The 142,929-nt window shown below is 44.3% G+C and overlaps 28 non-coding genes across 28 annotated transcripts; 12 read left to right on the top strand and 16 right to left on the bottom strand.

Moving 5' to 3' along the window:
- Positions 1-14,892: 14,892 nt before the first annotated feature.
- On the bottom strand, positions 14,893-14,964 carry trnae-cuc (transfer RNA glutamic acid (anticodon CUC)). Its single transcript has one exon. It is a non-coding gene; the product is annotated as a tRNA-Glu (tRNA).
- Positions 14,965-15,099: 135 nt separating this feature from the next.
- trnaq-cug (transfer RNA glutamine (anticodon CUG)) lies at positions 15,100-15,171 on the top strand. Its single transcript has one exon. It is a non-coding gene; the product is annotated as a tRNA-Gln (tRNA).
- A 3,042-nt stretch (positions 15,172-18,213) lies between these two features.
- Positions 18,214-18,285, bottom strand: trnae-cuc (transfer RNA glutamic acid (anticodon CUC)). Its single transcript has one exon. It is a non-coding gene; the product is annotated as a tRNA-Glu (tRNA).
- A 135-nt stretch (positions 18,286-18,420) lies between these two features.
- On the top strand, positions 18,421-18,492 carry trnaq-cug (transfer RNA glutamine (anticodon CUG)). The gene has a single exon. It is a non-coding gene; the product is annotated as a tRNA-Gln (tRNA).
- Positions 18,493-21,731: 3,239 nt separating this feature from the next.
- On the bottom strand, positions 21,732-21,803 carry trnae-cuc (transfer RNA glutamic acid (anticodon CUC)). The gene has a single exon. It is a non-coding gene; the product is annotated as a tRNA-Glu (tRNA).
- A 3,439-nt stretch (positions 21,804-25,242) lies between these two features.
- Positions 25,243-25,314, bottom strand: trnae-cuc (transfer RNA glutamic acid (anticodon CUC)). The gene has a single exon. It is a non-coding gene; the product is annotated as a tRNA-Glu (tRNA).
- Positions 25,315-28,745: 3,431 nt separating this feature from the next.
- On the bottom strand, positions 28,746-28,817 carry trnae-cuc (transfer RNA glutamic acid (anticodon CUC)). The gene has a single exon. It is a non-coding gene; the product is annotated as a tRNA-Glu (tRNA).
- Positions 28,818-48,180: 19,363 nt separating this feature from the next.
- trnae-cuc (transfer RNA glutamic acid (anticodon CUC)) lies at positions 48,181-48,252 on the bottom strand. Its single transcript has one exon. It is a non-coding gene; the product is annotated as a tRNA-Glu (tRNA).
- A 135-nt stretch (positions 48,253-48,387) lies between these two features.
- trnaq-cug (transfer RNA glutamine (anticodon CUG)) lies at positions 48,388-48,459 on the top strand. Its single transcript has one exon. It is a non-coding gene; the product is annotated as a tRNA-Gln (tRNA).
- A 3,248-nt stretch (positions 48,460-51,707) lies between these two features.
- trnae-cuc (transfer RNA glutamic acid (anticodon CUC)) lies at positions 51,708-51,779 on the bottom strand. The gene has a single exon. It is a non-coding gene; the product is annotated as a tRNA-Glu (tRNA).
- A 3,449-nt stretch (positions 51,780-55,228) lies between these two features.
- On the bottom strand, positions 55,229-55,300 carry trnae-cuc (transfer RNA glutamic acid (anticodon CUC)). The gene has a single exon. It is a non-coding gene; the product is annotated as a tRNA-Glu (tRNA).
- Positions 55,301-55,434: 134 nt separating this feature from the next.
- On the top strand, positions 55,435-55,506 carry trnaq-cug (transfer RNA glutamine (anticodon CUG)). Its single transcript has one exon. It is a non-coding gene; the product is annotated as a tRNA-Gln (tRNA).
- Positions 55,507-58,738: 3,232 nt separating this feature from the next.
- On the bottom strand, positions 58,739-58,810 carry trnae-cuc (transfer RNA glutamic acid (anticodon CUC)). The gene has a single exon. It is a non-coding gene; the product is annotated as a tRNA-Glu (tRNA).
- A 135-nt stretch (positions 58,811-58,945) lies between these two features.
- Positions 58,946-59,017, top strand: trnaq-cug (transfer RNA glutamine (anticodon CUG)). Its single transcript has one exon. It is a non-coding gene; the product is annotated as a tRNA-Gln (tRNA).
- A 3,238-nt stretch (positions 59,018-62,255) lies between these two features.
- Positions 62,256-62,327, bottom strand: trnae-cuc (transfer RNA glutamic acid (anticodon CUC)). The gene has a single exon. It is a non-coding gene; the product is annotated as a tRNA-Glu (tRNA).
- Positions 62,328-62,462: 135 nt separating this feature from the next.
- trnaq-cug (transfer RNA glutamine (anticodon CUG)) lies at positions 62,463-62,534 on the top strand. The gene has a single exon. It is a non-coding gene; the product is annotated as a tRNA-Gln (tRNA).
- Positions 62,535-65,779: 3,245 nt separating this feature from the next.
- On the bottom strand, positions 65,780-65,851 carry trnae-cuc (transfer RNA glutamic acid (anticodon CUC)). The gene has a single exon. It is a non-coding gene; the product is annotated as a tRNA-Glu (tRNA).
- A 135-nt stretch (positions 65,852-65,986) lies between these two features.
- Positions 65,987-66,058, top strand: trnaq-cug (transfer RNA glutamine (anticodon CUG)). Its single transcript has one exon. It is a non-coding gene; the product is annotated as a tRNA-Gln (tRNA).
- Positions 66,059-85,862: 19,804 nt separating this feature from the next.
- Positions 85,863-85,934, bottom strand: trnae-cuc (transfer RNA glutamic acid (anticodon CUC)). Its single transcript has one exon. It is a non-coding gene; the product is annotated as a tRNA-Glu (tRNA).
- Positions 85,935-86,069: 135 nt separating this feature from the next.
- Positions 86,070-86,141, top strand: trnaq-cug (transfer RNA glutamine (anticodon CUG)). The gene has a single exon. It is a non-coding gene; the product is annotated as a tRNA-Gln (tRNA).
- Positions 86,142-89,377: 3,236 nt separating this feature from the next.
- trnae-cuc (transfer RNA glutamic acid (anticodon CUC)) lies at positions 89,378-89,449 on the bottom strand. Its single transcript has one exon. It is a non-coding gene; the product is annotated as a tRNA-Glu (tRNA).
- A 135-nt stretch (positions 89,450-89,584) lies between these two features.
- On the top strand, positions 89,585-89,656 carry trnaq-cug (transfer RNA glutamine (anticodon CUG)). The gene has a single exon. It is a non-coding gene; the product is annotated as a tRNA-Gln (tRNA).
- Positions 89,657-108,607: 18,951 nt separating this feature from the next.
- On the bottom strand, positions 108,608-108,679 carry trnae-cuc (transfer RNA glutamic acid (anticodon CUC)). Its single transcript has one exon. It is a non-coding gene; the product is annotated as a tRNA-Glu (tRNA).
- A 135-nt stretch (positions 108,680-108,814) lies between these two features.
- Positions 108,815-108,886, top strand: trnaq-cug (transfer RNA glutamine (anticodon CUG)). Its single transcript has one exon. It is a non-coding gene; the product is annotated as a tRNA-Gln (tRNA).
- Positions 108,887-111,929: 3,043 nt separating this feature from the next.
- trnae-cuc (transfer RNA glutamic acid (anticodon CUC)) lies at positions 111,930-112,001 on the bottom strand. The gene has a single exon. It is a non-coding gene; the product is annotated as a tRNA-Glu (tRNA).
- Positions 112,002-112,136: 135 nt separating this feature from the next.
- On the top strand, positions 112,137-112,208 carry trnaq-cug (transfer RNA glutamine (anticodon CUG)). Its single transcript has one exon. It is a non-coding gene; the product is annotated as a tRNA-Gln (tRNA).
- An 18,955-nt stretch (positions 112,209-131,163) lies between these two features.
- trnae-cuc (transfer RNA glutamic acid (anticodon CUC)) lies at positions 131,164-131,235 on the bottom strand. Its single transcript has one exon. It is a non-coding gene; the product is annotated as a tRNA-Glu (tRNA).
- Positions 131,236-131,370: 135 nt separating this feature from the next.
- On the top strand, positions 131,371-131,442 carry trnaq-cug (transfer RNA glutamine (anticodon CUG)). The gene has a single exon. It is a non-coding gene; the product is annotated as a tRNA-Gln (tRNA).
- The last annotated feature ends 11,487 nt before the right edge of the window (positions 131,443-142,929 follow it).

Genomic DNA, 142,929 nt, shown 5'->3' on the forward strand with positions numbered 1-142,929 from the left:
CGCTGAGGAGATCATCTGGAACAACGACGGTAAGATTTTTGTGTTTGCGCTCAAGGGTTCTTATGTATGGGTGTGTGGTTGTGTTTTGAAGCGGCTCATTAGAGTTATGAAAACGTTTTAATATATATTAATGGCGGTCTCTTTAATTACACAGAAACTATCGAAAGGCCTGTGATTAATGTCTCCGAGGATCAACCAAGAGAAGTGGTTGTCCCTAGACAGGCTGTCTGCCGACCGGGTAAGAACTAAACCCCTGTTTGTTTGTATAACGTTTCTGTAAGATGTTTGAGGCCCGTCTTGTTAATTTAAAAAAATATCCTTTCTAACAGTATTAAGAAACGTGGTTCGAGACAACGAAAGGCCTTCCACAGCGAGGGCTTGTTTAGTTTTACCTTCGAGAACCGTAACCTTTCAAGAATCTGAAAGGCCGTCAGCCCCTGTATCTGATAGCGGTGAGTATATATCTGCCGCTTGTAAGAGGTTAAAGCTTTTTATAAAGCGGGGTGGTTAAAGGTTAAACATGTCTCTTACCTTCACAGAAGTGCAAAAAGCTAAACCAGCTGAAAAACATAAGAAACGAATATTCTTTGGAGGTAAGTAAGATCTTTCAAACTTTAATGTTTTTAAAAGGGTTTTGTTTGCCCGTTGAGGGCTAATATTTAAGCGAGGGGTGCCCATTTCCTGTAGGTCTTGGGGGTTCTGGGAAAGATCTTTAGAAGTCCGGACAGGTCTAGGCTTGTTTCTGGGGCATGTGTTTAGAAATGACCGATTGCCCGACCGTCTGGTTAGGAAGTAAAGCTGTCCGAAAGGTTTTAGTAAGTTGTTTGGCTTATCTCCCGCAATTATACTTCTGTTTTAAAGTGGCTGTAGGAAAAGGCTTGAAGGTGTTCATTGTATTTAATATTTAAACAGATCGTGAAAACGTTTGTGAAACAGGAAGTCCCGGGATCAGGAAGCGTTTACACTTGGAAGGTTCGTTTAAAAATGAAATGTGGTGTGTGTGTGTATAAAAAGTGTTTTATTAACAATATTACATTTAAGAAACAGTTTATTTACAGAGGCTTCTCTGTTTTACATTTATTATCAAGTCCTAATAAATATATTGTCTGTAAATAATAAGGCGTTGTAGTGAATGTCTAAGCCTATTTTCAAAGGTCTAAAAAAGCTAAAGGTTTTGAAGGTCCTGGACATGTTGTTTTAAGTTTGATTTCTGTCGCCGTTTAAAGATGTAAATGTAATGTATATTTTTATTCTTCCCAAGACTCTTGGGATAGTCATTCTGTGGATGAGCTATTGAGGACAATTACCCCGTCTAAGTGGGATCAAACATCTTCCCCGGAGAGATCACCGAGAGGATCCTCCACGGTGGTCTTGGAGATCCCCCAACATCTACTCAGGCCACAGCCTTCTGGGGGTAATTCAACAATCCAGATTCAGCCCGCCGCATTGTCGGGCGGAACAAATACAGGCAACCAACAACCTCAGGGGTCGCCGTCAGTCAGGGTTGACACACCACCCAACGACGGACTGGTTTCAACATCGTCCCCCCAGCCCCGTTTCTTGGCTACAGAAACGCTGAACAGTACACCGCGATTGGCCAGGGTGTCACCGCAAAGGCCTTCTTGGTCTCCGTCCGTGAGTATACGCTCGCTCCCTGCCTCCTTCGACCGAGATTTACCGGAGCGACCATCCTTTGCAGCTGAGCCAGGACACCATCCCCCGGAGCTACTTCCTGAAGGTCGGCATGAGTTGCTACATACCTTGTTACTAAATCAAAGACTTGTGTTAGTGGGGCAAAACCTTGTGATAGAGAGCCAAAACACCCTTATTAATACCCTTACTAACGAATTGTACCGTATTTAATGTTTTAATAGATACAAAACGCCTTACTATTGTGGGTTGTTGGAAAAATAAAAAATAAAAAAAATGTCCGGACTTGGTAAAAGAACTCACAAACTAAAGGATTATGAACAAGTTAGGGCCCCAAAAAGACCTTCCCGAGAGAACACCCTCGGCCCTGTTGTGAACTCCTCTGATGTCCCAATGAACCAGGAACTATTACAAATGATAAATGATTTAAATAACCCCCAATCACCACCGATAGAATGTGAATTACCAGACTTACCGTGAACCCCGACCTGTTACAGATGGTCAATGATCTAAATAACCACCTCCCAACGGTAGCGCTTATAGAGGTTCAACCCCTAGTTCACCCCGATTTGTTTGAAATGGTGGAGGCTTTGGAGACGCTACCCCGACCAAATTCTGCCCCTATTATAAATGATTTGAGACAATTAGAACACAGTACGGCGGCAGAAGCAGCCGTCACTATAGAGGAGGGTCTTGACATTAACCGGGTGGATATCTTTGAAGGACTTTTACAGGCTTTAAATGAGCCTCCTCAAAAAGGGGGTTTTGTAGATGTCAGCGGTGGGGGTGTTCGGAATGTGGAGGGTTCTGAGACTGATAAGGCTGTGGATGACATGCTCTGTGAGAATGTAGGGGTTGAAGGCTTTGTTCAAAATGATGATGTGTCCAAAAGTACCAGTGATCCCGTGATTATAGATAGACCGGCCTATAACAATTTTGAAATGATTCAGCGTTTTAATTTTGCAGAACTTTTAAATTGTGACAATTATGCAGAAATATTTGTCAACATACACGAGGCCTTGCAAAACATGCTTGAACAGGTTGCTGAAAGGGTCAGACCTCGAGATGTTGTACAGTTAGAACTCAGAGGGGATGATTTGTTTAGCAACCTATCTGTAATGCTGAGTGGAGATAATTTAGATGTTGATGAATTTCTGGCTAAAATCGAAGCGTTATTGCAAAGTAACGCATCCATCTTAGCTGATGAAAGTCTGTCTCTGGTAATGAATGTGGTTCCTAACCCTGAGGGTGGGGCGCTTAGAAGACTGTCGAAATGCTTGAAGAACGACATAATTAGGAACAAGCTCAGGCAATTAGTGGTGAGTTCCAATGGGGACAATAAGCTCTGTTTTGCTTACAGTTTAATAAAACTACTCACCCCCGACATGCCTGAACCCCAAGCTATGCAAGAGGCTTTAATGCTTCATCAGAGGGCCGGCTTAAACTCTCAACAGATGGTTGCCTTTTCAGACATTGCCATGTTTGAGGAGTTGTTGTCTTTAAAAATTGTTGTGTGGTACCGTTGTGAGGTAAAGGAAGTATTTGTGAAATTTCAGACACATCCTGAAACCCATACACAGACACTGTTTCTCTTCCTAAGTGATAGTCATTACTTTGGAATAAAGAGTTTGACGGCTTTTTTGGGTTGTTCGTATGTTTGTCATTGGTGTTATAAGGCCTTCAATGATAAGCTTAAGCACCGCTGTGACGGTTACTGTAACGTCTGTTTCAATCCGCAATGTCGTAAGGGTTTGGCCCCTACCATCCGATGTAAAGATTGCTTAAGGATTTGTCTCTCCGCGTTCTGTTTTTCCGAACATAAGGTGCAGAGGGCCGCTGCTGAGGGGGTTAAAAAACGGAGTTATTGTGATCAAACTAAATATTGCCCGCAGTGTTGCCTCCAGTACCGTTTTCATGAGGTAAAACCACACAAATGTCTGGAACCGAGATGTAGGATCTGTAATGCGGATTTAACCCCGGGGTCTGAACACCAGTGCTTTATTCAGCCGGTTAAAAAGGAGCCGCCGCACAACCGGTATGTCTTTTTTGATTTTGAATGCCGGCAAGAAAACGGGGTCCATGTTGCTAATTATATACACTGTATTGACATGTTGGATTGTGAGTGGTCAGCTAGCGGTGAGAGTTGTGTCAGGGATTTCTTTACGCGGTATCGCGGTCCAAAATACCTCAATTACACATTTATTGCCCACAATGCTAAGGGTTATGATTCTTACATATTGATGAAGTATCTGGTGGAAAATGGGGTGACCCCAAAAATAATAGCTCAGGGTAGCAAGATCATGTGTTTCACCGACGAGGCTTTCAACCAACGTTACATAGACTCGTTAAATTTCCTCCCCATGAAATTGAGCGCTTTGCCTAAAGCTCTGGGTTTTGAGGCTCAGAAGAAAGGTTGGTTCTGCCATTTTTTTAATACTAAGGACACTCAAAATTATCGAGGGTCCTACCCGCCCGCCTCTTATTATGGGGTTGATACTATGATGTCTCATGAGAGGGAGGAATTCTTTAAATGGTACAATACGGTTAAGGGGGGTGTTTTTGATTTCCGAGAAGAGATGGCCGCTTATTGTAAAAATGATGTGGAGATCCTTAAAGAAGCCTGTTTGCGTTTCCGCACCGAGGTTATCAACACGTCGGGTCTCGACCCTTTGCAAAGTGTGACCATAGCGTCTCTCTGCATGAAAATGTATCGATCCAATTTCTTGCAGAAAAACACTATAGCGGACACCACTTCTGACAACTATCGTGCTAGACAAAAGAACTTTTCGACTGTCTCCATACAGTGGCTGGAATATCTGAGTGCCCGGGATAACATCTTCATCAGACATGCTTTAAATCAAGGGGAAGTCAAAATGGGTCCTTACTACTTAGACGGTTTTAGCGACGTGTCCGGGCGGCGTACCGCTTATGAGTTTGCTGGTTGTATTTACCATGGCTGTCCTCAGTGCTTCGACCCAAACACCTTTAACCCCGTAACACAAAAACTCTGCGGTGATATGTACTATGATTTCCAGGAACGAATTGAAACTTTAAAAAACACCTATGGTTTGAATGTACTGGTGATTTGGGAACACGCGTGGACGACCCTGAAGCAACAGGATGTGGAGGTACAACGGTTTATGGAAACCTTGGACTTTCCTGAACGTCTAGAGCCCAGGGATGCGTTATTTGGGGGTCGTACCAACGCCCTCTGTTTACATTATGAGGTAAAGGAGGGTGAGAGAGTAGATTACTATGATTTCACCAGTCTGTACCCTTATGTCAACAAGACCAAAATGTACCCGGTGGGGCATCCAACCATTGTTTATCGTGACTTTCTCGAAATCGGACAGTACTTTGGTTTGATCAAAGTCACCATGTACCCTCCTCGTGAGCTGTTCCTACCCGTGTTGCCTTACAGGTGTTCGGGAAAATTGATGTTCCCTCTGTGTAGAACGTGTGTGGAAACTGAAAATCAAAATACCTCTTGTCTGCACAGTGATGACGAGAGAGCGCTGACGGGTGTCTGGTGTAGCATTGAGCTTGACAAGGCGGTGGAGAAAGGTTAAAGAGTCGGTAAGGTGTATGAGGTTTGGCATTTTTCTGAAAAATCTGATACTCTTTTTGCTGAGTACATTATGACCCATCTGAAAGGGAAACAGGAGGCATCGGGCTATCCCTCATGGTGTGTTGACTCCGCTGCCAAAGAGCGGTACGTTCAGCAATATTTTGAAAAGGAAGGGATCCGTCTAGAGCCGGGGAACATAACTGTAAACCCCGCCAAGAGACAAATGTCCAAACTGATTTTAAACAGTCTGTGGGGTAAGTTTGGGGAAAGAAATAACCGTCTAAACACAACCTTGATTAAAACCCCTGAACAGTTTATAGAATTTATCTTTTCCAAACAACATGCAGTATCACACTTTCAATTCTTAAATGACCACGTGGCACAGGTCCAGTGGAGGGCCCCTAAAGATTTCCCCACCAAACAGGGAAACGTTAATGTTTTCATAGCGGTTTTTACCACGGCTTACGCCCGGCTTGAACTGTACAACTTAATGGATCAGCTGCAGGAACGCACGCTCTATCATGATACTGACTCTGTAATCTTTGTCACCAGGCCAGGGGATTGGGTCCCTCCCCTCGGGGACTACCTTGGGGAGTTAACGAGCGAGCTAGATCCTCAGGACCACATAGTGGAGTTTGTTTCAGGGGGTCCTAAGACTTACGCATACAGAACGGCTGCGGGTAAGACCTGTATGAAAGTTAAGGGTTTCACTCTGAACCATTGTAACAACAAGCTCATTAACATCAAGTCTCTGACGACCCTGGTACAAAGTTTTGTAACCGAGAAAGACGCGCCTCCTCGCGAGATTATTACAGCCGGAAATCAGATCTATCACAATAAAAAGGGGTACACATTGGAAAATAGATCACTAAACAAACGGTTCAGGGTGGTGTACAATAAAAGAGTGTTGAAGACTGATTATACCACTCTGCCTTATGGATATTAGCAGTGGTTTTGATAACAGACTTCAACACCCTTTCTCCTGTATTATAGCCGGTCCCTCCAATTCGGGTAAGAGCTATCTTATAAAGAACATCATAGAAGATGTGGACGCAACCGTGTCCCAAGCTCTTGACAACATAGTGTGGTGTTACTCTTGCTGGCAACCTCTCTACGATGATTTGGCATCAAAAAAAAATAATCTGAAATTTGTGCAAGGTCTCCCCGCCTCGTTGTGTGACGATGACCTGTTCCCGCCCGGACAAACTAATCTAGTGATCCTTGATGACCTGATGGAGCAGGCCGGTGACATCAGTGAAGTGGAAAAAGCTTTCACAAAGTACACTCATCATAGGAATTTAAGTATTATTTATTTAGTTCAAAATCTATTTTTTCAAGGTAAAAAAAGCCGCACTATTAATTTAAATGCCAATTATATAATTATTTTTAAAAACCCCAGAGATAAACTACAGGTCACCGTCTTGGCTCGTCAAATGTACCCTAACCAGACCAAATTCTTTTTGGAGGCATTTGAGGATGCCACCAAAAAACCCTACGGGTACTTGATTGTGGACTTAAAAGCACAAACCCCAGAAGACTTTCGCCTCAGAACAGGTTTGTGCCCGCCCGATTGGCCGGCAGTGTATGTGCTAAAGAAAAGGAAATAAATAAGAATGTCTGTTCGGATTAAAAGAAATCTGCCGCTTTTGCAAATGTTATTTGAGGGGAGCCCGCGCCATAGGAAAGCTGTGCTGGCAGGGGCCCCCTCGGATTTGATCGAGACCCTGTGTGAAATAGCTTTTAACATCTTACGCGGTAATATACCCCTAACCCCTTCTCAACATTCTAAACTCAAAAAACAAAAAGCGGTTATCAAGATCATCGCTAATAAGAAGTATTCTATTAAAAGAAAAAGAAAGAAGATTAATCAAACCGGAGGTTTTATAGGACCGCTGTTGAGCATAGCCGTGCCTTTCCTAACCAGTCTTCTAGCTTCCAGAGTGGGTTAATAATGGAATATGCTCAGAAAATGTTTTTGATCCCTCAGGAGCAGCTTGAGAAACTGAGAAAAAATGTTGTCGGGCCAGAGCCCATTAGACAAACGGCCGAAAACAACCTGGACTCTGAAATGAAAGCTATACTGGCCAGGGCCGATTTAAATCAGTATTCCAAAGCCCAGATGTATAGCAACACGTTACAGCGCTACCTCCGTCTGGTTAGACAGGGTGAAAAAGATCAAAACATTTTAACTTTAACCATGGCCTCTCAAGAAAATGGTTCTGGGACTGATGCGGGGGGTACGGTTGATAAAGATGTTGCGGTGCCCGAACCTGTTGAGAGTTCAGAGGGAGATGTTGTAACGGATGTTTTGAGAAACATGCCGGCCAGAAGCAAAAGACATGCAGAATATATTCTGCACAAAATGGTTCAGAAACCGCGGGTAACGACTTGGAATGAACAGGGTGAATTTGTTTTTAAAGGACAACTGATCAAAGGTTCACACATGTTTGATTTGTTGAAGAGTGTCACTAGCACTAATAAGGTACCCGATAGTCGCCGACCTGTAGGCTGGAATGCTTTCCTACAGGCGATGGCCTGTCTGAACATGCCCCAATCAACAGTCCCTAACCAGGAAACGCGACAAAAAATCCGTCTGTGTAAAGAGGTGGTGACTGATCTGACGCCGATATCTCATTACTCTGACCGTGTTGAGCAACCCTCCTCAGGATCTATCCATCGTTGGGAAGCTTATTAATCTCATGTTTTTATTTGTCTCCCCTGTAAATAAGGAACCGACAAACAATTTTTTTATTTTTTATTTTTATTTTCAAATGTTGTACATTTATTTATAACATAACCCTGCTTTGTATAAGATTTGTGTTGAATAAAAACAAAACTAATGATTCAAAGGCTGTTTTCATTATTTTTTCACTTTAACACGCATGACATCTTTTAAAATCCTCACAAGAACACCCCATCTGTATACATGGCTGGCTAGGGTCGTAAGTAATTGTGTTATAAGGGGGGGTCCACAGTGTCCTGACAAACTCTGCCACTTTTTTATCATTTTGGCCTAAATCCTCACTGTACAAGGACATAATATCGGGGTATGACCTTCCTTTAGATCTATGATATAAGAAAAACACACAGTGTTGACCACAAGTGAAGGTCTGAAGACTTTGTACTTGATGACCGCTGTAAATGGTTTCTTGACAGTTGTTGAGCAGAAAGTTATTGATCTTCCGAGGGAAAGGTCTGAAATCCGGGGGGTTTCCATAGGAATCAAAAAATTCCCCACGGCGGTCCTCCCTTAGATAAATAGCCAGCCAATGTTCTCCGGGCATATTTTTAGGGTGTGTGTTGATTATGTACATTGCAGGTAAATTCTTGATCTTAAATTTAGGCAGCTGGTCGCAGGCGTAGACTCCTTGAAACACTTTCCGTGAGCCGTCCAGGGCATTCATGATGTGGTTGAGCTCTCTGGTGTTCATTTTAATAATAATCATACAGAACGTTTCTCCTCTGATTCACCTCAATAATGTTGTCAAACACAGCATACACGACCATATTTACAGTGCGTGGTAGAGGCTGCTTGAAACGCATCTCCAAACGCATATTGCCCGTCTTCATCAGTGAAAAATGTTGTCCACACTCTTCGTCAGGGGTCAGGTTGAAACCGTACAGGGTGTAACCGCTGCAGTATTCCCGGCGATCGATCAGCAGAGGTTGATCCTTGAGATGGCGACCCGTAGCCAGTACTAGACTGTAATATTCACGAACCGCGTTGCCGTTTTCAAAGTCAGGTTGAAAAGGTCTGGATGGAACCTGCACACCATCGACGTACAGTGCTATAAATTCCGCGTTATAATGTTTAAAGTTAAAGGGGTTCTTGTTGTAAACCCCGGTAAATGCATCATTATCCACGAGACCTATAATAACCTGTTTTGGGAGCTGGCCTAGAAACAGATTTTCCTGGTTCATCACCCGTGTCCCTGCGGGGATACTGTGGACTTTCATATAGACTCTTTCGATCGGGTACTTGGCGTTTGCCGTCATTAAAGCCTGCGCATGTCCTAGTTTAACCGCCGGGGAGACGGATACTTTTTTCACAAACAGCGAGGCCGATAATATGGTCAGTTTATATTTTTCAGTATCAGGGGTCATCAGACAAAAAGCACTTTTACTACGGATCATTTTAATTTTAATGTCTACCCCGTTGAGCATGAGTTTTTCTTGGAAAAATATGTCTGCATGAATATGTCCCATTAGCTCAAAGGTCCTCCCTTCTGTTGAAAAGGCCGTTCTTTTTTGCAAACCCTTATTGAGTCCCTCTGGATCCTGGTCGTCCATAGCTTCTGGGGTGTCTTTGAAGAAAAGGCCGGGGCTGAACTGTTTGCTTAGGGTCTCCTCACTATAATTAAGGATACACTCCATCATGGCCCTATAGGGGTAAGTATTGCTGCTTTGACTAATGAGCCGATCTCCCAGGGTCACATCCACCTGTGAAAACATGGTGGCCACCGGGTAATTGATGACCCCAGCGTTGGCCGTCTTCTCGATTGCATCGCCATCCTCATCAGTCACTTTACAGTTCATTAAAATAAATGTGTTATTCAAATCAATATAATCCTCGCCATTGCCAGCAATAAAAAACTCCAGAGGGGCCGTATCTGAAATTGCGGAAAGATGGGGTATCTCTACATATATGCTCTTATCTATACTCGTTTGAGTGTATGGAACTGTAAACAGATCCAGTTCTGATTTGACGCATTCTTCCGATAGACTGTGGACAAAAGACATTTTTAAAAGATGTATCCTGAGGCTCTATTTGTCTTTCTTTGAGACTTTCTTTTTGCAGGTTTTTTCTTGTGCTGCTTCCTTCTCCGAGTGTTTCCACGATATGTTGGAGAATGAGAGCTTCTTCGTTTTTTGTTAGCCACGGATCTTCGTCGCCCTGGTGGACACATACTGTTTCTTCTTTTACCCCCCCTCCTCGCCATTACCATGAGACCCGAACCCTCCTGCTGCTCATGGCTAGCTGCCCGGTTCATAACATTGGTGAACACGTCACTAACAATATTTTTAGCCGCTGATTTCAAGTGGGGTCTGGCTATAGCAGAGCCTCTCTTAAGCAGGGGTACGGCCATTCTAAAGAGACCACGAAAGAGTCCTCCTAGACCGGCTCCATACATTGTGGGGGCTCCTACAAAACCGGGCAAGCCGTTCACGGCTTGCATCTTGTAATAATCCACATAGGCGCTAGGATCTACATAACCCCTCGAGGTAGCCATTTTAATAATGTACACACTGTTTCAGGGGTCGAAAATGTAGTTTGACAATAACTTTACCGAAGCGGAAGGGTACGTTGATATTCTGATCCGATTTTACTTCGATCGTGATGTTGTCAAAGTGGGTCTTTGAGACTGGTACGTAGTGTGGCTTGTCATAAGTAATTGTGACCATGTCATTGCTTTTACCTTTAATAAGTACATTTCTCAAAAGGGGGACATAGCTATCCCCGACCCTCTGGTGTGTTATGATATCCGTATACACATAAAGAGTGTAAAAGCCGCCACTGATGTCAGCCGGGAAGGGTGCCACCACTTCTGAGAACCTGCTCTCTGTGTCAGAATAGAACCCTAATATACGCCCCAGTTGTCCTTTGGTTTGAATGCTAATACCAGGTTTTGACACCTTGTACACTCTGTTTTTAATAGGGTTGTAATATAGCTTGATGTTGGGGGTGCCTTCTGAGAACTGTTTATGCATCTCATCTAATATTGTATCCACATTGTCATAATAACCTCCTTGCATCGTGAATGTCCATTGACTCTTTTTAACATCGTCAAAAATGGCGAAGGTGGCATCCTTATCTTGTAAAACAGCCCAAGTGTAAGGATACTGTATTTCCGCCAACCCCACTTCCCACGACCCCCTTAGATCTATAGATTTTCCAAATTGTACCGTGTAACTGGATATTTCATTTTTAGGGTATATATCGAGAGAGGCGTTACTGGGTAGAGTCACGTAGAAGCCTCCTGATTCCATCTTGAGTATCGAAAGTAATGACCCCATCACACCAGCGGGCATGTTGTTATAAGGCTTGAATATCACAAACCTGTTGTTCCGGGACCCAACTATTGAACTTTTCAGGCCATCCAAGCCATTTCACCAACACATATTTTTTCCGGTTCTGGGTTTTCTCAGCTAATATCTTTTCAACTCTGTATACAATGTCTTTACCCACAATAATTTTTTGTAACTCGGCTTCGTAAAACGTTCCTTCTATATCCTCCCCGTCATAGTCTTTTAACCGGTACACGGGGGGGTCTCTAGCCACCTGTTCGGTAACTGTAAAATATTCGTCAGAAAATGTTTGTTCATAACCTTTGGCAAAAGTACTCCTTAGCTTTGAAACGCGAACCACATCACCGATGTTGAACTTATAAGTAGTTTTCCCCTTCTTAATAAATGGGCCGTATAATTTTTTATAGACCTTAAAAGAATTACTTTGATCAACATCTATAGGCTTCATTTTAATACTGGCGTGATACCCTTGGTTGTAAGCATCGATAAAATCCTGAACTTTATCAAAATACTTGAACGTGTTGACCGCTGTAAAATATCTCCACATTTTGGTCTTTATGGTGCGGTTAAACCTCTCCACCACCGATGCCTTAAGCTCATTACCGGTGGTGAAATGATGTATTTTGTGTCTCTTCAGTAGATTCTGAAATTCTCTGTTGAGAAACTCTTTTCCTTTATCAGTCTGCAGTTTTTTAGGACATCGTCCCTGGGACAATATATCCTCAAAGGCCCTTGTCACCGCCCGACCTGTTTTATTATGTAGAATGCGAGCCCAGGCATATTTTGATAACACATCGATACACATCAACATAAATTTGTGACCATTGTTATGTTTTGATAAATTTGACATATCGACTAGATCCATTTGCCATTGTGAGTCTATGTCAGTTGCATATACACGGTTTCTTTTAAAGTTAATCCTGAGAGGTTTATGTAAGGTATAGGCGTCTTGTTCCCGTAACCATTCTGAAACAACCACATCATTAACCTTCATGCCGGCCTCAGCGAGTCCTCTTTGAAAACCCTTCTTACCCGCCAAACCCCCAATCTTGGCTGGGTTGTAGTATAGTTCATGCATTTGGGGAGCTTGCCGAGTCATTCTGCCAAATAAACACACAGACCCACACTATGCGCAAAGTTTTTATACAAGGTTTTTTATTCAACTTCAGGAGAGCAGATACCCCTTTTTAGACATTTGAGAAAAGTATAACATACACAACAATTTTTTCTACGGTCCAGACAAAAAGAAATCAGATGATTGGTTACTTGATCTATATCAACAAATACCTGTTTCTTTATCTTGTAGGCACACACCTCAGTTACATATGTAAATAAAACAACAATATGACCTATTTTAAAAGTAAACAGAGGGGTATTAAACATGCTCAGTAAAAGGTCATACAGATGTTGATGAAATGGCCTAATATCATTCTTGGCCCCCTTGAGCGCTTCATCCCAGTGTTCGTACCCCCCGGTCTTTGTTACAGCAACCATTAACTTTTCCAGGTTTGAAAGTTGATCCTCATCGATGGTTAAATCTGTAGAGAAAAGGCTCGCGTTGGCTACTTTTCTGTCAAGCACATGGTGTAATAGCGCTCTCAGGTTAGCTGCAGAGTGTTGATGACAGAACCAGTTGCAGCAGCAGTCCAGAACATTCCCCATGTTCAAAGTCCCTTAGTTCAGGTCAGAGTCTGAATCAGTGGCGTAGATGTCGAATTCTTCGTCGCTGCCCCCAGCTTTAACTTCTTTACGGAAGAAATAAGCTTTTAGCTTGCCAGCGGTTTTTCTACTTGGCTCATCCAGGTCATTGAGCAGCTGCCCAAGTTTCTCTATTATAAACGGCTCCTTTTTCAGCTCCAGCAAAATCTCATCTATGATTTTCTGGACTTGTCCAGCAGTGACATGTATGTGGGAGTAAGACAGAGCCTTGATTAGTGCCGGTTTCAGCCACGGTTTGTTCAGTCTTCTGTAAAACACGTTGAAATAGAACAGGAAATAGTAACGGTCTGGTTCAAACAAACAACTGTGTCTCAACTGACTGGGGTGATTCACTTCACACCCCCGACAGACTTCTTTCAGAGCTCGGTCGATGAGAGCACTCAGAATATACACCAGGGTGCTTTTAACCACTCTGCTTACTTGGACACCTACCCCGGGCATAAATCCTGCGTCTTCATCACGCCCCCGAGACCGTCCGATGCTCATTGGGTCGCCTGGTGGTTTGTGGGGTGTTTCTACATCCATTGGACTGACCCCCTCCTGAGACGCACAGACGGTAGACAGTTCGGCAAAATCGAGGCCCTCCATGAGCTCCAGAGGCTGGGGATCCCCGAGACTCATTTGGACATCCATCGCTCCGCATGTTGTTTCGTCCTGAGGGACCGGGGTCTGAGGTCTTGGAGGGTAACCGCAGTCAGAGGGTTCCGGAGTGTATACAAAATCTGGGGAATAGAACCAGGGGTGATCCCGGGTTTGAAGAGGCCTGTAGAGCCTGTCGACGTCCGCAGCTTTCGGGTAAGACATTCTCTTTAATTTTAAACCATGAATGAATTGTTGCGCCTTTTATCCTATCTCTTCACTACGTCACGACACACCGCCCTCTTAGAAGAGAGTAGACCCTGAGCCGTCAGACCCCCCTCCAACCCCCCACAGGTCGTCTGTTTTATCATCGTCGTCGTCATTCAAGGGGGATATATAATCCATAATCCAGCATATTCTCCTTCTAACAGAATCCAGTTGTGAACATTTGGTCAAGATGTCAAAACCATCATTTATACAGTTTATGACCTCTTTCAAGAACGGCCAGTCCACGGCGTCAAACATAATTTCAGTAACCTGTTTTTCTGGATCCTCCACAACCCCTTCAATAGGGTTTGTAATCAGGGTACTGCTAAACAAAACCTTACGATCAGTAGTTAGAGATAGACTCTTCACCACTGTACCGTAGTTCTGCAAGCTTTCCCATTCACACCTTTCAAAACTCTGAGTCGGAGACTCCGTTTCGCCTTCTCTTGGACCCTCTTGCAAGCCTTCTAGAGTCTTATCCACAAGCCCCAGGTCTCTCCATGCCATCACCTTCAACCAGTCCTCAAAAGAGTATTCAATCACCGTCTCAAAAGGTTCCAACGTATCCTCCTTCTCTCCCAAAGCAAAAAGCTCCACTCCAACATAGCTGGGATCCCTTTTAAAGCGGTAACCCCGTCGACCCCCCCAGAACAACACCCAGGAGCGTTCAATCTTCAAATTGGTGAGTACAGGAACCCTTGCCCGGGATTGTTTCTTGCGGGGTTTCATGTTGATGTCGCTGGACATGTTGAAGAAGCGGGATGTTTCAGATGCTGAGAATTAAAGAGGTATTGCCTAAAAGCAGCGCGGGGTCTTAAATAGAGAGGAGAGTTTCGGGGCGTTGCCTTCAGGGGGGGGGGGGGGGTCTTTACGGGTGGCCTTGTTGTTCAGGGTTTTAGCGGTGTACACTTTCTGACGGATATGACGTAGGAATAATTAAGGAAATAACTCTAAAATCACGCCCCCCAATTATGACGTAGGAATATTAATAAGCTTAGGGCATACGTCATAACAAAATAGGCCGCGCCCAAAAAACCCTACTATCTACTCACAGGTCCTAGGGGAAGAGCAACAGATCCACCTTCCCTGACCGGGAATCGAACCCGGGCCGCGGCGGTGAGAGCGCCGAATCCTGACCACTAGACCACCAGGGACGGCTCCGGAAGTGACCCGCCACACGCAGCACTCTGGGCGCAACTTGGCTCACTCTGGACTTGGCCGTGCGACAGAGCGAGACGTGTGCGTAGAGCAGAAACCTTCGTCACGGGCAAGAGGTGGGCAGCCGGCTTGGTTCCATGGTGTAATGGTTAGCACTCTGGACTCTGAATCCAGCGATCCGAGTTCAAGTCTCGGTGGGACCTGGGGCCCTTGGCAGGGGCAGCGGCGGTGAAGCGGTGGTCTCCCTGCGTGAGGGCCTGTGTCTGCGAATAAGGCCTGTTTATGTTCCCTCTTGGGAGGCTTGGAGACGAATTGGCAAAAACTCCGGGTCGGCCTGGTGCGTTCATCTTCCTGGTGGTGACCGCGTGGCTTAACGGAGAAGAAGGTGCCTGTGTTGACAGATTACAGATAGATTATTTCCCTTCTTGGAAATCATCGTTAAAGCGAAAAGGAACTTTGTAAACCAGCTAGCTTGGAAGCAACCACGTCAGGGCATTCTTTCAGTGAGACCTCGGTTTTTTACAAGCACGAGTGAAGCTTTAAAAGAAAATGACATAGAATGTTTGCGGCCGTTCATCCAATCAAAAGTTGCAAGCCCGAGTCCGATTGCGGTCTGTCTTCCCTGGGGGCGGGGGGGATTGTGTTTTGTGAGATTCGGGGGAGAGGTGAGGTGGCTTTCTTTGGTGTATGCCAGAGGTCCGGTGAGAGGTTGTCTTTTACAACTGTCCCTCAGTCAATACCAAAAACAGTCCCTGCCAATCTGGGAAAGCCATTCAGTCCACAAACAGAGTTTTGACAAACATCCTGCGGGCTTTTTCTCCACCGTTTGATCCTTTTATCGTTGACAGGAATTTCTACAGGGTACGTCCCGAACAGGTGCCTCAATGGCTGTTTGCTAGCTCGATAAATCTAACTTGCTCGGTCTGCATACTATCTTTAATCTAAAACATCATACAGTCTCTTCGGTCTGACTTCGGATCGGAAGATTGAGGGTTGGAGTGCCTTTGCGGTGATGGCCTGCGTGAGGGCCAGCGATCCCGCTGCCTCTCGCATGCTGTAGCGTAAGGTACACTTATACATTTCAATTAAAGAAGTGAATTTATAGTATCACCTTATCACGAATTCTGGAATCTTGTAGAACGCAATTTCTGTAATAATTGGACGCAGACACCAATTCCAAAGATATAAATTATCAAATGTATTCAAAACAAGACTAAATGTAGCACTACACTAATTATACAAAAGGGAAAAACTAATTACAATTCAACTCTAGATCAACAAATCGAAGACAAATCACTTCTGTGACCAAATCAAAGACCATGGGATCACATATGATAACACAAATCGTTAAACAAAAAAGGTTATAAACACATTGACTACAATGCCGGTTAGTAAGACGAAGGTGAGTCTCTCGTTAGTATTATTAGTCAGACATTAAATAACTACGCAGGTTAGTATTTATGTCAGGTAACTTCTCGTTATATATATATCAGTCTCATTCACGTTTAGGTGCCGAGAAAGATCCTATCATTACTTGTTACCACAATTTCTCTTAACTGATTATTATTCAATGATTAAGGATAGGCAGAGCCACCAATAATCTAATGTCTATTAACTTGTGTCAATTTCAGACTAAACAGTTAAACAGGAATGAGAAGATATTTCTCGGCGTTGACAGATTTTATTTCTAAAATGATCAACAAAACAGTTTAATGCAACACACATTTATATTTAAGAAAACTAAATGAAATTACACATTCTAGAGTTATGAATCACAGATTAACATTTCTAATTGATTTCTCAAATGTCATGAATCATGAACTCCAAACTGTTAAACTTATCTGAACTTCGTCGCAGAGAGGCCTCTCTGGCTTCGGGCTCAGATAACAGCACACGGCACGAGGTCAGTGTGGTTTGGAACAAAGGCAGTCCGGTTCGGCTTTGTCCAAGAACTTCCACTCAGTCGATACACCTGGAAGTTGGGGTTTCGCGAAAGTAGAGTCGTTTCCAAACAGATTTTCCACTGGTTTGAAGGCTCCAAGGTTGTGCACAAAATCTTCTTGGCAAGCAGGGTCTCTCACCGTACTTATTTGAAGACAAAGTCTTTGAGGAAAGCAGGGCTGTGTTTATTCCAAGGGTCAAGTTTCTTAAGACTCAAATAGCTATTTAAATGACTGACACTTTCGTATACAGTCGACTTAGTCAATTGTCCAGCTGTAAAACTCCACTGATCAGGTGGGCACAGGCGGGCAGCGCAGTCTGTAAAGTTCTTTATTTAATAAAGTCCTTTAAAAGAATTCTTCGTACGGCTCAATCTCCTTCTCCCAGTTTAACTCTTCTGTTGCCGGCAAAGACTTAGTTGGTTTCTGGTTCCGGTTCTGGCAACAGAGCTACAGGTTGAGCTGTGGCAGCGAGTTACTGGTTCAGGTGAGAGAGAGCGAGAAAGACTGTCCGCTGTTCCTTATACTCTGTCAGATCAAGAGGTGATTGGTTCTTGAGTTTTTGAGATTGGATTTCGGTTTCAGCCCCCAGTGTCCTATTGGAGGGGGGCTTGATTTATGACTGATGTCAATCCATGCCATCTTTTGGAAATGCCGGTTGGCCTGGGTTCGTAGCTCTATGTCGGGATTTCGGCTCTCGTCCACTTCAAAGAGTTTTTATCACCTACAGGCCCCTTTCTCCAGACATCTCATAGCAGAATTCCAAACCATTTGGCCTCTTCTTGGTGCCATCCTCCCCAAAACTGTCACTTTGATGCAAACCTGTTCCAAGCTGATGAGCTAAGGGAATCTGATAACTTTGGGGGGTTGAGGTTTTCTTCAGATCAGTGCCTCAGCTCAGAGCCCAAATGCTCTTATCCAAATACACCCAACATAACGCTACAATGCTAAGCGAGCGCTCTACCACGTGAGCTAATCCTCAGGGCTCTCGGTGAGGCCGACCCCCACTTCTTCAGTCTTTAAGTGGCACGTCGCGAGTAAGTCCTTTCCTGCGCTTCAGGCAAGCTTGCAGCCAACTGCGGACGACTTTCCTTCCTCGGTGGCAGCCATCATGCCGCAATAGAAAAGGATTGTCATGAGCAAAACTTTCAAAGTTACCGAAAAGATCACGGCCCGTCGTGTGATGTGATTTACATGAGCTTCAGAAACGTTCATGGACATATGTATTTAAGTAAGGATTTAATCACAGATAGAGAGAGAGAAAATGCACCACACAGATCCTATGGGAAGAGCAACAGATCCACTTTCCCTGACCGGGAATCGAACCCGGGCTGCGGCGGTGAGAGCGCCGAATCCTGACCACTAGACCACCAGGGACGGCTCCGGAAGTGACCCGCCACACGCAGCACTCTGGGCGCAACTTGGCTCACTCTGGACTTGGCCGTGCGACAGAGCGAGACGTGTGCGTAGAGCAGAAACCTTCGTCACGGGCAAGAGGAGAGTAGGGGGCTTGGTTCCATGGTGTAATGGTTAGCACTCTGGACTCTGAATCCAGCGATCTGAGTTCAAGTCTCGGTGGGACCTGGGGTCTTTGGCAGGGGCAGCGGCGGTGAAGCGGTGGTCTCCCTGCGTGAGGGCCTGTGTCTGCGAATAAGGCCTGTTTATGTTCCCTCTTGGGAGGCTTGGAGACGAATTGGCGAAAACTCCGGGTCGGCCTGGTGCGTTCACCTTCCTGGTGGTGACCGCGTGGCTTAACGGAGAAGAAGGTGCCTGTGTTGACAGATTACAGATAGATTATTTCCCTTCTTGGAAATCATCGTTAAAGCGAAAAGGAACTTTGTAAACCAGCTAGCTTGGAAGCAACCACGTCAGGGCATTCTTTCAGTGAGACCTCGGTTTTTTACAAGCACGAGTGAAGCTTTAAAAAAAAATGACAGAATGTTTGTGGCCGTTCATCCAATCAAGCCCGAGTCCGATTGCGGTCTGTCTTCCCTGGGGGCGGGGGGGATTGTGTTTTGTGAGATCCGGGGGAGAGGTGAGGTGGCTTTCTTTGGTGTATGCCAGAGGTCCGGTGAGAGGTTGTCTTTTACAACTGTCCCTCAGTCAATACCAAAAACAGTCCCTGCCAATCTGGGAAAGCCATTCAGTCCACAAACAGAGTTTTGACAAACATCCTGCGGGCTTTTTCACCACCGTTTGATCCTTTTATCGTTGACAGGAATTTCTACAGGGTACGTCCCGAACAGGTGCCTCAATGGCTGTTTGCTAGCTCGATAAATCTAACTTGCTCGGTCTGCATACTATCTTTAATCTAAAACATCATACAGTCTCTTCGGTCTGACTTCGGATCGGAAGATTGAGGGTTGGAGTGCCTTTGCGGTCGTTCCTGGGGTTACGACGTCGAAGCGGCATCTCGGTCGTTTTTGGGGAACTTCGGAAGGGCCAGCCGGCGTGCTAATGCTGCAGCCGTCGCCGGCGCGTTGTGTCTGATAACCTTACGGCAAACAGGCAATGCCTTGCGCCTGTGTCTGCGGCAAGAAAAGTGAGCGACTCTCCCCCGAAACCGGGGCACGAGCGCCTGAGACCTTGGAGAATGCGGGCATCGATCCCGCTGCCTCTCGCATGCTGTAGCGTAAGGTACACTTATACATTTCAATTAAAGAAGTGAATTTATAGTATCACCTTATCACGAATCCTGGAATCTTGTAGAACTCAATTTCTGTAATAATTGGACGAAGACACCAATTCCAAAGATATAAATTGTCAAATGTATTCAAAACAAAGACTAAATGTAGCACTACACTAATTATACAAAAGGGAAAAACTAATTACAATTCAACTCTAGATCAACAAATCGAAGACAAATCACTTCCGTGACCAAATCAAAGACCATGGGATCACATATGATAACACAAATCGTTAAACTAAAAAGGTTATAAACACATTGACTACAATACCGGTTAGTAAGACGAAGGTGAGTCTCTCGTTAGTATTATTAGTCAGACATTAAATAACTACGCAGGTTAGTATTTATGTCAGGTAACTTCTCGTTATATATATATATATATCAGTCTCATTCACGTTTAGGTGCCGAGAAAGATCCTATCATTACTTGTTACCACAATTTCCCTTAACTGATTATTATTCAATGATTAAGGATAGGCAGGGCCACCAATAATCTAATGTCTATTAACTTGTGTCAATTTCAGACTAAACAGTTAAACAGGAATGAGAAGATATTTCTCGGCGTTGACAGATTTTATTTCTAAAATTATCAACAAAACAGTTTAATGCAACACACATTTATATTTAAGAAAACTAAATGATATTACACATTCTAGAGTTATGAATCACAGATTAACATTTCTAATTGATTTCTCAAATGTCATGAATCATGAACTCCAAACTGTTAAACTTATCTGAACTTCGTCGCAGAGAGGCCTCTCTGGCTTCGGGCTCAGATAACAGCACACGGCACGAGGTCCGTGTGGTTTGGAACAAAGGCAGTCCGGTTCGGCTTTGTCCAAGAACTTCCACTCAGTCGATACACCTGGAAGTTGGGGTTTCGCGAAAGTAGAGTCGTTTCCAAACAGATTTTCCACTGGTTTGAAGGCTCCAAGGTTGTGCACAAAATCTTCTTGGCAAGCAGGGTCTCTCACCGTACTTATTTGAAGACAAAGTCTTTGGGGAAAGCAGGGCCGTGTTTGTTCCAAGGGTCAAGTTTCTTAAGACTCAAATAGCTATTTAAATGACTGACACTTTCGTATACAGTCGACTTAGTCAATTGTCCAGCTGTAAAACTCCACTGATCAGGTGGGCACAGGCGGGCAGCGCAGTCTGTAAAGTTCTTTATTTAATAAAGTCCTTTAAAAGAATTCTTCGTACGGCTCAATCTCCTTCTCCCAGTTTAACTCTTCTGTTGCCGGCAAAGACTTAGTTGGTTTCTGGTTCCGGTTCTGGCAACAGAGCTACAGGTTGAGCTGTGGCAGCGAGTTACTGGTTCAGGTGAGAGAGAGCGAGAAAGACTGTCCGCTGTTCCTTATAGTCTGTCAGATCAAGAGGTGATTGGTTCTTGAGTTTTTGAGATTGGATTTCGGTTTCAGCCCCCAGTGTCCTATTGGAGGGGGGCTTGATTTATGACTGATGTCAATCCATGCCATCTTTTGGAAATGCCGGTTGGCCTGGGTTCGTAGCTCTATGTCGGGATTTCGGCTCTCGTCCACTTCAAAGAGTTTTTATCACCTACAGGCCCCTTTCTCCAGACATCTCATAGCAGAATTCCAAACTATTTGGCCTCTTCTTGGTGCCATCCTCCCCAAAACTGTCACTTTGATGCAAACCACTTCCAAGCTGATGAGCTAAGGGAATCTGATAACTTTGGGGGGGAGAGGTTTTCTTTAGATCAGTGCTTCAGCTCAGAGCCCAAATGCTCTTATCCAAATACACCCAACATAACGCTACAATGCTAAGCGAGCACTCTACCACGTGAGCTGATCCTCAGGGCTCTCGGTGAGGCCGACCCCCACTTCTTCAGTCTTTAAGTGGCACGTCGCGAGTAAGTCCTTTCCTGCGCTTCAGGCAAGCTTGCAGCCAACTGCGGACGACTTTCCTTCCTCGGTGGCAGCCATCGTGCCGCAATAGAAAAGGATTGTCATGAGCAAAACTTTCAAAGTGACCGAAAAGATCACGGCCCGTCGTGTGATGTGATTTACATGAGCTCCAGAAACGTTCATGGACATATGTATATAAGTAAGGATTTAATCACAGATAGAGAGAGAGAAAATGCACCACACAGGTCCTATGGGAAGAGCAACAGATCCACCTTCCCTGGCCGGGAATCGAACCCGGGCCACGGCGGTGAGAGCGCCGAATCCTGACCACTAGACCACCAGGGACGGCTCCGGAAGTGACCCGCCACACGCAGCACTCTGGGCGCAACTTGGCTCACTCTGGACTTGGCCGTGCGACAGATGAGACGTGTGCGTAGAGCAGAAACCTTCGTCACGGGCAAGAGGAGGGCAGCGGGCTTGGTCCCATGGAGTAATGGTTAGCACTCTGGACTCTGAATCCAGCGATCCGAGTTCAAGTCTCGATGGGACCTGGGGCCCTTGGCAGGGGCAGCGGCGGTGAAGCGGTGGTCTCCCTGCGTGAGGGCCTGTGTCTGCGAATAAGGCCTGTTTATGTTCCCTCTTGGGAGGCTTGGAGACGAATTGGCGAAAACTCCGGGTCGGCCTGGTGCGTTCATCTTCCTGGTGGTGACCGCGTGGCTTAACGGAAAAGAAGGTGCCTGTGTTGACAGATTACAGATAGATTATTTCCCTTCTTGGAAATCATCGTTAAAGCGAAAAGGAACTTTGTAAACCAGCTAGCTTGGAAGCAACCACGTCAGGGCATTCTTTCAGTGAGACCTCGGTTTTTTACAAGCACGAGTGAAGCTTTAAAAGAAAATGACATAGAATGTTTGCGGCCGTTCATCCAATCAAAAGGTGCAAGCCCGAGTCCGATTGCGGTCTGTCTTCCCTGGGGGCGGGGTGGATTGTGTTTTGTGAGATCCGGGGGAGAGGTGAGGTGGCTTTCTTTGGTGTATGCCAGAGGTCCGGTGAGAGGTTGTCTTTTACAACTGTCCCTCAGTCAATACCAAAAACAGTCCCTGCCAATCTGGGAAAGCCATTCAGTCCACAAACAGAGTTTTGACAAACATCCTGCGGGCTTTTTCTCCACCGTTTGATCCTTTTATCGTTGACAGGAATTTCTACAGGGTACGTCCCGAACAGGTGCCTCAATGGCTGTTTGCTAGCTCGATAAATCTAACTTGCTCGGTCTGCATACTATCTTTAATCTAAAACATCATACAGTCTCTTCGGTCTGACTTCGGATCGGAAGATTGAGGGTTGGAGTGCCTTTGCGGTCGTTCCTGGGGTTACGACGTCGAAGCGGCATCTCGGTCGTTTTTGGGGAACTTCGGAAGGGCCAGCCGGCGTGCTAATGCTGCAGCCGTCGCCGGCGCGTTGTGTCTGATAACCTTACGGCAAACAGGCAATGCCTTGCGCCTGTGTCTGCGGCAAGAAAAGTGAGCGACTCTCCCCCGAAAGCGCCTGAGGCCTTGGAGAATGCGGGCATCGATCCCGCTGCCTCTCGCATGCTGTAGCGTAAGGTACACTTATACATTTCAATTAAAGAAGTGAATTTAAAGTATCACCTTATCACGAATCCTGGAATCTTGTAGAACTCAATTTCTGTAATAATTGGACGCAGACACCAATTCCAAAGATATAAATTGTCAAATGTATTCAAAACAAAGACTAAATGTAGCACTACACTAATTATACAAAAGGGAAAAACTAATTACAATTCAACTCTAGATCAACAAATCGAAGACAAATCACTTCCGTGACCAAATCAAAGACCATGGGATCACATATGATAACACAAATCGTTAAACAAAAAAGGTTATAAACACATTGACTACAATACCGGTTAGTAAGACGAAGGTGAGTCTCTCGTTAGTATTATTAGTCAGACATTAAATAACTACGCAGGTTAGTATTTATGTCAGGTAACTTCTCGTTATATATATATCAGTCTCATTCACGTTTAGGTGCCGAGAAAGATCCTATCATTACTTGTTACCACAATTTCCCTTAACTGATTATTATTCAATGATTAAGGATAGGCAGGGCCACCAATAATCTAATGTCAATTAACTTGTGTCAATTTCAGACTAAACAGTTAAACAGGAATGAGACGATATTTCTCGGCGTTGACAGATTTTATTTCTAAAATGATCAACAAAACAGTTTAATGCAACACACATTTATATTTAAGAAAACTAAATGATATTACACATTCTAAAATTATGAATCACAGATTAACATTTCTAATTGATTTCTCAAATGTCATGAATCATGAACTCCAAACTGTTAAACTTATCTGAACTTCGTCGCAGAGAGGCCTCTCTGGCTTCGGGCTCAGATAACAGCACACGGCACGAGGTCCGTGTGGTTTGGAACAAAGGCAGTCTGGTTCGGCTTTGTCCAAGAACTTCCACTCAGTCGATACACCTGGAAGTTGGGGTTTCGCGAAAGTAGAGTCGTTTCCAAACAGATTTTCCACTGGTTTGAAGGCTCCAAGGTTGTGCACAAAATCTTCTTGGCAAGCAGGGTCTCTCACCGTACTTATTTGAAGACAAAGTCTTTGAGGAAAGCAGGGCCGTGTTTGTTCCAAGGGTCAAGTTTCTTAAGACTCAAATAGCTATTTAAATGACTGACACTTTCGTATACAGTCGACTTAGTCAATTGTCCAGCTGTAAAACTCCACTGATCAGGTGGGCACAGGCGGGCAGCGCAGTTTGTAAAGTTCTTTATTTAATAAAGTCCTTTAAAAGAATTCTTCGTACGGCTCAATCTCCTTCTCCCAGTTTAACTCTTCTGTTGCCGGCAAAGACTTAGTTGGTTTCTGGTTCCGGTTCTGGCAACAGAGCTACAGGTTGAGCTGTGGCAGCGAGTTACTGGTTCAGGTGAGAGAGAGCGAGAAAGACTGTCCGCTCTTCCTTATAGTCTGTCAGATCAAGAGGTGATTGGTTCTTGAGTTTTTGAGATTGGATTTCGGTTTCAGCACCCAGTGTCCTATTGGATGGGGGCTTGATTTATGACTGATGTCAATCCATGCCATCTTTTGGAAATGCCGGTTGGCCTTGGTTCGTAGCTCTATGTCGGGATTTCGGCTCTCGTCCACTTCAAAGAGTTTTTATCACCTACAGGCCCCTTTCTCCAGACATCTCATAGCAGAATTCCAAACTATTTGGCCTCTTCTTGGTGCCATCCTCCCCAAAACTGTCACTTTGATGCAAACCAGTTCCAAGCTGATGAGCTAAGGGAATCTGATAACTTTGGGGGGGAGAGGTTTTCTTTAGATCAGTGCTTCAGCTCAGAGTCCAAATGCTCTTATCCAAATACACCCAACATAACGCTACAATGCTAAGCAAGCGCTCTACCACGTGAGCTAATCCTCAGGGCTCTCGGTGAGGCCGACCCCCACTTCTTCAGTCTTTAAGTGGCACGTCGCGAGTAAGTCCTTTCCTGCGCTTCAGGCAAGCTTGCAGCCAACTGCGGACGACTTTACATCCTCGGTGGCAGCCATCGCCCCGCAATAGAAAAGGATTGTCATGAGCAAAACTTTCAAAGTGACCGAAAAGATCACGGCCCGTCGTGTGATGTGATTTACATGAGCTGCAGAAACGTTCATGGAAATATGTATATAAGTAAGGATTTAATCACAGATAGAGAGAGAGAAAACGCACCATACAGGTCCTAGGGGAAGAGCAACAGATCCACCTTCCCTGACCGGGAATCGAACCCGGGCCGCGGCGGTGAGAGCGCCGAATCCTGAACACTAGACCACCAGGGACGGCTCCGAAAGTGACCCGCCACATGCAGCACTCTGGGCGCAACTTGGCTCACTCTGGACTTGGCCGTGCGACAGAGCGAGACGTGTGCGTAGAGCAGAAACCTTCATCATGGGCAAGAGGTGTGCAGCGGGCTTGGTTCCATGGAGTAAAGGTTAGCACTCTGGACTCTGAATCCAGCGATCTGAGTTCAAGTCTCGGTGGGACCTGGGGCCCTTGGCAGGGGCAGCTGCGGTGAAGCGGTCGTCTCCCTGCGTGAGGGCCTGTGTCTGCGAATAAGGCCTATTTATGTTCCCTCTTGGGAGGCTTGGAGACGAATTGGCGAAAACTCCGGGTCGGCCTGGTGCGTTCACCTTCCTGGTGGTGACCGCGTGGCTTAACGGAGAAGAAGGTGCCTGTGTTGACAGATTACAGATAGATTATTTCCCTTCTTGGAAATCATCGTTAAAGCGAAAAGGAACTTTGTAAACCAGCTAGCTTGGAAGCAACCACGTCAGGGCATTCTTTCAGTGAGACCTGGGTTTTTTACAAGCACGAGTGAAGCTTTAAAAGAAAATGACATGGAATGTTTGCGGCCGTTCATCCAATCAAGCCCGAGTCCGATTGCGGTCTGTCTTCCCTGGGGGCGGGGGGGATTGTGTTTTGTGAGATCCGGGGGAGAGGTGAGGTGGCTTTCTTTGGTGTATGCCAGAGGTCCGGTGAGAGGTTGTCTTTTACAACTGTCCCTCAGTCAATACCAAAAACAGTCCCTGCCAATCTGGGAAAGCCATTCAGTCCACAAACAGAGTTTTGACAAACATCCTGCGGGCTTTTTCTCCACCGTTTGATCCTTTTATCGTTGACAGGAATTTCTACAGGGTACGTCCCGAACAGGTGCCTCAATGGCTGTTTGCTAGCTCGATAAATCTAACTTGCTCGGTCTGCATACTATCTTTAATCTAAAACATCATACAGTCTCTTCGGTCTGACTTCGGATCGGAAGATTGAGGGTTGGAGTGCCTTTGCGGTCGTTCCTGGGGTTACGACGTCGAAGCGGCATCTCGGTCGTTTTTGGGGAACTTCGGAAGGGCCAGCCGGCGTGCTAATGCTGCAGCCGTCGCCGGCGCGTTGTGTCTGATAACCTTACGGCAAACAGGCAATGCCTTGCGCCTGTGTCTGCGGCAAGAAAAGTGAGCGACTCTCCCCCGAAAGCGCCTGAGGCCTTGGAGAATGCGGGCATCGATCCCGCTGCCTCTCGCATGCTGTAGCGTAAGGTACACTTATACATTTCAATTAAAGAAGTGAATTTAAAGTATCACCTTATCACGAATCCTGGAATCTTGTAGAACTCAATTTCTGTAATAATTGGACGCAGACACCAATTCCAAAGATATAAATTGTCAAATGTATTCAAAACAAAGACTAAATGTAGCACTACACTAATTATACAAAAGGGAAAAACTAATTACAATTCAACTCTAGATCAACAAATCGAAGACAAATCACTTCCGTGACCAAATCAAAGACCATGGGATCACATATGATAACACAAATCGTTAAACAAAAAAGGTTATAAACACATTGACTACAATACCGGTTAGTAAGACGAAGGTGAGTCTCTCGTTAGTATTATTAGTCAGACATTAAATAACTACGCAGGTTAGTATTTATGTCAGGTAACTTCTCGTTATATATATATCAGTCTCATTCACGTTTAGGTGCCGAGAAAGATCCTATCATTACTTGTTACCACAATTTCCCTTAACTGATTATTATTCAATGATTAAGGATAGGCAGGGCCACCAATAATCTAATGTCAATTAACTTGTGTCAATTTCAGACTAAACAGTTAAACAGGAATGAGACGATATTTCTCGGCGTTGACAGATTTTATTTCTAAAATGATCAACAAAACAGTTTAATGCAACACACATTTATATTTAAGAAAACTAAATGATATTACACATTCTAAAATTATGAATCACAGATTAACATTTCTAATTGATTTCTCAAATGTCATGAATCATGAACTCCAAACTGTTAAACTTATCTGAACTTCGTCGCAGAGAGGCCTCTCTGGCTTCGGGCTCAGATAACAGCACACGGCACGAGGTCCGTGTGGTTTGGAACAAAGGCAGTCTGGTTCGGCTTTGTCCAAGAACTTCCACTCAGTCGATACACCTGGAAGTTGGGGTTTCGCGAAAGTAGAGTCGTTTCCAAACAGATTTTCCACTGGTTTGAAGGCTCCAAGGTTGTGCACAAAATCTTCTTGGCAAGCAGGGTCTCTCACCGTACTTATTTGAAGACAAAGTCTTTGAGGAAAGCAGGGCCGTGTTTGTTCCAAGGGTCAAGTTTCTTAAGACTCAAATAGCTATTTAAATGACTGACACTTTCGTATACAGTCGACTTAGTCAATTGTCCAGCTGTAAAACTCCACTGATCAGGTGGGCACAGGCGGGCAGCGCAGTTTGTAAAGTTCTTTATTTAATAAAGTCCTTTAAAAGAATTCTTCGTACGGCTCAATCTCCTTCTCCCAGTTTAACTCTTCTGTTGCCGGCAAAGACTTAGTTGGTTTCTGGTTCCGGTTCTGGCAACAGAGCTACAGGTTGAGCTGTGGCAGCGAGTTACTGGTTCAGGTGAGAGAGAGCGAGAAAGACTGTCCGCTCTTCCTTATAGTCTGTCAGATCAAGAGGTGATTGGTTCTTGAGTTTTTGAGATTGGATTTCGGTTTCAGCCCCCAGTGTCCTATTGGATGGGGGCTTGATTTATGACTGATGTCAATCCATGCCATCTTTTGGAAATGCCGGTTGGCCTTGGTTCGTAGCTCTATGTCGGGATTTCGGCTCTCGTCCACTTCAAAGAGTTTTTATCACCTACAGGCCCCTTTCTCCAGACATCTCATAGCAGAATTCCAAACTATTTGGCCTCTTCTTGGTGCCATCCTCCCCAAAACTGTCACTTTGATGCAAACCAGTTCCAAGCTGATGAGCTAAGGGAATCTGATAACTTTGGGGGGGAGAGGTTTTCTTTAGATCAGTGCTTCAGCTCAGAGTCCAAATGCTCTTATCCAAATACACCCAACATAACGCTACAATGCTAAGCAAGCGCTCTACCACGTGAGCTAATCCTCAGGGCTCTCGGTGAGGCCGACCCCCACTTCTTCAGTCTTTAAGTGGCACGTCGCGAGTAAGTCCTTTCCTGCGCTTCAGGCAAGCTTGCAGCCAACTGCGGACGACTTTACATCCTCGGTGGCAGCCATCGTGCCGCAATAGAAAAGGATTGTCATGAGCAAAACTTTCAAAGTGACCGAAAAGATCACGGCCCGTCGTGTGATGTGATTTACATGAGCTGCAGAAACGTTCATGGAAATATGTATATAAGTAAGGATTTAATCACAGATAGAGAGAGAGAAAACGCACCATACAGGTCCTAGGGGAAGAGCAACAGATCCACCTTCCCTGACCGGGAATCGAACCCGGGCCGCGGCGGTGAGAGCGCCGAATCCTGACCACTAGACCACCAGGGACGGCTCCGGAAGTGACCCGCCACATGCAGCACTCTGGGCGCAACTTGGCTCACTCTGGACTTGGCCGTGCGACAGAGCGAGACGTGTGCGTAGAGCAGAAACCTTCATCATGGGCAAGAGGTGTGCAGCGGGCTTGGTTCCATGGAGTAATGGTTAGCACTCTGGACTCTGAATCCAGCGATCTGAGTTCAAGTCTCGGTGGGACCCGGGGCCCTTGGCAGGGGCAGCTGCGGTGAAGCGGTCGTCTCCCTGCGTGAGGGCCTGTGTCTGCGAATAAGGCCTATTTATGTTCCCTCTTGGGAGGCTTGGAGACGAATTGGCGAAAACTCCGGGTCGGCCTGGTGCGTTCATCTTCCTGGTGGTGACCGCGTGGCTTAACGGAGAAGAAGGTGCCTGTGTTGACAGATTACAGATAGATTATTTCCCTTCTTGGAAATCATCGTTAAAGCGAAAAGGAACTTTGTAAACCAGCTAGCTTGGAAGCAACCACGTCAGGGCATTCTTTCAGTGAGACCTGGGTTTTTTACAAGCACGAGTGAAGCTTTAAAAGAAAATGACATGGAATGTTTGCGGCCGTTCATCCAATCAAGCCCGAGTCCGATTGCGGTCTGTCTTCCCTGGGGGCGGGGGGGATTGTGTTTTGTGAGATCCGGGGGAGAGGTGAGGTGGCTTTCTTTGGTGTATGCCAGAGGTCCGGTGAGAGGTTGTCTTTTACAACTGTCCCTCAGTCAATACCAAAAACAGTCCCTGCCAATCTGGGAAAGCCATTCAGTCCACAAACAGAGTTTTGACAAACATCCTGCGGGCTTTTTCTCCACCGTTTGATCCTTTTATCGTTGACAGGAATTTCTACAGGGTACGTCCCGAACAGGTGCCTCAATGGCTGTTTGCTAGCTCGATAAATCTAACTTGCTCGGTCTGCATACTATCTTTAATCTAAAACATCATACAGTCTCTTCGGTCTGATTTCGGATCGGAAGAATGAGGGTTGGAGTGCCTTTGCGGTCGTTCCTGGGGTTACGACGTCGAAGCGGCATCTCGGTCGTTTTTCCGGAACTTCGGAAGGGCCAGCCGGCGTGCTAATGCTGCAGCCGTCGCCGGCGCGTTGTGTCTGATAACCTTACGGCAAACAGGCAATGCCTTGCGCCTGTGTCTGCGGCAAGAAAAGTGAGCGACTCTCCCCCGAAACCGGGGCACGAGCGCCTGAGGCCTTGGAGAATGCGGGCATCGATCCCGCTGCCTCTCGCATGCTGTAGCGTAAGGTACACTTATACATTTCAATTAAAGAAGTGAATTTAAAGTATCACCTTATCACGAATCCTGGAATCTTGTAGAACTCAATTTCTGTAATAATTGGACGCAGACACCAATTCCAAAGATATAAATTGTCAAATGTATTCAAAACAAAGACTAAATGTAGCACTACACTAATTATACAAAAGGGAAAAACTAATTACAATTAAACTCTAGATCAACAAATCGAAGACAAATCACTTCCGTGACCAAATCGAAGACAAATCACTTCCGTGACCAAATCAAAGACCGTGGGATCACATATGATAACACAAATCGTTAAACAAAAAAGGTTATAAACACATTGACTACAATACCGGTTAGTAAGACGAAGGTGAGTCTCTCGTTAGTATTATTAGTCAGACATTAAATAACTACGCAGGTTAGTATTTATGTCAGGTAACTTCTCGTTATATATATATCAGTCTCATTCACGTTTAGGTGCCGAGAAAGATCCTATCATTACTTGTTACCACAATTTCCCTTAACTGATTATTATTCAATGGTTAAGGATAGGCAGGGCCACCAATAATCTAATGTCTATTAACTTGTGTCAATTTCAGACTAAACAGTTAAACAGGAATGAGAAGATATTTCTCGGCGTTGACAGATTTTATTTCTAAAATTATCAACAAAACAGTTTAATGCAACACACATTTATATTTCAGAAAACTAAATGATATTACACATTCTAGAGTTATGAATCACAGATTAACATTTCTAATTGATTTCTCAAATGTCATGAATCATGAACTCCAAACTGTTAAACTTATCTGAACTTCGTCGCAGAGAGGCCTCTCTGGCTTCGGGCTCAGATAACAGCACACGGCATGAGGTCCGTGTGGTTTGGAACAAAGGCAGTCCGGTTCGGCTTTGTCCAAGAACTTCCACTCAGTCGATACACCTGGAAGTTGGGGTTTCGCGAAAGTAGAGTCGTTTCCAAACAGATTTTCCACTGGTTTGAAGGCTCCAAGGTTGTGCACAAAATCTTCTTGGCAAGCAGGGTCTCTCACCGTACTTATTTGAAGACAAAGTCTTTGAGGAAAGCAGGGCCGTGTTTGTTCCAAGGGTCAAGTTTCTTAAGACTCAAATAGCTATTTAAATGACTGACACTTTCGTATACAGTCAAGGTTTTCTTTAGATCAGTGCTTCAGCTCAGAGCCCAAATACTCTTATCCAAATACACCCAACATAACGCTACAATGCTAAGCGAGCGCTCTACCACGTGAGCTAATCCTCAGGGCTCTCGGTGAGGCCGACCCCCACTTCTTCAGTCTTTAAGTGGCACGTCGCGAGTAAGTCCTTTCCTGCGCTTCAGGCAAGCTTGCAGCCAACTGCGGACGACTTTCCTTCATCGGTGGCAGCCATCGTGCCGCAATAGAAAAGGATTGTCATGAGCAAAACTTTCAAAGTGACCGAAAAGATCACTGCCCGTCGTGTGATGTGATTTACATGAGTTACCAGAAACGTTCATGGACATATGTATATAAGTAAGGATTTAATCACAGATAGAGAGAGAGAAAATGCACCATACAGGAGTAGATAGTAGGGTTTTTTGGGCGCGGCCTATTTTGTTATGACGTATGCCCTAAGCTTATTAATATTCCTACGTCATAATTGGGGGGCGTGATTTTAGAGTTATTTCCTTAATTATTCCTACGTCATATCCGTCAGAAAGTGTACACCCCTAAAACCCTGAACAACAAGGCCACCCATAACCGGTTGTTCTTGTTGTTCTTGTTGGTCAACTGTAGAGTGTGAATGGGTCGGCTCTTCCTGTAGTGGTTGGGGGTCTTTTTTAAATATACATGTAAGGGGCCCAGGTCTTAACAATGCCATTTTGAATAGTGCGTTTATCATATTCACACTGTCTCTGTCTCTGTCTCTGTCTGTCTCTCTCTCTCTGTCTCTCTCGCCCAAGCATTTTATAAGATCAACAAGTTCTGTTGTCTGTAATGGTCCCAGGTCTTAACAATGCCATTTTGAATAGTGCGTTTATCATATTCACACTGGCTCTGTCTCTGTCTGTCTCTATATCTCTCTCTCTCGCCCAATCATTTTATAAGATCAACAAGTTCTGTTGTCTGTAATGGTCACAGGTCCTAACAATTCCTGTTTTGCATAGGGTACTTATGTTAACCCCAATGTATATGGCTCTGTCTCTCCCCTCAAATTTAATTAAAAATAAAATTTAAAAAAAGAGAGTGTGTGTGTGTGTGGGTGTTTGTCGGTATAGGTTAATTGTTTTTGTAAAAAAAAAAAAAAAAAAAAAAAAGCTGTGGTTATATTTTATCTCACACATAATGTGTTCATTCGTTTTACTTAAATACATTCTAGGGTCTTAAAGCTCATAAGAGTTAGACTTAAGATAAGGATATGTTTTTAAGGTATTTTAGCAGGCTCAATCCCTGATGATAAGGAATCATTTAAAAAATAAAAACAACTGATCACTCAATGCTAAATAGATCACAACACTCAAGGCTAAATCACTCACACCACGGGGGACGGGGGTGGGCTCAGACAAACGTAGGCATGGCGTGTGGTCTCAAAACATTCAGAATACTTTTAAACTATATAATTTATAAGCTTTGTAAAATAAACCCAAATATCTCTTTTGTGGGGATAAATGCTGTTCTGAGTAGTTTGTGACTTGTTTAATACCAAACAAAGCATCGCTATTAAAAAAAAAAAAAAATCACTGGAAAAGCGCTACTTATTTTAGATCTTTATAGTTATTTTCTTGGCTCAGGTTGTTTTTTAGCGCGTATAAAGGCCTGAAATATTCTTAGTGTTTATTGACTATAGGTCTTGATGCTTAAAAATGTTTTTTTGAGAGACCAAAAGGTTCTAATAAAAGTTTAGAGTAGAGAGGAGAGAGATCGTCGCCATCTTGGTTTCTATTTGAAATTGATGCAGGGTCATTTTATTGGTTGGTTTTGATATGTTAATTGGTAACAGGACGGCACAAAGGCCAGCCCAGAACAATGCCTTACAAGCAGATCCGGCATCCGGCCATCAGTATAAGTATGAAGGTCTGGTCTTCAGCTCGACAGACTCATACTGACCTTTCGATTTAAGCCTAAAGATCAACAATGTCCGGAAACAACATCAACGACTTCGATTTAAACGAGTTTTTAGGTAAGTCTTCAGATTATTTTCATTGACTCAGAGCGGGTTGTGGGCATGTATTGTAAATAAGGTTATAACATCTGTTTTAAGTTCTGTAAAATTATTTTTCAGCCAGTCAACAGGAGTTAATTCCCAACGCTGAGGAGATCATCTGGAACAACGACGGTAAGATTTTTGTGTTTGCGCTCAAGGGTTCTTATGTATGGGTGTGTGGTTGTGTTTTGAAGCGGCTCATTAGAGTTATGAAAACGTTTTAATATATATTAATGGCGGTCTCTTTAATTACACAGAAACTATCGAAAGGCCTGTGATTAATGTCTCCGAGGATCAACCAAGAGAAGTGGTTGTCCCTAGACAGGCTGTCTGCCGACCGGGTAAGAACTAAACCCCTGTTTGTTTGTATAACGTTTCTGTAAGATGTTTGAGGCCCGTCTTGTTAATTTAAAAAAATATCCTTTCTAACAGTATTAAGAAACGTGGTTCGAGACAACGAAAGGCCTTCCACAGCGAGGGCTTGTTTAGTTTTACCTTCGAGAACCGTAACCTTTCAAGAATCTGAAAGGCCGTCAGCCCCTGTATCTGATAGCGGTGAGTATATATCTGCCGCTTGTAAGAGGTTAAAGCTTTTTATAAAGCGGGGTGGTTAAAGGTTAAACATGTCTCTTACCTTCACAGAAGTGCAAAAAGCTAAACCAGCTGAAAAACATAAGAAACGATTATTCTTTGGAGGTAAGTAAGATCTTTCAAACTTTAATGTTTTTAAAAGGGTTTTGTTTGCCCGTTGAGGGCTAATATTTAAGCGAGGGGTGCCCATTTCCTGTAGGTCTTGGGGGTTCTGGGAAAGATCTTTAGAAGTCCGGACAGGTCTAGGCTTGTTTCTGGGGCATGTGTTTAGAAATGACCGATTGCCCGACCGTCTGGTTAGGAAGTAAAGCTGTCCGAAAGGTTTTAGTAAGTTGTTTGGCTTATCTCCCGCAATTATACTTCTGTTTTAAAGTGGCTGTAGGAAAAGGCTTGAAGGTGTTCATTGTATTTAATATTTAAACAGATCGTGAAAACGTTTGTGAAACAGGAAGTCCCGGGATCAGGAAGCGTTTACACTTGGAAGGTTCGTTTAAAAATGAAATGTGGTGTGTGTGTGTATAAAAAGTGTTTTATTAACAATATTACATTTAAGAAACAGTTTATTTACAGAGGCTTCTCTGTTTTACATTTATTATCAAGTCCTAATAAATATATTGTCTGTAAATAATAAGGCGTTGTAGTGAATGTCTAAGCCTATTTTCAAAGGTCTAAAAAAGCTAAAGGTTTTGAAGGTCCTGGACATGTTGTTTTAAGTTTGATTTCTGTCGCCGTTTAAAGATGTAAATGTAATGTATATTTTTATTCTTCCCAAGACTCTTGGGATAGTCATTCTGTGGATGAGCTATTGAGGACAATTACCCCGTCTAAGTGGGATCAAACATCTTCCCCGGAGAGATCACCGAGAGGATCCCCCACGGTGGTCTTGGAGACCCCCCAACATCTACTCAGGCCACAGCCTTCTGGGGGTAATTCAACAATCCAGATTCAGCCCGCCGCATTGTCGGGCGGAACAAATACAGGCAACCAACAACCTCAGGGGTCGCCGTCAGTCAGGGTTGACACACCACCCAACGACGGACTGGTTTCAACATCGTCCCCCCAGCCCCGTTTCTTGGCTACAGAAACGCTGAACAGTACACCGCGATTGGCCAGGGTGTCACCGCAAAGGCCTTCTTGGTCTCCGTCCGTGAGTATACGCTCGCTCCCTGCCTCCTTCGACCGAGATTTACCGGAGCGACCATCCTTTGCAGCTGAGCCAGGACACCATCCCCCGGAGCTACTTCCTGAAGGTCGGCATGAGTTGCTACATACCTTGTTACTAAATCAAAGACTTGTGTTAGTGGGGCAAAACCTTGTGATAGAGAGCCAAAACACCCTTATTAATACCCTTACTAACGAATTGTACCGTATTTAATGTTTTAATAGATACAAAACGCCTTACTATTGTGGGTTGTTGGAAAAATAAAAAATAAAAAAAATGTCCGGACTTGGTAAAAGAACTCACAAACTAAAGGATTATGAACAAGTTAGGGCCCCAAAAAGACCTTCCCGAGAGAACACCCTCGGCCCTGTTGTGAACTCCTCTGATGTCCCAATGAACCAGGAACTATTACAAATGATAAATGATTTAAATAACCCCCAATCACCACCGATAGAATGTGAATTACCAGACTTACCGTGAACCCCGACCTGTTACAGATGGTCAATGATCTAAATAACCACCTCCCAACGGTAGCGCTTATAGAGGTTCAACCCCTAGTTCACCCCGATTTGTTTGAAATGGTGGAGGCTTTGGAGACGCTACCCCGACCAAATTCTGCCCCTATTATAAATGATTTGAGACAATTAGAACACAGTACGGCGGCAGAAGCAGCCGTCACTATAGAGGAGGGTCTTGACATTAACCGGGTGGATATCTTTGAAGGACTTTTACAGGCTTTAAATGAGCCTCCTCAAAAAGGGGGTTTTGTAGATGTCAGCGGTGGGGGTGTTCGGAATGTGGAGGGTTCTGAGACTGATAAGGCTGTGGATGACATGCTCTGTGAGAATGTAGGGGTTGAAGGCTTTGTTCAAAATGATGATGTGTCCAAAAGTACCAGTGATCCCGTGATTATAGATAGACCGGCCTATAACAATTTTGAAATGATTCAGCGTTTTAATTTTGCAGAACTTTTAAATTGTGACAATTATGCAGAAATATTTGTCAACATACACGAGGCCTTGCAAAACATGCTTGAACAGGTTGCTGAAAGGGTCAGACCTCGAGATGTTGTACAGTTAGAACTCAGAGGGGATGATTTGTTTAGCAACCTATCTGTAATGCTGAGTGGAGATAATTTAGATGTTGATGAATTTCTGGCTAAAATCGAAGCGTTATTGCAAAGTAACGCATCCATCTTAGCTGATGAAAGTCTGTCTCTGGTAATGAATGTGGTTCCTAACCCTGAGGGTGGGGCGCTTAGAAGACTGTCGAAATGCTTGAAGAACGACATAATTAGGAACAAGCTCAGGCAATTAGTGGTGAGTTCCAATGGGGACAATAAGCTCTGTTTTGCTTACAGTTTAATAAAACTACTCACCCCCGACATGCCTGAACCCCAAGCTATGCAAGAGGCTTTAATGCTTCATCAGAGGGCCGGCTTAAACTCTCAACAGATGGTTGCCTTTTCAGACATTGCCATGTTTGAGGAGTTGTTGTCTTTAAAAATTGTTGTGTGGTACCGTTGTGAGGTAAAGGAAGTATTTGTGAAATTTCAGACACATCCTGAAACCCATACACAGACACTGTTTCTCTTCCTAAGTGATAGTCATTACTTTGGAATAAAGAGTTTGACGGCTTTTTTGGGTTGTTCGTATGTTTGTCATTGGTGTTATAAGGCCTTCAATGATAAGCTTAAGCACCGCTGTGACGGTTACTGTAACGTCTGTTTCAATCCGCAATGTCGTAAGGGTTTGGCCCCTACCATCCGATGTAAAGATTGCTTAAGGATTTGTCTCTCCGCGTTCTGTTTTTCCGAACATAAGGTGCAGAGGGCCGCTGCTGAGGGGGTTAAAAAACGGAGTTATTGTGATCAAACTAAATATTGCCCGCAGTGTTGCCTCCAGTACCGTTTTCATGAGGTTAAACCACACAAATGTCTGGAACCGAGATGTAGGATCTGTAATGCGGATTTAACCCCGGGGTCTGAACACCAGTGCTTTATTCAGCCGGTTAAAAAGGAGCCGCCGCACAACCGGTATGTCTTTTTTGATTTTGAATGCCGGCAAGAAAACGGGGTCCATGTTGCTAATTATATACACTGTATTGACATGTTGGATTGTGAGTGGTCAGCTAGCGGTGAGAGTTGTGTCAGGGATTTCTTTACGCGGTATCGCGGTCCAAAATACCTCAATTACACATTTATTGCCCACAATGCTAAGGGTTATGATTCTTACATATTGATGAAGTATCTGGTGGAAAATGGGGTGACCCCAAAAATAATAGCTCAGGGTAGCAAGATCATGTGTTTCACCGACGAGGCTTTCAACCAACGTTACATAGACTCGTTAAATTTCCTCCCCATGAAATTGAGCGCTTTGCCTAAAGCTCTGGGTTTTGAGGCTCAGAAGAAAGGTTGGTTCTGCCATTTTTTTAATACTAAGGACACTCAAAATTATCGAGGGTCCTACCCGCCCGCCTCTTATTATGGGGTTGATACTATGATGTCTCATGAGAGGGAGGAATTCTTTAAATGGTACAATACGGTTAAGGGGGGTGTTTTTGATTTCCGAGAAGAGATGGCCGCTTATTGTAAAAATGATGTGGAGATCCTTAAAGAAGCCTGTTTGCGTTTCCGCACCGAGGTTATCAACACGTCGGGTCTCGACCCTTTGCAAAGTGTGACCATAGCGTCTCTCTGCATGAAAATGTATCGATCCAATTTCTTGCAGAAAAACACTATAGCGGACACCACTTCTGACAACTATCGTGCTAGACAAAAGAACTTTTCGACTGTCTCCATACAGTGGCTGGAATATCTGAGTGCCCGGGATAACATCTTCATCAGACATGCTTTAAATCAAGGGGAAGTCAAAATGGGTCCTTACTACTTAGACGGTTTTAGCGACGTGTCCGGGCGGCGTACCGCTTATGAGTTTGCTGGTTGTATTTACCATGGCTGTCCTCAGTGCTTCGACCCAAACACCTTTAACCCCGTAACACAAAAACTCTGCGGTGATATGTACTATGATTTCCAGGAACGAATTGAAACTTTAAAAAACACCTATGGTTTGAATGTACTGGTGATTTGGGAACACGCGTGGACGACCCTGAAGCAACAGGATGTGGAGGTACAACGGTTTATGGAAACCTTGGACTTTCCTGAACGTCTAGAGCCCAGGGATGCGTTATTTGGGGGTCGTACCAACGCCCTCTGTTTACATTATGAGGTAAAGGAGGGTGAGAGAGTAGATTACTATGATTTCACCAGTCTGTACCCTTATGTCAACAAGACCAAAATGTACCCGGTGGGGCATCCAACCATTGTTTATCGTGACTTTCTCGAAATCGGACAGTACTTTGGTTTGATCAAAGTCACCATGTACCCTCCTCGTGAGCTGTTCCTACCCGTGTTGCCTTACAGGTGTTCGGGAAAATTGATGTTCCCTCTGTGTAGAACGTGTGTGGAAACTGAAAATCAAAATACCTCTTGTCTGCACAGTGATGACGAGAGAGCGCTGACGGGTGTCTGGTGTAGCATTGAGCTTGACAAGGCGGTGGAGAAAGGTTACAGAGTCGGTAAGGTGTATGAGGTTTGGCATTTTTCTGAAAAATCTGATACTCTTTTTGCTGAGTACATTATGACCCATCTGAAAGGGAAACAGGAGGCATCGGGCTATCCCTCATGGTGTGTTGACTCCGCTGCCAAAGAGCGGTACGTTCAGCAATATTTTGAAAAGGAAGGGATCCGTCTAGAGCCGGGGAACATAACTGTAAACCCCGCCAAGAGACAAATGTCCAAACTGATTTTAAACAGTCTGTGGGGTAAGTTTGGGGAAAGAAATAACCGTCTAAACACAACCTTGATTAAAACCCCTGAACAGTTTATAGAATTTATCTTTTCCAAACAACATGCAGTATCACACTTTCAATTCTTAAATGACCACGTGGCACAGGTCCAGTGGAGGGCCCCTAAAGATTTCCCCACCAAACAGGGAAACGTTAATGTTTTCATAGCGGTTTTTACCACGGCTTACGCCCGGCTTGAACTGTACAACTTAATGGATCAGCTGCAGGAACGCACGCTCTATCATGATACTGACTCTGTAATCTTTGTCACCAGGCCAGGGGATTGGGTCCCTCCCCTCGGGGACTACCTTGGGGAGTTAACGAGCGAGCTAGATCCTCAGGACCACATAGTGGAGTTTGTTTCAGGGGGTCCTAAGACTTACGCATACAGAACGGCTGCGGGTAAGACCTGTATGAAAGTTAAGGGTTTCACTCTGAACCATTGTAACAACAAGCTCATTAACATCAAGTCTCTGACGACCCTGGTACAAAGTTTTGTAACCGAGAAAGACGCGCCTCCTCGCGAGATTATTACAGCCGGAAATCAGATCTATCACAATAAAAAGGGGTACACATTGGAAAATAGATCACTAAACAAACAGTTAAGGGTGGTGTACAATAAAAGAGTGTTGAAGACTGATTATACCACTCTGCCTTATGGATATTAGCAGTGGTTTTGATAACAGACTTCAACACCCTTTCTCCTGTATTATAGCCGGTCCCTCCAATTCGGGTAAGAGCTATCTTATAAAGAACATCATAGAAGATGTGGACGCAACCGTGTCCCAAGCTCTTGACAACATAGTGTGGTGTTACTCTTGCTGGCAACCTCTCTACGATGATTTGGCATCAAAAAAAAATAATCTGAAATTTGTGCAAGGTCTCCCCGCCTCGTTGTGTGACGATGACCTGTTCCCGCCCGGACAAACTAATCTAGTGATCCTTGATGACCTGATGGAGCAGGCCGGTGACAACAGTGAAGTGGAAAAAGCTTTCACAAAGTACACTCATCATAGGAATTTAAGTATTATTTATTTAGTTCAAAATCTATTTTTTCAAGGTAAAAAAAGCCGCACTATTAATTTAAATGCCAATTATATAATTCTTTTTAAAAACCCCAGAGATAAACTACAGGTCACCGTCTTGGCTCGTCAAATGTACCCTAACCAGACCAAATTCTTTTTGGAGGCATTTGAGGATGCCACCAAAAAACCCTACGGGTACTTGATTGTGGACTTAAAAGCACAAACCCCAGAAGACTTTCGCCTCAGAACAGGTTTGTGCCCGCCCGATTGGCCGGCAGTGTATGTGCTAAAGAAAAGGAAATAAATAAGAATGTCTGTTCGGATTAAAAGAAATCTGCCGCTTTTGCAAATGTTATTTGAGGGGAGCCCGCGCCATAGGAAAGCTGTGCTGGCAGGGGCCCCCTCGGATTTGATCGAGACCCTGTGTGAAATAGCTTTTAACATCTTACGCGGTAATATACCCCTAACCCCTTCTCAACATTCTAAACTCAAAAAACAAAAAGCGGTTATCAAGATCATCGCTAATAAGAAGTATTCTATTAAAAGAAAAAGAAAGAAGATTAATCAAACCGGAGGTTTTATAGGACCGCTGTTGAGCATAGCCGTGCCTTTCCTAACCAGTCTTCTAGCTTCCAGAGTGGGTTAATAATGGAATATGCTCAGAAAATGTTTTTGATCCCTCAGGAGCAGCTTGAGAAACTGAGAAAAAATGTTGTCGGGCCAGAGCCCATTAGACAAACGGCCGAAAACAACCTGGACTCTGAAATGAAAGCTATACTGGCCAGGGCCGATTTAAATCAGTATTCCAAAGCCCAGATGTATAGCAACACGTTACAGCGCTACCTCCGTCTGGTTAGACAGGGTGAAAAAGATCAAAACATTTTAACTTTAACCATGGCCTCTCAAGAAAATGGTTCTGGGACTGATGCGGGGGGTACGGTTGATAAAGATGTTGCGGTGCCCGAACCTGTTGAGAGTTCAGAGGGAGATGTTGTAACGGATGTTTTGAGAAACATGCCGGCCAGAAGCAAAAGACATGCAGAATATATTCTGCACAAAATGGTTCAGAAACCGCGGGTAACGACTAATAAGGTACCCGATAGTCGCCGACCTGTAGGCTGGAATGCTTTCCTACAGGCGATGGCCTGTCTGAACATGCCCCAATCAACAGTCCCTAACCAGGAAACGCGACAAAAAATCCGTCTGTGTAAAGAGGTGGTGACTGATCTGACGCCGATATCTCATTACTCTGACCGTGTTGAGCAACCCTCCTCAGGATCTATCCATCGTTGGGAAGCTTATTAATCTCATGTTTTTATTTGTCTCCCCTGTAAATAAGGAACCGACAAACAATTTTTTTATTTTTTATTTTTATTTTCAAATGTTGTACATTTATTTATAACATAACCCTGCTTTGTATAAGATTTGTGTTGAATAAAAACAAAACTAATGATTCAAAGGCTGTTTTCATTATTTTTTCACTTTAACACGCATGACATCTTTTAAAATCCTCACAAGAACACCCCATCTGTATACATGGCTGGCTAGGGTCGTAAGTAATTGTGTTATAAGGGGGGGTCCACAGTGTCCTGACAAACTCTGCCACTTTTTTATCATTTTGGCCTAAATCCTCACTGTACAAGGACATAATATCGGGGTATGACCTTCCTTTAGATCTATGATATAAGAAAAACACACAGTGTTGACCACAAGTGAAGGTCTGAAGACTTTGTACTTGACGACCGCTGTAAATGGTTTCTTGACAGTTGTTGAGCAGAAAGTTATTGATCTTCCGAGGGAAAGGTCTGAAATCCGGGGGGTTTCCATAGGAATCAAAAAATTCCCCACGGCGGTCCTCCCTTAGATAAATAGCCAGCCAATGTTCTCCGGGCATATTTTTAGGGTGTGTGTTGATTATGTACATTGCAGGTAAATTCTTGATCTTAAATTTAGGCAGCTGGTCGCAGGCGTAGACTCCTTGAAACACTTTCCGTGAGCCGTCCAGGGCATTCATGATGTGGTTGAGCTCTCTGGTGTTCATTTTAATAATAATCATACAGAACGTTTCTCCTCTGATTCACCTCAATAATGTTGTCAAACACAGCATACACGACCATATTTACAGTGCGTGGTAGAGGCTGCTTGAAACGCATCTCCAAACGCATATTGCCCGTCTTCATCAGTGAAAAATGTTGTCCACACTCTTCGTCAGGGGTCAGGTTGAAACCGTACAGGGTGTAACCGCTGCAGTATTCCCGGCGATCGATCAGCAGAGGTTGATCCTTGAGATGGCGACCCGTAGCCAGTACTAGACTGTAATATTCACGAACCGCGTTGCCGTTTTCAAAGTCAGGTTGAAAAGGTCTGGATGGAACCTGCACACCATCGACGTACAGTGCTATAAATTCCGCGTTATAATGTTTAAAGTTAAAGGGGTTCTTGTTGTAAACCCCGGTAAATGCATCATTATCCACGAGACCTATAATAACCTGTTTTGGGAGCTGGCCTAGAAACAGATTTTCCTGGTTCATCACCCGTGTCCCTGCGGGGATACTGTGGACTTTCATATAGACTCTTTCGATCGGGTACTTGGCGTTTGCCGTCATTAAAGCCTGCGCATGTCCTAGTTTAACCGCCGGGGAGACGGATACTTTTTTCACAAACAGCGAGGCCGATAATATGGTCAGTTTATATTTTTCAGTATCAGGGGTCATCAGACAAAAAGCACTTTTACTACGGATCATTTTAATTTTAATGTCTACCCCGTTGAGCATGAGTTTTTCTTGGAAAAATATGTCTGCATGAATATGTCCCATTAGCTCAAAGGTCCTCCCTTCTGTTGAAAAGGCCGTTCTTTTTTGCAAACCCTTATTGAGTCCCTCTGGATCCTGGTCGTCCATAGCTTCCGGGGTGTCTTTGAAGAAAAGGCCGGGGCTGAACTGTTTGCTTAGGGTCTCCTCACTATAATTAAGGATACACTCCATCATGGCCCTATAGGGGTAAGTATTGCTGCTTTGACTAATGAGCCGATCTCCCAGGGTCACATCCACCTGTGAAAACATGGTGGCCACCGGGTAATTGATGACCCCAGCGTTGGCCGTCTTCTCGATTGCATCGTCATCCTCATCAGTCACTTTACAGTTCATTAAAATAAATGTGTTATTCAAATCAATATAATCCTCGCCATTGCCAGCAATAAAAAACTCCAGAGGGGCCGTATCTGAAATTGCGGAAAGAGGGGGTATATCTACATATATGCTCTTATCTATACTCGTTTGAGTGTATGGAACTGTAAACAGATCCAGTTCTGATTTGACGCATTCTTCCGATAGACTGTGGACAAAAGACATTTTTAAAAGATGTATCCTGAGGCTCTATTTGTCTTTCTTTGAGACTTTCTTTTTGCAGGTTTTTTCTTGTGCTGCTTCCTTCTCCGAGTGTTTCCACGATATGTTGGAGAATGAGAGCTTCTTCGTTTTTTGTTAGCCACGGATCTTCGTCGCCCTGGTGGACACATACTGTTTCTTCTTTTACCCCCCCTCCTCGCCATTACCATGAGACCCGAACCCTCCTGCTGCTCATGGCTAGCTGCCCGGTTCATAACATTGGTGAACACGTCACTAACAATATTTTTAGCCGCTGTTTTCAAGTGGGGTCTGGCTATAGCAGAGCCTCTCTTAAGCAGGGGTACGGCCATTCTAAAGAGACCACGAAAGAGTCCTCCTAGACCGGCTCCATACATTGTGGGGGCTCCTACAAAACCGGGCAAGCCGTTCACGGCTTGCATCTTGTAATAATCCACATAGGCGCTAGGATCTACATAACCCCTCGAGGTAGCCATTTTAATAATGTACACACTGTTTCAGGGGTCGAAAATGTAGTTTGACAATAACTTTACCGAAGCGGAAGGGTACGTTGATATTCTGATCCGATTTTACTTCGATCGTGATGTTGTCAAAGTGGGTCTTTGAGACTGGTACGTAGTGTGGCTTGTCATAAGTAATTGTGACCATGTCATTGCTTTTACCTTTAATAAGTACATTTCTCAAAAGGGGGACATAGCTATCCCCGACCCTCTGGTGTGTTATGATATCCGTATACACATAAAGAGTGTAAAAGCCGCCACTGATGTCAGCCGGGAAGGGTGCCACCACTTCTGAGAACCTGCTCTCTGTGTCAGAATAGAACCCTAATATACGCCCCAGTTGTCCTTTGGTTTGAATGCTAATACCAGGTTTTGACACCTTGTACACTCTGTTTTTAATAGGGTTGTAATATAGCTTGATGTTGGGGGTGCCTTCTGAGAACTGTTTATGCATCTCATCTAATATTGTATCCACATTGTCATAATAACCTCCTTGCATCGTGAATGTCCATTGACTCTTTTTAACATCGTCAAAAATGGCGAAGGTGGCATCCTTATCTTGTAAAACAGCCCAAGTGTAAGGATACTGTATTTCCGCCAACCCCACTTCCCACGACCCCCTTAGATCTATAGATTTTCCAAATTGTACCGTGTAACTGGATATTTCATTTTTAGGGTATATATCGAGAGAGGCGTTACTGGGTAGAGTCACGTAGAAGCCTCCTGATTCCATCTTGAGTATCGAAAGTAATGACCCCATCACACCAGCGGGCATGTTGTTATAAGGCTTGAATATCACAAACCTGTTGTTCCGGGACCCAACTATTGAACTTTTCAGGCCATCCAAGCCATTTCACCAACACATATTTTTTCCGGTTCTGGGTTTTCTCAGCTAATATCTTTTCAACTCTGTATACAATGTCTTTACCCACAATAATTTTTTGTAACTCGGCTTCGTAAAACGTTCCTTCTATATCCTCCCCGTCATAGTCTTTTAACCGGTACACGGGGGGGTCTCTAGCCACCTGTTCGGTAACTGTAAAATATTCGTCAGAAAATGTTTGTTCATAACCTTTGGCAAAAGTACTCCTTAGCTTTGAAACGCGAACCACATCACCGATGTTGAACTTATAAGTAGTTTTCCCCTTCTTAATAAATGGGCCGTATAATTTTTTATAGACCTTAAAAGAATTACTTTGATCAACATCTATAGGCTTCATTTTAATACTGGCGTGATACCCTTGGTTGTAAGCATCGATAAAATCCTGAACTTTATCAAAATACTTGAACGTGTTGACCGCTGTAAAATATCTCCACATTTTGGTCTTTATGGTGCGGTTAAACCTCTCCACCACCGATGCCTTAAGCTCATTACCGGTGGTGAAATGATGTATTTTGTGTCTCTTCAGTAGATTCTGAAATTCTCTGTTGAGAAACTCTTTTCCTTTATCAGTCTGCAGTTTTTTAGGACATCGTCCCTGGGACAATATATCCTCAAAGGCCCTTGTCACCGCCCGACCTGTTTTGTTATGTAGAATGCGAGCCCAGGCATATTTTGATAACACATCGATACACATCAACATAAATTTGTGACCATTGTTATGTTTTGATAAATTTGACATATCGACTAGATCCATTTGCCATTGTGAGTCTATGTCAGTTGCATATACACGGTTTCTTTTAAAGTTAATCCTGAGAGGTTTATGTAAGGTATAGGCGTCTTGTTCCCGTAACCATTCTGAAACAACCACATCATTAACCTTCACGCCGGCCTCAGCGAGTCCTCTTTGAAAACCCTTCTTACCCGCCAAACCCCCAATCTTGGCTGGGTTGTAGTATAGTTCATGCATTTGGGGAGCTTGCCGAGTCATTCTGCCAAATAAACACACAGACCCACACTATGCGCAAAGTTTTTATACAAGGTTTTTTATTCAACTTCAGGAGAGCAGATACCCCTTTTTAGACATTTGAGAAAAGTATAACATACACAACAATTTTTTCTACGGTCCAGACAAAAAGAAATCAGATGATTGGTTACTTGATCTATATCAACAAATACCTGTTTCTTTATCTTGTAGGCACACACCTCAGTTACATATGTAAATAAAACAACAATATGACCTATTTTAAAAGTAAACAGAGGGGTATTAAACATGCTCAGTAAAAGGTCATACAGATGTTGATGAAATGGCCTAATATCATTCTTGGCCCCCTTGAGCGCTTCATCCCAGTGTTCGTACCCCCCGGTCTTTGTTACAGCAACCATTAACTTTTCCAGGTTTGAAAGTTGATCCTCATCGATGGTTAAATCTGTAGAGAAAAGGCTCGCGTTGGCTACTTTTCTGTCAAGCACATGGTGTAATAGCGCTCTCAGGTTAGCTGCAGAGTGTTGATGACAGAACCAGTTGCAGCAGCAGTCCAGAACATTCCCCATGTTCAAAGTCCCTTAGTTCAGGTCAGAGTCTGAATCAGTGGCGTAGATGTCGAATTCTTCGTCGCTGCCCCCAGCTTTAACTTCTTTACGGAAGAAATAAGCTTTTAGCTTGCCAGCGGTTTTTCTACTTGGCTCATCCAGGTCATTGAGCAGCTGCCCAAGTTTCTCTATTATAAACGGCTCCTTTTTCAGCTCCAGCAAAATCTCATCTATGATTTTCTGGACTTGTCCAGCAATGACATGTATGTGGGAGTAAGACAGAGCCTTGATTAGTGCCGGTTTCAGCCACGGTTTGTTCAGTCTTCTGTAAAACACGTTGAAATAGAACAGGAAATAGTAACGGTCTGGTTCAAACAAACAACTGTATCTCAACTGACTGGGGTGATTCACTTCACACCCCCGACAGACTTCTTTCAGAGCTCGGTCGATGAGAGCACTCAGAATATACACCAGGGTGCTTTTAACCACTCTGCTTACTTGGACACCTACCCCGGGCATAAATCCTGCGTCTTCATCACGCCCCCGAGACCGTCCGATGCTCATTGGGTCGCCTGGTGGTTTGTGGGGTGTTTCTACATCCATTGGACTGACCCCCTCCTGAGACGCACAGACGGTAGACAGTTCGGCAAAATCGAGGCCCTCCATGAGCTCCAGAGGCTGGGGATCCCCGAGACTCATTTGGACATCCATCGCTCCGCATGTTGTTTCGTCCTGAGGGACCGGGGTCTGAGGTCTTGGAGGGTAACCGCAGTCAGAGGGTTCCGGAGTGTATACAAAATCTGGGGAATAGAACCAGGGGTGATCCCGGGTTTGAAGAGGCCTGTAGAGCCTGTCGACGTCCGCAGCTTTCGGGTAAGACATTCTCTTTAATTTTAAACCATGAATGAATTGTTGCGCCTTTTATCCTATCTCTTCACTACGTCACGACACACCGCCCTCTTAGAAGAGAGTAGACCCTGAGCCGTCAGACCCCCCTCCAACCCCCCACAGGTCGTCTGTTTTATCATCGTCGTCGTCATTCAAGGGGGATATATAATCCATAATCCAGCATATTCTCCTTCTAACAGAATCCAGTTGTGAACATTTGGTCAAGATGTCAAAACCATCATTTATACAGTTTATGACCTCTTTCAAGAACGGCCAGTCCACGGCGTCAAACATAATTTCAGTAACCTGTTTTTCTGGATCCTCCACAACCCCTTCAATAGGGTTTGTAATCAGGGTACTGCTAAACAAAACCTTACGATCAGTAGTTAGAGATAGACTCTTCACCACTGTACCGTAGTTCTGCAAGCTTTCCCATTCACACCTTTCAAAACTCTGAGTCGGAGACTCCGTTTCGCCTTCTCTTGGACCCTCTTGCAAGCCTTCTAGAGTCTTATCCACAAGCCCCAGGTCTCTCCATGCCATCACCTTCAACCAGTCCTCAAAAGAGTATTCAATCACCGTCTCAAAAGGTTCCAACGTACCCTCCTTCTCTCCCAAAGCAAAAAGCTCCACTCCAACATAGCTGGGATCCCTTTTAAAGCGGTAACCCCGTCGACCCCCCCAGAACAACACCCAGGAGCGTTCAATCTTCAAATTGGTGAGTACAGGAACCCTTGCCCGGGATTGTTTCTTGCGGGGCTTCATGTTGATGTCGCTGGACATGTTGAAGAAGCGGGATGTTTCAGATGCTGAGAATTAAAGAGGTATTGCCTAAAAGCAGCGCGGGGTCTTAAATAGAGAGGAGAGTTTCGGGGCGTTGCCTTCAGGGGGGGGGGGGGGGTCTTTATGGGTGGCCTTGTTGTTCAGGGTTTTAGGGGTGTACACTTTCTGACGGATATGACGTAGGAATAATTAAGGAAATAACTCTAAAATCACGCCCCCCAATTATGACGTAGGAATATTAATAAGCTTAGGGCATACGTCATAACAAAATAGGCCGCGCCCAAAAAACCCAACTATCTACTCACAGGTCCTAGGGGAAGAGCAACAGATCCACCTTCCCTGACCGGGAATCGAACCCGGGCCGCGGCGGTGAGAGCGCCGAATCCTGACCACTAGACCACCAGGGACGGCTCCGGAAGTGACCCGCCACACGCTGCACTCTGGGCGCAACTTGGCTCACTCTGGACTTGGCCGTGCGACAGAGCGAGACGTGTGCGTAGAGCAGAAACCTTCATCACGGGCAAGAGGTGGGCAGCCGGCTTGGTTCCATGGTGTAATGGTTAGCACTCTGGACTCTGAATCCAGCGATCCGAGTTCAAGTCTCGGTGGGACCTGGGGCCCTTGGCAGGGGCAGCGGCGGTGAAGCGGTGGTCTCCCTGCGTGAGGGCCTGTGTCTGCGAATAAGGCCTGTTTATGTTCCCTCTTGGGAGGCTTGGAGACGAATTGGCGAAAACTCCGGGTCGGCCTGCTGCGTTCATATTCCTGGTGGTGACCGCGTGGCTTAACGGAGAAGAAGGTGCCTGTGTTGACAGATTACAGATAGATTATTTCCCTTCTTGGAAATCATCGTTAAAGCGAAAAGGAACTTTGTAAACCAGCTAGCTTGGAAGCAACCACGTCAGGGCATTCTTTCAGTGAGACCTCGGTTTTTTACAAGCACGAGTGAAGCTTTAAAAGAAAATGACATAGAATGTTTGCGGCCGTTCATCCAATCAAAAGGTGCAAGCCCGAGTCCGATTGCGGTCTGTCTTCCCTGGGGGCGGGGGGGATTGTGTTTTGTGAGATCCGGGGGAGAGGTGAGGTGGCTTTCTTTGGTGTATGCCAGAGGTCCGGTGAGAGGTTGTCTTTTACAACTGTCCCTCAGTCAATACCAAAAACAGTCCCTGCCAATCTGGGAAAGCCATTCAGTCCACAAACAGAGTTTTGACAAACATCCTGCGGGCTTTTTCTCCACTGTTTGATCCTTTTATCGTTGACAGGAATATCTACAGGGTACGTCCCGAACAGGTGCCTCAATGGCTGTTTGCTAGCTCGATAAATCTAACTTGCTCGGTCTGCATACTATCTTTAATCTAAAACATCATACAGTCTCTTCGGTCTGACTTCGGATCGGAAGATTGAGGGTTGGAGTGCCTTTGCGGTCGTTCCTGGGGTTACGACGTCGAAGCGGCATCTCGGTCGTTTTTGGGGAACTTCGGAAGGGCCAGCCGGCGTGCTAATGCTGCAGCCGTCGCCGGCGCGTTGTGTCTGATAACCTTACGGCAAACAGGCAATGCCTTGCGCCTGTGTCTGCGGCAAGAAAAGTGAGCGACTCTCCCCCGAAACCGGGGCACGAGCGCCTGAGACCTTGGAGAATGCGGGCATCGATCCCGCTGCCTCTCGCATGCTGTAGCGTAAGGTACACTTATACATTTCAATTAAAGAAGTGAATTTATAGTATCACCTTATCACGAATCCTGGAATCTTGTAGAACTCAATTTCTGTAATAATTGGACGAAGACACCAATTCCAAAGATATAAATTGTCAAATGTATTCAAAACAAAGACTAAATGTAGCACTACACTAATTATACAAAAGGGAAAAACTAATTACAATTCAACTCTAGATCAACAAATCGAAGACAAATCACTTCCGTGACCAAATCAAAGACCATGGGATCACATATGATAACACAAATCGTTAAACTAAAAAGGTTATAAACACATTGACTACAATACCGGTTAGTAAGACGAAGGTGAGTCTCTCGTTAGTATTATTAGTCAGACATTAAATAACTACGCAGGTTAGTATTTATGTCAGGTAACTTCTCGTTATATATATATATATCAGTCTCATTCACGTTTAGGTGCCGAGAAAGATCCTATCATTACTTGTTACCACAATTTCCCTTAACTGATTATTATTCAATGATTAAGGATAGGCAGGGCCACCAATAATCTAATGTCTATTAACTTGTGTCAATTTCAGACTAAACAGTTAAACAGGAATGAGAAGATATTTCTCGGCGTTGACAGATTTTATTTCTAAAATTATCAACAAAACAGTTTAATGCAACACACATTTATATTTAAGAAAACTAAATGATATTACACATTCTAGAGTTATGAATCACAGATTAACATTTCTAATTGATTTCTCAAATGTCATGAATCATGAACTCCAAACTGTTAAACTTATCTGAACTTCGTCGCAGAGAGGCCTCTCTGGCTTCGGGCTCAGATAACAGCACACGGCACGAGGTCCGTGTGGTTTGGAACAAAGGCAGTCCGGTTCGGCTTTGTCCAAGAACTTCCACTCAGTCGATACACCTAGAAGTTGGGGTTTCGCGAAAGTAGAGTCGTTTCCAAACAGATTTTCCACTGGTTTGAAGGCTCCAAGGTTGTGCACAAAATCTTCTTGGCAAGCAGGGTCTCTCACCGTACTTATTTGAAGACAAAGTCTTTGGGGAAAGCAGGGCCGTGTTTGTTCCAAGGGTCAAGTTTCTTAAGACTCAAATAGCTATTTAAATGACTGACACTTTCGTATACAGTCGACTTAGTCAATTGTCCAGCTGTAAAACTCCACTGATCAGGTGGGCACAGGCGGGCAGCGCAGTCTGTAAAGTTCTTTATTTAATAAAGTCCTTTAAAAGAATTCTTCGTACGGCTCAATCTCCTTCTCCCAGTTTAACTCTTCTGTTGCCGGCAAAGACTTAGTTGGTTTCTGGTTCCGGTTCTGGCAACAGAGCTACAGGTTGAGCTGTGGCAGCGAGTTACTGGTTCAGGTGAGAGAGAGCGAGAAAGACTGTCCGCTGTTCCTTATAGTCTGTCAGATCAAGAGGTGATTGGTTCTTGAGTTTTTGAGATTGGATTTCGGTTTCAGCCCCCAGTGTCCTATTGGAGGGGGGCTTGATTTATGACTGATGTCAATCCATGCCATCTTTTGGAAATGCCGGTTGGCCTGGGTTCGTAGCTCTATGTCGGGATTTCGGCTCTCGTCCACTTCAAAGAGTTTTTATCACCTACAGGCCCCTTTCTCCAGACATCTCATAGCAGAATTCCAAACTATTTGGCCTCTTCTTGGTGCCATCCTCCCCAAAACTGTCACTTTGATGCAAACCACTTCCAAGCTGATGAGCTAAGGGAATCTGATAACTTTGGGGGGGAGAGGTTTTCTTTAGATCAGTGCTTCAGCTCAGAGCCCAAATGCTCTTATCCAAATACACCCAACATAACGCTACAATGCTAAGCGAGCACTCTACCACGTGAGCTGATCCTCAGGGCTCTCGGTGAGGCCGACCCCCACTTCTTCAGTCTTTAAGTGGCACGTCGCGAGTAAGTCCTTTCCTGCGCTTCAGGCAAGCTTGCAGCCAACTGCGGACGACTTTCCTTCCTCGGTGGCAGCCATCGTGCCGCAATAGAAAAGGATTGTCATGAGCAAAACTTTCAAAGTGACCGAAAAGATCACGGCCCGTCGTGTGATGTGATGTACATGAGCTCCAGAAACGTTCATGGACATATGTATATAAGTAAGGATTTAATCACAGATAGAGAGAGAGAAAATGCACCACACAGGTCCTAGGGGAAGAGCATCAGATCCACCTTCCCTGGCCGGGAATCGAACCCGGGCCGCGGCGGTGAGAGCGCCGAATCCTGACCACTAGACCACCAGGGACGGCTCCGGAAGTGACCCGCCACACGCAGCACTCTGGGCGCAACTTGGCTCAATCTGGACTTGGCCGTGCGACAGATGAGACGTGTGCGTAGAGCAGAAACCTTCGTCACGGGCAAGAGGAGGGCAGCGGGCTTGGTCCCATGGAGTAATGGTTAGCACTCTGGACTCTGAATCCAGCGATCCGAGTTCAAGTCTCGATGGGACCTGGGGCCCTTGGCAGGGGCAGCGGCGGTGAAGCGGTGGTCTCCCTGCGTGAGGGCCTGTGTCTGCGAATAAGGCCTGTTTATGTTCCCTCTTGGGAGGCTTGGAGACGAATTGGCGAAAACTCCGGGTCGGCCTGGTGCGTTCATCTTCCTGGTGGTGACCGCGTGGCTTAACGGAGAAGAAGGTGCCTGTGTTGACAGATTACAGATAGATTATTTCCCTTCTTGGAAATCATCGGTAAAGCGAAAAGGAACTTTGTAAACCAGCTAGCTTGGAAGCAACCACGTCAGGGCATTCTTTCAGTGAGACCTCGGTTTTTTACAAGCACGAGTGAAGCTTTAAAAGAAAATGACATAGAATGTTTGCGGCCGTTCATCCAATCAAAAGGTGCAAGCCCGAGTCCGATTGCGGTCTGTCTTCCCTGGGGGCGGGGGGGATTGTGTTTTGTGAGATCCGGGGGAGAGGTGAGGTGGCTTTCTTTGGTGTATGCCAGAGGTCCGGTGAGAGGTTGTCTTTTACAACTGTCCCTCAGTCAATACCAAAAACAGTCCCTGCCAATCTGGGAAAGCCATTCAGTCCACAAACAGAGTTTTGACAAACATCCTGCGGGCTTTTTCTCCACCGTTTGATCCTTTTATCGTTGACAGGAATTTCTACAGGGTACGTCCCGAACAGGTGCCTCAATGGCTGTTTGCTAGCTCGATAAATCTAACTTGCTCGGTCTGCATACTATCTTTAATCTAAAACATCATACAGTCTCTTCGGTCTGATTTCGGATCGGAAGAATGAGGGTTGGAGTGCCTTTGCGGTCGTTCCTGGGGTTACGACGTCGAAGCGGCATCTCGGTCGTTTTTCCGGAACTTCGGAAGGGCCAGCCGGCGTGCTAATGCTGCAGCCGTCGCCGGCGCGTTGTGTCTGATATCCTTACGGCAAACAGGCAATGCCTTGCGCCTGTGTCTGCGGCAAGAAAAGTGAGCGACTCTCCCCCGAAACCGGGGCACGAGCGCCTGAGGCCTTGGAGAATGCGGGCATCGATCCCGCTGCCTCTCGCATGCTGTAGCGTAAGGTACACTTATACATTTCAATTAAAGAAGTGAATTTAAAGTATCATCTTATCACGAATCCTGGAATCTTGTAGAACTCAATTTCTGTAATAATTGGACGCAGACACCAATTCCAAAGATATAAATTGTCAAATGTATTCAAAACAAAAACTAAATGTAGCACTACACTAATTATACAAAAGGGAAAAACTAATTACAATTCAACTCTAGATCAACAAATCGAAGACAAATCACTTCCGTGACCAAATCAAAGACCATGGGATCACATATGATAACACAAATCGTTAAACAAAAAAGGTTATAAACACATTGACTACAATACCGGTTAGTAAGACGAAGGTGAGTCTCTCGTTAGTATTATTAGTCAGACATTAAATAACTACGCAGGTTAGTATTTATGTCAGGTAACTTCTCGTTATATATATATCAGTCTCATTCACGTTTAGGTGCCGAGAAAGATCCTATCATTACTTGTTACCACAATTTCCCTTAACTGATTATTATTCAATGATTAAGGATAGGCAAGGCCACCAATAATCTAATGTCTATTAACTTGTGTCAATTTCAGACTAAACAGTTAAACAGGAATGAGAAGATATTTCTCGGCGTTGACAGATTTTATTTCTAAAATTATCAACAAAACAGTTTAATACAACACACATTTATATTTAAGAAAACTAAATGATATTACACATTCTAGAGTTATGAATCACAGATTAACATTTCTAATTGATTTCTCAAATGTCATGAATCATGAACTCCTAACTGTTAAACTTATCTGAACTTCGTCGCAGAGAGGCCTCTCTGGCTTCGGGCTCAGATAACAGCACACGGCACGAGGTCCGTGTGGTTTGGAACAAAGGCAGTCTGGTTCGGCTTTGTCAAAGAACTTCCACTCAGTCGATACACCTGGAAGTTGGGGTTTCGCGAAAGTAGAGTCGTTTCCAAACAGATTTTCCACTGGTTTGAAGGCTCCAAGGTTGTGCACAAAATCTTCTTGGCAAGCAGGGTCTCTCACCGTACTTATTTGAAGACAAAGTCTTTGGGGAAAGCAGGGCCGTGTTTGTTCCAAGGGTCAAGTTTCTTAAGACTCAAATAGCTATTTAAATGACTGACACTTTCGTATACAGTCGACTTAGTCAATTGTCCAGCTGTAAAACTCCACTGATCAGGTGGGCACAGGCGGGCAGCGCAGTCTGTAAAGTTCTTTATTTAATAAAGTCCTTTAAAAGAATTCTTCGTACGGCTCAATCTCCTTCTCCCAGTTTAACTCTTCTGTTGCCGGCAAAGACTTAGTTGGTTTCTGGTTCCGGTTCTGGCAACAGAGCTACAGGTTGAGCTGTGGCAGCGAGTTACTGGTTCAGGTGAGAGAGAGCGAGAAAGACTGTCCGCTGTTCCTTATAGTCTGTCAGATCAAGAGGTGATTGGTTCTTGAGTTTTTGAGATTGGATTTCGGTTTCAGCCCCCAGTGTCCTATTGGAGGGGGGCTTGATTTATGACTGATGTCAATCCATGCCATCTTTTGGAAATGCCGGTTGGCCTGGGTTCGTAGCTCTATGTCGGGATTTCGGCTCTCGTCCACTTCAAAGAGTTTTTATCACCTACAGGCCCCTTTCTCCAGACATCTCATAGCAGAATTCCAAACTATTTGGCCTCTTCTTGGTGCCATGCTCCCCAAAACTGTCACTTTGATGCAAACCAGTTCCAAGCGGATGAGCTAAGGGAATCTGATAACTTTGGGGGGGAGAGGTTTTCTTTAGATCAGTGCTTCAGCTCAGAGCCCAAATGCTCTTATCCAAATACACCCAACATAACGCTACAATGCTAAGCGAGCACTCTACCACGTGAGCTGATCCTCAGGGCTCTCGGTGAGGCCGACCCCCACTTCTTCAGTCTTTAAGTGGCACGTCGCGAGTAAGTCTTTCCTGCGCTTCAGGCAAGCTTGCAGCCAACTGCGGACGACTTTCCTTCCTCGGTGGCAGCCATCGTGCCGCAATAGAAAAGGATTGTCATGAGCAAAACTTTCAAAGTGACCGAAAAGATCACGGCCCGTCGTGTGATGTGATTTACATGAGCTCCAGAAACGTTCATGGACATATGTATATAAGTAAGGATTTAATCACAGATAGAGAGAGAGAAAATGCACCACACAGGTCCTATGGGAAGAGCAACAGATCCACCTTCCCTGGCCGGGAATCGAACCCGGGCCGCGGCGGTGAGAGCGCCGAATCCTGACCACTAGACCACCAGGGACAGCTCCGGAAGTGACCCGCCACACGCAGCACTCTGGGCGCAACTTGGCTCAATATGGACTTGGCCGTGCAACAGATGAGACGTGTGCGTAGAGCAGAAACCTTCGTCACGGGCAAGAGGAGGGCAGCGGGCTTGGTCCCATGGAGTAATGGTTAGCACTCTGGACTCTGAATCCAGCGATCCGAGTTCAAGTCTCGGTGGGACCTGGGGCCCTTGGCAGGGGCAGCGGCGGTGAAGCGGTGGTCTCCCTGCGTGAGGGCCTGTGTCTGCGAATAAGGCCTATTTATGTTCCCTCTTGGGAGGCTTGGAGACGAATTGGCGAGAACTCCGGGTCGGCCTGGTGCGTTCATCTTCCTGGTGGTGACCGCGTGGCTTAACGTAGAAGAAGGTGCCTGTGTTGACAGATTACAGATAGATTATTTCCCTTCTTGGAAATCATCGTTAAAGCGAAAAGGAACTTTGTAAACCAGCTAGCTTGGAAGCAACCACGTCAGGGCATTCTTTCAGTGAGACCTCGGTTTTTTACAAGCACGAGTGAAGCTTTAAAAGAAAATGACATAGAATGTTTGCGGCCGTTCATCCAATCAAAAGGTGCAAGCCCGAGTCCGATTGCGGTCTGTCTTCCCTGGGGGCGGGGGGGATTGTGTTTTGTGAGATCCGGGGGAGAGGTGAGGTGGCTTTCTTTGGTGTATGCCAGAGGTCCGGTGAGAGGTTGTCTTTTACAACTGTCCCTCAGTCAATACCAAAAACAGTCCCTGCCAATCTGGGAAAGCCATTCAGTCCACAAACAGAGTTTTGACAAACATCCTGCGGGCTTTTTCTCCACCGTTTGATCCTTTTATCGTTGACAGGAATTTCTACAGGGTACGTCCCGAACAGGTGCCTCAATGGATGTTTGCTAGCTCGATAAATCTAACTTGCTCGGTCTGCATACTATCTTTAATCTAAAACATCATACAGTCTCTTCGGTCTGACTTCGGATCGGAAGATTGAGGGTTGGAGTGCCTTTGCGGTCGTTCCTGGGGTTACGACGTCGAAGCGGCATCTCGGTCGTTTTTGGGGAACTTCGGAAGGGCCAGCCGGCGTGCTAATGCTGCAGCCGTCGCCGGCGCGTTGTGTCTGATAACCTTACGGCAAACAGGCAATGCCTTGCGCCTGTGTCTGCGGCAAGAAAAGTGAGCGACTCTCCCCCGAAACCGGGGCACGAGCGCCTGAGGCCTTGGAGAATGCGGGCATCGATCCCGCCGCCTCTCGCATGCTGTAGCGTAAGGTACATTTATACATTTCAATTAAAGAAGTGAATTTATAGTATCACCTTATCACGAATCCTGGAATCTTGTAGAACTCAATTTCTGTAATAATTGGACGCAGACACCAATTCCAAAGATATAAATTGTCAAATGTATTCAAAACAAAGACTAAATGTAGCACTACACTTATTATACAAAAGGGAAAAACTAATTACAATTCAACTCTAGATCAACAAATCGAAGACAAATCACTTCCGTGACCAAATCAAAGACCATGGGATCACATATGATAACACAAATCGTTAAACAAAAAAGGTTATAAACACATTGACTACAATACCGGTTAGTAAGACGAAGGTGAGTCTCTCGTTAGTATTATTAGTCAGACATTAAATAACTACGCAGGTTAGTATTTATGTCAGGTAACTTCTCGTTATATATATATCAGTCTCATTCACGTTTTGGTGCCGAGAAAGATCCTATCATTACTTGTTACCACAATTTCCCTTAACTGATTATTATTCAATGATTAAGGATAGGCAGGGCCACCAATAATCTTATGTCTATTAACTTGTGTCAATTTCAGACTAAACAGTTAAACAGGAATGAGAAGATATTTCTCGGCGTTGACAGATTTTATTTCTAAAATTATCAACAAAACAGTTTAATGCAACACACATTTATATTTAAGAAAACTAAATTTTATTACACATTCTAGAGTTATGAATCACAGATTAACATTTCTAATTGATTTCTCAAATGTCATGAATCATGAACTCCAAACTGTTAAACTTATCTGAACTTCGTCGCAGAGAGGCCTCTCTGGCTTCGGGCTCAGATAACAGCACACGGCACGAGGTCCGTGTGGTTTGGAACAAAGGCAGTCCGGTTCGGCTTTGTCCAAGAACTTCCACTCAGTCGATACACCTGGAAGTTGGGGTTTCGCGAAAGTAGAGTCGTTTCCAAACAGATTTTCCACTGGTTTGAAGGCTCCAAGGTTGTGCACAAAATCTTCTTGGCAAGCAGGGTCTCTCACCGTACTTATTTGAAGACAAAGTCTTTGAGGAAAGCAGGGCCGTGTTTGTTCCAAGGGTCAAGTTTCTTAAGACTCAAATAGCTATTTAAATGACTGACACTTTCGTATACAGTCGACTTAGTCAATTGTCCAGCTGTTAAACTCCACTGATCAGGTGGGCACAGGCGGGCAGCGCAGTCTGTAAAGTTCTTTATTTAATAAAGTCCTTTAAAAGAATTCTTCGTACGGCTCAATCTCCTTCTCCCAGTTTAACTCTTCTGTTGCCGGCAAAGACTTAGTTGGTTTCTGGTTCCGGTTCTGGCAACAGAGCTACAGGTTGAGCTGTGGCAGCGAGTTACTGGTTCAGGTGAGAGAGAGCGAGAAACACTGTCCGCTGTTCCTTATAGTCTGTCAGATCAAGAGGTGATTGGTTCTTGAGTTTTTGAGATTGGATTTCGGTTTCAGCCCCCAGTGTCCTATTGATTTATGACTGATGTCAATCCATGCCATCTTTTGGAAATGCCGGTTGGCCTGGGTTCGTAGCTCTATGTCGGGATTTCGGCTCTCGTCCACTTCAAAGAGTTTTTATCACCTACAGGCCCCTTTCTCCAGACATCTCATAGCAGAATTCCAAACTATTTGGCCTCTTCTTGGTGCCATCCTCCCCAAAACTGTCACTTTGATGCAAACCAGTTCCAAGCTGATGAGCTAAGGGAATCTGATAACTTTGGGGGGGAGAGGTTTTCTTTAGATCAGTGCTTCAGCTCAGATCCCAAATGCTCTTATCCAAATACACCCAACATAACGCTACAATGCTAAGCGAGCGCTCTACCACGTGAGCTAATCCTCAGGGCTCTCGGTGAGGCCGACCCCCACTTCTTCAGTCTTTAAGTGGCACGTCGCGAGTAAGTCCTTTCCTGCGCTTCAGGCAAGCTTGCAGCCAACTGCGGACGACTTTCCTTCCTCGGTGGCAGCCATCGTGCCGCAATAGAAAAGGATTGTCATGAGCAAAACTTTCAAAGTGACCGAAAAGATCACGGCCCGTCGTGTGATGTGATTTACATGAGCACCAGAAACGTTCATGGACATATGTATATGAGTAAGGATTTAATCACAGATAGAGAGAGAGAAAATGCACCACACAGGTCCTAGGGGAAGAGCAACAGATCCACTTTCCCTGACCGGGAATCGAACCCGGGCCGCGGCGGTGAGAGCGCCGAATCCTGACCACTAGACCACCAGGGACGGCTCCGGAAGTGACGCGCCACACGCAGCACTCTGGGCGCAACTTGGCTCACTCTGGACTTGGCCGTGCGACAGAGCGAGACGTGTGCGTAGAGCAGAAACCTTCGTCACGGGCAAGAGGTGGGCAGCGGGCTTGGTTCCATGGTGTAATGGTTAGCACTCTGGACTCTGAATCCAGCGATCCGAGTTCAAGTCTCGGTGGGACCTGGGGCCCTTGGCAGGGGCAGCGGCGGTGAAGCGGTGGACTCCCTGCGTGAGGGCCTGTGTCTGCGAATAAGGCCTGTTTATGTTCCCTCTTGGGAGGCTTGGAGACGAATTGGCGAAAACTCCGGGTCGGCCTGGTGCGTTCATCTTCCTGGTGGTGACCGCGTGGCTTAACGGAGAAGAAGGTGCCTGTGTTGACAGATTACAGATAGATTATTTCCCTTCTTGGAAATCATTGTTAAAGGAACTTTGTAAACCAGCTAGCTTGGAAGCAACCACGTCAGGGCATTCTTTCAGTGAGACCTCGGTTTTTTACAAGCACGAGTGAAGCTTTAAAAGAAAATGACATAGAATGTTTGCGGCCGTTCATCCAATCAAAAGGTGCAAGCCCGAGTCCGATTGCGGTCTGTCTTCCCTGGGGGCGGGGGGGATTGTGTTTTGTGAGATCCGGGGGAGAGGTGAGGTGGCTTTCTTTGGTGTATGCCAGAGGTCCGGTGAGAGGTTGTCTTTTACAACTGTCCCTCAGTCAATACCAAAAACAGTCCCTGCCAATCTGGGAAAGCCATTCAGTCCACAAACAGAGTTTTGACAAACATCCTGCGGGCTTTTTCTCCACCGTTTGATCCTTTTATCGTTGACAGGTATTTCTACAGGGTACGTCCCGAACAGGTGCCTCAATGGCTGTTTGCTAGCTCGATAAATCTAACTTGCTCGGTCTGCATACTATCTTTAATCTAAAACATCATACAGTCTCTTCGGTCTGACTTCGGATCGGAAGATTGAGGGTTGGAGTGCCATTGCGGTCGTTCCAGGGGTTACGACGTCGAAGCGGCATCTCGGTCGTTTTTGGGGAACTTCGGAAGGGCCAGCCGGCGTGCTAATGCTGCAGCCGTCGCCGGCGCGTTGTGTCTGATAACCTTACGGCAAACAGGCAATGCCTTGCGCCTGTGTCTGCGGCAAGAAAAGTGAGCGACTCTCCCCCGAAACCGGGGCACGAGCGCCTGAGGCCTTGGAGAATGCGGGCATCGATCCCGCTGCCTCTCGCATGCTGTAGCGTAAGGTACACTTATACATTTCAATTAAAGAAGTGAATTTATAGTATCACCTTATCACGAATCCTGGAATCTTGTAGAACTCAATTTCTGTAATAATTGGACGCAGACACCAATTCCAAAGATATAAATTGTCAAATGTATTCAAAACAAAGACTAAATGTAGCACTACACTAATTATACAAAAGGGAAAAACTAATTACAATTCAACTCTAGATCAACAAATCGAAGACAAATCACTTCCGTGACCAAATCAAAGACCATGGGATCACATATGATAACACAAATCGTTAAACAAAAAAGGTTATAAACACATTGACTACAATACCGGTTACTAAGACGAAGGTGAGTCTCTCGTTAGTATTATTAGTCAGACATTAAATAACTACGCAGGTTAGTATTTATGTCAGGTAACTTATCGTTATATATATATCAGTCTCATTCACGTTTAGGTGCCGAGAAAGATCCTATCATTACTTGTTACCACAATTTCCCTTAACTGATTATTATTCAATGATTAAGGATAGGCAGGGCCACCAATAATCTAATGTCTATTAACTTGTGTCAATTTCAGACTAAACAGTTAAACAGGAATGAGAAGATATTTCTCGGCGTTGACAGATTTTATTTCTAAAATGATCAACAAAACAGTTTAATGCAACACACATTTATATTTAAGAAAACTAAATGATATTACACATTCTAGAGTTATGAATCACAGATTAACATTTCTAATTGATTTCTCAAATGTCATGAATCATGAACTCCAAACTGTTAAACTTATCTGAACTTCGTCGCAGAGAGGCCTCTCTGGCTTCGGGCTCAGATAACAGCACACGGCACGAGGTCCGTGTGGTTTGGAACAAAGGCAGTCCGGTTCGGCTTTGTCCAAGAACTTCCACTCAGTCGATACACCTGGAAGTTGGGGTTTCGCGAAAGTAGAGTCGTTTCCAAACAGATTTTCCACTGGTTTGAAGGCTCCAAGGTTGTGCACAAAATCTTCTTGGCAAGCAGGGTCTCTCACCGTACTTATTTGAAGACAAAGTCTTTGAGGAAAGCAGGGCCATGTTTGTTCCAAGGGTCAAGTTTCTTAAGACTCAAATAGCTATTTAAATGACTGACACTTTCGTATACAGTCGACTTAGTCAATTGTCCAGCTGTAAAACTCCACTGATCAGGTGGGCACAGGCGGGCAGCGCAGTCTGTAAAGTTCTTTATTTAATAAAGTCCTTTAAAAGAATTCTTCGTACGGCTCAATCTCCTTCTCCAAGTTTAACTCTTCTGTTGCCGGAAAAGACTTAGTTGGTTTCTGGTTCCGGTTCTGGCAACAGAGCTACAGGTTGAGCTGTGGCAGCGAGTTACTGGTTCAGGTGAGAGAGAGCGAGAAAGACTGCCCGCTGTTCCTTATAGTCTGTCAGATCAAGAGGTGATTGGTTCTTGAGTTTTTGAGATTGGATTTCGGTTTCAGCCCCCAGTGTCCTATTGGAGGGGGGCTTGATTTATGACTGATGTCAATCCATGCCATCTTTTGGAAATGCCGGTTGGCCTGGGTTCGTAGCTCTATGTCGGGATTTCAGCTCTCGTCCACTTCAATGAGTTTTTATCACCTACAGGCCCCTTTCTCCAGACATCTCATAGCAGAATTCCAAACTATTTGGCCTCTTCTTGGTGCCATCCTCCCCAAAACTGTCACTTTGATGCAAACCAGTTCCAAGCTGATGAGCTAAGGGAATCTGATAACTTTCGGGGGGAGAGGTTTTCTTTAGATCAGTGCTTCAGCTCAGAGCCCAGATACTCTTATCCAAATACACCCAACATAACGCTACAATGCTAAGCGAGCGCTCTACCACGTGAGCTAATCCTCAGGGCTCTCGGTGAGGCCGACCCCCACTTCTTCAGTCTTTAAGTGGCACGTCGCGAGTAAGTCCTTTCCTGCGCTTCAGGCAAGCTTGCAGCCAACTGCGGACGACTTTCCTTCATCGGTGGCAGCCATCGTGCCGCAATAGAAAAGGATTGTCATGAGCAAAACTTTCAAAGTGACCGAAAAGATGACTGCCCGTCGTGTGATGTGATTTACATGAGTTACCAGAAACGTTCATGGACATATGTATATAGGTAAGGATTTAATCACAGATAGAGAGAGAGAAAATGCACCATACAGGTCCTAGGGGAAGAGCAACAGATCCACCTTCCCTGACCGGGAATCGAACCTGGGCCGCGGCGGTGAGAGCGTCGAATCCTGACCACTAGACCACCAGGGACAGCTCCGGAAGTGACCCGCCACACGCAGCACTCTGGGCGCAACTTGGCTCACTCTGGACTTGGCCGTGCGACAGAGCGAGACGTGTGCGTAGAACACAAACCTTCATCACGGGCAAGAGGTGGGCAGTGGGCTTGGTTCCATGGTGTAATGGTTAGCACTCTGGACTCTGAATCCAGCGATCCGAGTTCAAGTCTCGGTGGGACCTGGGGCCCTTGGCAGGGGCAGCAGCGGTGACCCGGTGGTCTCCCTGCCTGAGGGCCTGTGTCTGCGAATAAGGCCTGTTTATGTTCCCTCTTGGGAGGCTTGGAGACGAATTGGTGAAAACTCCGGGTCGGCCTGGTGCGTTCATCTTCCTGGTGGTGACCGCGTGGCTTAACGGAGAAGAAGGTGCCTGTGTTGACAGATTACAGATAGATTATTTCCCTTCTTGGAAATCATCGTTAAAGCGAAAAGGAACTTTGTAAACCAGCTAGCTTGGAAGCAACCACGTCAGGGCATTCTTTCAGTGAGACCTCGGTTTTTTACAAGCACGAGTGAAGCTTTAAAAGAAAATGACATAGAATGTTTGCGGCCGTTCATCCAATCAAAAGGTGCAAGCCCGAGTCCGATTGCGGTCTGTCTTCCCTGGGGGCGGGGGGGATTGTGTTTTGTGAGATCCGGGGGAGAGGTGGGGTGGCTTTCTTTGGTGTATGCCAGAGGTCCGGTGAGAGGTTGTCTTTTACAACTGTCCCTCAGTCAATACCAAAAACAGTCCCTGCCAATCTGGGAAAGCCATTAAGTCCACAAACAGAGTTTTGACAAACATCCTGCGGGCTTTTTCTCCACCGTTTGATCCTTTTATCGTTGACAGGAATGTCTACAGGGTACGTCCCGAACAGGTGCCTCAATGGCTGTTTGCTAGCTCGATAAATCTAACTTGCTCGGTCTGCATACTATCTTTAATCTAAAACATCATACAGTCTCTTCGGTCTGACTTCGGATCGGAAGATTGAGGGTTGGAGTGCCTTTGCGGTCGTTCCTGGGGTTACGACGTCGAAGCGGCATCTCGGTCGTTTTTGGGGAACTTCGGAAGGGCCAGCCGGCGTGCTAATGCTGCAGCCGTCGCCGGCGCGTTGTGTCTGATAACCTTACGGCAAACAGGCAATGCCTTGCGCCTGTGTCTGCGGCAAGAAAAGTGAGCGACTCTCCCCCGAAACCGGGGCACGAGCGCCTGAGGCCTTGGAGAATGCGGGCATCGATCCCGCTGCCTCTCGCATGCTGTAGCGTAAGGTACACTTATACATTTCAATTAAAGAAGTGAATTTATAGTATCACCTTATCACGAATCCTGGAATCTTGTAGAACTCAATTTCTGTAATAATTGGACGCAGACACCAATTCCAAAGATATAAATTGTCAAATGTATTCAAAACAAAGACTAAATGTAGCACTACACTAATTATACAAAAGGGAAAAACTAATTACAATTCAACTCTAGATCAACAAATCGAAGACAAATCACTTCCGTGACCAAATCAAAGACCATGGGATCACATATGATAACACAAATCGTTAAATAAAAAAGGTTATAAACACATTGACTACAATACCGGTTAGTAAGACGAAGGTGAGTCTCTCGTTAGTATTATTAGTCAGACATTAAATAACTACGCAGGTTAGTATTTATGTCAGGTAACTTCTCGTTATATATATATCAGTCTCATTCACGTTTAGGTGCCGAGAAAGATCCTATCATTACTTGTTACCACAATTTCCCTTAACTGATTATTATTCAATGATTAAGGATAGGCAGGGCCACCAATAATCTAATGTCTATTAACTTGTGTCAATTTCAGACTAAACAGTTAAACAGGAATGAGAAGATATTTCTCGGCGTTGACAGATTTTATTTCTAAAATTATCAACAAAACAGTTTAATGCAACACACATTTATATTTAAGAAAACTAAATGATATTACACATTCTAGAGTTATGAATCACAGATTAACATTTCTAATTGATTTCTCAAATGTCATGAATCATGAACTCCAAACTGTTAAACTTATCTGAACTTCGTCGCAGAGAGGCCTCTCTGGCTTCGGGCTCAGATAACAGCACACGGCACGAGGTCCGTGTGGTTTGGAACAAAGGCAGTCCGGTTCGGCTTTGTCCAAGAACTTCCACTCAGTCGATACACCTGGAAGTTGGGGTTTCGCGAAAGTAGAGTCGTTTCCAAACAGATTTTCCACTGGTTTGAAGGCTCCAAGGTTGTGCACAAAATCTTCTTGGCAAGCAGGGTCTCTCACCGTACTTATTTGAAGACAAAGTCTTTGAGGAAAGCAGGGCCATGTTTGTTCCAAGGGTCAAGTTTCTTAAGACTCAAATAGCTATTTAAATGACTGACACTTTCGTATACAGTCGACTTAGTCAATTGTCCAGCTGTAAAACTCCACTGATCAGGTGGGCACAGGCGGGCAGCGCAGTCTGTAAAGTTCTTTATTTAATAAAGTCCTTTAAAAGAATTCTTCGTACGGCTCAATCTCCTTCTCCAAGTTTAACTCTTCTGTTGCCGGAAAAGACTTAGTTGGTTTCTGGTTCCGGTTCTGGCAACAGAGCTACAGGTTGAGCTGTGGCAGCGAGTTACTGGTTCAGGTGAGAGAGAGCGAGAAAGACTGCCCGCTGTTCCTTATAGTCTGTCAGATCAAGAGGTGATTGGTTCTTGAGTTTTTGAGATTGGATTTCGGTTTCAGCCCCCAGTGTCCTATTGGAGGGGGGCTTGATTTATGACTGATGTCAATCCATGCCATCTTTTGGAAATGCCGGTTGGCCTGGGTTCGTAGCTCTATGTCGGGATTTCAGCTCTCGTCCACTTCAATGAGTTTTTATCACCTACAGGCCCCTTTCTCCAGACATCTCATAGCAGAATTCCAAACTATTTGGCCTCTTCTTGGTGCCATCCTCCCCAAAACTGTCACTTTGATGCAAACCAGTTCCAAGCTGATGAGCTAAGGGAATCTGATAACTTTCGGGGGGAGAGGTTTTCTTTAGATCAGTGCTTCAGCTCAGAGCCCAGATACTCTTATCCAAATACACCCAACACAACGCTACAATGCTAAGCGAGCGCTCTACCACGTGAGCTAATCCTCAGGGCTCTCGGTGAGGCCGACCCCCACTTCTTCAGTCTTTAAGTGGCACGTCGCGAGTAAGTCCTTTCCTGCGCTTCAGGCAAGCTTGCAGCCAACTGCGGACGACTTTCCTTCATCGGTGGCAGCCATCGTGCCGCAATAGAAAAGGATTGTCATGAGCAAAACTTTCAAAGTGACCGAAAAGATGACTGCCCGTCGTGTGATGTGATTTACATGAGTTACCAGAAACGTTCATGGACATATGTATATAGGTAAGGATTTAATCACAGATAGAGAGAGAGAAAATGCACCATACAGGTCCTAGGGGAAGAGCAACAGATCCACCTTCCCTGACCGGGAATCGAACCCGGGCCACGGCGGTGAGAGCGTCGAATCCTGACCACTAGACCACCAGGGACAGCTCCGGAAGTGACCCGCCACACGCAGCACTCTGGGCGCAACTTGGCTCACTCTGGACTTGGCCGTGCGACAGAGCGAGACGTGTGCGTAGAACACAAACCTTCATCACGGGCAAGAGGTGGGCAGTGGGCTTGGTTCCATGGTGTAATGGTTAGCACTCTGGACTCTGAATCCAGCGATCCGAGTTCAAGTCTCGGTGGGACCTGGGGCCCTTGGCAGGGGCAGCAGCGGTGACCCGGTGGTCTCCCTGCCTGAGGGCCTGTGTCTGCGAATAAGGCCTGTTTATGTTCCCTCTTGGGAGGCTTGGAGACGAATTGGTGAAAACTCCGGGTCGGCCTGGTGCGTTCATCTTCCTGGTGGTGACCGCGTGGCTTAACGGAGAAGAAGGTGCCTGTGTTGACAGATTACAGATAGATTATTTCCCTTCTTGGAAATCATCGTTAAAGCGAAAAGGAACTTTGTAAACCAGCTAGCTTGGAAGCAACCACGTCAGGGCATTCTTTCAGTGAGACCTCGGTTTTTTACAAGCACGAGTGAAGCTTTAAAAGAAAATGACATAGAATGTTTGCGGCCGTTCATCCAATCAAAAGGTGCAAGCCCGAGTCCGATTGCGGTCTGTCTTCCCTGGGGGCGGGGGGGATTGTGTTTTGTGAGATCCGGGGGAGAGGTGGGGTGGCTTTCTTTGGTGTATGCCAGAGGTCCGGTGAGAGGTTGTCTTTTACAACTGTCCCTCAGTCAATACCAAAAACAGTCCCTGCCAATCTGGGAAAGCCATTCAGTCCACAAACAGAGTTTTGACAAACATCCTGCGGGCTTTTTCTCCACCGTTTGATCCTTTTATCGTTGACAGGAATGTCTACAGGGTACGTCCCGAACAGGTGCCTCAATGGCTGTTTGCTAGCTCGATAAATCTAACTTGCTCGGTCTGCATACTATCTTTAATCTAAAACATCATACAGTCTCTTCGGTCTGACTTCGGATCGGAAGATTGAGGGTTGGAGTGCCTTTGCGGTCGTTCCTGGGGTTACGACGTCGAAGCGGCATCTCGGTCGTTTTTGGGGAACTTCGGAAGGGCCAGCCGGCGTGCTAATGCTGCAGCCGTCGCCGGCGCGTTGTGTCTGATAACCTTACGGCAAACAGGCAATGCCTTGCGCCTGTGTCTGCGGCAAGAAAAGTGAGCGACTCTCCCCCGAAACCGGGGCACGAGCGCCTGAGGCCTTGGAGAATGCGGGCATCGATCCCGCTGCCTCTCGCATGCTGTAGCGTAAGGTACACTTATACATTTCAATTAAAGAAGTGAATTTATAGTATCACCTTATCACGAATCCTGGAATCTTGTAGAACTCAATTTCTGTAATAATTGGACGCAGACACCAATTCCAAAGATATAAATTGTCAAATGTATTCAAAACAAAGACTAAATGTAGCACTACACTAATTATACAAAAGGGAAAAACTAATTACAATTCAACTCTAGATCAACAAATCGAAGACAAATCACTTCCGTGACCAAATCAAAGACCATGGGATCACATATGATAACACAAATCGTTAAATAAAAAAGGTTATAAACACATTGACTACAATACCGGTTAGTAAGACGAAGGTGAGTCTCTCGTTAGTATTATTAGTCAGACATTAAATAACTACGCAGGTTAGTATTTATGTCAGGTAACTTCTCGTTATATATATATCAGTCTCATTCACGTTTAGGTGCCGAGAAAGATCCTATCATTACTTGTTACCACAATTTCCCTTAACTGATTATTATTCAATGATTAAGGATAGGCAGGGCCACCAATAATCTAATGTCTATTAACTTGTGTCAATTTCAGACTAAACAGTTAAACAGGAATGAGAAGATATTTCTCGGCGTTGACAGATTTTATTTCTAAAATTATCAACAAAACAGTTTAATGCAACACACATTTATATTTAAGAAAACTAAATGATATTACACATTCTAGAGTTATGAATCACAGATTAACATTTCTAATTGATTTCTCAAATGTCATGAATCATGAACTCCAAACTGTTAAACTTATCTGAACTTCGTCGCAGAGAGGCCTCTCTGGCTTCGGGCTCAGATAACAGCACACGGCACGAGGTCCGTGTGGTTTGGAACAAAGGCAGTCCGGTTCGGCTTTGTCCAAGAACTTCCACTCAGTCGATACACCTGGAAGTTGGGGTTTCGCGAAAGTAGAGTCGTTTCCAAACAGATTTTCCACTGGTTTGAAGGCTCCAAGGTTGTGCACAAAATCTTCTTGGCAAGCAGGGTCTCTCACCGTACTTATTTGAAGACAAAGTCTTTGAGGAAAGCAGGGCTGTGTTTGTTCCAAGGGTCAAGTTTCTTAAGACTCAAATAGCTATTTAAATGACTGACACTTTCGTATACAGTCGACTTAGTCAATTGTCCAGCTGTAAAACTCCACTGATCAGGTGGGCACAGGCGGGCAGCGCAGTCTGTAAAGTTCTTTATTTAATAAAGTCCTTTAAAAGAATTCTTCGTACGGCTCAATCTCCTTCTCCCAGTTTAACTCTTCTGTTGCCGGCAAAGACTTAGTTGGTTTCTGGTTCCGGTTCTGGCAACAGAGCTACAGGTTGAGCTGTGGCAGCGAGTTACTGGTTCAGGTGAGAGAGAGCGATAAAGACTGTCCGCTGTTCCTTATAGTCTGTCAGATCAAGAGGTGATTGGTTCTTGAGTTTTTGAGATTGGATTTCGGTTTCAGCCCCCAGTGTCCTATTGGAGGGGGGCTTGATTTATGACTGATGTCAATCCATGCCATCTTTTGGAAATGCCGGTTGGCCTGGGTTCGTAGCTCTATGTCGGGATTTCGGCTCTCGTCCACTTCAAAGAGTTTTTATCACCTACAGGCCCCTTTCTCCAGACATCTCATAGCAGAATTCCAAACTATTTGGCCTCTTCTTGGTGCCATCCTCCCCAAAACTGTCACTTTGATGCAAACCAGTTCCAAGCTGATGAGCTAAGGGAATCTGATAACTTTGGGGGGGAGAGGTTTTCTTTAGATCAGTGCTTCAGCTCAGAGCCCAAATGCTCTTATCCAAATACACCCAATATAACGCTACAATGCTAAGCGAGCGCTCTACCACGTGAGCTAATCCTCAGGGCTCTCGGTGAGGCCGACCCCCACTTCTTCAGTCTTTAAGTGGCACGTCGCGAGTAAGTCCTTTCCTGCGCTTCAGGCAAGCTTGCAGCCAACTGCGGACGACTTTCCTTCCTCGGTGGCAGCCATCGTGCCGCAATAGAAAAGGATTGTCATGAGCAAAACTTTCAAAGTGACCGAAAAGATCACGGCCCGTCGTGTGATGTGATGTACATGAGCTCCAGAAACGTTCATGGACATATGTATATAAGTAAGGATTTAATCACAGATAGAGAGAGAGAAAATGCACCACACAGGAGTAGATAGTAGGGTTTTTTGGGCGCGGCCTATTTTGTTATGACGTATGCCCTAAGCTTATTAATATTCCTACGTCATTATTGGGGGGCGTGATTTTAGAGTTATTTCCTTAATTATTCCTACGTCATATCCGTCAGAAAGTGTACACCCCTAAAACCCTGAACAACAAGGCCACCCATAATCGGTTGTTCTTGTTGTTCTTGTTGGTCAACTGTAGAGTGTGAATGGGTCGGGTCTTCCTGTAGTGGTTGGGGGTCTTTTTTAAATATACATGTAAGGGGCCCAGGTCTTAACAATGCCATTTTGAATAGTGCGTTTATCATATTCACACTGTCTCTGTCTCTGTCTCTCTCGCCCAAGCATTTTATAAGATCAACAAGTTCTGTTGTCTGTAATGGTCCCAGGTCTTAACAATGCCATTTTGAATAGTGCGTTTATCATATTCACACTGGCTCTGTCTCTGTCTGTCTCTATATCTCTCTCTCTCGCCCAATCATTTTATAAGATCAACAAGTTCTGTTGTCTGTAATGGTCACAGGTCCTAACAATTCCTGTTTTGCATAGGGTACTTATGTTAACCCCAATGTATATGGCTCTGTCTCTCCCCTCAAATTTAATTAAAAATAAAATTTAAAAAAAGAGAGTGTGTGTGTGTGTGGGTGTTTGTCGGTATAGTTTAATTGTTTTTGTAAAAAAAAAAAAAAAAAAAAAAAAAAGCTGTGGTTATATTTTATCTCACACATAATGTGTTCATTCGTTTTACTTAAATACATTCTAGGGTCTTAAAGCTCATAAGAGTTAGACTTAAGATAAGGATATGTTTTTAAGGTATTTTAGCAGGCTCAATCCCTGATGATAAGGAATCATTTAAAAAATAAAAACAACTGATCACTCAATGCTAAATAGATCACAACACTCAAGGCTAAATCACTCACACCACGGGGGACGGGGGTGGGCTCAGACAAACGTAGGCATGGCGTGTGGTCTCAAAACATTCAGAATACTTTTAAACTATATAATTTATAAGCTTTGTAAAATAAACCCAAATATCTCTTTTGTGGGGATAAACGCTGTTCTGAGTAGTTTGTGACTTGTTTAATACCAAACAAAGCATCGCTATTAAAAAAAAAAAAAAATCACTGTAAAAGCGCTACTTATTTTAGATCTTTATAGTTATTTTCTTGGCTCAGGTTGTTTTTTAGCGCGTATAAAGGCCTGAAATATTCTTAGTGTTTATTGACTATAGGTCTTGATGCTTAAAAATGTTTTTTTGAGAGACCAAAAGGTTCTAATAAAAGTTTAGAGTAGAGAGGAGAGAGATCGTCGCCATCTTGGTTTCTATTTGAAATTGATGCAGGGTCATTTTATTGGTTGGTTTTGATATGTTAATTGGTAACAGGACGGCACAAAGGCCAGCCCAGAACAATGCCTTACAAGCAGATCCGGCATCCGGCCATCAGTATAAGTATGAAGGTCTGGTCTTCAGCTCGACAGACTCATACTGACCTTTCGATTTAAGCCTAAAGATCAACAATGTCCGGAAACAACATCAACGACTTCGATTTAAACGAGTTTTTAGGTAAGTCTTCAGATTATTTTCATTGACTCAGAGCGGGTTGTGGGCATGTATTGTAAATAAGGTTATAACATCTGTTTTAAGTTCTGTAAAATTATTTTTCAGCCAGTCAACAGGAGTTAATTCCCAACGCTGAGGAGATCATCTGGAACAACGACGGTACGATTTTTGTGTTTGCGCTCAAGGGTTCTTAAGTATGGGTGTGTGGTTGTGTTTTGAAGCGGCTCATTAGAGTTATGAAAACGTTTTAATATATATTAATGGCGGTCTCTTTAATTACACAGAAACTATCGAAAGGCCTGTGATTAATGTCTCCGAGGATCAACCAAGAGAAGTGGTTGTCCCTAGACAGGCTGTCTGCCGACCGGGTAAGAACTAAACCCCTGTTTGTTTGTATAACGTTTCTGTAAGATGTTTGAGGCCCGTCTTGTTAATTTAAAAAAATATCCTTTCTAACAGTATTAAGAAACGTGGTTCGAGACAACGAAAGGCCTTCCACAGCGAGGGCTTGTTTAGTTTTACCTTCGAGAACCGTAACCTTTCAAGAATCTGAAAGGCCGTCAGCCCCTGTATCTGATAGCGGTGAGTATATATCTGCCGCTTGTAAGAGGTTAAAGCTTTTTATAAAGCGGGGTGGTTAAAGGTTAAACATGTCTCTTACCTTCACAGAAGTGCAAAAAGCTAAACCAGCTGAAAAACATAAGAAACGAATATTCTTTGGAGGTAAGTAAGATCTTTCAAACTTTAATGTTTTTAAAAGGGTTTTGTTTGCCCGTTGAGGGCTAATATTTAAGCGAGGGGTGCCCATTTCCTGTAGGTCTTGGGGGTTCTGGGAAAGATCTTTAGAAGTCCGGACAGGTCTAGGCTTGTTTCTGGGGCATGTGTTTAGAAATGACCGATTGCCCGACCGTCTGGTTAGGAAGTAAAGCTGTCCGAAAGGTTTTAGTAAGTTGTTTGGCTTATCTCCCGCAATTATACTTCTGTTTTAAAGTGGCTGTAGGAAAAGGCTTGAAGGTGTTCATTGTATTTAATATTTAAACAGATCGTGAAAACGTTTGTGAAACAGGAAGTCCCGGGATCAGGAAGCGTTTACACTTGGAAGGTTCGTTTAAAAATGAAATGTGGTGTGTGTGTGTATAAAAAGTGTTTTATTAACAATATTACATTTAAGAAACAGTTTATTTACAGAGGCTTCTCTGTTTTACATTTATTATCAAGTCCTAATAAATATATTGTCTGTAAATAATAAGGCGTTGTAGTGAATGTCTAAGCCTATTTTCAAAGGTCTAAAAAAGCTAAAGGTTTTGAAGGTCCTGGACATGTTGTTTTAAGTTTGATTTCTGTCGCCGTTTAAAGATGTAAATGTAATGTATATTTTTATTCTTCCCAAGACTCTTGGGATAGTCATTCTGTGGATGAGCTATTGAGGACAATTACCCCGTCTAAGTGGGATCAAACATCTTCCCCGGAGAGATCACCGAGAGGATCCTCCACGGTGGTCTTGGAGATCCCCCAACATCTACTCAGGCCACAGCCTTCTGGGGGTAATTCAACAATCCAGATTCAGCCCGCCGCATTGTCGGGCGGAACAAATACAGGCAACCAACAACCTCAGGGGTCGCCGTCAGTCAGGGTTGACACACCACCCAACGACGGACTGGTTTCAACATCGTCCCCCCAGCCCCGTTTCTTGGCTACAGAAACGCTGAACAGTACACCGCGATTGGCCAGGGTGTCACCGCAAAGGCCTTCTTGGTCTCCGTCCGTGAGTATACGCTCGCTCCCTGCCTCCTTCGACCGAGATTTACCGGAGCGACCATCCTTTGCAGCTGAGCCAGGACACCATCCCCCGGAGCTACTTCCTGAAGGTCGGCATGAGTTGCTACATACCTTGTTACTAAATCAAAGACTTGTGTTAGTGGGGCAAAACCTTGTGATAGAGAGCCAAAACACCCTTATTAATACCCTTACTAACGAATTGTACCGTATTTAATGTTTTAATAGATACAAAACGCCTTACTATTGTGGGTTGTTGGAAAAATAAAAAATAAAAAAAATGTCCGGACTTGGTAAAAGAACTCACAAACTAAAGGATTATGAACAAGTTAGGGCCCCAAAAAGACCTTCCCGAGAGAACACCCTCGGCCCTGTTGTGAACTCCTCTGATGTCCCAATGAACCAGGAACTATTACAAATGATAAATGATTTAAATAACCCCCAATCACCACCGATAGAATGTGAATTACCAGACTTACCGTGAACCCCGACCTGTTACAGATGGTCAATGATCTAAATAACCACCTCCCAACGGTAGCGCTTATAGAGGTTCAACCCCGAGTTCACCCCGATTTGTTTGAAATGGTGGAGGCTTTGGAGACGCTACCCCGACCAAATTCTGCCCCTATTATAAATGATTTGAGACAATTAGAACACAGTACGGCGGCAGAAGCAGCCGTCACTATAGAGGAGGGTCTTGACATTAACCGGGTGGATATCTTTGAAGGACTTTTACAGGCTTTAAATGAGCCTCCTCAAAAAGGGGGTTTTGTAGATGTCAGCGGTGGGGGTGTTCGGAATGTGGAGGGTTCTGAGACTGATAAGGCTGTGGATAACATGCTCTGTGAGAATGTAGGGGTTGAAGGCTTTGTTCAAAATGATGATGTGTCCAAAAGTACCAGTGATCCCGTGATTATAGATAGACCGGCCTATAACAATTTTGAAATGATTCAGCGTTTTAATTTTGCAGAACTTTTAAATTGTGACAATTATGCAGAAATATTTGTCAACATACACGAGGCCTTGCAAAACATGCTTGAACAGGTTGCTGAAAGGGTCAGACCTCGAGATGTTGTACAGTTAGAACTCAGAGGGGATGATTTGTTTAGCAACCTATCTGTAATGCTGAGTGGAGATAATTTAGATGTTGATGAATTTCTGGCTAAAATCGAAGCGTTATTGCAAAGTAACGCATCCATCTTAGCTGATGAAAGTCTGTCTCTGGTAATGAATGTGGTTCCTAACCCTGAGGGTGGGGCGCTTAGAAGACTGTCGAAATGCTTGAAGAACGACATAATTAGGAACAAGCTCAGGCAATTAGTGGTGAGTTCCAATGGGGACAATAAGCTCTGTTTTGCTTACAGTTTAATAAAACTACTCACCCCCGACATGCCTGAACCCCAAGCTATGCAAGAGGCTTTAATGCTTCATCAGAGGGCCGGCTTAAACTCTCAACAGATGGTTGCCTTTTCAGACATTGCCATGTTTGAGGAGTTGTTGTCTTTAAAAATTGTTGTGTGGTACCGTTGTGAGGTAAAGGAAGTATTTGTGAAATTTCAGACACATCCTGAAACCCATACACAGACACTGTTTCTCTTCCTAAGTGATAGTCATTACTTTGGAATAAAGAGTTTGACGGCTTTTTTGGGTTGTTCGTATGTTTGTCATTGGTGTTATAAGGCCTTCAATGATAAGCTTAAGCACCGCTGTGACGGTTACTGTAACGTCTGTTTCAATCCGCAATGTCGTAAGGGTTTGGCCCCTACCATCCGATGTAAAGATTGCTTAAGGATTTGTCTCTCCGCATTCTGTTTTTCCGAACATAAGGTGCAGAGGGCCGCTGCTGAGGGGGTTAAAAAACGGAGTTATTGTGATCAAACTAAATATTGCCCGCAGTGTTGCCTCCAGTACCGTTTTCATGAGGTTAAACCACACAAATGTCTGGAACCGAGATGTAGGATCTGTAATGCGGATTTAACCCCGGGGTCTGAACACCAGTGCTTTATTCAGCCGGTTAAAAAGGAGCCGCCGCACAACCGGTATGTCTTTTTTGATTTTGAATGCCGGCAAGAAAACGGGGTCCATGTTGCTAATTATATACACTGTATTGACATGTTGGATTGTGAGTGGTCAGCTAGCGGTGAGAGTTGTGTCAGGGATTTCTTTACGCGGTATCGCGGTCCAAAATACCTCAATTACACATTTATTGCCCACAATGCTAAGGGTTATGATTCTTACATATTGATGAAGTATCTGGTGGAAAATGGGGTGACCCCAAAAATAATAGCTCAGGGTAGCAAGATCATGTGTTTCACCAACGAGGCTTTCAACCAACGTTACATAGACTCGTTAAATTTCCTCCCCATGAAATTGAGCGCTTTGCCTAAAGCTCTGGGTTTTGAGGCTCAGAAGAAAGGTTGGTTCTGCCATTTTTTTAATACTAAGGACACTCAAAATTATCGAGGGTCCTACCCGCCCGCCTCTTATTATGGGGTTGATACTATGATGTCTCATGAGAGGGAGGAATTCTTTAAATGGTACAATACGGTTAAGGGGGGTGTTTTTGATTTCCGAGAAGAGATGGCCGCTTATTGTAAAAATGATGTGGAGATCCTTAAAGAAGCCTGTTTGCGTTTCCGCACCGAGGTTATCAACACGTCGGGTCTCGACCCTTTGCAAAGTGTGACCATAGCGTCTCTCTGCATGAAAATGTATCGATCCAATTTCTTGCAGAAAAACACTATAGCGGACACCACTTCTGACAACTATCGTGCTAGACAAAAGAACTTTTCGACTGTCTCCATACAGTGGCTGGAATATCTGAGTGCCCGGGATAACATCTTCATCAGACATGCTTTAAATCAAGGGGAAGTCAAAATGGGTCCTTACTACTTAGACGGTTTTAGCGACGTGTCCGGGCGGCGTACCGCTTATGAGTTTGCTGGTTGTATTTACCATGGCTGTCCTCAGTGCTTCGACCCAAACACCTTTAACCCCGTAACACAAAAACTCTGCGGTGATATGTACTATGATTTCCAGGAACGAATTGAAACTTTAAAAAACACCTATGGTTTGAATGTACTGGTGATTTGGGAACACGCGTGGACGACCCTGAAGCAACAGGATGTGGAGGTACAACGGTTTATGGAAACCTTGGACTTTCCTGAACGTCTAGAGCCCAGGGATGCGTTATTTGGGGGTCGTACCAACGCCCTCTGTTTACATTATGAGGTAAAGGAGGGTGAGAGAGTAGATTACTATGATTTCACCAGTCTGTACCCTTATGTCAACAAGACCAAAATGTACCCGGTGGGGCATCCAACCATTGTTTATCGTGACTTTCTCGAAATCGGACAGTACTTTGGTTTGATCAAAGTCACCATGTACCCTCCTCGTGAGCTGTTCCTACCCGTGTTGCCTTACAGGTGTTCGGGAAAATTGATGTTCCCTCTGTGTAGAACGTGTGTGGAAACTGAAAATCAAAATACCTCTTGTCTGCACAGTGATGACGAGAGAGCGCTGACGGGTGTCTGGTGTAGCATTGAGCTTGACAAGGCGGTGGAGAAAGGTTACAGAGTCGGTAAGGTGTATGAGGTTTGGCATTTTTCTGAAAAATCTGATACTCTTCTTGCTGAGTACATTATGACCCATCTGAAAGGGAAACAGGAGGCATCGGGCTATCCCTCATGGTGTGTTGACTCCGCTGCCAAAGAGCGGTACGTTCAGCAATATTTTGAAAAGGAAGGGATCCGTCTAGAGCCGGGGAACATAACTGTAAACCCCGCCAAGAGACAAATGTCCAAACTGATTTTAAACAGTCTGTGGCGTAAGTTTGGGGAAAGAAATAACCGTCTAAACACAACCTTGATTAAAACCCCTGAACAGTTTATAGAATTTATCTTTTCCAAACAACATGCAGTATCACACTTTCAATTCTTAAATGACCACGTGGCACAGGTCCAGTGGAGGGCCCCTAAAGATTTCCCCACCAAACAGGGAAACGTTAATGTTTTCATAGCGGTTTTTACCACGGCTTACGCCCGGCTTGAACTGTACAACTTAATGGATCAGCTGCAGGAACGCACGCTCTATCATGATACTGCCTCTGTAATCTTTGTCACCAGGCCAGGGGATTGGGTCCCTCCCCTCGGGGACTACCTTGGGGAGTTAACGAGCGAGCTAGATCCTCAGGACCACATAGTGGAGTTTGTTTCAGGGGGTCCTAAGACTTACGCATACAGAACGGCTGCGGGTAAGACCTGTATGAAAGTTAAGGGTTTCACTCTGAACCATTGTAACAACAAGCTCATTAACATCAAGTCTCTGACGACCCTGGTACAAAGTTTTGTAACCGAGAAAGACGCGCCTCCTCGCGAGATTATTACAGCCGGAAATCAGATCTATCACAATAAAAAGGGGTACACATTGGAAAATAGATCACTAAACAAACGGTTCAGGGTGGTGTACAATAAAAGAGTGTTGAAGACTGATTATACCACTCTGCCTTATGGATATTAGCAGTGGTTTTGATAACAGACTTCAACACCCTTTCTCCTGTATTATAGCCGGTCCCTCCAATTCGGGTAAGAGCTATCTTATAAAGAACATCATAGAAGATGTGGACGCAACCGTGTCCCAAGCTCTTGACAACATAGTGTGGTGTTACTCTTGCTGGCAACCTCTCTACGATGATTTGGCATCAAAAAAAAATAATCTGAAATTTGTGCAAGGTCTCCCCGCCTCGTTGTGTGACGTTGACCTGTTCCCGCCCGGACAAACTAATCTAGTGATCCTTGATGACCTGATGGAGCAGGCCGGTGACAACAGTGAAGTGGAAAAAGCTTTCACAAAGTACACTCATCATAGGAATTTAAGTATTATTTATTTAGTTCAAAATCTATTTTTTCAAGGTAAAAAAAGCCGCACTATTAATTTAAATGCCAATTATATAATTATTTTTAAAAACCCCAGAGATAAACTACAGGTCACCGTCTTGGCTCGTCAAATGTACCCTAACCAGACCAAATTCTTTTTGGAGGCATTTGAGGATGCCACCAAAAAACTCTACGGGTACTTGATTGTGGACTTAAAAGCACAAACCCCAGAAGACTTTCGCCTCAGAACAGGTTTGTGCCCGCCCGATTGGCCGGCAGTGTATGTGCTAAAGAAAAGGAAATAAATAAGAATGTCTGTTCGGATTAAAAGAAATCTGCCGCTTTTGCAAATGTTATTTGAGGGGAGCCCGCGCCATAGGAAAGCTGTGCTGGCAGGGGCCCCCTCGGATTTGATCGAGACCCTGTGTGAAATAGCTTTTAACATCTTACGCGGTAATATACCCCTAACCCCTTCTCAACATTCTAAACTCAAAAAACAAAAAGCGGTTATCAAGATCATCGCTAATAAGAAGTATTCTATTAAAAGAAAAAGAAAGAAGATTAATCAAACCGGAGGTTTTATAGGACCGCTGTTGAGCATAGCCGTGCCTTTCCTAACCAGTCTTCTAGCTTCCAGAGTGGGTTAATAATGGAATATGCTCAGAAAATGTTTTTGATCCCTCAGGAGCAGCTTGAGAAACTGAGAAAAAATGTTGTCGGGCCAGAGCCCATTAGACAAACGGCCGAAAACAACCTGGACTCTGAAATGAAAGCTATACTGGCCAGGGCCGATTTAAATCAGTATTCCAAAGCCCAGATGTATAGCAACACGTTACAGCGCTACCTCCGTCTGGTTAGACAGGGTGAAAAAGATCAAAACATTTTAACTTTAACCATGGCCTCTCAAGAAAATGGTTCTGGGACTGATGCGGGGGGTACGGTTGATAAAGATGTTGCGGTGCCCGAACCTGTTGAGAGTTCAGAGGGAGATGTTGTAACGGATGTTTTGAGAAACATGCCGGCCAGAAGCAAAAGACATGCAGAATATATTCTGCACAAAATGGTTCAGAAACCGCGGGTAACGACTTGGAATGAACAGGGTGAATTTGTTTTTAAAGGACAACTGATCAAAGGTTCACACATGTTTGATTTGTTGAAGAGTGTCACTAGCACTAATAAGGTACCCGATAGTCGCCGACCTGTAGGCTGGAATGCTTTCCTACAGGCGATGGCCTGTCTGAACATGCCCCAATCAACAGTCCCTAACCAGGAAACGCGACAAAAAATCCGTCTGTGTAAAGAGGTGGTGACTGATCTGACGCCGATATCTCATTACTCTGACCGTGTTGAGCAACCCTCCTCAGGATCTATCCATCGTTGGGAAGCTTATTAATCTCATGTTTTTATTTGTCTCCCCTGTAAATAAGGAACCGACAAACAATTTTTTTATTTTTTATTTTTATTTTCAAATGTTGTACATTTATTTATAACATAACCCTGCTTTGTATAAGATTTGTGTTGAATAAAAACAAAACTAATGATTCAAAGGCTGTTTTCATTATTTTTTCACTTTAACACGCATGACATCTTTTAAAATCCTCACAAGAACACCCCATCTGTATACATGGCTGGCTAGGGTCGTAAGTAATTGTGTTATAAGGGGGGGTCCACAGTGTCCTGACAAACTCTGCCACTTTTTTATCATTTTGGCCTAAATCCTCACTGTACAAGGACATAATATTGGGGTATGACCTTCCTTTAGATCTATGATATAAGAAAAACACACAGTGTTGACCACAAGTGAAGGTCTGAAGACTTTGTACTTGATGACCGCTGTAAATGGTTTCTTGACAGTTGTTGAGCAGAAAGTTATTGATCTTCCGAGGGAAAGGTCTGAAATCCGGGGGGTTTCCATAGGAATCAAAAAATTCCCCACGGCGGTCCTCCCTTAGATAAATAGCCAGCCAATGTTCTCCGGGCATATTTTTAGGGTGTGTGTTGATTATGTACATTGCAGGTAAATTCTTGATCTTAAATTTAGGCAGCTGGTCGCAGGCGTAGACTCCTTGAAACACTTTCCGTGAGCCGTCCAGGGCATTCATGATGTGGTTGAGCTCTCTGGTGTTCATTTTAATAATAATCATACAGAACGTTTCTCCTCTGATTCACCTCAATAATGTTGTCAAACACAGCATACACGACCATATTTACAGTGCGTGGTAGAGGCTGCTTGAAACGCATCTCCAAACGCATATTGCCCGTCTTCATCAGTGAAAAATGTTGTCCACACTCTTCGTCAGGGGTCAGGTTGAAACCGTACAGGGTGTAAACGCTGCAGTATTCCCGGCGATCGATCAGCAGAGGTTGATCCTTGAGATGGCGACCCGTAGCCAGTACTAGACTGTAATATTCACGAACCGCGTTGCCGTTTTCAAAGTCAGGTTGAAAAGGTCTGGATGGAACCTGCACACCATCGACGTACAGTGCTATAAATTCCGCGTTATAATGTTTAAAGTTAAAGGGGTTCTTGTTGTAAACCCCGGTAAATGCATCATTATCCACGAGACCTATAATAACCTGTTTTGGGAGCTGGCCTAGAAACAGATTTTCCTGGTTCATCACCCGTGTCCCTGCGGGGATACTGTGGACTTTCATATAGACTCTTTCGATCGGGTACTTGGCGTTTGCCGTCATTAAAGCCTGCGCATGTCCTAGTTTAACCGCCGGGGAGACGGATACTTTTTTCACAAACAGCGAGGCCGATAATATGGTCAGTTTATATTTTTCAGTATCAGGGGTCATCAGACAAAAAGCACTTTTACTACGGATCATTTTATTTTTAATGTCTACCCCGTTGAGCATGAGTTTTTCTTGGAAAAATATGTCTGCATGAATATGTCCCATTAGCTCAAAGGTCCTCCCTTCTGTTGAAAAGGCCGTTCTTTTTTGCAAACCCTTATTGAGTCCCTCTGGATCCTGGTCGTCCATAGCTTCTGGGGTGTCTTTGAAGAAAAGGCCGGGGCTGAACTGTTTGCTTAGGGTCTCCTCACTATAATTAAGGATACACTCCATCATGGCCCTATAGGGGTAAGTATTGCTGCTTTGACTAATGAGCCGATCTCCCAGGGTCACATCCACCTGTGAAAACATGGTGGCCACCGGGTAATTGATGACCCCAGCGTTGGCCGTCTTCTCGATTGCATCGCCATCCTCATCAGTCACTTTACAGTTCATTAAAATAAATGTGTTATTCAAATCAATATAATCCTCGCCATTGCCAGCAATAAAAAACTCCAGAGGGGCCGTATCTGAAATTGCGGAAAGAGGGGGTATCTCTACATATATGCTCTTATCTATACTCGTTTGAGTGTATGGAACTGTAAACAGATCCAGTTCTGATTTGACGCATTCTTCCGATAGACTGTGGACAAAAGACATTTTTAAAAGATGTATCCTGAGGCTCTATTTGTCTTTCTTTGAGACTTTCTTTTTGCAGGTTTTTTCTTGTGCTGCTTCCTTCTCCGAGTGTTTCCACGATATGTTGGAGAATGAGAGCTTCTTCGTTTTTTGTTAGCCACGGATCTTCGTCGCCCTGGTGGACACATACTGTTTCTTCTTTTACCCCCCCTCCTCGCCATTACCATGAGACCCGAACCCTCCTGCTGCTCATGGCTAGCTGCCCGGTTCATAACATTGGTGAACACGTCACTAACAATATTTTTAGCCGCTGATTTCAAGTGGGGTCTGGCTATAGCAGAGCCTCTCTTAAGCAGGGGTACGGCCATTCTAAAGAGACCACGAAAGAGTCCTCCTAGACCGGCTCCATACATTGTGGGGGCTCCTACAAAACCGGGCAAGCCGTTCACGGCTTGCATCTTGTAATAATCCACATAGGCGCTAGGATCTACATAACCCCTCGAGGTAGCCATTTTAATAATGTACACACTGTTTCAGGGGTCGAAAATGTAGTTTGACAATAACTTTACCGAAGCGGAAGGGTACGTTGATATTCTGATCCGATTTTACTTCGATCGTGATGTTGTCAAAGTGGGTCTTTGAGACTGGTACGTAGTGTGGCTTGTCATAAGTAATTGTGACCATGTCATTGCTTTTACCTTTAATAAGTACATTTCTCAAAAGGGGGACATAGCTATCCCCGACCCTCTGGTGTGTTATGATATCCGTATACACATAAAGAGTGTAAAAGCCGCCACTGATGTCAGCCGGGAAGGGTGCCACCACTTCTGAGAACCTGCTCTCTGTGTCAGAATAGAACCCTAATATACGCCCCAGTTGTCCTTTGGTTTGAATGCTAATACCAGGTTTTGACACCTTGTACACTCTGTTTTTAATAGGGTTGTAATATAGCTTGATGTTGGGGGTGCCTTCTGAGAACTGTTTATGCATCTCATCTAATATTGTATCCACATTGTCATAATAACCTCCTTGCATCGTGAATGTCCATTGACTCTTTTTAACATCGTCAAAAATGGCGAAGGTGGCATCCTTATCTTGTAAAACAGCCCAAGTGTAAGGATACTGTATTTCCGCCAACCCCACTTCCCACGACCCCCTTAGATCTATAGATTTTCCAAATTGTACCGTGTAACTGGATATTTCATTTTTAGGGTATATATCGAGAGAGGCGTTACTGGGTAGAGTCACGTAGAAGCCTCCTGATTCCATCTTGAGTATCGAAAGTAATGACCCCATCACACCAGCGGGCATGTTGTTATAAGGCTTGAATATCACAAACCTGTTGTTCCGGGACCCAACTATTGAACTTTTCAGGCCATCCAAGCCATTTCACCAACACATATTTTTTCCGGTTCTGGGTTTTCTCAGCTAATATCTTTTCAACTCTGTATACAATGTCTTTACCCACAATAATTTTTTGTATCTCGGCTTCATAAAACGTTCCTTCTATATCCTCCCCGTCATAGTCTTTTAACCGGTACACGGGGGGGTCTCTAGCCACCTGTTCGGTAACTGTAAAATATTCGTCAGAAAATGTTTGTTCATAACCTTTGGCAAAAGTACTCCTTAGCTTTGAAACGCGAACCACATCACCGATGTTGAACTTATAAGTAGTTTTCCCCTTCTTAATAAATGGGCCGTATAATTTTTTATAGACCTTAAAAGAATTACTTTGATCAACATCTATAGGCTTCATTTTAATACTGGCGTGATACCCTTGGTTGTAAGCATCGATAAAATCCTGAACTTTATCAAAATACTTGAACGTGTTGACCGCTGTAAAATATCTCCACATTTTGGTCTTTATGGTGCGGTTAAACCTCTCCACCACCGATGCCTTAAGCTCATTACCGGTGGTGAAATGATGTATTTTGTGTCTCTTCAGTAGATTCTGAAATTCTCTGTTGAGAAACTCTTTTCCTTTATCAGTCTGCAGTTTTTTAGGACATCGTCCCTGGGACAATATATCCTCAAAGGCCCTTGTCACCGCCCGACCTGTTTTATTATGTAGAATGCGAGCCCAGGCATATTTTGATAACACATCGATACACATCAACATAAATTTGTGACCATTGTTATGTTTTGATAAATTTGACATATCGACTAGATCCATTTGCCATTGTGAGTCTATGTCAGTTGCATATACACGGTTTCTTTTAAAGTTAATCCTGAGAGGTTTATGTAAGGTATAGGCGTCTTGTTCCCGTAACCATTCTGAAACAACCACATCATTAACCTTCACGCCGGCCTCAGCGAGTCCTCTTTGAAAACCCTTCTTACCCGCCAAACCCCCAATCTTGGCTGGGTTGTAGTATAGTTCATGCATTTGGGGAGCTTGCCGAGTCATTCTGCCAAATAAACACACAGACCCACACTATGCGCAAAGTTTTTATACAAGGTTTTTTATTCAACTTCAGGAGAGCAGATACCCCTTTTTAGACATTTGAGAAAAGTATAACATACACAACAATTTTTTCTACGGTCCAGACAAAAAGAAATCAGATGATTGGTTACTTGATCTATATCAACAAATACCTGTTTCTTTATCTTGTAGGCACACACCTCAGTTACATATGTAAATAAAACAACAATATGACCTATTTTAAAAGTAAACAGAGGGGTATTAAACATGCTCAGTAAAAGGTCATACAGATGTTGATGAAATGGCCTAATATCATTCTTGGCCCCCTTGAGCGCTTCATCCCAGTGTTCGTACCCCCCGGTCTTTGTTACAGCAACCATTAACTTTTCCAGGTTTGAAAGTTGATCCTCATCGATGGTTAAATCTGTAGAGAAAAGGCTCGCGTTGGCTACTTTTCTGTCAAGCACATGGTGTAATAGCGCTCTCAGGTTAGCTGCAGAGTGTTGATGACAGAACCAGTTGCAGCAGCAGTCCAGAACATTCCCCATGTTCAAAGTCCCTTAGTTCAGGTCAGAGTCTGAATCAGTGGCGTAGATGTCGAATTCTTCGTCGCTGCCCCCAGCTTTAACTTCTTTACGGAAGAAATAAGCTTTTAGCTTGCCAGCGGTTTTTCTACTTGGCTCATCCAGGTCATTGAGCAGCTGCCCAAGTTTCTCTATTATAAACGGCTCCTTTTTCAGCTCCAGCAAAATCTCATCTATGATTTTCTGGACTTGTCCAGCAGTGACATGTATGTGGGAGTAAGACAGAGCCTTGATTAGTGCCGGTTTCAGCCACGGTTTGTTCAGTCTTCTGTAAAACACGTTGAAATAGAACAGGAAATAGTAACGGTCTGGTTCAAACAAACAACTGTGTCTCAACTGACTGGGGTGATTCACTTCACACCCCCGACAGACTTCTTTCAGAGCTCGGTCGATGAGAGCACTCAGAATATACACCAGGGTGCTTTTAACCACTCTGCTTACTTGGACACCTACCCCGGGCATAAATCCTGCGTCTTCATCACGCCCCCGAGACCGTCCGATGCTCATTGGGTCGCCTGGTGGTTTGTGGGGTGTTTCTACATCCATTGGACTGACCCCCTCCTGAGACGCACAGACGGTAGACAGTTCGGCAAAATCGAGGCCCTCCATGAGCTCCAGAGGCTGGGGATCCCCGAGACTCATTTGGACATCCATCGCTCCGCATGTTGTTTCGTCCTGAGGGACCGGGGTCTGAGGTCTTGGAGGGTAACCGCAGTCAGAGGGTTCCGGAGTGTATACAAAATCTGGGGAATAGAACCAGGGGTGATCCCGGGTTTGAAGAGGCCTGTAGAGCCTGTCGACGTCCGCAGCTTTCGGGTAAGACATTCTCTTTAATTTTAAACCATGAATGAATTGTTGCGCCTTTTATCCTATCTCTTCACTACGTCACGACACACCGCCCTCTTAGAAGAGAGTAGACCCTGAGCCGTCAGACCCCCCTCCAACCCCCCACAGGTCGTCTGTTTTATCATCGTCGTCGTCATTCAAGGGGGATATATAATCCATAATCCAGCATATTCTCCTTCTAACAGAATCCAGTTGTGAACATTTGGTCAAGATGTCAAAACCATCATTTATACAGTTTATGACCTCTTTCAAGAACGGCCAGTCCATGGCGTCAAACATAATTTCAGTAACCTGTTTTTCTGGATCCTCCACAACCCCTTCAATAGGGTTTGTAATCAGGGTACTGCTAAACAAAACCTTACGATCAGTAGTTAGAGATAGACTCTTCACCACTGTACCGTAGTTCTGCAAGCTTTCCCATTCACACCTTTCAAAACTCTGAGTCGGAGACTCCGTTTCGCCTTCTCTTGGACCCTCTTGCAAGCCTTCTAGAGTCTTATCCACAAGCCCCAGGTCTCTCCATGCCATCACCTTCAACCAGTCCTCAAAAGAGTATTCAATCACCGTCTCAAAAGGTTCCAACGTACCCTCCTTCTCTCCCAAAGCAAAAAGCTCCACTCCAACATAGCTGGGATCCCTTTTAAAGCGGTAACCCCGTCGACTCCCCCAGAACAACACCCAGGAGCGTTCAATCTTCAAATTGGTGAGTACAGGAACCCTTGCCCGGGATTGTTTCTTGCGGGGTTTCATGTTGATGTCGCTAGACATGTTGAAGAAGCGGGATGTTTCAGATGCTGAGAATTAAAGAGGTATTGCCTAAAAGCAGCGCGGGGTCTTAAATAGAGAGGAGACTTTCGGGGCGTTGCCTTCAGGGGGGGGGGGGGGGTCTTTATGGGTGGCCTTGTTGTTCAGGGTTTTAGGGGTGTACACTTTCTGACGGATATGACGTAGGAATAATTAAGGAAAAAACTCTAAAATCACGCCCCCCAATTATGACGTAAGCTTAGGGCATACGTCATAACAAAATAGGCCGCGCCCCAAAAAACCCTACTATCTACTCACAGGTCCTAGGGGAAGAGCAACAGATCCACCTTCCCTGACCGGGAATCGAACCCGGGCCGCAGCGGTGAGAGCACCGAATCCTGACCACTAGACCACCAGGGACGGCTCCTGAAGTGACCCGCCACACGCAGCACTCTGGGCGCAACTTGGCTCACTCTGGACTTGGCCGTGCGACAGAGCGAGACGTGTGCGTAGAGCAGAAACCTTCGTCACGGGCAAGAGGTGGGCAGCGGGCTTGGTTCCAAGGTGTAATGGTTAGCACTCTGGACTCTGAATCCAGCGATCCGAGTTCAAGTCTCGGTGGGACCTGGGGCCCTTGGCAGGGGCAGCAGCGGTGACCCGGTGGTCTCCCTGCGTGAGGGCCTGTGTCTGCGAATAAGGCCTGTTTATGTTCCCTCTTGGGAGGCTTGGAGACGAATTGGCGAAAACTCCGGGTCAGCCTGGTGCGTTCATCTTCCTGGTGGTGACCGCGTGGCTTAACGGAGAAGAAGGTGCCTGTGTTGACAGATTACAGATAGATTATTTCCCTTCTTGGAAATCATCGTTAAAGCGAAAAGGAACTTTGTAAACCAGCTAGCTTGGAAGCAACCACGTCAGGGCATTCTTTCAGTGAGACCTCGGTTTTTTACAAGCACGAGTGAAGCTTTAAAAGAAAATGACATAGAATGTTTGCGGCCGTTCATCCAATCAAGCCCGAGTCCGATTGCGGTCTGTCTTCCCTGGGGGCGGGGGGGATTGTGTTTCGTGAGATCCGGGGGAGAGGTGAGGTGGCTTTCTTTGGTGTATGCCAGAGGTCCGGTGAGAGGTTGTCTTTTACAACTGTCCCTCAGTCAATACCAAAAACAGTCCCTGCCAATCTGGGAAAGCCATTCAGTCCACAAACAGAGTTTTGACAAACATCCTGCGGGCTTTTTCTCCACCGTTTGATCCTTTTATCGTTGACAGGAATTTCTACAGGGTACGTCCCGAACAGGTGCCTCAATGGCTGTTTGCTAGCTCGATAAATCTAACTTGCTCGGTCTGCATACTATCTTTAATCTAAAACATCATACAGTCTCTTCGGTCTGACTTCGGATCGGAAGATTGAGGGTTGGAGTGCCTTTGCGGTCGTTCCTGGGGTTACGACGTCGAAGCGGCATCTCGGTCGTTTTTGGGGAACTTCGGAAGGGCCAGCCGGCGTGCTAAAGCTGCAGCCGTCGCCGGCGCGTTGTGTCTGATAACCTTACGGCAAACAGGCAATGCCTTGCGCCTGTGTCTGCGGCAAGAAAAGTGAGCGACTCTCCCCCGAAACCGGGGCACGAGCGCCTGAGGCCTTGGAGAATGCAGGCATCGATCCCGCTGCCTCTCGCATGCTGTAGCGTAAGGTACACTTATACATTTCAATTAAAGAAGTGAATTTATAGTATCACCTTATCACGAATCCTGGAATCTTGTAGAACTCAATTTCTGTAATAATTGGACGCAGACACCAATTCCAAAGATATAAATTGTCAAATGTATTCAAAACAAAGACTAAATGTAGCACTACACTAATTATACAAAAGGGAAAAACGAATTACAATTCAACTCTAGATCAACAAATCGAAGACAAATCACTTCCGTGACCAAATCAAAGACCATGGGATCACATATGATAACACAAATCGTTAAACAAAAAAGGTTATAAACACATTGACTACAATACCGGTTAAAAAGACGAAGGTGAGTCTCTCGTTAGTATTATTAGTCAGACATTAAATAACTACGCAGGTTAGTATTTATGTCAGGTAACTTCTCGTTATATATATATCAGTCTCATTCACGTTTAGGTGCCGAGAAAGATCCTATCATTACTTGTTACCACAATTTCTCTTAACTGATTATTATTCAATGATTAAGGATAGGCAGAGCCACCAATAATCTAATGTCTATTAACTTGTGTCAATTTCAGACTAAACAGTTAAACAGGAATGAGAAGATATTTCTCGGCGTTGACAGATTTTATTTCTAAAATTATCAACAAAACAGTTTAATGCAACACACATTTATATTTAAGAAAACTAAATGATATTACACATTCTAGAGTTATGAATCACAGATTAACATTTCTAATTGATTTCTCAAATGTCATGAATCATGAACTCCAAACTGTTAAACTTATCTGAACTTCGTCGCAGAGAGGCCTCTCTGGCTTCGGGCTCAGATAACAGCACACGGCACGAGGTCCGTGTGGTTTGGAACAAAGGCAGTCCGGTTCGGCTTTGTCCAAGAACTTCCACTCAGTCGATACACCTGGAAGTTGGGGTTTCGCGAAAGTAGAGTCGTTTCCAAACAGATTTTCCACTGGTTTGAAGGCTCCAAGGTTGTGCACAAAATCTTCTTGGCAAGCAGGGTCTCTCACCGTACTTATTTGAAGACAAAGTCTTTGAGGAAAGCAGGGCCGTGTTTGTTCCAAGGGTCAAGTTTCTTAAGACTCAAATAGCTATTTAAATGACTGACACTTTCGTATACAGTCGACTTAGTCAATTGTCCAGCTGTAAAACTCCACTGATCAGGTGGGCACAGGCGGGCAGCGCAGTCTGTAAAGTTCTTTATTTAATAAAGTCCTTTAAAAGAATTCTTCGTACGGCTCAATCTCCTTCTCCCAGTTTAACTCTTCTGTTGCCGGCAAAGACTTAGTTGGTTTCTGGTTCCGGTTCTGGCAACAGAGCTACAGGTTGAGCTGTGGCAGCGAGTTACTGGTTCAGGTGAGAGAGAGCGAGAAAGACTGTCCGCTGTTCCTTATAGTCTGTCAGATCAAGAGGTGATTTGTTCTTGAGTTTTTGAGATTGGATTTCGGTTTCAGCCCCCAGTGTCCTATTGGAGGGGGGCTTGATTTATGACTGATGTCAATCCATGCCATCTTTTGGAAATGCCGGTTGGCCTGGGTTCGTAGCTCTATGTCGGGATTTCGGCTCTCGTCCACTTCAAAGAGTTTTTATCACCTACAGGCCCCTTTCTCCAGACATCTCATAGCAGAATTCCAAACTATTTGGCCTCTTCTTGGTGCCATCCTCCCCAAAACTGTCACTTTGATGCAAACCACTTCCAAGCTGATGAGCTAAGGGAATCTGATAACTTTGGGGGGGAGAGGTTTTCTTTAGATCAGTGCTTCAGCTCAGAGCCCAAATGCTCTTATCCAAATACACCCAACATAACGCTATAATGCTAAGCGAGCGCTCTACCACGTGAGCTAATCCTCAGGGCTCTCGGTGAGGCCGACCCCCACTTCTTCAGTCTTTAAGTGGCACGTCGCGAGTAAGTCCTTTCCTGCGCTTCAGGCAAGCTTGCAGGCAACTGCGGACGACTTTCCTTCCTCGGTGGCAGCCATCGTGCCGCAATAGAAAAGGATTGTCATGAGCAAAACTATCAAAGTGACCGAAAAGATCACGGCCCGTCGTGTGATGTGATGTACAATGAGCTCCAGAAACGTTCATGGACATATGTATATAAGTAAGGATTTAATCACAGATAGAGAGAGAGAAAATGCACCACACAGGTCCTAGGGGAAGAGCAACAAATCCACCTTCCCTGACCGGGAATCGAACCCGGGCCGCGGCGGTGAGAGCGCCGAATCCTGACCACTAGACCACCAGGGACGGCTCCGGAAGTGACCCGCCACACGCAGCACTCTGGGCGCAACTTGGCTCACTCTGGACTTGGCCGTGCGACAGAGCGAGACGTGTGCGTAGAGCAGAAACTTTCGTCACGGGCAAGAGGTGGGCAGCGGGCTTGGTTCCATGGTGTAATGGTTAGCACTCTGGACTCTGAATCCAGCGATCCGAGTTCAAGTCTCGGTGGGACCTGGGGCCCTTGGCAGGGGCAGCGGCGGTGAAGCGGTGGTCTACCTGCGTGAGGGCCTGTGTCTGCGAATAAGGCCTGTTTATGTTCCCTCTTGGGAGGCTTGGAGACGAATTGGCGAAAACTCCGGGTCAGCCTGGTGCGTTCATCTTCCTGGTGGTGACCGCGTGGCTTAACGGAGAAGAAGGTGCCTGTGTTGACAGATTACAGATAGATTATTTCCCTTCTTGGAAATCATCGTTAAAGCGAAAAGGAACTTTGTAAACCAGCTAGCTTGGAAGCAACCACGTCAGGGCATTCTTTCAGTGAGACCTCGGTTTTTTACAAGCACGAGTGAAGCTTTAAAAGAAAATGACATAGAATGTTTGCGGCCGTTCATCCAATCAAAAGTTGCAAGCCCGAGTCCGATTGCGGTCTGTCTTCCCTCGGGGCGGGGGGGATTGTGTTTTGTGAGATCCGGGGGAGAGGTGAGGTGGCTTTCTTTGGTGTATGCCAGAGGTCCGGTGAGAGGTTGTCTTTTACAACTGTCCCTCAGTCAATACCAAAAACAGTCCCTGCCAATCTGGGAAAGCCATTCAGTCCACAAACAGAGTTTTGACAAACATCCTGCGGGCTTTGTCTCCACCGTTTGATCCTTTTATCGTTGACAGGAATTTCTACAGGGTACGTCCCGAACAGGTGCCTCAATGGCTGTTTGCTAGCTCGATAAATCTAACTTGCTCGGTCTGCATACTATCTTTAATCTAAAACATCATACAGTCTCTTCGGTCTGACTTCGGATCGGAAGATTGAGGGTTGGAGTGCCTTTGCGGTCGTTCCTGGGGTTACGACGTCGAAGCGGCATCTCGGTCGTTTTTGGGGAACTTCGGAAGGGCCAGCCGGCGTGCTAATGCTGCAGCCGTCGCCGGCGCGTTGTGTCTGATAACCTTACGGCAAACAGGCAATGCCTTGCGCCTGTGTCTGCGGCAAGAAAAGTGAGCGACTCTCCCCCGAAACCGGGGCACGAGCGCCTGAGGCCTTGGAGAATGCGGGCATCGATCCCGCTGCCTCTCGCATGCTGTAGCGTAAGGTACACTTATACATTTCAATTAAAGAAGTGAATTTAGAGTATCACCTTATCACGAATCCTGGAATCTTGTAGAACTCAATTTCTGTAATAATTGGACGCAGACACCAATTCCAAAGATATAAATTGTCAAATGTATTCAAAACAAAGACTAAATGTAGCACTACACTAATTATACAAAAGGGAAAAACTAATTACAATTCAACTCTAGATCAACAAATCGAAGACAAATCACTTCCGTGACCAAATTAAAGACCATGGGATCACATATGATAACACAAATCGTTAAACAAAAAAGGTTATAAACACATTGACTACAATACCGGTTAGTAAGACGAAGGTGAGTCTCTCGTTAGTATTATTAGTCAGACATTAAATAACTACGCAGGTTAGTATTTATGTCAGGTAACTTCACGTTATATATATATATCAGTCTCATTCACGTTTAGGTGCCGAGAAAGATCCTATCATTACTTGTTACCACAATTTCCCTTAACTGATTATTATTCAATGATTAAGGATAGGCAGAGCCACCAATAATCTAATGTCTATTAACTTGTGTCAATTTCAGACTAAACAGTTAAACAGGAATGAGAAGATATTTCTCGGCATTGACAGATTTTATTTCTAAAATTATCAACAAAACAGTTTAATGCAACACACATTTATATTTAAGAAAACTAAATGATATTACACATTCTAGAGTTATGAATAACAGATTAACATTTCTAATTGATTTCTCAAATGTCATGAATCATGAACTCCAAACTGTTAAACTTATCTGAACTTCGTCGCAGAGAGGCCTCTCTGGCTTCGGGCTCAGATAACAGCACACGGCACGAGGTCCGTGTGGTTTGGAACAAAGGCAGTCCGGTTCGGCTTTGTCCAAGAACTTCCACTCAGTCGATACACCTGGAAGTTGGGGTTTCGCGAAAGTAGAGTCGTTTCCAAACAGATTTTCCACTGGTTTGAAGGCTCCAAGGTTGTGCACAAAATCTTCTTGGCAAGCAGGGTCTCTCACCGTACTTATTTGAAGACAAAGTCTTTGAGGAAAGCAGGGCCGTGTTTGTTCCAAGGGTCAAGTTTCTTAAGACTCAAATAGCTATTTAAATGACTGACACTTTCGTATACAGTCGACTTAGTCAATTGTCCAGCTGTAAAACTCCACTGATCAGGTGGGCACAGGCGGGCAGCGCAGTCTGTAAAGTTCTTTATTTAATAAAGTCCTTTAAAAGAATTCTTCGTACGGCTCAATCTCCTTCTCCCAGTTTAACTCTTCTGTTGCCGGCAAAGACTTAGTTGGTTTCTGGTTCCGGTTCTGGCAACAGAGCTACAGGTTGAGCTGTGGCAGCGAGTTACTGGTTCAGGTGAGAGAGAGCGAGAAAGACTGTCCGCTGTTCCTTATAGTCTGTCAGATCAAGAGGTGATTGGTTCTTGAGTTTTTGAGATTGGATTTCGGTTTCAGCCCCCAGTGTCCTATTGGAGGGGGGCTTGATTTATGACTGATGTCAATCCATGCCATCTTTTGGAAATGCCGGTTGGCCTGGGTTCGTAGCTCTATGTCGGGATTTCGGCTCTCGTCCACTTCAAAGAGTTTTTATCACCTACAGGCCCCTTTCTCCAGACATCTCATAGCAGAATTCCAAACTATTTGGCCTCTTCTTGGTGCCATCCTCCCCAAAACTGTCACTTTGATGCAAACCAGTTCCAAGCTGATGAGCTAAGGGAATCTGATAACTTTGGGGGGGAGAGGTTTTCTTTAGATCAGTGCTTCAGCTCAGAGCCCAAATGCTCTTATCCAAATACACCCAACATAACGCTACAATGCTAAGCGAGCGCTCTACCACGTGAGCTAATCCTCAGGGCTCTCGGTGAGGCCGACCCCCACTTCTTCAGTCTTTAAGTGGCACGTCGCGAGTAAGTCCTTTCCTGCGCTTCAGGCAAGCTTGCAGCCAACTGCGGACGACTTTCCTTCCTCGGTGGCAGCCATCGTGCCGCAATAGAAAAGGATTGTCATGAGCAAAACTTTCAAAGTGACCGAAAAGAACACGGCCCGTCGTGTGATGTGATTTACATGAGCTCCAGAAACGTTCATGGACATATGTATATAAGTAAGGATTTAATCACAGATAGAGAGAGAGAAAATGCACCACACAGGAGTAGATAGTAGGGTTTTTTGGGCGCGGCCTATTTTGTTATGACGTATGCCCTAAGCTTATTAATATTCCTACGTCATAATTGGGGGGCGTGATTTTAGAGTTATTTCCTTAATTATTCCTACGTCATATCCGTCAGAAAGTGTACACCCCTAAAACCCTGAACAACAAGGCCACCCATAACCGGTTGTTCTTGTTGTTCTTGTTGGTCAACTGTAGAGTGTGAATGGGTCGGCTCTTCCTGTAGTGGTTGGGGGTCTTTTTTAAATATACATGTAAGGGGCCCAGGTCTTAACAATGCCATTTTGAATAGTGCGTTTATCATATTCACACTGTCTCTGTCTCTGTCTCTGTCTGTCTCTCTCTCTCTGTCTCTCTCGCCCAAGCATTTTATAAGATCAACAAGTTCTGTTGTCTGTAATGGTCCCAGGTCTTAACAATGCCATTTTGAATAGTGCGTTTATCATATTCACACTGGCTCTGTCTCTGTCTGTCTCTATATCTCTCTCTCTCGCCCAATCATTTTATAAGATCAACAAGTTCTGTTGTCTGTAATGGTCACAGGTCCTAACAATTCCTGTTTTGCATAGGGTACTTATGTTAACCCCAATGTATATGGCTCTGTCTCTCCCCTCAAATTTAATTAAAAATAAAATTTAAAAAAAGAGGGTGTGTGTGTGTGTGGGTGTTTGTCGGTATAGGTTAATTGTTTTTGTAAAAAAAAAAAAAAAAAAAAAAAAGCTGTGGTTATATTTTATCTCACACATAATGTGTTCATTCGTTTTACTTAAATACATTCTAGGGTCTTAAAGCTCATAAGAGTTAGACTTAAGATAAGGATATGTTTTTAAGGTATTTTAGCAGGCTCAATCCCTGATGATAAGGAATCATTTAAAAAATAAAAACAACTGATCACTCAATGCTAAATAGATCACAACACTCAAGGCTAAATCACTCACACCACGGGGGACGGGGGTGGGCTCAGACAAACGTAGGCATGGCGTGTGGTCTCAAAACATTCAGAATACTTTTAAACTATATAATTTATAAGCTTTGTAAAATAAACCCAAATATCTCTTTTGTGGGGATAAACGCTGTTCTGAGTAGTTTGTGACTTGTTTAATACCAAAGAAAGCATCGCTATTAAAAAAAAATAAAAAATCACTGTAAAAGCGCTACTTATTTTAGATCTTTATAGTTATTTTCTTGGCTCAGGTTGTTTTTTAGCGCGTATAAAGGCCTGAAATATTCTTAGTGTTTATTGACTATAGGTCTTGATGCTTAAAAATGTTTTTTTGAGAGACCAAAAGGTTCTAATAAAAGTTTAGAGTAGAGAGGAGAGAGATCGTCGCCATCTGGTTTCTATTTGAAATTGATGCAGGGTCATTTTATTGGTTGGTTTTGATATGTTAATTGGTAACAGGACGGCACAAAGGCCAGCCCAGAACAATGCCTTACAAGCAGATCCGGCATCCGGCCATCAGTATAAGTATGAAGGTCTGGTCTTCAGCTCGACAGACTCATACTGACCTTTCGATTTAAGCCTAAAGGTCAACAATGTCCGGAAACAACATCAACGACTTCGATTTAAACGAGTTTTTAGGTAAGTCTTCAGATTATTTTCATTGACTCAGAGCGGGTTGTGGGCATGTATTGTAAATAAGGTTATAACATCTGTTTTAAGTTCTGTAAAATTATTTTTCAGCCAGTCAACAGGAGTTAATTCCCAACGCTGAGGAGATCATCTGGAACAACGACGGTAAGATTTTTGTGTTTGCGCTCAAGGGTTCTTATGTATGGGTGTGTGGTTGTGTTTTGAAGCGGCTCATTAGAGTTATGAAAACGTTTTAATATATATTAATGGCGGTCTCTTTAATTACACAGAAACTATCGAAAGGCCTGTGATTAATGTCTCCGAGGATCAACCAAGAGAAGTGGTTGTCCCTAGACAGGCTGTCTGCCGACCGGGTAAAAACTAAACCCCTGTTTGTTTGTATAACGTTTCTGTAAGATGTTTGAGGCCCGTTTTGTTAATTTTAAAAAATATCCTTTCTAACAGTATTAAGAAACGTGGTTCGAGACAACGAAAGGCCTTCCACATCGAGGGCTTGTTTAGTTTTACCTTCGAGAACCGTAACCTTTCAAGAATCTGAAAGGCCGTCAGCCCCTGTATCTGATAGCGGTGAGTATATATCTGCCGCTTGTAAGAGGTTAAAGCTTTTTATAAAGCGGGGTGGTTAAAGGTTAAACATGTCTCTTACCTTCACAGAAGTGCAAAAAGCTAAACCAGCTGAAAAACATAAGAAACGATTATTCTTTGGAGGTAAGTAAGATCTTTCAAACTTTAATGTTTTTAAAAGGGTTTTGTTTGCCCGTTGAGGGCTAATATTTAAGCGAGGGGTGCCCATTTCCTGTAGGTCTTGGGGGTTCTGGGAAAGATCATTAGAAGTCCGGACAGGTCTAGGCTTGTTTCTGGGGCATGTGTTTAGAAATGACCGATTGCCCGACCGTCTGGTTAGGAAGTAAAGCTGTCCGAAAGGTTTTAGTAAGTTGTTTGGCTTATCTCCCGCAATTATACTTCTGTTTTAAAGTGGCTGTAGGAAAAGGCTTGAAGGTGTTCATTGTATTTAATATTTAAACAGATCGTGAAAACGTTTGTGAAACAGGAAGTCCCGGGATCAGGAAGCGTTTACACTTGGAAGGTTCGTTTAAAAATGAAATGTGGTGTGTGTGTGTGTATAAAAAGTGTTTTATTAACAATATTACATTTAAGAAACAGTTTATTTACAGAGGCTTCTCTGTTTTACATTTATTATCAAGTCCTAATAAATATATTGTCTGTAAATAATAAGGCGTTGTAGTGAATGTCTAAGCCTATTTTCAAAGGTCTAAAAAAGCTAAAGGTTTTGAAGGTCCTGGGCATGTTGTTTTAAGTTTGATTTCTGTCGCCGTTTAAAGATGTAAATGTAATGTATATTTTTATTCTTCCCAAGACTCTTGGGATAGTCATTCTGTGGATGAGCTATTGAGGACAATTACCCCGTCTAAGTGGGATCAAACATCTTCCCCGGAGAGATCACCGAGAGGATCCCCCACGGTGGTCTTGGAGACCCCCCAACATCTACTCAGGCCACAGCCTTCTGGGGGTAATTCAACAATCCAGATTCAGCCCGCCGCATTGTCGGGCGGAACAAATACAGGCAACCAACAACCTCAGGGGTCGCCGTCAGTCAGGGTTGACACACCACCCAACGACGGACTGGTTTCAACATCGTCCCCCCAGCCCCGTTTCTTGGCTACAGAAACGCTGAACAGTACACCGCGATTGGCCAGGGTGTCACCGCAAAGGCCTTCTTGGTCTCCGTCCGTGAGTATACGCTCGCTCCCTGCCTCCTTCGACCGAGATTTACCGGAGCGACCATCCTTTGCAGCTGAGCCAGGATACCATCCCCCGGAGCTACTTCCTGAAGGTCGGCATGAGTTGCTACATACCTTGTTACTAAATCAAAGACTTGTGTTAGTGGGGCAAAACCTTGTGATAGAGAGCCAAAACACCCTTATTAATACCCTTACTAACGAATTGTACCGTATTTAATGTTTTAATAGATACAAAACGCCTTACTATTGTGGGTTGTTGGAAAAATAAAAAATAAAAAAAATGTCCGGACTTGGTAAAAGAACTCACAAACTAAAGGATTATGAACAAGTTAGGGCCCCAAAAAGACCTTCCCGAGAGAACACCCTCGGCCCTGTTGTGAACTCCTCTGATGTCCCAATGAACCAGGAACTATTACAAATGATAAATGATTTAAATAACCCCCAATCACCACCGATAGAATGTGAATTACCAGACTTACCGTGAACCCCGACCTGTTACAAATGGTCAATGATCTAAATAACCACCTCCCAACGGTAGCGCTTATAGAGGTTCAACCCCTAGTTCACCCCAATTTGTTTGAAATGGTGGAGGCTTTGGAGACGCTACCCCGACCAAATTCTGCCCCTATTATAAATGATTTGAGACAATTAGAACACAGTACGGCGGCAGAAGCAGCCGTCACTATAGAGGAGGGTCTTGACATTAACCGGGTGGATATCTTTGAAGGACTTTTACAGGCTTTAAATGAGCCTCCTCAAAAAGGGGGTTTTGTAGATGTCAGCGGTGGGGGTGTTCGGAATGTGGAGGGTTCTGAGACTGATAAGGCTGTGGATGACATGCTCTGTGAGAATGTAGGGGTTGAAGGCTTTGTTCAAAATGATGATGTGTCCAAAAGTACCAGTGATCCCGTGATTATAGATAGACCGGCCTATAACAATTTTGAAATGATTCAGCGTTTTAATTTTGCAGATCTTTTAAATTGTGACAATTATGCAGAAATATTTGTCAACATACACGAGGCCTTGCAAAACATGCTTGAACAGGTTGCTGAAAGGGTCAGACCTCGAGATGTTGTACAGTTAGAACTCAGAGGGGATGATTTGTTTAGCAACCTATCTGTAATGCTGAGTGGAGATAATTTAGATGTTGATGAATTTCTGGCTAAAATCGAAGCGTTATTGCAAAGTAACGCATCCATCTTAGCTGATGAAAGTCTGTCTCTGGTAATGAATGTGGTTCCTAACCCTGAGGGTAGGGCGCTTAGAAGACTGTCGAAATGCTTGAAGAACGACATAATTAGGAACAAGCTCAGGCAATTAGTGGTGAGTTCCAATGGGGACAATAAGCTCTGTTTTGCTTACAGTTTAATAAAACTACTCACCCCCGACATGCCTGAACCCCAAGCTATGCAAGAGGCTTTAATGCTTCATCAGAGGGCCGGCTTAAACTCTCAACAGATGGTTGCCTTTTCAGACATTGCCATGTTTGAGGAGTTGTTGTCTTTAAAAATTGTTGTGTGGTACCGTTGTGAGGTAAAGGAAGTATTTGTGAAATTTCAGACACATCCTGAAACCCATACACAGACACTGTTTCTCTTCCTAAGTGATAGTCATTACTTTGGAATAAAGAGTTTGACGGCTTTTTTGGGTTGTTCGTATGTTTGTCATTGGTGTTATAAGGCCTTCAATGATAAGCTTAAGCACCGCTGTGACGGTTACTGTAACGTCTGTTTCAATCCGCAATGTCGTAAGGGTTTGGCCCCTACCATCCGATGTAAAGATTGCTTAAGGATTTGTCTCTCCGCATTCTGTTTTTCCGAACATAAGGTGCAGAGGGCCGCTGCTGAGGGGGTTAAAAAACGGAGTTATTGTGATCAAACTAAATATTGCCCGCAGTGTTGCCTCCAGTACCGTTTTCATGAGGTTAAACCACACAAATGTCTGGAACCGAGATGTAGGATCTGTAATGCGGATTTAACCCCGGGGTCTGAACACCAGTGCTTTATTCAGCCGGTTAAAAAGGAGCCGCCGCACAACCGGTATGTCTTTTTTGATTTTGAATGCCGGCAAGAAAACGGGGTCCATGTTGCTAATTATATACACTGTATTGACATGTTGGATTGTGAGTGGTCAGCTAGCGGTGAGAGTTGTGTCAGGGATTTCTTTACGCGGTATCGCGGTCCAAAATACCTCAATTACACATTTATTGCCCACAATGCTAAGGGTTATGATTCTTACATATTGATGAAGTATCTGGTGGAAAATGGGGTGACCCCAAAAATAATAGCTCAGGGTAGCAAGATCATGTGTTTCACCGACGAGGCTTTCAACCAACGTTACATAGACTCGTTAAATTTCCTCCCCATGAAATTGAGCGCTTTGCCTAAAGCTCTGGGTTTTGAGGCTCAGAAGAAAGGTTGGTTCTGCCATTTTTTTAATACTAAGGACACTCAAAATTATCGAGGGTCCTACCCGCCCGCCTCTTATTATGGGGTTGATACTATGATGTCTCATGAGAGGGAGGAATTCTTTAAATGGTACAATACGGTTAAGGGGGGTGTTTTTGATTTCCGAGAAGAGATGGCCGCTTATTGTAAAAATGATGTGGTGATCCTTAAAGAAGCCTGTTTGCGTTTCCGCACCGAGGTTATCAACACGTCGGGTCTCGACCCTTTGCAAAGTGTGACCATAGCGTCTCTCTGCATGAAAATGTATCGATCCAATTTCTTGCAGAAAAACACTATAGCGGACACCACTTCTGACAACTATCGTGCTAGACAAAAGAACTTTTCGACTGTCTCCATACAGTGGCTGGAATATCTGAGTGCCCGGGATAACATCTTCATCAGACATGCTTTAAATCAAGAGGAAGTCAAAATGGGTCCTTACTACTTAGACGGTTTTAGCGACGTGTCCGGGCGGCGTACCGCTTATGAGTTTGCTGGTTGTATTTACCATGGCTGTCCTCAGTGCTTCGACCCAAACACCTTTAACCCCGTAACACAAAAACTCTGCGGTGATATGTACTATGATTTCCAGGAACGAATTGAAACTTTAAAAAACACCTATGGTTTGAATGTACTGGTGATTTGGGAACACGCGTGGACGACCCTGAAGCAACAGGATGTGGGGGTGCAACGGCTTATGGAAACCTTGGACTTTCCTGAACGTCTAGAGCCCAGGGATGCGTTATTTGGGGGTCGTACCAACGCCCTCTGTTTACATTATGAGGTAAAGGAGGGTGAGAGAGTAGATTACTATGATTTCACCAGTCTGTACCCTTATGTCAACAAGACCAAAATGTACCCGGTGGGGCATCCAACCATTGTTTATCGTGACTTTCTCGAAATCGGACAGTACTTTGGTTTGATCAAAGTCACCATGTACCCTCCTCGTGAGCTGTTCCTACCCGTGTTGCCTTACAGGTGTTCGGGAAAATTGATGTTCCCTCTGTGTAGAACGTGTGTGGAAACTGAAAATCAAAATACCTCTTGTCTGCACAGTGATGACGAGAGAGCGCTGACGGGTGTCTGGTGTAGCATTGAGCTTGACAAGGCGGTGGAGAAAGGTTACAGAGTCGGTAAGGTGTATGAGGTTTGGCATTTTTCTGAAAAATCTGATACTCTTTTTGCTGAGTACATTATGACCCATCTGAAAGGGAAACAGGAGGCATCGGGCTATCCCTCATGGTGTGTTGACTCCGCTGCCAAAGAGCGGTACGTTCAGCAATATTTTGAAAAGGAAGGGATCCGTCTAGAGCCGGGGAACATAACTGTAAACCCCGCCAAGAGACAAATGTCCAAACTGATTTTAAACAGTCTGTGGCGTAAGTTTGGGGAAAGAAATAACCGTCTAAACACAACCTTGATTAAAACCCCTGAACAGTTTATAGAATTTATCTTTTCCAAACAACATGCAGTATCACACTTTCAATTCTTAAATGACCACGTGGCACAGGTCCAGTGGAGGGCCCCTAAAGATTTCCCCACCAAACAGGGAAACGTTAATGTTTTCATAGCGGTTTTTACCACGGCTTACGCCCGGCTTGATCTGTACAACTTAATGGATCAGCTGCAGGAACGCACGCTCTATCATGATACTGACTCTGTAATCTTTGTCACCAGGCCAGGGGATTGGGTCCCTCCCCTCGGGGACTACCTTGGGGAGTTAACGAGCGAGCTAGATCCTCAGGACCACATAGTGGAGTTTGTTTCAGGGGGTCCTAAGACTTACGCATACAGAACGGCTGCGGGTAAGACCTGTATGAAAGTTAAGGGTTTCACTCTGAACCATTGTAACAACAAGCTCATTAACATCAAGTCTCTGACGACCCTGGTACAAAGTTTTGTAACCGAGAAAGACGCGCCTCCTCGCGAGATTATTACAGCCGGAAATCAGATCTATCACAATAAAAAGGGGTACACATTGGAAAATAGATCACTAAACAAACGGTTCAGGGTGGTGTACAATAAAAGAGTGTTGAAGACTGATTATACCACTCTGCCTTATGGATATTAGCAGTGGTTTTGATAACAGACTTCAACACCCTTTCTCCTGTATTATAGCCGGTCCCTCCAATTCGAGTAAGAGCTATCTTATAAAGAACATCATAGAAGATGTGGACGCAACCGTGTCCCAAGCTCTTGACAACATAGTGTGGTGTTACTCTTGCTGGCAACCTCTCTACGATGATTTGGCATCAAAAAAAAATAATCTGAAATTTGTGCAAGGTCTCCCCGCCTCGTTGTGTGACGATGACCTGTTCCCGCCCGGACAAACTAATCTAGTGATCCTTGATGACCTGATGGAGCAGGCCGGTGACAACAGTGAAGTGGAAAAAGCTTTCACAAAGTACACTCATCATAGGAATTTAAGTATTATTTATTTAGTTCAAAATCTATTTTTTCAAGGTAAAAAAAGCCGCACTATTAATTTAAATGCCAATTATATAATTCTTTTTAAAAACCCCAGAGATAAACTACAGGTCACCGTCTTGGCTCGTCAAATGTACCCTAACCAGACCAAATTCTTTTTGGAGGCATTTGAGGATGCCACCAAAAAACCCTACGGGTACTTGATTGTGGACTTAAAAGCACAAACCCCAGAAGACTTTCGCCTCAGAACAGGTTTGTGCCCGCCCGATTGGCCGGCAGTGTATGTGCTAAAGAAAAGGAAATAAATAAGAATGTCTGTTCGGATTAAAAGAAATCTGCCGCTTTTGCAAATGTTATTTGAGGGGAGCCCGCGCCATAGGAAAGCTGTGCTGGCAGGGGCCCCCTCGGATTTGATCGAGACCCTGTGTGAAATAGCTTTTAACATCTTACGCGGTAATATACCCCTAACCCCTTCTCAACATTCTAAACTCAAAAAACAAAAAGCGGTTATCAAGATCATCGCTAATAAGAAGTATTCTATTAAAAGAAAAAGAAAGAAGATTAATCAAACCGGAGGTTTTATAGGACCGCTGTTGAGCATAGCCGTGCCTTTCCTAACCAGTCTTCTAGCTTCTAGAGTGGGTTAATAATGGAATATGCTCAGAAAATGTTTTTGATCCCTCAGGAGCAGCTTGAGAAACTGAGAAAAAATGTTGTCGGGCCAGAGCCCATTAGACAAATGGCCGAAAACAACCTGGACTCTGAAATGAAAGCTATACTGGCCAGGGCCGATTTAAATCAGTATTCCAAAGCCCAGATGTATAGCAACACGTTACAGCGCTACCTCCGTCTGGTTAGACAGGGTGAAAAAGATCAAAACATTTTAACTTTAACCATGGCCTCTCAAGAAAATGGTTCTGGGACTGATGCGGGGGGTACGGTTGATAAAGATGTTGCGGTGCCCGAACCTGTTGAGAGTTCAGAGGGAGATGTTGTAATGGATGTTTTGAGAAACATGCCGGCCAGAAGCAAAAGACATGCAGAATATATTCTGCACAAAATGGTTCAGAAACCGCGGGTAACGACTTGGAATGAACAGGGTGAATTTGTTTTTAAAGGACAACTGATCAAAGGTTCACACATGTTTGATTTGTTGAAGAGTGTCACTAGCACTAATAAGGTACCCGATAGTCGCCGACCTGTAGGCTGGAATGCTTTCCTACAGGCGATGGCCTGTCTGAACATGCCCCAATCAACAGTCCCTAACCAGGAAACGCGACAAAAAATCCGTCTGTGTAAAGAGGTGGTGACTGATCTGACGCCGATATCTCATTACTCTGACCGTGTTGAGCAACCCTCCTCAGGATCTATCCATCGTTGGGAAGCTTATTAATCTCATGTTTTTATTTGTCTCCCCTGTAAATAAGGAACCGACAAACAATTTTTTTATTTTTTATTTTTATTTTCAAATGTTGTACATTTATTTATAACATAACCCTGCTTTGTATAAGATTTGTGTTGAATAAAAACAAAACTAATGATTCAAAGGCTGTTTTCATTATTTTTTCACTTTAACACGCATGACATCTTTTAAAATCCTCACAAGAACACCCCATCTGTATACATGGCTGGCTAGGGTCGTAAGTAATTGTGTTATAAGGGGGGGTCCACAGTGTCCTGACAAACTCTGCCACTTTTTTATCATTTTGGCCTAAATCCTCACTGTACAAGGACATAATATCGGGGTATGACCTTCCTTTAGATCTATGATATAAGAAAAACACACAGTGTTGACCACAAGTGAAGGTCTGAAGACTTTGTACTTGACGACCGCTGTAAATGGTTTCTTGACAGTTGTTGAGCAGAAAGTTATTGATCTTCCGAGGGAAAGGTCTGAAATCCGGGGGGTTTCCATAGGAATCAAAAAATTCCCCACGGCGGTCCTCCCTTAGATAAATAGCCAGCCAATGTTCTCCGGGCATATTTTTAGGGTGTGTGTTGATTATGTACATTGCAGGTAAATTCTTGATCTTAAATTTAGGCAGCTGGTCGCAGGCGTAGACTCCTTGAAACACTTTCCGTGAGCCGTCCAGGGCATTCATGATGTGGTTGAGCTCTCTGGTGTTCATTTTAATAATAATCATACAGAACGTTTCTCCTCTGATTCACCTCAATAATGTTGTCAAACACAGCATACACGACCATATTTACAGTGCGTGGTAGAGGCTGCTTGAAACGCATCTCCAAACGCATATTGCCCGTCTTCATCAGTGAAAAATGTTGTCCACACTCTTCGTCAGGGGTCAGGTTGAAACCGTACAGGGTGTAACCGCTGCAGTATTCCCGGCGATCGATCAGCAGAGGTTGATCCTTGAGATGGCGACCCGTAGCCAGTACTAGACTGTAATATTCACGAACCGCGTTGCCGTTTTCAAAGTCAGGTTGAAAAGGTCTGGATGGAACCTGCACACCATCGACGTACAGTGCTATAAATTCCGCGTTATAATGTTTAAAGTTAAAGGGGTTCTTGTTGTAAACCCCGGTAAATGCATCATTATCCACGAGACCTATAATAACCTGTTTTGGGAGCTGGCCTAGAAACAGATTTTCCTGGTTCATCACCCGTGTCCCTGCGGGGATACTGTGGACTTTCATATAGACTCTTTCGATCGGGTACTTGGCGTTTGCCGTCATTAAAGCCTGCGCATGTCCTAGTTTAACCGCCGGGGAGACGGATACTTTTTTCACAAACAGCGAGGCCGATAATATGGTCAGTTTATATTTTTCAGTATCAGGGGTCATCAGACAAAAAGCACTTTTACTACGGATCATTTTAATTTTAATGTCTACCCCGTTGAGCATGAGTTTTTCTTGGAAAAATATGTCTGCATGAATATGTCCCATTAGCTCAAAGGTCCTCCCTTCTGTTGAAAAGGCCGTTCTTTTTTGCAAACCCTTATTGAGTCCCTCTGGATCCTGGTCGTCCATAGCTTCCGGGGTGTCTTTGAAGAAAAGGCCGGGGCTGAACTGTTTGCTTAGGGTCTCCTCACTATAATTAAGGATACACTCCATCATGGCCCTATAGGGGTAAGTATTGCTGCTTTGACTAATGAGCCGATCTCCCAGGGTCACATCCACCTGTGAAAACATGGTCAAAGTGGGTCTTTGAGACTGGTACGTAGTGTGGCTTGTCATAAGTAATTGTGACCATGTCATTGCTTTTACCTTTAATAAGTACATTTCTCAAAAGGGGGACATAGCTATCCCCGACCCTCTGGTGTGTTATGATATCCGTATACACATAAAGAGTGTAAAAGCCGCCACTGATGTCAGCCGGGAAGGGTGCCACCACTTCTGAGAACCTGCTCTCTGTGTCAGAATAGAACCCTAATATACGCCCCAGTTGTCCTTTGGTTTGAATGCTAATACCAGGTTTTGACACCTTGTACACTCTGTTTTTAATAGGGTTGTAATATAGCTTGATGTTGGGGGTGCCTTCTGAGAACTGTTTATGCATCTCATCTAATATTGTATCCACATTGTCATAATAACCTCCTTGCATCGTGAATGTCCATTGACTCTTTTTAACATCGTCAAAAATGGCGAAGGTGGCATCCTTATCTTGTAAAACAGCCCAAGTGTAAGGATACTGTATTTCCGCCAACCCCACTTCCCACGACCCCCTTAGATCTATAGATTTTCCAAATTGTACCGTGTAACTGGATATTTCATTTTTAGGGTATATATCGAGAGAGGCGTTACTGGGTAGAGTCACGTAGAAGCCTCCTGATTCCATCTTGAGTATCGAAAGTAATGACCCCATCACACCAGCGGGCATGTTGTTATAAGGCTTGAATATCACAAACCTGTTGTTCCGGGACCCAACTATTGAACTTTTCAGGCCATCCAAGCCATTTCACCAACACATATTTTTTCCGGTTCTGGGTTTTCTCAGCTTATATCTTTTCAACTCTGTATACAATGTCTTTACCCACAATAATTTTTTGTATCTCGGCTTCATAAAACGTTCCTTCTATATCCTCCCCGTCATAGTCTTTTAACCGGTACACGGGGGGGTCTCTAGCCACCTGTTCGGTAACTGTAAAATATTCGTCAGAAAATGTTTGTTCATAACCTTTGGCAAAAGTACTCCTTAGCTTTGAAACGCGAACCACATCACCGATGTTGAACTTATAAGTAGTTTTCCCCTTCTTAATAAATGGGCCGTATAATTTTTTATAGACCTTAAAAGAATTACTTTGATCAACATCTATAGGCTTCATTTTAATACTGGCGTGATACCCTTGGTTGTAAGCATCGATAAAATCCTGAACTTTATCAAAATACTTGAACGTGTTGACCGCTGTAAAATATCTCCACATTTTGGTCTTTATGGTGCGGTTAAACCTCTCCACCACCGATGCCTTAAGCTCATTACCGGTGGTGAAATGATGTATTTTGTGTCTCTTCAGTAGATTCTGAAATTCTCTGTTGAGAAACTCTTTTCCTTTATCAGTCTGCAGTTTTTTAGGACATCGTCCCTGGGACAATATATCCTCAAAGGCCCTTGTCACCGCCCGACCTGTTTTATTATGTAGAATGCGAGCCCAGGCATATTTTGATAACACATCGATACACATCAACATAAATTTGTGACCATTGTTATGTTTTGATAAATTTGACATATCGACTAGATCCATTTGCCATTGTGAGTCTATGTCAGTTGCATATACACGGTTTCTTTTAAAGTTAATCCTGAGAGGTTTATGTAAGGTATAGGCGTCTTGTTCCCGTAACCAATCTGAAACAACCACATCATTAACCTTCATGCCGGCCTCAGCGAGTCCTCTTTGAAAACCCTTCTTACCCGCCAAACCCCCAATCTTGGCTGGGTTGTAGTATAGTTCATGCATTTGGGGAGCTTGCCGAGTCATTCTGCCAAATAAACACACAGACCCACACTATGCGCAAAGTTTTTATGCAAGGTTTTTTATTCAACTTCAGGAGAGCAGATACCCCTTTTTAGACATTTGAGAAAAGTATAACATACACAACAATTTTTTCTACGGTCCAGACAAAAAGAAATCAGATGATTGGTTACTTGATCTATATCAACAAATACCTGTTTCTTTATCTTGTAGGCACACACCTCAGTTACATATGTAAATAAAACAACAATATGACCTATTTTAAAAGTAAACAGAGGGGTATTAAACATGCTCAGTAAAAGGTCATACAGATGTTGATGAAATGGCCTAATATCATTCTTGGCCCCCTTGAGCGCTTCATCCCAGTGTTCGTACCCCCCGGTCTTTGTTACAGCAACCATTAACTTTTCCAGGTTTGAAAGTTGATCCTCATCGATGGTTAAATCTGTAGAGAAAAGGCTCGCGTTGGCTACTTTTCTGTCAAGCACATGGTGTAATAGCGCTCTCAGGTTAGCTGCAGAGTGTTGATGACAGAACCAGTTGCAGCAGCAGTCCAGAACATTCCCCATGTTCAAAGTCCCTTAGTTCAGGTCAGAGTCTGAATCAGTGGCGTAGATGTCGAATTCTTCGTCGCTGCCCCCAGCTTTAACTTCTTTACGGAAGAAATAAGCTTTTAGCTTGCCAGCGGTTTTTCTACTTGGCTCATCCAGGTCATTGAGCAGCTGCCCAAGTTTCTCTATTATAAACGGCTCCTTTTTCAGCTCCAGCAAAATCTCATCTATGATTTTCTGGACTTGTCCAGCAGTGACATGTATGTGGGAGTAAGACAGAGCCTTGATTAGTGCCGGTTTCAGCCACGGTTTGTTCAGTCTTCTGTAAAACACGTTGAAATAGAACAGGAAATAGTAACGGTCTGGTTCAAACAAACAACTGTGTCTCAACTGACTGGGGTGATTCACTTCACACCCCCGACAGACTTCTTTCAGAGCTCGGTCGATGAGAGCACTCAGAATATACACCAGGGTGCTTTTAACCACTCTGCTTACTTGGACACCTACCCCGGGCATAAATCCTGCGTCTTCATCACGCCCCCGAGACCGTCCGATGCTCATTGGGTCGCCTGGTGGTTTGTGGGGTGTTTCTACATCCATTGGACTGACCCCCTCCTGAGACGCACAGACGGTAGACAGTTCGGCAAAATCGAGGCCCTCCATGAGCTCCAGAGGCTGGGGATCCCCGAGACTCATTTGGACATCCATCGCTCCGCATGTTGTTTCGTCCTGAGGGACCGGGGTCTGAGGTCTTGGAGGGTAACCGCAGTCAGAGGGTTCCGGAGTGTATACAAAATCTGGGGAATAGAACCAGGGGTGATCCCGGGTTTGAAGAGGCCTGTAGAGCCTGTCGACGTCCGCAGCTTTCGGGTAAGACATTCTCTTTAATTTTAAACCATGAATGAATTGTTGCGCCTTTTATCCTATCTCTTCACTACGTCACGACACACCGCCCTCTTAGAAGAGAGTAGACCCTGAGCCGTCAGACCCCCCTCCAACCCCCCACAGGTCGTCTGTTTTATCATCGTCGTCGTCATTCAAGGGGGATATATAATCCATAATCCAGCATATTCTCCTTCTAACAGAATCCAGTTGTGAACATTTGGTCAAGATGTCAAAACCATCATTTATACAGTTTATGACCTCTTTCAAGAACGGCCAGTCCACGGCGTCAAACATAATTTCAGTAACCTGTTTTTCTGGATCCTCCACAACCCCTTCAATAGGGTTTGTAATCAGGGTACTGCTAAACAAAACCTTACGATCAGTAGTTAGAGATAGACTCTTCACCACTGTACCGTAGTTCTGCAAGCTTTCCCATTCACACCTTTCAAAACTCTGAGTCGGAGACTCCATTTCGCCTTCTCTTGGACCCTCTTGCAAGCCTTCTAGAGTCTTATCCACAAGCCCCAGGTCTCTCCATGCCATCACCTTCAACCAGTCCTCAAAAGAGTATTCAATCACCGTCTCAAAAGGTTCCAACGTATCCTCCTTCTCTCCCAAAGCAAAAAGCTCCACTCCAACATAGCTGGGATCCCTTTTAAAGCGGTAACCCCGTCGACCCCCCCAGAACAACACCCAGGAGCGTTCAATCTTCAAATTGGTGAGTACAGGAACCCTTGCCCGGGATTGTTTCTTGCGGGGTTTCATGTTGATGTCGCTGGACATGTTGAAGAAGCGGGATGTTTCAGATGCTGAGAATTAAAGAGGTATTGCCTAAAAGCAGCGCGGGGTCTTAAATAGAGAGGAGAGTTTCGGGGCGTTGCCTTCAGGGGGGGGGGGGGGGTCTTTATGGGTGGCCTTGTTGTTCAGGGTTTTAGGGGTGTACACTTTCTGACGGATATGACGTAGGAATAATTAAGGAAATAACTCTAAAATCACGCCCCCCAATTATGACGTAGGAATATTAATAAGCTTAGGGCATACGTCATAACAAAATAGGCCGCGCCCAAAAAACCCTACTATCTACTCACAGGTCCTAGGGGAAGAGCAACAGATCCACCTTCCCTGACCGGGAATCGAACCCGGGCCGCGGCGGTGAGAGCGCCGAATCCTGACCACTAGACCACCAGGGACGGCTCCGGAAGTGACCCGCCACACGCAGCACTCTGGGCGCAACTTGGCTCACTCTGGACTTGGCCGTGCGACAGAGCGAGACGTGTGCGTAGAGCAGAAACCTTCGTCACGGGCAAGAGGTGGGCAGCCGGCTTGGTTCCATGGTGTAATGGTTAGCACTCTGGACTCTGAATCCAGCGATCTGAGTTCAAGTCTCGGTGGGACCTGGGGCCCTTGGCAGGGGCAGCGGCGGTGAAGCGGTGGTCTCCCTGCGTGAGGGCCTGTGTCTGCGAATAAGGCCTGTTTATGTTCCCTCTTGGGAGGCTTGGAGACGAATTGGCAAAAACTCCGGGTCGGCCTGGTGCGTTCATCTTCCTGGTGGTGACCGCGTGGCTTAACGGAGAAGAAGGTGCCTGTGTTGACAGATTACAGATAGATTATTTCCCTTCTTGGAAATCATCGTTAAAGCGAAAAGGAACTTTGTAAACCAGCTAGCTTGGAAGCAACCACGTCAGGGCATTCTTTCAGTGAGACCTCGGTTTTTTACAAGCACGAGTGAAGCTTTAAAAGAAAATGACATAGAATGTTTGCGGCCGTTCATCCAATCAAAAGTTGCAAGCCCGAGTCCGATTGCGGTCTGTCTTCCCTGGGGGCGGGGGGGATTGTGTTTTGTGAGATTCGGGGGAGAGGTGAGGTGGCTTTCTTTGGTGTATGCCAGAGGTCCGGTGAGAGGTTGTCTTTTACAACTGTCCCTCAGTCAATACCAAAAACAGTCCCTGCCAATCTGGGAAAGCCATTCAGTCCACAAACAGAGTTTTGACAAACATCCTGCGGGCTTTTTCTCCACCGTTTGATCCTTTTATCGTTGACAGGAATTTCTACAGGGTACGTCCCGAACAGGTGCCTCAATGGCTGTTTGCTAGCTCGATAAATCTAACTTGCTCGGTCTGCATACTATCTTTAATCTAAAACATCATACAGTCTCTTCGGTCTGACTTCGGATCGGAAGATTGAGGGTTGGAGTGCCTTTGCGGTGATGGCCTGCGTGAGGGCCAGCGATCCCGCTGCCTCTCGCATGCTGTAGCGTAAGGTACACTTATACATTTCAATTAAAGAAGTGAATTTAAAGTATCACCTTATCACGAATCCTGGAATCTTGTAGAACTCAATTTCTGTAATAATTGGACGCAGACACCAATTCCAAAGATATAAATTGTCAAATGTATTCAAAACAAAGACTAAATGTAGCACTACACTAATTATACAAAAGGGAAAAACTAATTACAATTCAACTCTAGATCAACAAATCGAAGACAAATCACTTCCGTGACCAAATCAAAGACCATGGGATCACATATGATAACACAAATCGTTAAACAAAAAAGGTTATAAACACATTGACTACAATACCGGTTAGTAAGACGAAGGTGAGTCTCTCGTTAGTATTATTAGTCAGACATTAAATAACTACGCAGGTTAGTATTTATGTCAGGTAACTTCTCGTTATATATATATCAGTCTCATTCACGTTTAGGTGCCGAGAAAGATCCTATCATTACTTGTTACCACAATTTCCCTTAACTGATTATTATTCAATGATTAAGGATAGGCAGGGCCACCAATAATCTAATGTCAATTAACTTGTGTCAATTTCAGACTAAACAGTTAAACAGGAATGAGACGATATTTCTCGGCGTTGACAGATTTTATTTCTAAAATGATCAACAAAACAGTTTAATGCAACACACATTTATATTTAAGAAAACTAAATGATATTACACATTCTAAAATTATGAATCACAGATTAACATTTCTAATTGATTTCTCAAATGTCATGAATCATGAACTCCAAACTGTTAAACTTATCTGAACTTCGTCGCAGAGAGGCCTCTCTGGCTTCGGGCTCAGATAACAGCACACGGCACGAGGTCCGTGTGGTTTGGAACAAAGGCAGTCTGGTTCGGCTTTGTCCAAGAACTTCCACTCAGTCGATACACCTGGAAGTTGGGGTTTCGCGAAAGTAGAGTCGTTTCCAAACAGATTTTCCACTGGTTTGAAGGCTCCAAGGTTGTGCACAAAATCTTCTTGGCAAGCAGGGTCTCTCACCGTACTTATTTGAAGACAAAGTCTTTGAGGAAAGCAGGGCCGTGTTTGTTCCAAGGGTCAAGTTTCTTAAGACTCAAATAGCTATTTAAATGACTGACACTTTCGTATACAGTCGACTTAGTCAATTGTCCAGCTGTAAAACTCCACTGATCAGGTGGGCACAGGCGGGCAGCGCAGTTTGTAAAGTTCTTTATTTAATAAAGTCCTTTAAAAGAATTCTTCGTACGGCTCAATCTCCTTCTCCCAGTTTAACTCTTCTGTTGCCGGCAAAGACTTAGTTGGTTTCTGGTTCCGGTTCTGGCAACAGAGCTACAGGTTGAGCTGTGGCAGCGAGTTACTGGTTCAGGTGAGAGAGAGCGAGAAAGACTGTCCGCTCTTCCTTATAGTCTGTCAGATCAAGAGGTGATTGGTTCTTGAGTTTTTGAGATTGGATTTCGGTTTCAGCCCCCAGTGTCCTATTGGATGGGGGCTTGATTTATGACTGATGTCAATCCATGCCATCTTTTGGAAATGCCGGTTGGCCTTGGTTCGTAGCTCTATGTCGGGATTTCGGCTCTCGTCCACTTCAAAGAGTTTTTATCACCTACAGGCCCCTTTCTCCAGACATCTCATAGCAGAATTCCAAACTATTTGGCCTCTTCTTGGTGCCATCCTCCCCAAAACTGTCACTTTGATGCAAACCAGTTCCAAGCTGATGAGCTAAGGGAATCTGATAACTTTGGGGGGGAGAGGTTTTCTTTAGATCAGTGCTTCAGCTCAGAGTCCAAATGCTCTTATCCAAATACACCCAACATAACGCTACAATGCTAAGCAAGCGCTCTACCACGTGAGCTAATCCTCAGGGCTCTCGGTGAGGCCGACCCCCACTTCTTCAGTCTTTAAGTGGCACGTCGCGAGTAAGTCCTTTCCTGCGCTTCAGGCAAGCTTGCAGCCAACTGCGGACGACTTTACATCCTCGGTGGCAGCCATCGCCCCGCAATAGAAAAGGATTGTCATGAGCAAAACTTTCAAAGTGACCGAAAAGATCACGGCCCGTCGTGTGATGTGATTTACATGAGCTGCAGAAACGTTCATGGAAATATGTATATAAGTAAGGATTTAATCACAGATAGAGAGAGAGAAAACGCACCATACAGGTCCTAGGGGAAGAGCAACAGATCCACCTTCCCTGACCGGGAATCGAACCCGGGCCGCGGCGGTGAGAGCGCCGAATCCTGAACACTAGACCACCAGGGACGGCTCCGAAAGTGACCCGCCACATGCAGCACTCTGGGCGCAACTTGGCTCACTCTGGACTTGGCCGTGCGACAGAGCGAGACGTGTGCGTAGAGCAGAAACCTTCATCATGGGCAAGAGGTGTGCAGCGGGCTTGGTTCCATGGAGTAATGGTTAGCACTCTGGACTCTGAATCCAGCGATCTGAGTTCAAGTCTCGGTGGGACCTGGGGCCCTTGGCAGGGGCAGCTGCGGTGAAGCGGTTGTCTCCCTGCGTGAGGGCCTGTGTCTGCGAATAAGGCCTGTTTATGTTCCCTCTTGGGAGGCTTGGAGACGAATTGGCGAAAACTCCGGGTCGGCCTGGTGCGTTCATCTTCCTGGTGGTGACCGCGTGGCTTAACGGAGAAGAAGGTGCCTGTGTTGACAGATTACAGATAGATTATTTCCCTTCTTGGAAATCATCGTTAAAGCGAAAAGGAACTTTGTAAACCAGCTAGCTTGGAAGCAACCACGTCAGGGCATTCTTTCAGTGAGACCTCGGTTTTTTACAAGCACGAGTGAAGCTTTAAAAGAAAATTACATAGAATGTTTGCGGCCGTTCATCCAATCAAAAGGTGCAAGCCCGAGTCCGATTGCGGTCTGTCTTCCCTGGGGGCGGGGGGGATTGTGTTTTGTGAGATCCGGGGGAGAGGTGAGGTGGCTTTCTTTGGTGTATGCCAGAGGTCCGGTGAGAGGTTGTCTTTTACAACTGTCCCTCAGTCAATACCAAAAACAGTCCCTGCCAATCTGGGAAAGCCATTCAGTCCACAAACAGAGTTTTGACAAACATCCTGCGGGCTTTTTCTCCACCGTTTGATCCTTTTATCGTTGACAGGAATTTCTACAGGGTACGTCCCGAACAGGTGCCTCAATGGCTGTTTGCTAGCTCGATAAATCTAACTTGCTCGGTCTGCATACTATCTTTAATCTAAAACATCATACAGTCTCTTCGGTCTGACTTCGGATCGGAAGATTGAGGGTTGGAGTGCCTTTGCGGTCGTTCCTGGGGTTACGACGTCGAAGCGGCATCTCGGTCGTTTTTGGGGAACTTCGGAAGGGCCAGCCGGCGTGCTAATGCTGCAGCCGTCGCCGGCGCGTTGTGTCTGATAACCTTACGGCAAACAGGCAATGCCTTGCGCCTGTGTCTGCGGCAAGAAAAGTGAGCGACTCTCCCCCGAAACCGGGGCACGAGCACCTGAGGCCTTGGAGAATGCGGGCATCGATCCCGCCGCCTCTCGCATGCTGTAGCGTAAGGTACACTTATACATTTCAATTAAAGAAGTGAATTTATAGTATCACCTTATCACGAATCCTGGAATCTTGTAGAACTCAATTTCTGTAATAATTGGACGCAGACACCAATTCCAAAGATATAAATTGTCAAATGTATTCAAAACAAAGACTAAATGTAGCACTACACTAATTATACAAAAGGGAAAAACTAATTACAATTAAACTCTAGATCAACAAATCGAAGACAAATCACTTCCGTGACCAAATCGAAGACAAATCACTTCCGTGACCAAATCAAAGACCGTGGGATCACATATGATAACACAAATCGTTAAACAAAAAAGGTTATAAACACATTGACTACAATACCGGTTAGTAAGACGAAGGTGAGTCTCTCGTTAGTATTATTAGTCAGACATTAAATAACTACGCAGGTTAGTATTTATGTCAGGTAACTTCTCGTTATATATATATCAGTCTCATTCACGTTTAGGTGCCGAGAAAGATCCTATCATTACTTGTTACCACAATTTCCCTTAACTGATTATTATTCAATGGTTAAGGATAGGCAGGGCCACCAATAATCTAATGTCTATTAACTTGTGTCAATTTCAGACTAAACAGTTAAACAGGAATGAGAAGATATTTCTCGGCGTTGACAGATTTTATTTCTAAAATTATCAACAAAACAGTTTAATGCAACACACATTTATATTTCAGAAAACTAAATGATATTACACATTCTAGAGTTATGAATCACAGATTAACATTTCTAATTGATTTCTCAAATGTCATGAATCATGAACTCCAAACTGTTAAACTTATCTGAACTTCGTCGCAGAGAGGCCTCTCTGGCTTCGGGCTCAGATAACAGCACACGGCATGAGGTCCGTGTGGTTTGGAACAAAGGCAGTCCGGTTCGGCTTTGTCCAAGAACTTCCACTCAGTCGATACACCTGGAAGTTGGGGTTTCGCGAAAGTAGAGTCGTTTCCAAACAGATTTTCCACTGGTTTGAAGGCTCCAAGGTTGTGCACAAAATCTTCTTGGCAAGCAGGGTCTCTCACCGTACTTATTTGAAGACAAAGTCTTTGAGGAAAGCAGGGCCGTGTTTGTTCCAAGGGTCAAGTTTCTTAAGACTCAAATAGCTATTTAAATGACTGACACTTTCGTATACAGTCGACTTAGTCAATTGTCCAGCTGTAAAACTCCACTGATCAGGTGGGCACAGGTGGGCAGCGCAGTCTGTAAAGTTCTTTATTTAATAAAGTCCTTTAAAAGAATTCTTCGTACGGCTCAATCTCCTTCTCCCAGTTTAACTCTTCTGTTGCCGGCAAAGACTTAGTTGGTTTCTGGTTCCGGTTCTGGCAACAGAGCTACAGGTTGAGCTGTGGCAGCGAGTTACTGGTTCAGGTGAGAGAGAGCGAGAAAGACTGTCCGCTGTTCCTTATAGTCTGTCAGATCAAGAGGTGATTGGTTCTTGAGTTTTTGAGATTGGATTTCGGTTTCAGCCCCCAGTGTCCTATTGGAGGGGGGCTTGATTTATGACTGATGTCAATCCATGCCATCTTTTGGAAATGCCGGTTGGCCTGGGTTCGTAGCTCTATGTCGGGATTTCGGCTCTCGTCCACTTCAAAGAGTTTTTATCACCTACAGGCCCCTTTCTCCAGACATCTCATAGCAGAATTCCAAACTATTTGGCCTCTTCTTGGTGCCATCCTCCCCAAAACTGTCACTTTGATGCAAACCACTTCCAAGCTGATGAGCTTAGGGAATCTGATAACTTTCGGGGGGAGAGGTTTTCTTTAGATCAGTGCTTCAGCTCAGAGCCCAAATACTCTTATCCAAATACACCCAACATAACGCTACAATGCTAAGCGAGCGCTCTACCACGTGAGCTAATCCTCAGGGCTCTCGGTGAGGCCGACCCCCACTTCTTCAGTCTTTAAGTGGCACGTCGCGAGTAAGTCCTTTCCTGCGCTTCAGGCAAGCTTGCAGCCAACTGCGGACGACTTTCCTTCATCGGTGGCAGCCATCGTGCCGCAATAGAAAAGGATTGTCATGAGCAAAACTTTCAAAGTGACCGAAAAGATCACTGCCCGTCGTGTGATGTGATTTACATGAGTTACCAGAAACGTTCATGGACATATGTATATAAGTAAGGATTTAATCACAGATAGAGAGAGAGAAAATGCACCATACAGGAGTAGATAGTAGGGTTTTTTGGGCGCGGCCTATTTTGTTATGACGTATGCCCTAAGCTTATTAATATTCCTACGTCATAATTGGGGGGCGTGATTTTAGAGTTATTTCCTTAATTATTCCTACGTCATATCCGTCAGAAAGTGTACACCCCTAAAACCCTGAACAACAAGGCCACCCATAACCGGTTGTTCTTGTTGTTCTTGTTGGTCAACTGTAGAGTGTGAATGGGTCGGCTCTTCCTGTAGTGGTTGGGGGTCTTTTTTAAATATACATGTAAGGGGCCCAGGTCTTAACAATGCCATTTTGAATAGTGCGTTTATCATATTCACACTGTCTCTGTCTCTGTCTCTGTCTGTCTCTCTCTCTCTGTCTCTCTCGCCCAAGCATTTTATAAGATCAACAAGTTCTGTTGTCTGTAATGGTCCCAGGTCTTAACAATGCCATTTTGAATAGTGCGTTTATCATATTCACACTGGCTCTGTCTCTGTCTGTCTCTATATCTCTCTCTCTCGCCCAATCATTTTATAAGATCAACAAGTTCTGTTGTCTGTAATGGTCACAGGTCCTAACAATTCCTGTTTTGCATAGGGTACTTATGTTAACCCCAATGTATATGGCTCTGTCTCTCCCCTCAAATTTAATTAAAAATAAAATTTAAAAAAAGAGAGTGTGTGTGTGTGTGGGTGTTTGTCGGTATAGGTTAATTGTTTTTGTAAAAAAAAAAAAAAAAAAAAAAAAGCTGTGGTTATATTTTATCTCACACATAATGTGTTCATTCGTTTTACTTAAATACATTCTAGGGTCTTAAAGCTCATAAGAGTTAGACTTAAGATAAGGATATGTTTTTAAGGTATTTTAGCAGGCTCAATCCCTGATGATAAGGAATCATTTAAAAAATAAAAACAACTGATCACTCAATGCTAAATAGATCACAACACTCAAGGCTAAATCACTCACACCACGGGGGACGGGGGTGGGCTCAGACAAACGTAGGCATGGCGTGTGGTCTCAAAACATTCAGAATACTTTTAAACTATATAATTTATAAGCTTTGTAAAATAAACCCAAATATCTCTTTTGTGGGGATAAACGCTGTTCTGAGTAGTTTGTGACTTGTTTAATACCAAACAAAGCATCGCTATTAAAAAAAAAAAAAAATCACTGGAAAAGCGCTACTTATTTTAGATCTTTATAGTTATTTTCTTGGCTCAGGTTGTTTTTTAGCGCGTATAAAGGCCTGAAATATTCTTAGTGTTTATTGACTATAGGTCTTGATGCTTAAAAATGTTTTTTTGAGAGACCAAAAGGTTCTAATAAAAGTTTAGAGTAGAGAGGAGAGAGATCGTCGCCATCTTGGTTTCTATTTGAAATTGATGCAGGGTCATTTTATTGGTTGGTTTTGATATGTTAATTGGTAACAGGACGGCACAAAGGCCAGCCCAGAACAATGCCTTACAAGCAGATCCGGCATCCGGCCATCAGTATAAGTATGAAGGTCTGGTCTTCAGCTCGACAGACTCATACTGACCTTTCGATTTAAGCCTAAAGATCAACAATGTCCGGAAACAACATCAACGACTTCGATTTAAACGAGTTTTTAGGTAAGTCTTCAGATTATTTTCATTGACTCAGAGCGGGTTGTGGGCATGTATTGTAAATAAGGTTATAACATCTGTTTTAAGTTCTGTAAAATTATTTTTCAGCCAGTCAACAGGAGTTAATTCCCAACGCTGAGGAGATCATCTGGAACAACGACGGTAAGATTTTTGTGTTTGCGCTCAAGGGTTCTTATGTATGGGTGTGTGGTTGTGTTTTGAAGCGGCTCATTAGAGTTATGAAAACGTTTTAATATATATTAATGGCGGTCTCTTTAATTACACAGAAACTATCGAAAGGCCTGTGATTAATGTCTCCGAGGATCAACCAAGAGAAGTGGTTGTCCCTAGACAGGCTGTCTGCCGACCGGGTAAGAACTAAACCCCTGTTTGTTTGTATAACGTTTCTGTAAGATGTTTGAGGCCCGTCTTGTTAATTTAAAAAAATATCCTTTCTAACAGTATTAAGAAACGTGGTTCGAGACAACGAAAGGCCTTCCACAGCGAGGGCTTGTTTAGTTTTACCTTCGAGAACCGTAACCTTTCAAGAATCTGAAAGGCCGTCAGCCCCTGTATCTGATAGCGGTGAGTATATATCTGCCGCTTGTAAGAGGTTAAAGCTTTTTATAAAGCGGGGTGGTTAAAGGTTAAACATGTCTCTTACCTTCACAGAAGTGCAAAAAGCTAAACCAGCTGAAAAACATAAGAAACGATTATTCTTTGGAGGTAAGTAAGATCTTTCAAACTTTAATGTTTTTAAAAGGGTTTTGTTTGCCCGTTGAGGGCTAATATTTAAGCGAGGGGTGCCCATTTCCTGTAGGTCTTGGGGGTTCTGGGAAAGATCTTTAGAAGTCCGGACAGGTCTAGGCTTGTTTCTGGGGCATGTGTTTAGAAATGACCGATTGCCCGACCGTCTGGTTAGGAAGTAAAGCTGTCCGAAAGGTTTTAGTAAGTTGTTTGGCTTATCTCCCGCAATTATACTTCTGTTTTAAAGTGGCTGTAGGAAAAGGCTTGAAGGTGTTCATTGTATTTAATATTTAAACAGATCGTGAAAACGTTTGTGAAACAGGAAGTCCCGGGATCAGGAAGCGTTTACACTTGGAAGGTTCATTTAAAAATGAAATGTGGTGTGTGTGTGTATAAAAAGTGTTTTATTAACAATATTACATTTAAGAAACAGTTTATTTACAGAGGCTTCTCTGTTTTACATTTATTATCAAGTCCTAATAAATATATTGTCTGTAAATAATAAGGCGTTGTAGTGAATGTCTAAGCCTATTTTCAAAGGTCTAAAAAAGCTAAAGGTTTTGAAGGTCCTGGACATGTTGTTTTAAGTTTGATTTCTGTCGCCGTTTAAAGATGTAAATGTAATGTATATTTTTATTCTTCCCAAGACTCTTGGGATAGTCATTCTGTGGATGAGCTATTGAGGACAATTACCCCGTCTAAGTGGGATCAAACATCTTCCCCGGAGAGATCACCGAGAGGATCCCCCACGGTGGTCTTGGAGACCCCCCAACATCTACTCAGGCCACAGCCTTCTGGGGGTAATTCAACAATCCAGATTCAGCCCGCCGCATTGTCGGGCGGAACAAATACAGGCAACCAACAACCTCAGGGGTCGCCGTCAGTCAGGGTTGACACACCACCCAACGACGGACTGGTTTCAACATCGTCCCCCCAGCCCCGTTTCTTGGCTACAGAAACGCTGAACAGTACACCGCGATTGGCCAGGGTGTCACCGCAAAGGCCTTCTTGGTCTCCGTCCATGAGTATACGCTCGCTCCCTGCCTCCTTCGACCGAGATTTACCGGAGCGACCATCCTTTGCAGCTGAGCCAGGACACCATCCCCCGGAGCTACTTCCTGAAGGTCGGCATGAGTTGCTACATACCTTGTTACTAAATCAAAGACTTGTGTTAGTGGGGCAAAACCTTGTGATAGAGAGCCAAAACACCCTTATTAATACCCTTACTAACGAATTGTACCGTATTTAATGTTTTAATAGATACAAAACGCCTTACTATTGTGGGTTGTTGGAAAAATAAAAAATAAAAAAAATGTCCGGACTTGGTAAAAGAACTCACAAACTAAAGGATTATGAACAAGTTAGGGCCCCAAAAAGACCTTCCCGAGAGAACACCCTCGGCCCTGTTGTGAACTCCTCTGATGTCCCAATGAACCAGGAACTATTACAAATGATAAATGATTTAAATAACCCCCAATCACCACCGATAGAATGTGAATTACCAGACTTACCGTGAACCCCGACCTTTTACAGATGGTCAATGATCTAAATAACCACCTCCCAACGGTAGCGCTTATAGAGGTTCAACCCCTAGTTCACCCCGATTTGTTTGAAATGGTGGAGGCTTTGGAGACGCTACCCCGACCAAATTCTGCCCCTATTATAAATTTGAGACAATTAGAACACAGTACGGCGGCAGAAGCAGCCGTCACTATAGAGGAGGGTCTTGACATTAACCGGGTGGATATCTTTGAAGGACTTTTACAGGCTTTAAATGAGCCTCCTCAAAAAGGGGGTTTTGTAGATGTCAGCGGTGGGGGTGTTCGGAATGTGGAGGGTTCTGAGACTGATAAGGCTGTGGATAACATGCTCTGTGAGAATGTAGGGGTTGAAGGCTTTGTTCAAAATGATGATGTGTCCAAAAGTACCAGTGATCCCGTGATTATAGATAGACCGGCCTATAACAATTTTGAAATGATTCAGCGTTTTAATTTTGCAGAACTTTTAAATTGTGACAATTATGCAGAAATATTTGTCAACATACACGAGGCCTTGCAAAACATGCTTGAACAGGTTGCTGAAAGGGTCAGACCTCGAGATGTTGTACAGTTAGAACTCAGAGGGGATGATTTGTTTAGCAACCTATCTGTAATGCTGAGTGGAGATAATTTAGATGTTGATGAATTTCTGGCTAAAATCGAAGCGTTATTGCAAAGTAACGCATCCATCTTAGCTGATGAAAGTCTGTCTCTGGTAATGAATGTGGTTCCTAACCCTGAGGGTGGGGCGCTTAGAAGACTGTCGAAATGCTTGAAGAACGACATAATTAGGAACAAGCTCAGGCAATTAGTGGTGAGTTCCAATGGGGACAATAAGCTCTGTTTTGCTTACAGTTTAATAAAACTACTCACCCCCGACATGCCTGAACCCCAAGCTATGCAAGAGGCTTTAATGCTTCATCAGAGGGCCGGCTTAAACTCTCAACAGATGGTTGCCTTTTCAGACATTGCCATGTTTGAGGAGTTGTTGTCTTTAAAAATTGTTGTGTGGTACCGTTGTGAGGTAAAGGAAGTATTTGTGAAATTTCAGACACATCCTGAAACCCATACACAGACACTGTTTCTCTTCCTAAGTGATAGTCATTACTTTGGAATAAAGAGTTTGACGGCTTTTTTGGGTTGTTCGTATGTTTGTCATTGGTGTTATAAGGCCTTCAATGATAAGCTTAAGCACCGCTGTGACGGTTACTGTAACGTCTGTTTCAATCCGCAATGTCGTAAGGGTTTGGCCCCTACCATCCGATGTAAAGATTGCTTAAGGATTTGTCTCTCCGCGTTCTGTTTTTCCGAACATAAGGTGCAGAGGGCCGCTGCTGAGGGGGTTAAAAAACGGAGTTATTGTGATCAAACTAAATATTGCCCGCAGTGTTGCCTCCAGTACCGTTTTCATGAGGTTAAACCACACAAATGTCTGGAACCGAGATGTAGGATCTGTAATGCGGATTTAACCCCGGGGTCTGAACACCAGTGCTTTATTCAGCCGGTTAAAAAGGAGCCGCCGCACAACCGGTATGTCTTTTTTGATTTTGAATGCCGGCAAGAAAACGGGGTCCATGTTGCTAATTATATACACTGTATTGACATGTTGGATTGTGAGTGGTCAGCTAGCGGTGAGAGTTGTGTCAGGGATTTCTTTACGCGGTATCGCGGTCCAAAATACCTCAATTACACATTTATTGCCCACAATGCTAAGGGTTATGATTCTTACATATTGATGAAGTATCTGGTGGAAAATGGGGTGACCCCAAAAATAATAGCTCAGGGTAGCAAGATCATGTGTTTCACCAACGAGGCTTTCAACCAACGTTACATAGACTCGTTAAATTTCCTCCCCATGAAATTGAGCGCTTTGCCTAAAGCTCTGGGTTTTGAGGCTCAGAAGAAAGGTTGGTTCTGCCATTTTTTTAATACTAAGGACACTCAAAATTATCGAGGGTCCTACCCGCCCGCCTCTTATTATGGGGTTGATACTATGATGTCTCATGAGAGGGAGGAATTCTTTAAATGGTACAATACGGTTAAGGGGGGTGTTTTTGATTTCCGAGAAGAGATGGCCGCTTATTGTAAAAATGATGTGGAGATCCTTAAAGAAGCCTGTTTGCGTTTCCGCACCGAGGTTATCAACACGTCGGGTCTCGACCCTTTGCAAAGTGTGACCATAGCGTCTCTCTGCATGAAAATGTATCGATCCAATTTCTTGCAGAAAAACACTATAGCGGACACCACTTCTGACAACTATCGTGCTAGACAAAAGAACTTTTCGACTGTCTCCATACAGTGGCTGGAATATCTGAGTGCCCGGGATAACATCTTCATCAGACATGCTTTAAATCAAGGGGAAGTCAAAATGGGTCCTTACTACTTAGACGGTTTTAGCGACGTGTCCGGGCGGCGTACCGCTTATGAGTTTGCTGGTTGTATTTACCATGGCTGTCCTCAGTGCTTCGACCCAAACACCTTTAACCCCGTAACACAAAAACTCTGCGGTGATATGTACTATGATTTCCAGGAACGAATTGAAACTTTAAAAAACACCTATGGTTTGAATGTACTGGTGATTTGGGAACACGCGTGGACGACCCTGAAGCAACAGGATGTGGAGGTACAACGGTTTATGGAAACCTTGGACTTTCCTGAACGTCTAGAGCCCAGGGATGCGTTATTTGGGGGTCGTACCAACGCCCTCTGTTTACATTATGAGGTAAAGGAGGGTGAGAGAGTAGATTACTATGATTTCACCAGTCTGTACCCTTATGTCAACAAGACCAAAATGTACCCGGTGGGGCATCCAACCATTGTTTATCGTGACTTTCTCGAAATCGGACAGTACTTTGGTTTGATCAAAGTCACCATGTACCCTCCTCGTGAGCTGTTCCTACCCGTGTTGCCTTACAGGTGTTCGGGAAAATTGATGTTCCCTCTGTGTAGAACGTGTGTGGAAACTGAAAATCAAAATACCTCTTGTCTGCACAGTGATGACGAGAGAGCGCTGACGGGTGTCTGGTGTAGCATTGAGCTTGACAAGGCGGTGGAGAAAGGTTACAGAGTTGGTAAGGTGTATGAGGTTTGGCATTTTTCTGAAAAATCTGATACTCTTTTTGCTGAGTACATTATGACCCATCTGAAAGGGAAACAGGAGGCATCGGGCTATCCCTCATGGTGTGTTGACTCCGCTGCCAAAGAGCGGTACGTTCAGCAATATTTTGAAAAGGAAGGGATCCGTCTAGAGCCGGGGAACATAACTGTAAACCCCGCCAAGAGACAAATGTCCAAACTGATTTTAAACAGTCTGTGGGGTAAGTTTGGGGAAAGAAATAACCGTCTAAACACAACCTTGATTAAAACCCCTGAACAGTTTATAGAATTTATCTTTTCCAAACAACATGCAGTATCACACTTTCAATTCTTAAATGACCACGTGGCACAGGTCCAGTGGAGGGCCCCTAAAGATTTCCCCACCAAACAGGGAAACGTTAATGTTTTCATAGCGGTTTTTACCACGGCTTACGCCCGGCTTGAACTGTACAACTTAATGGATCAGCTGCAGGAACGCACGCTCTATCATGATACTGACTCTGTAATCTTTGTCACCAGGCCAGGGGATTGGGTCCCTCCCCTCGGGGACTACCTTGGGGAGTTAACGAGCGAGCTAGATCCTCAGGACCACATAGTGGAGTTTGTTTCAGGGGGTCCTAAGACTTACGCATACAGAACGGCTGCGGGTAAGACCTGTATGAAAGTTAAGGGTTTCACTCTGAACCATTGTAACAACAAGCTCATTAACATCAAGTCTCTGACGACCCTGGTACAAAGTTTTGTAACCGAGAAAGACGCGCCTCCTCGCGAGATTATTACAGCCGGAAATCAGATCTATCACAATAAAAAGGGGTACACATTGGAAAATAGATCACTAAACAAACGGTTAAGGGTGGTGTACAATAAAAGAGTGTTGAAGACTGATTATACCACTCTGCCTTATGGATATTAGCAGTGGTTTTGATAACAGACTTCAACACCCTTTCTCCTGTATTATAGCCGGTCCCTCCAATTCGGGTAAGAGCTATCTTATAAAGAACATCATAGAAGATGTGGACGCAACCGTGTCCCAAGCTCTTGACAACATAGTGTGGTGTTACTCTTGCTGGCAACCTCTCTACGATGATTTGGCATCAAAAAAAAATAATCTGAAATTTGTGCAAGGTCTCCCCGCCTCGTTGTGTGACGATGACCTGTTCCCGCCCGGACAAACTAATCTAGTGATCCTTGATGACCTGATGGAGCAGGCCGGTGACAACAGTGAAGTGGAAAAAGCTTTCACAAAGTACACTCATCATAGGAATTTAAGTATTATTTATTTAGTTCAAAATCTATTTTTTCAAGGTAAAAAAAGCCGCACTATTAATTTAAATGCCAATTATATAATTCTTTTTAAAAACCCCAGAGATAAACTACAGGTCACCGTCTTGGCTCGTCAAATGTACCCTAACCAGACCAAATTCTTTTTGGAGGCATTTGAGGATGCCACCAAAAAACCCTACGGGTACTTGATTGTGGACTTAAAAGCACAAACCCCAGAAGACTTTCGCCTCAGAACAGGTTTGTGCCCGCCCGATTGGCCGGCAGTGTATGTGCTAAAGAAAAGGAAATAAATAAGAATGTCTGTTCGGATTAAAAGAAATCTGCCGCTTTTGCAAATGTTATTTGAGGGGAGCCCGCGCCATAGGAAAGCTGTGCTGGCAGGGGCCCCCTCGGATTTGATCGAGACCCTGTGTGAAATAGCTTTTAACATCTTACGCGGTAATATACCCCTAACCCCTTCTCAACATTCTAAACTCAAAAAACAAAAAGCGGTTATCAAGATCATCGCTAATAAGAAGTATTCTATTAAAAGAAAAAGAAAGAAGATTAATCAAACCGGAGGTTTTATAGGACCGCTGTTGAGCATAGCCGTGCCTTTCCTAACCAGTCTTCTAGCTTCCAGAGTGGGTTAATAATGGAATATGCTCAGAAAATGTTTTTGATCCCTCAGGAGCAGCTTGAGAAACTGAGAAAAAATGTTGTCGGGCCAGAGCCCATTAGACAAACGGCCGAAAACAACCTGGACTCTGAAATGAAAGCTATACTGGCCAGGGCCGATTTAAATCAGTATTCCAAAGCCCAGATGTATAGCAACACGTTACAGCGCTACCTCCGTCTGGTTAGACAGGGTGAAAAAGATCAAAACATTTTAACTTTAACCATGGCCTCTCAAGAAAATGGTTCTGGGACTGATGCGGGGGGTACGGTTGATAAAGATGTTGCGGTGCCCGAACCTGTTGAGAGTTCAGAGGGAGATGTTGTAACGGATGTTTTGAGAAACATGCCGGCCAGAAGCAAAAGACATGCAGAATATATTCTGCACAAAATGGTTCAGAAACCGCGGGTAACGACTTGGAATGAACAGGGTGAATTTGTTTTTAAAGGACAACTGATCAAAGGTTCACACATGTTTGATTTGTTGAAGAGTGTCACTAGCACTAATAAGGTACCCGATAGTCGCCGACCTGTAGGCTGGAATGCTTTCCTACAGGCGATGGCCTGTCTGAACATGCCCCAATCAACAGTCCCTAACCAGGAAACGCGACAAAAAATCCGTCTGTGTAAAGAGGTGGTGACTGATCTGACGCCGATATCTCATTACTCTGACCGTGTTGAGCAACCCTCCTCAGGATCTATCCATCGTTGGGAAGCTTATTAATCTCATGTTTTTATTTGTCTCCCCTGTAAATAAGGAACCGACAAACAATTTTTTTATTTTTTATTTTTATTTTCAAATGTTGTACATTTATTTATAACATAACCCTGCTTTGTATAAGATTTGTGTTGAATAAAAACAAAACTAATGATTCAAAGGCTGTTTTCATTATTTTTTCACTTTAACACGCATGACATCTTTTAAAATCCTCACAAGAACACCCCATCTGTATACATGGCTGGCTAGGGTCGTAAGTAATTGTGTTATAAGGGGGGGTCCACAGTGTCCTGACAAACTCTGCCACTTTTTTATCATTTTGGCCTAAATCCTCACTGTACAAGGACATAATATCGGGGTATGACCTTCCTTTAGATCTATGATATAAGAAAAACACACAGTGTTGACCACAAGTGAAGGTCTGAAGACTTTGTACTTGACGACCGCTGTAAATGGTTTCTTGACAGTTGTTGAGCAGAAAGTTATTGATCTTCCGAGGGAAAGGTCTGAAATCCGGGGGGTTTCCATAGGAATCAAAAAATTCCCCACGGCGGTCCTCCCTTAGATAAATAGCCAGCCAATGTTCTCCGGGCATATTTTTAGGGTGTGTGTTGATTATGTACATTGCAGGTAAATTCTTGATCTTAAATTTAGGCAGCTGGTCGCAGGCGTAGACTCCTTGAAACACTTTCCGTGAGCCGTCCAGGGCATTCATGATGTGGTTGAGCTCTCTGGTGTTCATTTTAATAATAATCATACAGAACGTTTCTCCTCTGATTCACCTCAATAATGTTGTCAAACACAGCATACACGACCATATTTACAGTGCGTGGTAGAGGCTGCTTGAAACGCATCTCCAAACGCATATTGCCCGTCTTCATCAGTGAAAAATGTTGTCCACACTCTTCGTCAGGGGTCAGGTTGAAACCGTACAGGGTGTAACCGCTGCAGTATTCCCGGCGATCGATCAGCAGAGGTTGATCCTTGAGATGGCGACCCGTAGCCAGTACTAGACTGTAATATTCACGAACCGCGTTGCCGTTTTCAAAGTCAGGTTGAAAAGGTCTGGATGGAACCTGCACACCATCGACGTACAGTGCTATAAATTCCGCGTTATAATGTTTAAAGTTAAAGGGGTTCTTGTTGTAAACCCCGGTAAATGCATCATTATCCACGAGACCTATAATAACCTGTTTTGGGAGCTGGCCTAGAAACAGATTTTCCTGGTTCATCACCCGTGTCCCTGCGGGGATACTGTGGACTTTCATATAGACTCTTTCGATCGGGTACTTGGCGTTTGCATGTCCTAGTTTAACCGCCGGGGAGACGGATACTTTTTTCACAAACAGCGAGGCCGATAATATGGTCAGTTTATATTTTTCAGTATCAGGGGTCATCAGACAAAAAGCACTTTTACTACGGATCATTTTAATTTTAATGTCTACCCCGTTGAGCATGAGTTTTTCTTGGAAAAATATGTCTGCATGAATATGTCCCATTAGCTCAAAGGTCCTCCCTTCTGTTGAAAAGGCCGTTCTTTTTTGCAAACCCTTATTGAGTCCCTCTGGATCCTGGTCGTCCATAGCTTCCGGGGTGTCTTTGAAGAAAAGGCCGGGGCTGAACTGTTTGCTTAGGGTCTCCTCACTATAATTAAGGATACACTCCATCATGGCCCTATAGGGGTAAGTATTGCTGCTTTGACTAATGAGCCGATCTCCCAGGGTCACATCCACCTGTGAAAACATGGTCAAAGTGGGTCTTTGAGACTGGTACGTAGTGTGGCTTGTCATAAGTAATTGTGACCATGTCATTGCTTTTACCTTTAATAAGTACATTTCTCAAAAGGGGGACATAGCTATCCCCGACCCTCTGGTGTGTTATGATATCCGTATACACATAAAGAGTGTAAAAGCCGCCACTGATGTCAGCCGGGAAGGGTGCCACCACTTCTGAGAACCTGCTCTCTGTGTCAGAATAGAACCCTAATATACGCCCCAGTTGTCCTTTGGTTTGAATGCTAATACCAGGTTTTGACACCTTGTACACTCTGTTTTTAATAGGGTTGTAATATAGCTTGATGTTGGGGGTGCCTTCTGAGAACTGTTTATGCATCTCATCTAATATTGTATCCACATTGTCATAATAACCTCCTTGCATCGTGAATGTCCATTGACTCTTTTTAACATCGTCAAAAATGGCGAAGGTGGCATCCTTATCTTGTAAAACAGCCCAAGTGTAAGGATACTGTATTTCCGCCAACCCCACTTCCCACGACCCCCTTAGATCTATAGATTTTCCAAATTGTACCGTGTAACTGGATATTTCATTTTTAGGGTATATATCGAGAGAGGCGTTACTGGGTAGAGTCACGTAGAAGCCTCCTGATTCCATCTTGAGTATCGAAAGTAATGACCCCATCACACCAGCGGGCATGTTGTTATAAGGCTTGAATATCACAAACCTGTTGTTCCGGGACCCAACTATTGAACTTTTCAGGCCATCCAAGCCATTTCACCAACACATATTTTTTCCGGTTCTGGGTTTTCTCAGCTAATATCTTTTCAACTCTGTATACAATGTCTTTACCCACAATAATTTTTTGTAACTCGGCTTCGTAAAACGTTCCTTCTATATCCTCCCCGTCATAGTCTTTTAACCGGTACACGGGGGGGTCTCTAGCCACCTGTTCGGTAACTGTAAAATATTCGTCAGAAAATGTTTGTTCATAACCTTTGGCAAAAGTACTCCTTAGCTTTGAAACGCGAACCACATCACCGATGTTGAACTTATAAGTAGTTTTCCCCTTCTTAATAAATGGGCCGTATAATTTTTTATAGACCTTAAAAGAATTACTTTGATCAACATCTATAGGCTTCATTTTAATACTGGCGTGATACCCTTGGTTGTAAGCATCGATAAAATCCTGAACTTTATCAAAATACTTGAACGTGTTGACCGCTGTAAAATATCTCCACATTTTGGTCTTTATGGTGCGGTTAAACCTCTCCACCACCGATGCCTTAAGCTCATTACCGGTGGTGAAATGATGTATTTTGTGTCTCTTCAGTAGATTCTGAAATTCTCTGTTGAGAAACTCTTTTCCTTTATCAGTCTGCAGTTTTTTAGGACATCGTCCCTGGGACAATATATCCTCAAAGGCCCTTGTCACCGCCCGACCTGTTTTGTTATGTAGAATGCGAGCCCAGGCATATTTTGATAACACATCGATACACATCAACATAAATTTGTGACCATTGTTATGTTTTGATAAATTTGACATATCGACTAGATCCATTTGCCATTGTGAGTCTATGTCAGTTGCATATACACGGTTTCTTTTAAAGTTAATCCTGAGAGGTTTATGTAAGGTATAGGCGTCTTGTTCCCGTAACCATTCTGAAACAACCACATCATTAACCTTCACGCCGGCCTCAGCGAGTCCTCTTTGAAAACCCTTCTTACCCGCCAAACCCCCAATCTTGGCTGGGTTGTAGTATAGTTCATGCATTTGGGGAGCTTGCCGAGTCATTCTGCCAAATAAACACACAGACCCACACTATGCGCAAAGTTTTTATACAAGGTTTTTTATTCAACTTCAGGAGAGCAGATACCCCTTTTTAGACATTTGAGAAAAGTATAACATACACAACAATTTTTTCTACGGTCCAGACAAAAAGAAATCAGATGATTGGTTACTTGATCTATATCAACAAATACCTGTTTCTTTATCTTGTAGGCACACACCTCAGTTACATATGTAAATAAAACAACAATATGACCTATTTTAAAAGTAAACAGAGGGGTATTAAACATGCTCAGTAAAAGGTCATACAGATGTTGATGAAATGGCCTAATATCATTCTTGGCCCCCTTGAGCGCTTCATCCCAGTGTTCGTACCCCCCGGTCTTTGTTACAGCAACCATTAACTTTTCCAGGTTTGAAAGTTGATCCTCATCGATGGTTAAATCTGTAGAGAAAAGGCTCGCGTTGGCTACTTTTCTGTCAAGCACATGGTGTAATAGCGCTCTCAGGTTAGCTGCAGAGTGTTGATGACAGAACCAGTTGCAGCAGCAGTCCAGAACATTCCCCATGTTCAAAGTCCCTTAGTTCAGGTCAGAGTCTGAATCAGTGGCGTAGATGTCGAATTCTTCGTCGCTGCCCCCAGCTTTAACTTCTTTACGGAAGAAATAAGCTTTTAGCTTGCCAGCGGTTTTTCTACTTGGCTCATCCAGGTCATTGAGCAGCTGCCCAAGTTTCTCTATTATAAACGGCTCCTTTTTCAGCTCCAGCAAAATCTCATCTATGATTTTCTGGACTTGTCCAGCAATGACATGTATGTGGGAGTAAGACAGAGCCTTGATTAGTGCCGGTTTCAGCCACGGTTTGTTCAGTCTTCTGTAAAACACGTTGAAATAGAACAGGAAATAGTAACGGTCTGGTTCAAACAAACAACTGTATCTCAACTGACTGGGGTGATTCACTTCACACCCCCGACAGACTTCTTTCAGAGCTCGGTCGATGAGAGCACTCAGAATATACACCAGGGTGCTTTTAACCACTCTGCTTACTTGGACACCTACCCCGGGCATAAATCCTGCGTCTTCATCACGCCCCCGAGACCGTCCGATGCTCATTGGGTCGCCTGGTGGTTTGTGGGGTGTTTCTACATCCATTGGACTGACCCCCTCCTGAGACGCACAGACGGTAGACAGTTCGGCAAAATCGAGGCCCTCCATGAGCTCCAGAGGCTGGGGATCCCCGAGACTCATTTGGACATCCATCGCTCCGCATGTTGTTTCGTCCTGAGGGACCGGGGTCTGAGGTCTTGGAGGGTAACCGCAGTCAGAGGGTTCCGGAGTGTATACAAAATCTGGGGAATAGAACCAGGGGTGATCCCGGGTTTGAAGAGGCCTGTAGAGCCTGTCGACGTCCGCAGCTTTCGGGTAAGACATTCTCTTTAATTTTAAACCATGAATGAATTGTTGCGCCTTTTATCCTATCTCTTCACTACGTCACGACACACCGCCCTCTTAGAAGAGAGTAGACCCTGAGCCGTCAGACCCCCCTCCAACCCCCCACAGGTCGTCTGTTTTATCATCGTCGTCGTCATTCAAGGGGGATATATAATCCATAATCCAGCATATTCTCCTTCTAACAGAATCCAGTTGTGAACATTTGGTCAAGATGTCAAAACCATCATTTATACAGTTTATGACCTCTTTCAAGAACGGCCAGTCCACGGCGTCAAACATAATTTCAGTAACCTGTTTTTCTGGATCCTCCACAACCCCTTCAATAGGGTTTGTAATCAGGGTACTGCTAAACAAAACCTTACGATCAGTAGTTAGAGATAGACTCTTCACCACTGTACCGTAGTTCTGCAAGCTTTCCCATTCACACCTTTCAAAACTCTGAGTCGGAGACTCCGTTTCGCCTTCTCTTGGACCCTCTTGCAAGCCTTCTAGAGTCTTATCCACAAGCCCCAGGTCTCTCCATGCCATCACCTTCAACCAGTCCTCAAAAGAGTATTCAATCACCGTCTCAAAAGGTTCCAACGTACCCTCCTTCTCTCCCAAAGCAAAAAGCTCCACTCCAACATAGCTGGGATCCCTTTTAAAGCGGTAACCCCGTCGACCCCCCCAGAACAACACCCAGGAGCGTTCAATCTTCAAATTGGTGAGTACAGGAACCCTTGCCCGGGATTGTTTCTTGCGGGGCTTCATGTTGATGTCGCTGGACATGTTGAAGAAGCGGGATGTTTCAGATGCTGAGAATTAAAGAGGTATTGCCTAAAAGCAGCGCGGGGTCTTAAATAGAGAGGAGAGTTTCGGGGCGTTGCCTTCAGGGGGGGGGGGGGGGTCTTTATGGGTGGCCTTGTTGTTCAGGGTTTTAGGGGTGTACACTTTCTGACGGATATGACGTAGGAATAATTAAGGAAATAACTCTAAAATCACGCCCCCCAATTATGACGTAGGAATATTAATAAGCTTAGGGCATACGTCATAACAAAATAGGCCGCGCCCAAAAAACCCTACTATCTACTCACAGGTCCTAGAGGAAGAGCAACAGATCCACCTTCCCTGACCGGGAATCGAACCCGGGCCGCGGCGGTGAGAGCGCCGAATCCTGACCACTAGACCACCAGGGACGGCTCCGGAAGTGACCCGCCACACGCTGCACTCTGGGCGCAACTTGGCTCACTCTGGACTTGGCCGTGCGACAGAGCGAGACGTGTGCGTAGAGCAGAAACCTTCATCACGGGCAAGAGGTGGGCAGCCGGCTTGGTTCCATGGTGTAATGGTTAGCACTCTGGACTCTGAATCCAGCGATCCGAGTTCAAGTCTCGGTGGGACCTGGGGCCCTTGGCAGGGGCAGCGGCGGTGAAGCGGTGGTCTCCCTGCGTGAGGGCCTGTGTCTGCGAATAAGGCCTGTTTATGTTCCCTCTTGGGAGGCTTGGAGACGAATTGGCGAAAACTCCGGGTCGGCCTGGTGCGTTCATATTCCTGGTGGTGACCGCGTGGCTTAACGGAGAAGAAGGTGCCTGTGTTGACAGATTACAGATAGATTATTTCCCTTCTTGGAAATCATCGTTAAAGCGAAAAGGAACTTTGTAAACCAGCTAGCTTGGAAGCAACCACGTCAGGGCATTCTTTCAGTGAGACCTCGGTTTTTTACAAGCACGAGTGAAGCTTTAAAAGAAAATGACATAGAATGTTTGCGGCCGTTCATCCAATCAAAAGGTGCAAGCCCGAGTCCGATTGCGGTCTGTCTTCCCTGGGGGCGGGGGGGATTGTGTTTTGTGAGATCCGGGGGAGAGGTGAGGTGGCTTTCTTTGGTGTATGCCAGAGGTCCGGTGAGAGGTTGTCTTTTACAACTGTCCCTCAGTCAATACCAAAAACAGTCCCTGCTAATCTGGGAAAGCCATTCAGTCCACAAACAGAGTTTTGACAAACATCCTGCGGGCTTTTTCTCCACCGTTTGATCCTTTTATCGTTGACAGGAATTTCTACAGGGTACGTCCCGAACAGGTGCCTCAATGGCTGTTTGCTAGCTCGATAAATCTAACTTGCTCGGTCTGCATACTATCTTTAATCTAAAACATCATACAGTCTCTTCGGTCTGACTTCGGATCGGAAGATTGAGGGTTGGAGTGCCTTTGCGGTCGTTCCTGGGGTTACGACGTCGAAGCGGCATCTCGGTCGTTTTTGGGGAACTTCGGAAGGGCCAGCCGGCGTGCTAATGCTGCAGCCGTCGCCGGCGCGTTGTGTCTGATAACCTTACGGCAAACAGGCAATGCCTTGCGCCTGTGTCTGCGGCAAGAAAAGTGAGCGACTCTCCCCCGAAACCGGGGCACGAGCGCCTGAGGCCTTGGAGAATGCGGGCATCGATCCCGCTGCCTCTCGCATGCTGTAGCGTAAGGTACACTTATACATTTCAATTAAAGAAGTGAATTTATAGTATCACCTTATCACGAATCCTGGAATCTTGTAGAACTCAATTTCTGTAATAATTGGACGCAGACACCAATTCCAAAGATATAAATTGTCAAATGTATTCAAAACAAAAACTAAATGTAGCACTACACTAATTATACAAAAGGGAAAAACTAATTACAATTCAACTCTAGATCAACAAATCGAAGACAAATCACTTCCGTGACCAAATCAAAGACCATGGGATCACATATGATAACACAAATCGTTAAACAAAAAAGGTTATAAACACATTGACTACAATACCGGTTAGTAAGACGAAGGTGAGTCTCTCGTTAGTATTATTAGTCAGACATTAAATAACTACGCAGGTTAGTATTTATGTCAGGTAACTTCTCGTTATATATATATATCAGTCTCATTCACGTTTAGGTGCCGAGAAAGATCCTATCATTACTTGTTACCACAATTTCCCTTAACTGATTATTATTCAATGATTAAGGATAGGCAAGGCCACCAATAATCTAATGTCTATTAACTTGTGTCAATTTCAGACTAAACAGTTAAACAGGAATGAGAAGATATTTCTCGGCGTTGACAGATTTTATTTCTAAAATTATCAACAAAACAGTTTAATGCAACACACATTTATATTTAAGAAAACTAAATGATATTACACATTCTAGAGTTATGAATCACAGATTAACATTTCTAATTGATTTCTCAAATGTCATGAATCATGAACTCCAAACTGTTAAACTTATCTGAACTTCGTCGCAGAGAGGCCTCTCTGGCTTCGGGCTCAGATAACAGCACACGGCACGAGGTCCGTGTGGTTTGGAACAAAGGCAGTCTGGTTCGGCTTTGTCCAAGAACTTCCACTCAGTCGATACACCTGGAAGTTGGGGTTTCGCGAAAGTAGAGTCGTTTCCAAACAGATTTTCCACTGGTTTGAAGGCTCCAAGGTTGTGCACAAAATCTTCTTGGCAAGCAGGGTCTCTCACCGTACTTATTTGAAGACAAAGTCTTTGGGGAAAGCAGGGCCGTGTTTGTTCCAAGGGTCAAGTTTCTTAAGACTCAAATAGCTATTTAAATGACTGACACTTTCGTATACAGTCGACTTAGTCAATTGTCCAGCTGTAAAACTCCACTGATCAGGTGGGCACAGGCGGGCAGCGCAGTCTGTAAAGTTCTTTATTTAATAAAGTCCTTTAAAAGAATTCTTCGTACGGCTCAATCTCCTTCTCCCAGTTTAACTCTTCTGTTGCCGGCAAAGACTTAGTTGGTTTCTGGTTCCGGTTCTGGCAACAGAGCTACAGGTTGAGCTGTGGCAGCGAGTTACTGGTTCAGGTGAGAGAGAGCGAGAAAGACTGTCCGCTGTTCCTTATAGTCTGTCAGATCAAGAGGTGATTGGTTCTTGAGTTTTTGAGATTGGATTTCGGTTTCAGCCCCCAGTGTCCTATTGGGGGGGGCTTGATTTATGACTGATGTCAATCCATGCCATCTTTTGGAAATGCCGGTTGGCCTGGGTTCGTAGCTCTATGTCGGGATTTCGGCTCTCGTCCACTTCAAAGAGTTTTTATCACCTACAGGCCCCTTTCTCCAGACATCTCATAGCAGAATTCCAAACTATTTGGCCTCTTCTTGGTGCCATGCTCCCCAAAACTGTCACTTTGATGCAAACCAGTTCCAAGCGGATGAGCTAAGGGAATCTGATAACTTTGGGGGGGAGAGGTTTTCTTTAGATCAGTGCTTCAGCTCAGAGCCCAAATGCTCTTATCCAAATACACCCAACATAACGCTACAATGCTAAGCTAGCACTCTACCACGTGAGCTGATCCTCAGGGCTCTCGGTGAGGCCGACCCCCACTTCTTCAGTCTTTAAGTGGCACGTCGCGAGTAAGTCTTTCCTGCGCTTCAGGCAAGCTTGCAGCCAACTGCGGACGACTTTCCTTCCTCGGTGGCAGCCATCGTGCCGCAATAGAAAAGGATTGTCATGAGCAAAACTTTCAAAGTGACCGAAAAGATCACGGCCCGTCGTGTGATGTGATTTACATGAGCTCCAGAAACGTTCATGGACATATGTATATAAGTAAGGATTTAATCACAGATAGAGAGAGAGAAAATGCACCACACAGGAGTAGATAGTAGGGTTTTTTGGGCGCGGCCTATTTTGTTATGACGTATGCCCTAAGCTTATTAATATTCCTACGTCATTATTGGGGGGCGTGATTTTAGAGTTATTTCCTTAATTATTCCTACGTCATATCCGTCAGAAAGTGTACACCCCTAAAACCCTGAACAACAAGGCCACCCATAATCGGTTGTTCTTGTTGTTCTTGTTGGTCAACTGTAGAGTGTGAATGGGTCGGGTCTTCCTGTAGTGGTTGGGGGTCTTTTTTAAATATACATGTAAGGGGCCCAGGTCTTAACAATGCCATTTTGAATAGTGCGTTTATCATATTCACACTGTCTCTGTCTCTGTCTCTGTCTGTCTCTCTCTCTCTGTCTCTCTCGCCCAAGCATTTTATAAGATCAACAAGTTCTGTTGTCTGTAATGGTCCCAGGTCTTAACAATGCCATTTTGAATAGTGCGTTTATCATATTCACACTGGCTCTGTCTCTGTCTGTCTCTATATCTCTCTCTCTCGCCCAATCATTTTATAAGATCAACAAGTTCTGTTGTCTGTAATGGTCACAGGTCCTAACAATTCCTGTTTTGCATAGGGTACTTATGTTAACCCCAATGTATATGGCTCTGTCTCTCCCCTCAAATTTAATTAAAAATAAAATTTAAAAAAAGAGAGTGTGTGTGTGTGTGGGTGTTTGTCGGTATAGGTTAATTGTTTTTGTAAAAAAAAAAAAAAAAAAAAAAAAGCTGTGGTTATATTTTATCTCACACATAATGTGTTCATTCGTTTTACTTAAATACATTCTAGGGTCTTAAAGCTCATAAGAGTTAGACTTAAGATAAGGATATGTTTTTAAGGTATTTTAGCAGGCTCAATCCCTGATGATAAGGAATCATTTAAAAAATAAAAACAACTGATCACTCAATGCTAAATAGATCACAACACTCAAGGCTAAATCACTCACACCACGGGGGACGGGGGTGGGCTCAGACAAACGTAGGCATGGCGTGTGGTCTCAAAACATTCAGAATACTTTTAAACTATATAATTTATAAGCTTTGTAAAATAAACCCAAATATCTCTTTTGTGGGGATAAACGCTGTTCTGAGTAGTTTGTGACTTGTTTAATACCAAACAAAGCATCGCTATTAAAAAAAAAAAAAAATCACTGTAAAAGCACTACTTATTTTAGATCTTTATAGTTATTTTCTTGGCTCAGGTTGTTTTTTAGCGCGTATAAAGGCCTGAAATATTCTTAGTGTTTATTGACTATAGGTCTTGATGCTTAAAAATGTTTTTTTGAGAGACCAAAAGGTTCTAATAAAAGTTTAGAGTAGAGAGGAGAGAGATCGTCGCCATCTTGGTTTCTATTTGAAATTGATGCAGGGTCATTTTATTGGTTGGTTTTGATATGTTAATTGGTAACAGGACGGCACAAAGGCCAGCCCAGAACAATGCCTTACAAGCAGATCCGGCATCCGGCCATCAGTATAAGTATGAAGGTCTGGTCTTCAGCTCGACAGACTCATACTGACCTTTCGATTTAAGCCTAAAGATCAACAATGTCCGGAAACAACATCAACGACTTCGATTTAAACGAGTTTTTAGGTAAGTCTTCAGATTATTTTCATTAACTCAGAGCGGGTTGTGGGCATGTATTGTAAATAAGGTTATAACATCTGTTTTAAGTTCTGTAAAATTATTTTTCAGCCAGTCAACAGGAGTTAATTCCCAACGCTGAGGAGATCATCTGGAACAACGACGGTAAGATTTTTGTGTTTGCGCTCAAGGGTTCTTATGTATGGGTGTGTGGTTGTGTTTTGAAGCGGCTCATTAGAGTTATGAAAACGTTTTAATATATATTAATGGCGGTCTCTTTAATTACACAGAAACTATCGAAAGGCCTGTGATTAATGTCTCCGAGGATCAACCAAGAGAAGTGGTTGTCCCTAGACAGGCTGTCTGCCGACCGGGTAAGAACTAAACCCCTGTTTGTTTGTATAACGTTTCTGTAAGATGTTTGAGGCCCGTCTTGTTAATTTAAAAAAATATCCTTTCTAACAGTATTAAGAAACGTGGTTCGAGACAACGAAAGGCCTTCCACAGCGAGGGCTTGTTTAGTTTTACCTTCGAGAACCGTAACCTTTCAAGAATCTGAAAGGCCGTCAGCCCCTGTATCTGATAGCGGTGAGTATATATCTGCCGCTTGTAAGAGGTTAAAGCTTTTTATAAAGCGGGGTGGTTAAAGGTTAAACATGTCTCTTACCTTCACAGAAGTGCAAAAAGCTAAACCAGCTGAAAAACATAAGAAACGAATATTCTTTGGAGGTAAGTAAGATCTTTCAAACTTTAATGTTTTTAAAAGGGTTTTGTTTGCCCGTTGAGGGCTAATATTTAAGCGAGGGGTGCCCATTTCCTGTAGGTCTTGGGGGTTCTGGGAAAGATCTTTAGAAGTCCGGACAGGTCTAGGCTTGTTTCTGGGGCATGTGTTTAGAAATGACCGATTGCCCGACCGTCTGGTTAGGAAGTAAAGCTGTCCGAAAGGTTTTAGTAAGTTGTTTGGCTTATCTCCCGCAATTATACTTCTGTTTTAAAGTGGCTGTAGGAAAAGGCTTGAAGGTGTTCATTGTATTTAATATTTAAACAGATCGTGAAAACGTTTGTGAAACAGGAAGTCCCGGGATCAGGAAGCGTTTACACTTGGAAGGTTCGTTTAAAAATGAAATGTGGTGTGTGTGTGTATAAAAAGTGTTTTATTAACAATATTACATTTAAGAAACAGTTTATTTACAGAGGCTTCTCTGTTTTACATTTATTATCAAGTCCTAATAAATATATTGTCTGTAAATAATAAGGCGTTGTAGTGAATGTCTAAGCCTATTTTCAAAGGTCTAAAAAAGCTAAAGGTTTTGAAGGTCCTGGACATGTTGTTTTAAGTTTGATTTCTGTCGCCGTTTAAAGATGTAAATGTAATGTATATTTTTATTCTTCCCAAGACTCTTGGGATAGTCATTCTGTGGATGAGCTATTGAGGACAATTACCCCGTCTAAGTGGGATCAAACATCTTCCCCGGAGAGATCACCGAGAGGATCCTCCACGGTGGTCTTGGAGATCCCCCAACATCTACTCAGGCCACAGCCTTCTGGGGGTAATTCAACAATCCAGATTCAGCCCGCCGCATTGTCGGGCGGAACAAATACAGGCAACCAACAACCTCAGGGGTCGCCGTCAGTCAGGGTTGACACACCACCCAACGACGGACTGGTTTCAACATCGTCCCCCCAGCCCCGTTTCTTGGCTACAGAAACGCTGAACAGTACACCGCGATTGGCCAGGGTGTCACCGCAAAGGCCTTCTTGGTCTCCGTCCGTGAGTATACGCTCGCTCCCTGCCTCCTTCGACCGAGATTTACCGGAGCGACCATCCTTTGCAGCTGAGCCAGGACACCATCCCCCGGAGCTACTTCCTGAAGGTCGGCATGAGTTGCTACATACCTTGTTACTAAATCAAAGACTTGTGTTAGTGGGGCAAAACCTTGTGATAGAGAGCCAAAACACCCTTATTAATACCCTTACTAACGAATTGTACCGTATTTAATGTTTTAATAGATACAAAACGCCTTACTATTGTGGGTTGTTGGAAAAATAAAAAATAAAAAAAATGTCCGGACTTGGTAAAAGAACTCACAAACTAAAGGATTATGAACAAGTTAGGGCCCCAAAAAGACCTTCCCGAGAGAACACCCTCGGCCCTGTTGTGAACTCCTCTGATGTCCCAATGAACCAGGAACTATTACAAATGATAAATGATTTAAATAACCCCCAATCACCACCGATAGAATGTGAATTACCAGACTTACCGTGAACCCCGACCTGTTACAGATGGTCAATGATCTAAATAACCACCTCCCAACGGTAGCGCTTATAGAGGTTCAACCCCTAGTTCACCCCGATTTGTTTGAAATGGTGGAGGCTTTGGAGACGCTACCCCGACCAAATTCTGCCCCTATTATAAATGATTTGAGACAATTAGAACACAGTACGGCGGCAGAAGCAGCCGTCACTATAGAGGAGGGTCTTGACATTAACCGGGTGGATATCTTTGAAGGACTTTTACAGGCTTTAAATGAGCCTCCTCAAAAAGGGGGTTTTGTAGATGTCAGCGGTGGGGGTGTTCGGAATGTGGAGGGTTCTGAGACTGATAAGGCTGTGGATGACATGCTCTGTGAGAATGTAGGGGTTGAAGGCTTTGTTCAAAATGATGATGTGTCCAAAAGTACCAGTGATCCCGTGATTATAGATAGACCGGCCTATAACAATTTTGAAATGATTCAGCGTTTTAATTTTGCAGAACTTTTAAATTGTGACAATTATGCAGAAATATTTGTCAACATACACGAGGCCTTGCAAAACATGCTTGAACAGGTTGCTGAAAGGGTCAGACCTCGAGATGTTGTACAGTTAGAACTCAGAGGGGATGATTTGTTTAGCAACCTATCTGTAATGCTGAGTGGAGATAATTTAGATGTTGATGAATTTCTGGCTAAAATCGAAGCGTTATTGCAAAGTAACGCATCCATCTTAGCTGATGAAAGTCTGTCTCTGGTAATGAATGTGGTTCCTAACCCTGAGGGTGGGGCGCTTAGAAGACTGTCGAAATGCTTGAAGAACGACATAATTAGGAACAAGCTCAGGCAATTAGTGGTGAGTTCCAATGGGGACAATAAGCTCTGTTTTGCTTACAGTTTAATAAAACTACTCACCCCCGACATGCCTGAACCCCAAGCTATGCAAGAGGCTTTAATGCTTCATCAGAGGGCCGGCTTAAACTCTCAACAGATGGTTGCCTTTTCAGACATTGCCATGTTTGAGGAGTTGTTGTCTTTAAAAATTGTTGTGTGGTACCGTTGTGAGGTAAAGGAAGTATTTGTGAAATTTCAGACACATCCTGAAACCCATACACAGACACTGTTTCTCTTCCTAAGTGATAGTCATTACTTTGGAATAAAGAGTTTGACGGCTTTTTTGGGTTGTTCGTATGTTTGTCATTGGTGTTATAAGGCCTTCAATGATAAGCTTAAGCACCGCTGTGACGGTTACTGTAACGTCTGTTTCAATCCGCAATGTCGTAAGGGTTTGGCCCCTACCATCCGATGTAAAGATTGCTTAAGGATTTGTCTCTCCGCGTTCTGTTTTTCCGAACATAAGGTGCAGAGGGCCGCTGCTGAGGGGGTTAAAAAACGGAGTTATTGTGATCAAACTAAATATTGCCCGCAGTGTTGCCTCCAGTACCGTTTTCATGAGGTAAAACCACACAAATGTCTGGAACCGAGATGTAGGATCTGTAATGCGGATTTAACCCCGGGGTCTGAACACCAGTGCTTTATTCAGCCGGTTAAAAAGGAGCCGCCGCACAACCGGTATGTCTTTTTTGATTTTGAATGCCGGCAAGAAAACGGGGTCCATGTTGCTAATTATATACACTGTATTGACATGTTGGATTGTGAGTGGTCAGCTAGCGGTGAGAGTTGTGTCAGGGATTTCTTTACGCGGTATCGCGGTCCAAAATACCTCAATTACACATTTATTGCCCACAATGCTAAGGGTTATGATTCTTACATATTGATGAAGTATCTGGTGGAAAATGGGGTGACCCCAAAAATAATAGCTCAGGGTAGCAAGATCATGTGTTTCACCGACGAGGCTTTCAACCAACGTTACATAGACTCGTTAAATTTCCTCCCCATGAAATTGAGCGCTTTGCCTAAAGCTCTGGGTTTTGAGGCTCAGAAGAAAGGTTGGTTCTGCCATTTTTTTAATACTAAGGACACTCAAAATTATCGAGGGTCCTACCCGCCCGCCTCTTATTATGGGGTTGATACTATGATGTCTCATGAGAGGGAGGAATTCTTTAAATGGTACAATACGGTTAAGGGGGGTGTTTTTGATTTCCGAGAAGAGATGGCCGCTTATTGTAAAAATGATGTGGAGATCCTTAAAGAAGCCTGTTTGCGTTTCCGCACCGAGGTTATCAACACGTCGGGTCTCGACCCTTTGCAAAGTGTGACCATAGCGTCTCTCTGCATGAAAATGTATCGATCCAATTTCTTGCAGAAAAACACTATAGCGGACACCACTTCTGACAACTATCGTGCTAGACAAAAGAACTTTTCGACTGTCTCCATACAGTGGCTGGAATATCTGAGTGCCCGGGATAACATCTTCATCAGACATGCTTTAAATCAAGGGGAAGTCAAAATGGGTCCTTACTACTTAGACGGTTTTAGCGACGTGTCCGGGCGGCGTACCGCTTATGAGTTTGCTGGTTGTATTTACCATGGCTGTCCTCAGTGCTTCGACCCAAACACCTTTAACCCCGTAACACAAAAACTCTGCGGTGATATGTACTATGATTTCCAGGAACGAATTGAAACTTTAAAAAACACCTATGGTTTGAATGTACTGGTGATTTGGGAACACGCGTGGACGACCCTGAAGCAACAGGATGTGGAGGTACAACGGTTTATGGAAACCTTGGACTTTCCTGAACGTCTAGAGCCCAGGGATGCGTTATTTGGGGGTCGTACCAACGCCCTCTGTTTACATTATGAGGTAAAGGAGGGTGAGAGAGTAGATTACTATGATTTCACCAGTCTGTACCCTTATGTCAACAAGACCAAAATGTACCCGGTGGGGCATCCAACCATTGTTTATCGTGACTTTCTCGAAATCGGACAGTACTTTGGTTTGATCAAAGTCACCATGTACCCTCCTCGTGAGCTGTTCCTACCCGTGTTGCCTTACAGGTGTTCGGGAAAATTGATGTTCCCTCTGTGTAGAACGTGTGTGGAAACTGAAAATCAAAATACCTCTTGTCTGCACAGTGATGACGAGAGAGCGCTGACGGGTGTCTGGTGTAGCATTGAGCTTGACAAGGCGGTGGAGAAAGGTTAAAGAGTCGGTAAGGTGTATGAGGTTTGGCATTTTTCTGAAAAATCTGATACTCTTTTTGCTGAGTACATTATGACCCATCTGAAAGGGAAACAGGAGGCATCGGGCTATCCCTCATGGTGTGTTGACTCCGCTGCCAAAGAGCGGTACGTTCAGCAATATTTTGAAAAGGAAGGGATCCGTCTAGAGCCGGGGAACATAACTGTAAACCCCGCCAAGAGACAAATGTCCAAACTGATTTTAAACAGTCTGTGGGGTAAGTTTGGGGAAAGAAATAACCGTCTAAACACAACCTTGATTAAAACCCCTGAACAGTTTATAGAATTTATCTTTTCCAAACAACATGCAGTATCACACTTTCAATTCTTAAATGACCACGTGGCACAGGTCCAGTGGAGGGCCCCTAAAGATTTCCCCACCAAACAGGGAAACGTTAATGTTTTCATAGCGGTTTTTACCACGGCTTACGCCCGGCTTGAACTGTACAACTTAATGGATCAGCTGCAGGAACGCACGCTCTATCATGATACTGACTCTGTAATCTTTGTCACCAGGCCAGGGGATTGGGTCCCTCCCCTCGGGGACTACCTTGGGGAGTTAACGAGCGAGCTAGATCCTCAGGACCACATAGTGGAGTTTGTTTCAGGGGGTCCTAAGACTTACGCATACAGAACGGCTGCGGGTAAGACCTGTATGAAAGTTAAGGGTTTCACTCTGAACCATTGTAACAACAAGCTCATTAACATCAAGTCTCTGACGACCCTGGTACAAAGTTTTGTAACCGAGAAAGACGCGCCTCCTCGCGAGATTATTACAGCCGGAAATCAGATCTATCACAATAAAAAGGGGTACACATTGGAAAATAGATCACTAAACAAACGGTTCAGGGTGGTGTACAATAAAAGAGTGTTGAAGACTGATTATACCACTCTGCCTTATGGATATTAGCAGTGGTTTTGATAACAGACTTCAACACCCTTTCTCCTGTATTATAGCCGGTCCCTCCAATTCGGGTAAGAGCTATCTTATAAAGAACATCATAGAAGATGTGGACGCAACCGTGTCCCAAGCTCTTGACAACATAGTGTGGTGTTACTCTTGCTGGCAACCTCTCTACGATGATTTGGCATCAAAAAAAAATAATCTGAAATTTGTGCAAGGTCTCCCCGCCTCGTTGTGTGACGATGACCTGTTCCCGCCCGGACAAACTAATCTAGTGATCCTTGATGACCTGATGGAGCAGGCCGGTGACATCAGTGAAGTGGAAAAAGCTTTCACAAAGTACACTCATCATAGGAATTTAAGTATTATTTATTTAGTTCAAAA

This window comes from Amia ocellicauda, unplaced genomic scaffold, assembly GCF_036373705.1.
Source record: "Amia ocellicauda isolate fAmiCal2 unplaced genomic scaffold, fAmiCal2.hap1 HAP1_SCAFFOLD_158, whole genome shotgun sequence".
Classification (NCBI taxonomy): Eukaryota; Metazoa; Chordata; class Actinopteri; order Amiiformes; family Amiidae; genus Amia; species Amia ocellicauda.